The 144,179-nt window shown below is 39.4% G+C and overlaps 7 protein-coding genes across 7 annotated transcripts; 3 read left to right on the top strand and 4 right to left on the bottom strand.

The window, feature by feature from the left end:
* Positions 1 to 615: 615 nt before the first annotated feature.
* LOC141617445 (uncharacterized) lies at positions 616 to 1,080 on the top strand. The gene has a single exon (XM_074434643.1). The coding sequence runs from the start codon at positions 616 to 618 to the stop codon at positions 1,078 to 1,080; it is 465 nt and encodes a 154-aa protein (XP_074290744.1).
* Positions 1,081 to 18,396: 17,316 nt separating this feature from the next.
* On the top strand, positions 18,397 to 21,157 carry LOC141617446 (protein FAR1-RELATED SEQUENCE 5-like). Its single transcript, XM_074434644.1, has 5 exons — positions 18,397 to 18,858; positions 18,949 to 19,322; positions 19,405 to 19,548; positions 20,758 to 20,810; positions 20,892 to 21,157. The coding sequence occupies exons 1-5, from the start codon at positions 18,397 to 18,399 to the stop codon at positions 21,155 to 21,157; spliced, it is 1,299 nt and encodes a 432-aa protein (XP_074290745.1).
* A 45,165-nt stretch (positions 21,158 to 66,322) lies between these two features.
* On the bottom strand, positions 66,323 to 68,444 carry LOC141617447 (protein FAR1-RELATED SEQUENCE 1-like). Its single transcript, XM_074434645.1, has 2 exons — positions 68,225 to 68,444; positions 66,323 to 67,038 (listed from the first exon to the last, which is right to left on the bottom strand). The coding sequence occupies exons 1-2, from the start codon at positions 68,442 to 68,444 to the stop codon at positions 66,323 to 66,325; spliced, it is 936 nt and encodes a 311-aa protein (XP_074290746.1).
* A 474-nt stretch (positions 68,445 to 68,918) lies between these two features.
* On the bottom strand, positions 68,919 to 72,085 carry LOC141617448 (protein FAR1-RELATED SEQUENCE 5-like). Its single transcript, XM_074434646.1, has 4 exons — positions 72,074 to 72,085; positions 72,004 to 72,022; positions 69,462 to 69,943; positions 68,919 to 69,371 (listed from the first exon to the last, which is right to left on the bottom strand). The coding sequence occupies exons 1-4, from the start codon at positions 72,083 to 72,085 to the stop codon at positions 68,919 to 68,921; spliced, it is 966 nt and encodes a 321-aa protein (XP_074290747.1).
* Positions 72,086 to 80,179: 8,094 nt separating this feature from the next.
* On the top strand, positions 80,180 to 80,998 carry LOC141617449 (uncharacterized). The gene has a single exon (XM_074434647.1). It carries the CDS (start codon positions 80,180 to 80,182, stop codon positions 80,996 to 80,998), a length of 819 nt encoding a protein of 272 aa, XP_074290748.1.
* Positions 80,999 to 81,065: 67 nt separating this feature from the next.
* Positions 81,066 to 83,754, bottom strand: LOC141623335 (fibrillin protein 5 homolog). Its single transcript, XM_074439447.1, has 7 exons — positions 83,305 to 83,754; positions 83,068 to 83,183; positions 82,856 to 82,978; positions 82,055 to 82,153; positions 81,899 to 81,943; positions 81,712 to 81,785; positions 81,066 to 81,400 (listed from the first exon to the last, which is right to left on the bottom strand). The coding sequence occupies exons 1-7, from the start codon at positions 83,570 to 83,572 to the stop codon at positions 81,313 to 81,315; spliced, it is 813 nt and encodes a 270-aa protein (XP_074295548.1). The 5' UTR covers positions 83,573 to 83,754; the 3' UTR covers positions 81,066 to 81,312.
* A 346-nt stretch (positions 83,755 to 84,100) lies between these two features.
* On the bottom strand, positions 84,101 to 113,204 carry LOC141623336 (uncharacterized). Its single transcript, XM_074439448.1, has 26 exons — positions 112,892 to 113,204; positions 111,815 to 111,991; positions 109,312 to 111,453; positions 108,260 to 108,335; positions 107,510 to 107,632; positions 105,722 to 105,974; positions 105,134 to 105,625; positions 104,233 to 104,418; positions 103,575 to 103,868; positions 100,140 to 100,784; positions 98,848 to 99,238; positions 98,641 to 98,768; positions 98,300 to 98,464; positions 96,522 to 96,734; positions 94,839 to 95,393; positions 94,107 to 94,166; positions 93,641 to 93,969; positions 92,119 to 92,527; positions 90,992 to 91,459; positions 89,701 to 89,817; positions 89,508 to 89,629; positions 88,700 to 89,423; positions 88,304 to 88,558; positions 87,989 to 88,171; positions 86,111 to 86,452; positions 84,101 to 85,559 (listed from the first exon to the last, which is right to left on the bottom strand). Exons 2-26 carry the CDS (start codon positions 111,987 to 111,989, stop codon positions 84,810 to 84,812), a joined length of 9,597 nt encoding a protein of 3,198 aa, XP_074295549.1. The 5' UTR covers positions 111,990 to 111,991; positions 112,892 to 113,204; the 3' UTR covers positions 84,101 to 84,809.
* Between the last annotated feature and the right edge of the window lie 30,975 nt (positions 113,205 to 144,179).

A 144,179-nucleotide genomic window follows, 5' to 3' on the forward strand; every position in this document is an offset into this window, starting at 1 on the left:
GAAAGTGACGATGTAGTAGATGAAACAGATGAATTAATTACAAGACTCTGTCACCATAGCAATTTAATTGTATTTATTCGACTTAGTTGAGTGCACACTTCTGAGTTAACCTTTAATCTGGCTAAAATTAATCCTAGATCGAAAGATTGGACTAAATAGGCCTGCTATGAACAGTAGACTACCCTGACGAGAATGAAAGTTAAGTTAGTGGTGTTTTAGGATAGAAAGTGGATCGAAAGGACCTTTCAACATCCGTCTTACATTAATTCGTCTGAGTCATTTACAGCTGAGTCACTGAACTACCGTAGTGAACCGAAATCCTGACATGTCCCTCTCTATCTGATAGTTTTATCCTTATTTCTCTACTTTTATTAATCTTGCCTTATTTCTCTTTCCTTCAAAACTCGTAGTTTAGATAACAAATCAAACAACCCCCCCATTTGTGACCAAATAGACGGACTACTACAAATATCTTGCCTCCCCGTGGAGATCGGCCTGACTTCCCTAGCTATATAGTTAGTTTAGTTAGTTTATTTTTGACAGGTACACGACAGACGTGTCAAAGAGTATCTCCGATTAAGGATTTTCAATACTAATGGTGAAGGGACAGAAAACATGCAAGTCATCGATGAAAAACAAATTGCAATGTCAATAATGTGGTCAGAAGTTCATGAAGCTGTAGGGCTCCTTCGAGACAAAGGAGTAGCTGATGTTGACAGCTTTTCCGCTGTAATTAGATCATTTAAACACTCCCTGTCACCATTAGGGGAAGTGTTGAATAAAAATCAACAAATGGAGAAATTTCTGAATTGTACGGCATCTGAGGTAGTGACGATATTGCCACCAAAGAATTCGAAAAACAAGGGGACCGGAAAAAGCTTGCTGTCAGCCAAAAAAAAAGCAATGGTGTTGGCTAGGAAACCCAAACATAAGTGTAAGAATTGCAAGAGAATGACAAATCACGACAAGAGAAACTGCCCTAAGCCCTTCTCAGCACACACGCCATTGTGCGAAGGGTCGTCTGAACCAGAAGAGGATGAAGGAGAGGAGGAGGAAGAGCTAGAGTCAGAACAAGAATAGACGTCAGATCAGTGAAAAGTGTTGCTCTATATATTTTGAGTGTGTAACTTAAAACTTTGAGGTGCTATAACTGGAGCGGGCGATAAGGAATTGGTCTCATGGCAGCGTAACGTTGAACTGCAGTTGGTGTAACTTTTAGTAACACCAACGTTAGAGTTACACTGTCATAAGACCAAAATCTCTCTGTTTTATTAGATAGCCAAACATTGTGTTACTTGAACTTATTTTGGATTACTTATGTTATTTCAAGTAACAGTTACACTTATTTTCAAATAACTGGTGTTAACATTTACACTTCCCATGTCAGCACATTTACACTTCCAGTATCTTCACATTTACACATACTATATCCTCACATTTACACTTTGAATATCTTCACATTTACACTTCCAATTTAGTCAGTTTTACACTTTATTTGTTCACATTTACACTTCTCCTATATTCACATTTACACTTCCTATTTGTTCACATTTACACTTTTTTTTTGTTCACATTTACACTTGGGCTGTCACCACATTTACACTTCCCATGTCACCACATTTACACTGCATTCAATTTAATTTCAGTTTGTTACATTCACACTTTCAGTATGATAAAGTTGACACTGACAGTGTTAACATTTACACTTTAAGTGTGTTAACATTTACACTTAAAGTGTAAATGTGACTAAATTACAAGTGTGATAACAGTTACACTTGCAATTTAGTCACATTTACACATTGAAAAAACTGTGATTATAACTGCCAAAAAATAGTCAACCATTACACTTCATTAGTGTAATTTACCATTACACTTCATTACTGTAAAGCTTACACTTGCAAACATTGCCAACCAAAGTACAAAACATTCTTTTCTAAGTTCAAGATTGCCAAACAAAATACATTTAAAAAAAAAATATGTCCACAAATTGTTCACTTTTTCGATAACACAACCTTAATTTTGCGCTTCTTTTGTAACTTGGCCCATAAATCTTCTTTTCCAGCGATAAACCTATTCAACTTTGCTTCAAAAATGTCTCTGTTGACATTTATGTCAGCTAGAACAAGCGTCGCCACCAATTCGACTACCAAGTACCGTCGATTCCTCTTCCTCTCCAAGTCTGGATGCTCAAAAGGTTGACCCTCGTACATCAGCATATACATCATACATAAAATCCCTGATTCTGTTATGTTAGGAAGGAGTGTTTGGCACCTGAACGGGATTTGCCGATGCTCAAAGCTAGTAATCTCATATCCACTGTCCGTTCTGACATCCAAATAATCGCTAACAGCTGATGCCACTTGGCAGGTAACATTGCACATTTCAGACTGATCCCAGTTGGCATAATGTTGGTAGTCAAGGAGATCAACAGTTTGTTGTCCAAAATTTATACACACGCATGCAAAGTGCCCACCAACGTTGACAGGTACGATGATAAACTCGGCATTCAGGTTAAAAGTTTTATCACAGTCCTGGATGAAGGTATCCCAAATGTGATACAGCCGATCAGTGATGTCATTAGACTGTAAGCCTGCTTCACGTATATCCAAAAGCAGCATGATACATTCTTGTTTAGAGAAGTGAGTGAGACTACATAATAAAAGTAAGAACTAATGTATAACTTTTAGGCTTTGTGCGGCGGGGGGGGGGGGGTGTACCATATGACATATCCCAAAGAAGGCCATCCTAGGAAGTAAGTATTCAGCAGACTCCAAATGGTTCAGCAAAACAGCCCACGACTCAATGACAACAGGCGACATTACAACCTCAGGAAGCATGGTCATGATGTCGGACCGGCGGAGCGCGGCATGCCTACTGTACCAAGAGATTGATTCGCTGCAATAAAACACACGTATAATAGTAAGCAATTGAGAATTAGTTTCAAATTAAATATCATAACTAATTGGCCCTGTTATAAGAGTCTGGCAGGTACTAACGAATTTTCAAAGTTGTAGTCGTCTAACAAGCAATAGTCCACCGCATGCTTTCGACGTGATCGAACACCCCTGACCAAGCTTTTATTGTTCCGTAAGAAGGTCGAGACAATAAGAGTCTACGTACCAGCAGCCCCACAGTCAATTGAGCATCCCAAGCCAGCCCCCCCTCGCCCCGGGGACGGCTCCTTACGGCTGACAAAGGTTGGCTACCTGACGACTGCGCTGACGCTTGAACAACATCGGGGCTGCTTTCCGCCTGTATGGCTACAGGATTGACCACAGGGCTTCCTTCTACGCGTTTAGGGGGTGGGACTGCAACACGGGGACGTTTACGGTACGTAATCTCTTCCTCATCGTCCAGACTCCGCTTCTGTGCAACATTGGAGACCGGGTTCAGACCTTGACCATAATTTTCCCTGAATTGGGTTATCCTTGCGCGGACGCTCTCCCTCACTTTGTTATGGTCACTCAGGATAAGAATCGACACCACTTCAGCCCGGACGAGGTTGATAACGTCCATCTCACCTAAGGCGCAGTCAAATAGCTTCCCATTGAAAAGCAGCATGTGTATCATCATGTACACCCCGTAATAAAACGCAGAATAACCCGTACCTTGCCATTTAAATTTGACATTGACAAATTTGAACCCGACAACCTTTGAACCTCTGACAAACCCTTTACACTCCAGATACTCACCCATTAAATCACACTGTAAAAGGAATTTAAAAAAAAAAAGTCAATTTAAAAACAGTGTTTACAATTTCAGAATACATAAACACTAAATAACAAATTAAGGTATGCTATTTATAATTATTACCGCAATACGGGAAATTCCAAAATATGGAAGCTTCTCAAAATCATCGTCGTATCGACGGTTGTCCAAATACTCTATCTGCTCGGAAACGAAGTTTATGCATGCGCAGCTGTAATGATCATTATTGCCAGATAAGATCGGGATGAAGACCTGGCTGATGTGACAACAAAGACATAAAAGATACACTCAGTAAAATTTCACATTTACACTTTCAATAATTTGTCACATTTACAGTCCCTGTGTCATGACATTTACACTTTCCATATATTCACATTTACACAATATATGTCATGACATTTACACTTCATATTTAGTCATCTTTACACTCCCTATGTCATAACATTTACACTTCACTATATCTCACATTTACACTTCCTGTGTGATGACATTTACACTTTCCATATATTCACATTTACACTTTATATGTGCTGACATTTGCACTTCCTATTTAGTCACCTTTACACTCCCTATGTCATCACATTTACACTTTCTATATAATCACATTTCCACTATACATCATGGCATTTACACTTCACTATGTATCACATTTACACTTCATATTTCATTACATTTACACTTCACAATATCTCACGACATTTACAGTTCACTATGTCTCACGTTTACACTTCATATGTCATGACATTTACACTTTACATATATTCACATTTACACTTTATATGTGCTGACATTTACACTTTCTATTTAGTCACCTTTACACTCGCTATGTCATCACATTTACACTTTCTATATAATCACATTTACACTATACATCATGACATTTACACTTCATTATGTATCACATTTACACCTCATATTTCATGACATTTACACTTTCTTCTTAATCACATCCAGGCATTTACACTTTCTGTGAAAATCACATATACACTTTCGGTGTGATGACATTTACACTTCAAAATAGGTCACATTTACACTTATCATATCAGATCCAAGTTGAAATGGAGACAAACAGGATTGAATCCAAGCATCCCACCTGATACTGTCGTTTCGTACCAAAAATAAAAACCTAAGTTACTACCAACAGAAGTCAGCGGTAAGTAGGGTCGATCTCCACAGGGAGGCTAAGTTGCTATTTATCTGTCTAATTCGGTCTGTCAGGGTGTCACGGAAATGGGGGTTGAATTGATTGTGAACTAACTAAACTACTGAAACTAGAGGCAAGAGAAGAGAATAAAGGAAATTAAAAATAAGAGAAAGGAAGTATGCTAGGAGTCGGTCTACCGTGGCAGCTATCAGATCTTATACTATCGGGAATACTAAGGCGATTAGACTATTGATAAGAAGAGCTATGGTCGTCACCTTTCGGTCCTTAAACCGCCCTAGAGCGTAAAAATGTGACTTAACTTTCGCCCTCACTGCAATACCCTATTGTAATTAAGCAAGCCTTCCCTTCCAATCTTTCGATCTAGGTCGGGGTTAACTAAATTTATGGTCTCCTGCATGCATTCATTCGACCGGATAACAATTAAATTGCCTAATACAATTCCTATCGCAAGACTAATCTATATAAGTCAATTAAAACATCGCTACCACGGCTTCCCTAATCCTAACATACAAGGGGAATTAGCTATGCATAATTAAGGGAGAACAAGAAATAAAGAAAGAACAAATAATAAACATTAAATTAATTAAAGAGAGAAAAGGGAAAGGAATTACTGAAATTAATCCGGAAATGAAAGAACAAAAGTAACAGTAGCAGTATATTCGAACCAGAGAGAAAGGGAACGAAGTAAAGTGTGTGAGAGAGTGCCCTTATAATAACATACTGACTCCCTATTTATAAGAAAATAGGATTAGCTAAACCTAATGACGGAATTAAACCTAAAAAGCCCGTACGTCGTCAAAATCCACTCGATCGACTAACTAAAAGCTCTCGATCGAGTGATATTCCTTAGGATTCCTCTCGATCGAGAACAATTCCTCTCGATCGAGGACTTCTTTCCCTTTAATCACTCGATCAAGAATAGGTAGCTCTCGATCGAGCAAATGGGCTCTCGATCGAATAGAAGTAGTTCTCGATCGAGCACTTCTCAGCGCGTAATTCCTGCTTCGCGCACTGAACTTCAAACGGCTGCCATTTCTTCGTTACTTGGTCAAACAGGGTGATTCCGGTGGCATTGGAAAGCTAAAAGGACAAAATTTCATCTCCAATTGGAATCACCTGAATATCTGTTGTAGAACTCGAGATATGGCTCTTACAAGCAGGAACTAGCAAATTGAAGCACTCTCTTGGCTCGCCTAACTTCCTTACTCCAATGCGCATCTCAAAATAGCTTCATTTCCGCTCTAAATTCACTCTTCCTCCAAATGCATGCTAAAAGAACGGTAAAAGGCTTGATTTCACTACTTTTGGGTTCATTCCTGCAAAAAAGGCAAAACAAACCAAAGTAGCATATTCGGGGCATTTCGTAGCATAAAACCACGATAAAAGCATAGAAATACGTGCATAAAATAGGCTAATAAGACTATATAAAATGCACGTATCAAATCTCCCCAAACCAAACCTTTACTCGTCCTCGAGTAAACTAAAATGCAACTAATGGAACGGAAAAAGATAACTCAGAGCTAGCTACAAATGCCCACTTAAGCCAATTTAATGCAAGCAAACTAACACTTATAGCTAAACAGTCAAATGCAAACGAGTTATAGGATGTTTATAATTAAGGCTGAACCGTCGACCTTGCAAGACCTTAAATAATGGACTCTCACGGGTCACTCTTCTCTCATGAAGCAAAGGGTAAGCAAATGAATGTAAGAGAGAAGAAAAAAAACAGCCGCTCACCTAAACTACGACCCACATAAACATGCATGCAACTAATATGATAGACAATTCTAACTACCGAACATACATTCCAACCAAACAAGGTCCTGTCACAGCCGAGGGCTTACAAAAATATGGTAAAGTGAGGCAATGGGTAAGAAAAGGCAAAACATGTTATGGGAATGTGGAGGTATAGGTGATCAAGCTAGTACCTAAACAGAACCATATGACAACATCCATTTCCAACTCAATTATGAATTTAAGCACATATGCCCTTCATTTGGCATAAAACTCACCAAACCAAACTAGAAATACTCCTCAATTAATGTAAGATAGAACATAGGAGCAGAAACCGTCAACCAAACAACATCTTTTTTTTCTATTTTTTTTTCGGTTCTTCTTTTCTTCTTTTTCGAAATTCCTTTTTCAAATTCTCTTTTTTTTTTTCAACTTCTTTTTCACGCTTTTTTTTTTCTTTTCCATCATCCTCCTATTCTTCATAAGTTACCAACTCCGAATCAATAGATACAAGCCAAACTTTGATGCAATGAAATATATACCGCAAAACAATCTAAACTAGCTTGACAAGGCAGGCTAAATTTGGAATGTAGTTAAGGGTCAACAGGCAAATTTGGCTAATGTGGAGTTTAATGGGTAAAAATGGAAAAAAGGGAAATTGTAAGCACCTCCCTGCATATGACACCAACCACTAACCTGAATGTATGACGGCAAAAAGCAATTGAATTTCATATACGTGCAAATTAATGAACATGTTATGCAAGGAGTAACTACTCACAATCCTACATGAAACTGGTCACAAATGACACCAGTTTATAAGGCTCTAAATCTTAGAAATTATAAGTAGGTTGCCAAAATCGCAGGTCAAGTCTATATGTTCAGCTAAATTAAACATTAACTCGTAGATTATGCAAAAGACAAAGCTAAAAGATAACAGTTTAATGCAAGGCTTAAGCAAAAAGACAGTTGCAGTGCAATTTCATCATTGAAATCTACCGTTCCGACTCGACCTATATGCAAAAATAAACGTGAAATTTTTTGAATTTTCAACAATTTTTCCAATTTTTATTGAATTTTTTTGAATTTTAACAAAAATAAACAACAATGCAAACATAAATTAAAGAATTTTAACAAAAATAAACAACAATGCAAACATAAATTAAACATGATAACAGAAATGCAATAAAAACAAGATGTCAGACACAGATATGGATGCATAACCTCCCCAAACCAAACCGTACAATGCCCCCATTGTACCAAAACATGGAAAGGAAATGCAAACTAAAGGAGAAAGAGAGTAAATACGGAAAACTCACAAGATACGCGAAATAAGGGACCTCCCCAAACCGACCATGAAATGGGAGGTTGCTAAGGGCCCGGAAAACCGTCTCAGGAAGCTAATCCAAGTCAATAACACTCGATCAAGAGGGATAGTAGCTGATCGAGTAACATGGGCGTCTAAAACTGCTCGATCGAGTAAAATAGCAGTCGATCGAGTAGTTCCTCATCTTGCAGGTGGTCGATCGAGAGGAAGGTCTGATCGATCGAAGGGAATTGCCGGCAAAAGTGCTCGATCGAGTAGAAAAGCTACTCGATCGAGTGATTCTCAGCTAGTACCTGCAAAACGCAATGAAAAACAGCCCGCAACTGACAAAAACAAGCATACTGAGATAGTCTATGGTATAAAACCATTTATTACAACTGAAAGTAAATAAAAATGCAAAATAAAATCGCCGGGTTGCCTCCCGGGTAGCGCTAGCTTCAGTCAGGTCCCAGCTCGGCCTTCTTTTTCTTCGAGCCACTCAAATTAGTCATAATCAAAACAACTCAAAGCGCGCAGCAACCTGTCAAATAGCTGCGCATGTGCTACACAACAGCATAAGTAGCACCAAAGTGGAATCAAGAAATAGGAAATGAAATTAAACAACCGTTTGAGTCTAACAAATTTCCTATGTGAGCTCCTAAATTTATCCACATAATAAAGGAGCGCGGGAGCAACTGTCAATATATAAGGGTCCCGATTCAGATTAACAGTTTTGAAATGACGAGGACGGTGAAAATTCGTTAAATTATGCGTCCACATATGAGAGGGTGTAGCATTAAAAGAAGGAGCACAAATTAAACGAGGCAATATACTGTTAAAACAAACAATAATGAAATTATCGCTTACTACCTCGGGTTGGTCGCTCTCAACGACGGAATCACTGACAAAGGAATGCATTACCTCATCCGTGCTAGGAGCAATTACCGTCTCAGCTGCTTCTTCATCAACCTCCTCAGTGGAATCCATCCCGTAAATCGCAGCTTCAAGTGTATCCGACTCGGCTGTGAATAAGGGAGGTTCACCGTAACCTTCATCATCGTCAAACTCGTCATCCAATATGAACCCAAGTGACGAATTAAAGCTCCCAATGGCCAAATCAGTCGATCGAGCAAAATACTCACTCGATCAACCAACTTCCTCTCGCATCTCACTCGATCGAGTAACAAAATCACTCGATCGAGAACTATCCTCCTGCATGTCACTCGATCGAGAAGAGATATTACTCGATCGAGGACTTTCTTCCTGTCTGTATTTGATATCCTCGCATAAACTCGGAAATACGATAGAAATTCGTCATCCGAAATATAGAAATCATTTTCAAGATTGGGCAACGCGGGTTCTTCATGGGAAAAACCGCTCTTGGTCAAGTACACCTCTTCTCAGTTGCCGTTGCCGATCGCTCAACCCAGTGTTAACCGAGCAATTTGATCGCAACTCGGCAATTTCAGTGACTTGAGCACCCATATATCTACCATATTCTAGAATTAAGGATTTCAGCTCCGCGATTTCTTTTTTCTGTATATCACGAGGATCTTGTTGCGGTGGCCATTGATGGGGTGGATGTGGCGGCACAACTACAGCTGCATTGTGCTCAAGAAGACACCACATCCCCAAGATTTCTTCCTTTCCCAACTAGCGGGTTTCTCGGCGTGGGCTTCAAACCGAGCAATTAGTCGGGAGACGGATGTCATCTTGCAAGAGGGGTCGAAGGTACTCAAGCCTTCCCTTCGATAATCTCCCTCGAGCTTTGTCTAATAAACCTGTAGGCCTATCAAAACAACACTAAAGAAAAAGATAAGAACAACCTCAAGGTACTTAGTCTTCCCTTGAGGCGAAAGGACAAACAAAATAAAACGGATAAAAAGCGTCGCCCTCCCAAGAACGGCGCCAAAATTTGATCTTTGTCGTTTCGTACCAAAAATAAAAACCTAAGTTACTACCAAAGTCGGTAAGTAGGGTCGATCTCCACGGGAGGCTAAGTTGCTATTTATCCTGTCTAATTCGGTCCGTCGGGGTGTCACGGAAATGGGGTTGAATTGATTGTGAACTAACTAAACTCGAAACTAGAGGCAAGAGAAGAGAATAAAAGAAATTAAAAATAAGAGAAAGGAAGTATGCTAGGAGTCGGTCTACCGTGGCAGCTATCAGATCTTATACTATCGGGAATACTAAGGCGATTAGACTATTGATAAGAAGAGCTATGGTCGTCACCTTTCGGTCCTTAAACCGCCCTAGAGCGTAAACAGCTTAACTTTCGCCCTCACTGCAATACCCTATTGTAATTAAGCAAGCCTTCCCTTCCAATCTTTCGATCTAGATCGGGGTTAACTAAATTTATGGTCTCCTGCATGCATTCATTCGACCGGATAACAATTAAATTGCCTAATACAATTCCTATCGCAAGACTAATCTATATAAGTCAATTAAAACATCGCTACCACGGCTTCCCTAATCCTAACATACAAGGGGAATTAGCTATGCATAATTAAGGGAGAACAAGAAATAAAGAAAGAACAAATAATAAACATTAAATTAATTAAAGAGAGAAAAGGGAAAGGAATTACTGAAATTAATCCGGAAATGAAAGAACAAAAGTAACAGTAGCAGTATATTCGAACCAGAGAGAAAGGGAACGAAGTAAAGTGTGTGAGAGAGTGCCCTTATAATAACATACTGACTCCCTATTTATAAGAAAATAGGATTAGCTAAACCTAATGACGGAATTAAACCTAAAAAGCCCAGCCCGTCAGCAAAATCCACTCGATCGACTAACTAAAAGCTCTCGATCGAGTGATATTCCTTAGCATTCCTCTCGATCGAGAACAATTCCTCTCGATCGAGGACTTCTTTCCCTTTAATCACTCGATCAAGAATAGGTAGCTCTCGATCGAGCAAATGGGCTCTCGATCGAATAGAAGTAGTTCTCGATCGAGCACTTCTCAGCGCGTAATTCCTGCTTCGCGCACTGAACTTCAAACGGCTGCCATTTCTTCGTTACTTGGTCAAACAGGGTTATTCCGGTGGCATTGGAAAGCTAAAAGGACAATCTTTCATCTCCAATTGGAATCACCTGAATATCTGTTGTAGAACTCGAGATATGTCTCTTACAAGAAGGAACTAGCAAATTGAAGCACTCTCTTGGCTCGCCTAACTTCCTTACTCCAATGCGCATCTCAAAATAGCTTCATTTCCGCTCTAAATTCACTCTTCCTCCAAATGCATGCTAAAAGAACGGTAAAAGACTTGATTTCACTACTTTTGGGTTCATTCCTGCAAATAAGGCAAAACAAACCAAAGTAGCATATTCGGGGCATTTCGTAGCATAAAACCGCGATAAAAGCATAGAAATACGTGCATAAAATAGGCTAATAAGACTATATAAAATGCACGTATCACCACCCAGCCCAGATTTCGTCCTTTTTGTCAAGAACAATTCCTTTCTTCTTGGCTTTCCAAATATCCAGTGCAGGGCTCTGTTCAAATGAAGAGCAGCGCTATTAAATTTAGACACTTACGTTACAATTAAATTGGAACTATAAAAATTGCATTGAGTGAGGATAGGACAAGTACGGTGTGACTAAGCCCGAAGAAACAACGAGAGGATGCAAGCTGGTGCGCTTTGGTCATACATCATCTTATTGATTAGTAGGCACCAACAATCGATTATGTAATTCATAACTTCCCGTCCTGGTTCAAGGGTTAACATGTCTTCCCGTGACACGAAGAAAAAGTCTGAAAAAACTGCCAATTCTTCCCAACAAAAAAAGAAAAAATTATATAAGGCGAACATGGTTACGACAACATATAAGTATTAATATGTTTGACATAGAAATTAATCGACTCACCCTTTCAACCAAGCTTCTGATTTGTTAAATACGTAGTCCAGGACGTATTTCCTTTCCTTAAAAACACCCCTAAAAAATTTCTTATTCAGCTGCAGGTCTACAGTAACAAAGCCCTGCTCGGGCATTGGTTCCCCATAATCCATGGTGTAAGTCAGATTCTCAGGGACTACTTCCATGCACTGTAAGGGCTCAGGTGAATAAAATAGGAAAGGGTGGTGATCCATATTACTCCGGGGGACATAAATTTCCCGACCATCCGCAGGAACGGCTGGTTCAGAAGGGCCTGCCGCATCAGTCGTTCCAAAATCCTCACCTGGAACCTCCTTCAATGCCTCAGCTAGCTCTGCAATAGATATAAACGTACACTGAAATTCCGGCAACTTAAACTCAGAGGAGGGTGCTTCAACAACCACCTTATCTTCTCCCTCTGCAACATCCATGGGCTTGTCATCATTTTGAAATGAACCAGGACAACCGGGTTAAGCAGTAGGGCGCTCACCTTGCTCGTTGACCATGCCACTACCAATCTCTAACCCTTCTTGCGATGCATCTTCACGGACTGTGGTCGAAACAACGCCAGGCTCACCATCCGATGCTTTCGTACCACTAACTTGGCGTCGGTCAACGGGCTGTTCCACTCCCGGTCCACCGCTAACATCCACAGCCTCACTAGGCACTCGTCCAACCACGAGTGGTTCGGGCCCACGGCAGGGCCCCTGATCTTGGGGCGGCTCCATGTCCATGCCCCGCATGACCTCATCTCCGGGACGTCGGTGCACCGCTAACATCCACATCCACGCCGATCACTAGTCCAACCACCACTGATTCAGGCCCACGGCGGGTCCCCTGATCTTGAGGCGGCTCCATATCCATTCCCTGCACAGCCTCGTCCTGTTCTCTCGGAGCACCACCCTGTGCCACTTCACTGTCACCGCTTTCTGAGCACTTTTTTAGCGCGTTATCAATATCAGTTGTCGCTATAAATTTCAACTGAAATGAAGATGATCCATCTTCAATTGACGGGACTACCACATCCGCATCCACCTTGTTCGCTACTTTTGAAAAAGACGCCTCCCCTTCACCAAACAGCCCCTGTTCTTGAGCGACTCCATATCCATACCCCGCACAATCTCATCCTCACCTATTCAGACGCAGTGACCCCGCCGCTTCACCACCACCATGACCAATATCTGTCAAAACTTGCAGCGCGTTATCAATATCGTAAATCGAAATAAATTTTAGTTGAATCGAAGATGAACCATCTTGATTGATCGACCTACCACATCCGCATCAACCTTATTCGTTGCTTCTGACGTACACTTCTCAACAACATGTTCAGCTTTCTCAGGGGCACCACTAGTGTCAGGCACTTCCCCTCCCAAACTTTCCTGCTCCTCGTTCAATGAGGGCTTTGTGTAAGCTTCTTCAACTTCATCCGGGCTATAAATTTTCTCTAGAATCTGCCGATCAGTTAATTGATTCAAGTCATCGGTTAAATCTAGCCCGCATTCCTCTTCCTCTCGTCGACAGGCTTCGTTAAGTTCAGCGGTGTTGTATAAATCAGCGGTCTCCATTACCTGTGACATCGCCGCATCACCCGCTTTATCACCCAAATCGAATCTTCGCAAGTGATACAGGGCTCTCGTAGGCGTAAACTCGAACTTAGGAACCTTGGTCTTTTTTTTCTTGCTTGCCTTTGTTTTTTTCTTGGTCACCTTCCCAACATCTGACAATGAGGGAGCGATATCATTATACTTCTTCACTTGGGAAGCTAAATTTCCAACTACTTCAACATATTCCTTCACCTTTGCACCTTTAAAAAAAGCTTGCGTCGCTTGTGACGGAACAAGATCAGTTGAAGAAGTAGCACCTGTTGTTAAATTCCTAAGCATTGCAGCTGCATCCGTATACCAGGAATAGAAGGCCACAGCGTTCCTTTGAATCTTCAAGTACAGCTCGTGTACACCCTACAGTTGGTAACAAAAAAAGATTTAAGAGTCTAGATACACAAAATATACTTGCTCAATATATATATATATATATATATATATATATATATATATATTAAAAAAAATATGCGATTAATAAAACATTCATAACATAAATCTTACATCTACAGCCCTAGCTTTCAACTCATCGTCATCTTCAACACCGAGAGGGAGTTCAATCTGAATAAACTTCTTATCGGTTGATGTACCCGATGTTGAAATCAGAAGAGGCGTAAGGCTTGCCAATGGCGCCTTGGGCGCGCCAGCTATAGCCAACATCGTATTACCAGTGTCCTTCTCATCAGGGGTCTTGTTTTGACATCGCGGGTACTTCACCTTCGACAAAGTTAGTCGACCCAGTGGACCCACGTCCAGCTCATCCTTTAACCTCTTCGATAGAGTTTTCAGATCCCAATGCTGAATAAGTGGAAGGCCATCTGGGCAACTCTTGCCACGGTAATCATACCGCTGAAAATAAGTAATCATAAGGAAAGGGATACAACCAAGCAGATGTGACTGCACACTGCGAGCCTCGGCTGCAGCATTAGCTAAACATTCTAATACATACGAGCACCAGTCATACTCCGGTAAGGCACTCACATCTTCAACCACTTTCAAAAGTTTGATTTCAATGCCGTTGTTCAATGTCGGCGCAAGGAATGATGAAATGCTAAGAAGCACAAACAAAGTGCAGAATTCATCACCTCCATCTTTGAATTGTTCTGACTCAATATAATTGAAGACGTCTCCTAAAGGAATAGAATCAGAATTTGATTTCACTTTGAACTTTTTGCGCCACAGTTGTTTTATGCGCACATATTTTTCATCTTTAGCACCAGGCATATGTCCAGTAAGTACTATTTCCATCTCCCTTTCATCAACAGGTAATATGAAACAGTCATAGACATCATACTTAGTAACCATAAACTCCTTCAACTCCGACGCCCTGAAAACATGAGAACCATCGCTGAAAGCCTCAAGAAATTCAGGAACATGTGAAAGCGGGAAAGTTCTGAGTTTATGATGAAGCAGCCCCCCAAATCCAATCCTCTGTACATCGGCTCGTTGGGCAATGTTAAGCTTACTAATAAGCTTGTGAAGCCGGTTGGGGCGACACTTAACGGAAACAGTAGGGGTAACTTGTGGTTGTTCTTCGCTTTCAGGTACTTCTCCATCAGATACCATCTGAATTAGGAACAAAAAGTACATAAGAAATGCACAATATCAGTCAACTTATAACAGTCTACACATTTACATTTACACTTACTCTATCCTCACATTTACACTTCCAGTATCTTCACATTTACACATCCAATTTAGTCAGATTTACACTTTTTTGTTCACATTTACACTTCTCCTATCCTCACATTTACACTTCCAGTATCTTCACATTTACACTTCCAATTTAGTCAGATTTACCCTTTATTTGTTCACATTTACACTTATCCTACACTCACATTTACACTTTTATTATCTGCACATTTACACTTCCAATTTAGTCAGATTTACCCTTTATTTGTTCACATTTACACTTTTCCTACACTCGCATTTACACTTCCATTATCTTCACATTTACACTTCCAATTTAGTCAGATTTACCCTTTATTTGTTCACATTTACACTTACTCTATCCTCACATTTACACTTCCACTTTAGTCAGATTTACACTTTTTTGTTCACATTTACACTTCTCCTATCCTCACATTTACACTTCCAGTATCTTCACATTTACACTTCCAATTTAGTCAGATTTACCCTTTATTTGTTCACATTTACAATTCTCCTACCCTCACATTTACACTTCCATTATCTTCACATTTGCACTTCCAGTTTAGACAGATTTACACTTTATTTGATCACATTTACACTTTTCCTATCCTCACATTTACACTTCCAGTATCTTCACATTTACCCTTTAGTTGTTCACATTTACACTTCTCCTACACTCACATTTACACTTCCATTATCTTCACATCTACAGTTCCATTTTACTCAGATTTACAGTTTTAGTGTTCACGTTTACACTTACTCTATCCTCACATTTACACTTTGAATATCTTCACATTTACACTTCCAATTGAGTCAGGTTTACACTTTATTTGATAACATTTACACTTCTCCTATCCTCACATTTACCCTTTCTATTTGTTCACATTTACACTTTTTTTTGTTCACATTTACACTTAGGCTGTCCTCACATTCACAGTCCCAATTACATCACATTTACAATCCCCAAAAACAGGCTCGATTAAAACCCTAACAAATACATTGACACTACCCATCAATTCAGATTTACACTATGAATTTAATTAAAAATTCAAACACGCAATAAAATCACATAAATTGAAATACGCAATAAAATTGAAACACGCAATATAACAATTACGACTCAAGCATAATTTGCAAAATTAAAAAATTACAACAAAGAAAAGAATAAAGGATGATCAATGAATTACCTTCAAAGTGAGGTAAAGAAACAAAGATAGGAACTACAAGGGTTTGAATGCGATAAAATATAGAAAAGTAAATGGAATTGTTGTATTTGGTAAGCAAGAGAAATGGAACAGTAAGGAATAGAAAAGAAATGAAGAAATTTGAGATGAAAGACAGGAATAAGGAAGGACGGTTTTTTGAAATTATGAGGAGGTTGTATGAGATAGTGGAGGGAAGTTGAATAACGTGCAAGTGACTGATGGAGGAACATACATGCGAGAATGGAACAAAGTAAGTCTAATGACCCTAAGGAGAGAGGTAATTAGTCTACATAATATTATAATGTTATAAGTTGCTTTTTGGTGTAATCTTAGCCATTCATCCTCACAATCTAAGGGCTCTAAATGGGACTTATGGACTTAATGACTTAAGGTGGACTCACTTGATCCTTCTTATATATATATATATATATATATATATATATATATATATATATATATATATATATATATATATATATATATATATATATATATAGGAGATCTAATGAGTCCCTTACCTCATTTGAGTCCTTAAGTCTTTATAAGGACCCTTAGATGGACAACATCTATGGTGGAGATTTTTTTACAAAATATAGGCCAAAAAAAAAGGGAAAAGCTTGGCTATGAAAGAGGACAACATTTCCTGCAAATTGTCCTTACCAATGATCATTTCCTGCGGACAAAAGGGGAGATCATTTGTACTATGTTTACACTCCCCACATTCTTCCTTCCTTAACACACTTATTCCAACTTTATTCTTTCTTTATTCTCTCTAAAACTGGGTTCTTTCATCTGAAAACGAAGCTAAACTTCTCTCTAAATCCTCCAAATCAGCGTAAACATGCAAATAATAGATGGCATCAATGGTATTTCTTAATTTTATTCATTGTTTTCAGTCACGTTTTAAAATTTTCAGTTGAATAGGATGGATGAAGGTAATGATAAATTTTGCATGTCATCGAATTTGTTCATCCTTGTTTTTAATATTTGTTCATTCTTGTTTTTATTATTGTTAGAAGTAAATTTTCATGCTGGGTTTTCATGAATTTGAGTATTGAGTAGCATGAACGCATTCTGAACACATTTACACTATTGTTAGAAGTAAATCTTCATGCTAGATTTACATTTACACTTTTTATGGTTATATTTTTTATATGATTTAGCATTCTGACAACATTTACACTTTTGTTGACATTTACACTTTTAAAGCATCACATTTACACTGCATTTCTGCTCACATTTATACTTTTGCTTTACTTTTACATTTATACTTTTTAATTGTTATAGTCACCTTTGGATTTTTATTGTTATATTTTTTATGTGAGTTAGCATTCTGACAACATTTACACTTTTGTTGACATTTACACTTTTAAAGCATCACATTTACACTGCATTCCTGCTCACATTTACACTTTTGGTGTACTTTTACATTTACACTTTTTAATTGTTATAGTCACCTTTGGATTTTTATTGTTATATTTTTTATGTGAGTTAGCATTTTGACAACATTTACACTTTTGTTGACATTTACACTTTTAAAGCATCACATTTACACTGCATTCCTGCTCACATTTACACTTTTGGTGTACTTTTACAGTTTTGTTGACATTTACACTTTCAGACAATCACATTTACACTTCGTTTCTGCTACACATTTGGATGTTTACTCTTTTTGCTATAGTTTTACATTTACACTTTTTAATTGTTATAGTCACATTTTAATTGCTAATATTATAGTTTTAATTTGAGTTAGCATTTGAAAACATTTACACTTTATTTGTTCACATTTACACTTTTAAAGCATCACATTTACTTTGCATTTTGCCGACATTTACACTTTTGCTAACATTTACACTTCCGTAACAAAGACATTTACACTTCGTTTCGCACGACATTTACTGCTACACTTTTGGATGTTTACATTTACACTTACACTTTTGGGACATCATAATTTGCACATTTACACTTTTTGTTGACATTTACACTTTTAAAGCATCACATTTAGATCGCATCTCTGCTGACATTTACACTTTTCTTGACATTTACACTTTCGTAACATCACATTTACACTTCGTTTTCACGACATTTACACTTACACTTTTGGTTGTTTACATTTACACTTACACTCTGTGCACATTTACAGACTTGCTAAAACAGAATGGAGTTCAACCCGACAGCGGGAGTGTGTAGGGAGGTCGAGAAGAGGTTTACACCGTACATCGGCCAGGAGTTTGGGGGCGTTGAGGATGCGGTGACTTTTTATAAGATATACGCCATTGCTTGTGGGTTTGATGTACGTAGGTACACAACAAAAAAATGGCGTGGCGGTGAGATCAAGTCAAAGCTCGTCATCTGCAATCGAGAAGGTTTCGCTCACAAGAAGCCCAGTAAAGAACAGGATGACGGACTGGTTGGGGAGAAGTCACATAGGATATTCAGGGTCACTAGAGTGGGGTGTAAAGCGAGGATACGACTATATATAAAGAATGGTCTTTTATTAATTGACCGGTTCCACGAGGGTCACAATCACGAGCTTATCTCACTTAAGGACAGAGAGTTCCAGAAATTGTCGCGTAACATAACAGATTATCACAAGATGATAATCGTTTCGAACTCAAGGGTTTGTAATATATAATCACTCTCTATACTAAATAAATAATTCCATTCATGTTATATTTATATGACGTATCTGTTGATGATTGATTGGCAGCTGAAGATAGGAGAAACAAAAACATATAGAATCTGCAAAGAACAAGTGAATGGATACGAAAACATTGGAGCAAGCTTAAATGATTTTAAGAACTTCCATAGGGATGTTAAATGTTTCATTCACGAACGGGATGGTCAGTTGTTTGTTGACCATTTCAAGGAAATGACTGAAACAAGAATAGGTTTCTACTTTGACTATGACCTTGACCATGATGGCAGCCTACGTAGGGCCATATGGGCGGACGGTACCGCCCGAGATAATTACAAAATTTTTGGTGATGCGGTGTCATTCGACCCAACTTACTCCACCAATAAGTATTCTATGGTATTCACACCATTCACAGGTGTTGACCACCATAAACGATCAGGACCCAGGTATTATCAAATCTGTCCCTCTTGTTTTCAAGACAGCGCGCCATCGGTTCTGTATGTGGCATATAATGAACAAAATGCCCAGTAAGTTTGGTGTCTCGAGGAGTGATTATAATGAGTTCATGTGTAAAATTATAGACATTATATGGGACGATGAGCTTGAGGCAGAAGAATTTGATGATATCTGGGAGCAAATAATTGAAGATCATGGTGTTGGCGTAAATGATTGGTTTGTAGATACATATGCTATAAGGGGACAGTGGGTGATGGCGCATTGCAGAGACTTAAGGATGGCGTCGATTATGAGGACAACTCAAAGATCAGAGAGCGAAAATAGCTTTTTCAAGAGGTTTGAGCACAAGTCAGGAACATTGGTTGAGTTTTGGATGCGTTTTGAGAGCGCTATGGACCAACAAAGACATACACAGAAGGAGCTTGACAACATGGATAAGCACTCGTCCGCAACGGCGTCAACACATCTGGCATTAGAGATTCATCTTTGCAAAGGTGTACACCTATTGACTTTCCACAAATTCAAACAAGAAGCCATCTTCTCAATTGATACATGTAGAACAGGAGGTTTCCCCGAGAGAGGCGAGCTAGAGGTAACTACATCGTCAAAGATTCATCCGAGAAAGAAGAATTTTGAAGTTGCATACATCCGGGTAGTTTACACTTCGTATGACATTTACACTTTCTGTTTTTATCTCATTTAAATTCCTATAACTTAACCTTTACACTTCTAATAACTTAACATTTACACATTACAGTTCATGACATTTACACTTCCTATTAGTTTACATTTACACTTCTAATAACTTAACATTTACCCTTTACAATTGATGACATTTACACTTTACATCATATGACATTTACACTTCCTATACCTTAACATTTACACTTTTCCACTTTACGAGTTCGACATTTACACTTCCTATTAGTTTACATTTACACTTCTAATACCTTAACATTTACACTTTTCCACTTTACAGTTCATATCATTTACACTTCCTATTAGTTTACATTTACACTTCTAATTACTTAGCATTTACACTTTACAATTCATGACATTTACACTTTACATCATATGACATTTACACTTTCTGTTTTTATCTCATTTAAATCCCTATAAGTTAACATTTACACTTCTAATACCTTAACATTTACACTTTACAGTTCATATCATTTACACTTCTAATTAGTTTACATTTACACTTCTAATAACTTAACATTTACACTTTACAATTCTTGACATTTACACTTTACATCATATGACATTTACACTTCCTATACCTTAACATTTACACTTTTCCACTTAATGACATTTACACTACATTTCATGACATTTACACTTTACATCATATGACATTTACACATTTAAATCCCTATAACTTAACATTTACACTTTACAATTCTTGACATTTACACTTTACATCAGTGACACTATTTTTAACGTTCACACTTACATGATAGCTTTATCTGATGACACAGGTACACGTAAAGCAAGCTGCAGTTGTACGATATTTGAAAGAACCGGAATCCTATGCCGCCATATAATATGGATTTTTTCAGCAAGTGGGATAAAGACTATACCAGAAGATTATGTTGTAAATAGATGGATGAAAGAGTATCTCCGATTAAGGATTTTCAATACTAATGGTGAAGGGACAGAAAACATGCAAGTCATCGATAAAAAACAAATTTCAATGTCAATAATGTGGTCAGAAGTTCATGAAGCTGTAGGGCTCCTTCGGGACAAAGGAGTAGCTGATGTTGACAGCTTTTCCGCTGTAATTAGATCATTTAAACACTCCCTGTCACCATTAGGGGAAGTGTAGATACCTCATTTCTGCACCTCTCGCAAACCACCCGGTGATGATTGGGCCGCATGTTTGGTACGCGGAAGGATTTGTGACAATTCGTAAGTTTATCGTCAAGTGATTGCTCAAATATTAATGTCTACCTCTTAGTTGTCATCTACGTGCCGATACGGTCGTTTTGACAGTAATTAGAGTACATTTGGAGTCCGGGCCTAAAACCGTCTTCATTTTCTGATAACCGTTAAATCCCGAGTCAGAATGTTCTGGAATGTTCCGGATATTTCTATTCCATATTTCATAATTTTCATCCTTTGGTAAACAATTTCCCGAAATATTCACATAAGGTATTAAGGAAAACCAAATTATTCCGTCCTACCATAACTTAAACACGTAAATCTTTCTTCCGCAGGAGGAAACCACTTGGGAACAGATGCAGCAGGTGCCGCGCCTCTTCCAAGAGACGCAGTGGCTGCTGCGCCTCTTCCCAGGTCCTTTTCTGCGTAATTCTCGCATCTTTTTCATATCTTTCCGAGATTCACTTCCAAAGACTCTCCGAAACCCTAATTCCTTCACGTGATTAGTATAAATAGGAGCCTTCGCTCCTCATATTTCTCACGCGAGTGTCTGCCCTTCTCTTCTCCCTTTGCATTCTAGACCTTTGTTCTTACTTTTTGGCGTCTACGTGCTTGAACTTTCGACCACGTAAGCTCGGATCCTTCTGAGTACCAGCCTCGTTTGCATGACCGACCAATTTGACCAACTCCACAATCAATCAACTTTAATTAATCTAATCGTTTTCCTCTTACGAGGGCACTTTCTTTGCATTCGCGTCGAGCATCACTAATCGATATCTTAGTCCTTCTCGTTTCGTCAACATGTAAGTCTGAGGGTATATAATCCTTATTTATTTATTGTTATTTACTTTTTGTATCATCAAATGTAAGATTTATGTCGAAAATATCACTAAAACTGATTTCTAAAACCGTGTTCAAAACCTCTTTTTACGGATTTCCAGAAGATGACCGTCGAGAAAGGACGCAGCAACTGCTGCGCCTCTTCGAAGGAGTGCAGCACCTGCTGCGCCTCTTCGTGAGGCTGCCGCAGTTCCTGCTTCCTTTCTTCTTCCTTCGTCCTCTGTAATTCGTTCTTTCTTATTTGTTTCCTTTGTTTTCTTGTTAATTCTTTGACCATAATAGTCTAATAACTCACATGTATATTAATTATCATCATTAATATGTTTAATTCATCATAAATTCGGCTTAAATCCCAAGTAATTTCATATTTGCGGGTTTTTGTCATTAAACTCAAATCCGGGTTGTAGAAATTCGATTTGTTCATATCGGGTTTCTGTAATTCGATCCTTTGATAAATTTTCATCTGTTTATTCTCATGTTTGTCATTAATTTATCGTTAATTCATCTTGTTTAGTTTATTTCATTCACTCATGTCACTAATCAATCGTTCGTTCATGTAAATACTCCGTCTTAACTCCGTCTTATCCGTGTTTTATTGCTTTATGACCCTTAATCACATGTAATTAATCCACTAATCACTTTCATCCGAGTAAATAATTTAATCAATCATTAAATTTACCAATGAGTATTAACGACACGCAATTCCGGCTTCACAGCCAGAATTCAGGTCAGGAACAGACGCAGCAACTGCTGCGCCTATTCCAAGAGACGCAGCTCTGCTGCGCCTGTTCCGGGTTGAATTCTGTCCCTGAACTCCGTTTTTGCCTTGACCTAGTTTATGTAGCTTACGTATAATTAACTATTATTCGTATTATCACCTCCTGTTGTGTTCGTTAATTCTTTCTTTTATTCGTTTTCTCAAATTATCCGTTTTAAAGGTATTTTCGACATAAATCGCCTATTCCGTTGTAACTATTGTAATTTTCTTTATTGTAATTTTCTTTTATTGTATTTATCATATTTCTTGTATCATTTGTATGTTTTCACATGTAATTGAACCTTAATTCCAACTTCGACCCAATTGTATGCTAATTAATTGTTCACCGACTTAGTATTAATCTTCACATGCTAGGATTAATTCTATGGATGTTGCATTGCATGCATATAATCGACAATATATCAAGTATAGACGATTTTCCCTAATCATTAGTAGAGGCCGCTATCGAGGCGGGCGGGATTAGGTGTTCGATCAAAAGAGCTTCCTAATACGTACCCTCACCCCTTACTCCAGATCTCTGTGAACATCCGTGTTCATTGGCATCCACGAGAGTTATTCTAGACATAGAATGCTAAGGGTAACGAGTTCTTGATGTTCATGTCACTACTTTGTGTCTTGACATGACACGAGGTATTCGAACGGTTCCAATTTCCCATAAAAATTGGTGGCGACTCCATACAAAAATGCAAACGCTTGTTTCTCTTTCCTCCCAAGCGCCGTGGCACCCCCTGTCCACGTTTGGCGACTCACTGGGGATAATACACTTACGTGTAGCAAGGGTGAAACTTGAACAAGGTTAGGGAATAGTTTGTACAAGACAATTGTCGGTTTTCATAACTCGGTCTTCCTAGATCGTTTTATTCGGCCTTCCTAGGCCCAACCCAACCCATTCGACCAATCGTCCCGTCTAAACGGTCCTAATTCTTATTTGGGCCTAAGGATGGATAGCGATTGACGTCATCCATTCCATGATGCTTACTCTTGTTTGTATCAAGGGCCTTCACTACTTGAGGAAATGGATTAGGAATCGGCCTTACTCTTGTTTGGTACGAGCCTCTCCACAGACTTCGGGTTTGATGGTTCGGTATGGCAACCCACCCTTTAGACCAAAACCCTTTTAAATGCACTCAGCATCCCGTTATAATGCTTGTATAAATGTTTGTACCTTACGTGATCACCATTTCTAAACAAAACCATGACGATTTCTCAAAAATCAAAACCCCTTTTTCTTAATCAAAATTTCGAAATAGGCCTTCAATTAGCGCAAAACCAAGTCGAAACTCTGTCCATTTGTCGTGTCAAAATTCGGGCCACAAGCCCATTTCAAAACCTCACTTTGAGTCCACTCCTACAACTACACTATAGTTGACTAGGACACACATTTTCAAAAAAAAAAAAAACCTTGTCTTTCTTCAAAGCTCACTCAACACAAGTGGCACACACCCACTTCACGAGTCAAAACTTTTCTTAGCAAGTGTGTTAGAATGGTCGATCGCGTTTTGATTCGTCCTCGATCTCTTATCCAGTTTTCAAGATGCCTGGATCCAGTGAAACAAACCTCCACCAACTTCAAGATGGTAATGATCGAATCCTAGCCGCGCTAGCCCAAATGCAAGTTACCCAAGACCAAGTCTATGACCGCCTTGAGACCATCGAGGGCCGGATCTATGCCGTAGAGGGGAGATTGCCCCCTTAGGAAAGTGAAGTAATAGGTGACTCCGAGAATGAATCCAAGAATGAAAATCCTCTCATGGGGATGACTGTAGCTGAGAAAAGACTCCAATACTTAGAGGAGCAATTGATGTACCTTAAGGGGGATGACATTTATAGGGAGAACAATCGCAAGTATGAGGCCGTCAATTCCAAATTGCCAACCAACTTCAATATGACGGATATCCCTAAATTCAAGGGGCACGAGAACCCTTTGAACCACATCCGTGCCTTCAAGGATTATATGTCTATCAAAGGCATCAAACCCGAGATGTTCTTAAGGATCTTTCCTTCATCTCTTGACACCATCCCGAAGCAATGGTTCTACTCCTTAGATCATAAGAAGGTCGCTACTTGGGAAGATGCCGCAATCGAGTTCTCTAAACAATATGCAGATAATGCCGAGATCCAAGTTAACATGCGCACTCTAGAGGTTCTTACCCAAAATGACAAAGAAGGATTCACCGACTTCCTAAGTAGGTGGAGGAAGACTAGTACCCAACTAGTTGAACGCCCGAATGAGGCTACCCTTGTGGAGAAGTTTGTGGACAATCTCAAACCCATCTATGCCAATCATTTGAGATACCAAAATATCAAAACTTTCAAGGACTTAACCGTACTAGGGACAAGGATTGAAGATGACATCCGTAAAGGACTCTTGTCCAAAACGGTAGGTTGAGGATATCAAGGCTCAACAAGTCGTTCATACGGCTCCACTAGCAAGACCGATGATGTTAACCTTCTCGAGCCATCCAAGAGAAGTACCCCACCAAGGAAATTCACAAATCTTGGGGATACTTACTCCAACGCTCTAAAAAGGTTAATGAAGCAAGGTAAACTCCAACCCATTGGCCTTACTCCCGAACCCGAAAGGAAATCCAAATTCTGGGACGAGAACCCGTACTGTGAATACCATAGGGGCAAGGGGCACGACACAGAAAAATGCTACAAGTTGAAAAATGTGCTTCAAGACATGATTGAAGATGGTCGATTGCCAATACCGCCGGGAGGTAAACCCAACAACACTCAGAATCCTCTTGGAGTTCTAGTGATTACAAGTGACGAATCTACCTTAGATTGCTCACACCTCATTTCTCCAATCGAAAATGATATCCATGCCATCGAGAATGAAGGGTTCTACTCTACCATCTCCCCTACCATTTCCGACTTCATCACATGAGCAAGGAGTGTAGATAGGCAAGTGTGGGAATTAGAAAATGTGGTGATAACTCTACGCGATCCCAACGCAACACCTAAGGAACATGTGCCACTAATCTTCTCGCAAGACACTACTATGCAAGAGGTAGTCACCATGGTTGATAAACTAGTCGACCAAATCATACGACTAGAGGATGAAATCATGAGAATGAGGAAACTAGCTACAATCAATGGGGTTTGAGCCGACGATGACGAGGACGAGTACCTGATCAAGTCCGTTTCGTGTTCACAATTAAAGATGTGGTCGTTGGGTCACGGTCGAATCAAAACACAATTTATAACTTCACAAACAACTCTACAATTAGTAAAGAGGCAAGTAAAGGTCGGATCCCAAGGGACGGGAGTTGAAATGAGATTTCTATTGCAACTAGTGGTGTCTAAGGGGTGTCACAAATTGGGTTGATGTAGAAGGTCACTAAACTAAAATAGCAATGAATATAAGCAAGATGAATTAAAGGGGTGTAAACAATTGATTAAAAGCACTAGGGTGTCATGGGATCATAGGGGAATCATGGGAATTGATCATACAAACATGTTCTCAAATTATAAGCAAGCAATTATTGTTGTGATGGATTGAGTTGGGTTATATCTTACAATCCTAGGAAAGTTTGGGTCCCGGAGCCGAATCGATTATATTGTACAACACCTACAAGTCGACTTAATCTTCCATACTCAACAACATGCATGGTCTAATGAGACTCGAGTTGGGTTATGTCTTACAAGTCTCATTGAAAAGATAGGTGATGGTGGTAAATGCAAGGATTCATAGGCTTAGCATTTCATCAAACATAACATGTGCATGAGTTGAGATCAAAACAAGCAAGCAAATAAAACATGAAAGCATATTAATTTAAGCATGAATCATTCCCCATGTTGGTTTCCCCTAATCACCCATTTAACCCTAGCTAAGAGACTACTCACTCATTATCATGTTGATCATGCTAGCAAGGTTGTCAATCATACCAACAATATGAAACATGATGAATAAATGAAAGTAATTAACAATAATTAAAAAGGGATTAAGAGATTATACCTACTAATGATTCCAATAATAAAGCAAAGATAAAAGAAGTACTTGAATGCTTGATTGAGAGGTTGTCAATCTCCCAATAATAACCCAAATAATCTTCAATTACCCAAAATAAAGGATGAACAAAAGAGAGATTAAGGAAATAAAACTTGTATTAGAACTTGATTAATTGTTGATTACAAAACTAAAGAGAGATTTGATTGATATTAACTATTCTAATTATTGATAAGAAGAACATGCTCCTCTAATTAGACTAATGGGGTATTTATAGTGGAAATTTGGGAGGATGCATTAGGGTTAACTAAGGGCTAAACTAGTAATTACACTTTTTAGATTGAGCAAGGAGGAGCCGGTATTTTTCGAAGGAAGGGCTTCTTTCTTCGTAGCTTGGAGAAGAGGAAATCACGCTATGCTGGAATCCGAGCGGAATAAGGTCGGGACGGGCGGATTCTGGTGATGGGGTCCGAGCGGATTCGAGGGAATCCGGGCGGATTGTGGAGGTGGAATCCGAGCGGATTAGAGCAAAGCCGCATGGATTGTGCAGCTGTGGGACGGCCGGATTGGGGACAATCCGCACGGATTGTCACTCAGCAAGACATCTTCTTCTTTTCTTCCCTTTTCTTCATAAATTCCTTGGGGATTTCCTTGGGGACTCAAGGATCCTTTCTCAACATTGCTCTTCTACTATAATATGTACAAAGGCCTTCTAATCTTGTCTCTCCTTGATGCTTGGTCATTGAATTCGATCAATTTAGTCTCGTTTTGCCATGAAAATGCAAGATTCTTACTCCTTTCCTATCAAGGGATCAAAATCTCAAAGAATATGCAAAACAAAGAACTAAAGATAAGAAATGACCCAAATATGCACTAAAAAGCATGGGAACAAGGCTAATTCGGGGGCTAAATATGCGCTAATTATGGTCACATCAGTACCTCATTGAGAACTCCCTAGTCAAGGAAATAATCCAAAATGGTGAAGACCAAGATGTGGACCACTTAACTCGTTCGGGTCGTCCATATCAAAGCATTGCCCAAAGCGGTCTAACCAACGTTGTCACACCAAATGATAACGAAGAGGACTCTACTGACCATTTGCTCAAGCAATTACAGAAAACGAAGGCTGATCTTTCAGTCTGGCAATTAATAGCAAGCTCATTCCCACATCCCCAAGCTTTACTGCAAGCTTTGGCCAAACTAAATGTAGCACATAACTCGACACCCGAAGATGTAGTCAACTTGGTCTTCCAAGAATCGCCAAAGCTAAGTAATTCTATTACTTTCTCAGACGAAGATTTACCACCTTTTGGCGCTAGTCACAATTTAGCTCTTTACATCACTGTAATTTGTCTAAAGAAGAACGTGCCAATGACCTTGGTAGATGATGGCTCCGCGGTCAACGTCATACCCCTCAAAACGGCATACAAGCTAGGCATGAAAGAGTCGGATTGGACCCCTACCAATCAAGGTGTGCGTGCATATGATGGTACACGACGAAAGGTGGTAGGACTTGTTAACCTAACCATAGCCACAGGGCCAATTGAGCGAAAGGTTAACTTCCAAATAGTAGACATCGAAGCTTCCTTCAACATACTTCTAGGAAGACCTTGGATTCCGCTTCCAAAGCAGTAACATCCACTCTTCATCAAAAGATCAAGATCCCACTAAATGGCAAAGTAGTGACGATCACTTCGTCACCCATCAAGGCAATAATCGAAAAACAGTCGAACAATCAAGTTCTTGCAGATCCCGTATACGAACTTGGGGGCTTCCAAAACATAAGTGTCATAGAAAGTGAGTTGGCACCCTTATACTACGATCCCTACTCCAACTTGGTGGTCAACCACATACTCAAAACTCAGGGATACTTCCCTGGAATGCCTTTAAACCCTACCCGAAGAAACACCTTCGCACCATATAAGGAAGGCAACTCAAAGAGGATACCACTTGGACTAGGGTACAAACCCACTAAAAAAGAGGTCCTCGAAATGCTTGCTCAAGTCCAAAACCGCAAGCACGTAGGAGTCCAAATGCGACCCTATCTCCCTACTCTAAATGGGTACTTTGTTCAAGAAGGAAGCCTAGAACTCTTTCATGGATTTCCCGAGCCTTGGCATTATCTCGAGAGGAAGCTAGCCGGAATCGAGATCTTTCACGATTGCTACTTCATCCCTCCAGAGACGGTTCCTACCGTCAAAGCCCGTCAAGCACCTTGCTTAGACGAACAAGCTGTTAGCCTATTGTTCGGAGAAGATCGATTTGTTAGGGCCACGCAGGATGAGATCATTACCATGATACTTCAAGACGATCGCTTCAACCCCACCGCGTTAATCACAGAAACCAACACAAGTCAACAGAAAGGATGGAGAAAATCAATCAAGTGGACAAACAATTAAGGAAGACTCTTCAAGATCACCACTGGAGAAGGAGAGATGTTCAAAGGAGAACCAGAAGACGATGAGTTCGAGTCGGAGTCGGAGTCAGAGTCGGAGTCTAGAGAAGTCATTAGAGAGTCTCCTCCTTTTGTCATCCCCACTCCCTTTGTTTCTCCTAGCTTAGCCTCGAGTAGTCACAGTAGTTTAGGAAATGTCCCAACCACTGTCCCTTTGCCGCCACTGACCATGGATCAGTTGGCTTCTTTGTTGCAACTCTACTCAAATTTTAATATGAATAAATCAGGTTCTGCTTACTCTTTGTGTTATCTTGAGTGCAATTCTGTTTACGATGATACTGAGGATGACCAAGACCCAGACTCGATCGAAATACCTCCCTACGTAGCCAAAGAAATATTGCAGGAAGGGGAAGGAGACCAGTAATAGAGGACACCGAACCCATCAATGTAGGAACCGAACTAAAACCCCAAGAACTTAGGATAGGGACTACCTTGAGCTCTACCGAAAGGGCCGATTTCATAGACCTCCTAAATGAATTCAAAGACGTTTTCGCTTGGTCCTACAAAGACCGGGATATCGCCGAACATAGAATTCCGATCAAGCCAGGTTTCAAACCTGTGAAACAGAAGCTTCGACGAATGAGGACAGAATGGGCTCTAAAGATTAAGGAAGAAGTTGACAAACAATTCAAAGCCGGGTTCATCAAAGTTTCCGAGTATTCTGACTGGGTAGCTAACATAGTACCTGTACCCAAAAAGGATGGGAGAATCCGTGTTTGTGTTGATTTTAGGGACTTAAACAAAGCAAGCCCTAAAGATGACTTCCCTCTACCTCACATCGACATATTGGTGGACAATACTGCAGACCACGCGTTACTATCCTTCATGGATGGATATGCGGGTTATAACCAAATCAAGATGGCCATAGAAGACATGCATAAGACCGCCTTCGTCACTCAATGGGGAAAGTACAACATGAGGCTCAATCCTCAGAAGTGCACATTCGGGGTAACGTTTGGCAAACTCCTGGGATACGTCGTTAGTCAAAGAGGTATAGAAATAGACCCTTCAAAGATCAAAGCTCTGATCTAAATGCCACAACCTCAAACAGAAAAAGAAGTCAGAGGATTCCTGGGAAAAGTGCAGTATATAAGTCGATTCATATCGAAACTTACAATGATTTGTGAGCCTATCTTCAAGAAACTCAAGAAAACGGGCCACACCATGTGGGATGATGATTGTCAAAAGGCATTCGACCGAATCAAAGAGATATTGGCTAAACCACCAGTGGTCATGCCGCCACAACGAGATCAACCTCTTGGTTTATATCTCACAGTAACTGACACAGCCATGGGTGCCATGCTGGCTCAAACTGTAGGAAGTGAAAAAAGGGCTATCTACTACCTTAGTAAGAAGTTCCTGGAGTACGAGTGCAAATATTCACAACTCGAAAAGACATGCCTCGCTCTTGTGTGGGCAACGAAGAAGCTACGCCATTACATGCTTAGCTACTCCGTCAAAATATACTCCAAAATGGATCCAGTCAAATACCTCTTCGAGAAACCCGTCCTCAACGGACGCCTAGCAAGATGGACTCTGATGCTCTCAGAATTCGACCTCAAATACGTGCCGCTGAAAGTTATAAAAGGTCGCGCCGTCGCCGAATTCTTCGCAGAAAATCCCATCAATGACGCACAAACGATAGACACTTGGTCATTTCCAGACGAGGATATACTCCAAACTGATGTAGATTCCTGGGACCTTTATTTTGATGGAGCATCAAACTTAAGAGGATTTGGAATAGGAGTGTTGCTCATTTCTCTGAAGGCGAGCATACACCAATTCTTTGTCGTCAAACTCGACTTCGAGGTGACAAACAATCTTTGCAGAATCACGAAGCTTGTCTAATTGGACTACAAGCGGCAGTAAGCTTAGGCATTAAAAACCTCCGAGTACATGGAGATTCATCCTTGATCATCAACCAAGTTACAGGATCTTGGAAAATTCGAAGCGAAAGCCTCGCACCTTATCAAGCCAGAATAGACCAAGTTGCCCAATTCTTTGATCACGTGACATACCTACACCTACCTCGGGAGGAAAATCAATTTGAAGACGCTCTTGCGAAACTTGCATCTTTGATTAATATGCCAGATCACATGGTGGAAATGCCCTTATGCATCGAACGACGGTCAGAGCCGGCTTACGTCCACCAAATCACCGATGAAGAGGAGATCGCGCAGGAACCCTGGTTCCAAGCAATCCTGAATTTTAAGCTCAATGGTACCTATCCACCCGATATGGACAAGAGGGGACAACGTGCTATACGCCTACTAGCTTCCCAATACGTTCTCATGCAAGGAGAATTATACTAAAGGACACCTCTTGGTGTAATCCTACGCTGCCTTGATCATTCACAGGCACGAAAGGTTATGGAAGAAGTCCACGACGGAGAATGCGGTCCTCACATGAGTGGACCCATGATGGCAAAGAAAATCACACGTTTGGGGTATTATTGGACCACAATGGAATCCGATTGCATCAAATACGTAAGACATTGCCACAATTGCCAAATCTTCGGGAATGTACAACATGTCCCTCCTTCATTGCTCTATACAATGACGTCTCCCTGGCCATTTTCTGCGTGGGGAATTGACATAATCGGGAAGATAACCCCAGCCGGAACAGGAGGCCACTGTTTCATCCTAGTGGCAATCGACTATTTCACCAAATGGGTAGAAGCGGCTTCCTACACCAGTCTCACGGCTAAAAATGTGGCAAAGTTCATACAAAACAACATCATCTGTCGATACGGTTGCCCACATGAGATCATTAGTGATATTGGATCACATTTCCAAGCAGAGACCGAGCAATTGCTAGCCAAATACAAGATTAGGCATCACCACTCTTCGCCCTATAGACCACAGACTAACGGCCCGGTAGAGGCGGTAAACAAGAATGTTGTCACGATTCTCAAGAAAATGATTGACAACTATAGAGATTGGCCAAGCAAGATACCCTTTGCTTTGTGGGGGTATCGTACATCTGTTAGGACGCCCACTGGGGCTACTCCTTTCTATTTGACCTACGGCATGGAAGCTGTACAACCAGTCGAGCTAGAGATACCATCCTTGCGTATTTTACTCGAAAGTCAAATCCCGGAAGCCGAATGGAAGAGGGATAGATATGAAGAACTCATCCTCCTGGATGAACGTAGGCTACGCGCCTTACATAATGTCCAAACGTATCAAGCACGTATCAAACGATCTTTCAACAAAAGGGTTAGGCCAAGGAACATCAAGGAAGGAGACTTAGTACTTAAATCGGTTAGAGCTCTTCTACCTGTTGACCCACGGGGAAAATTCAAACCTAATTGGGCCGGACCATTTCTAGTCAAATCCATACTCCCAGGGGGTGCAGTTAGAATCACTGACCTAGATGGGAATGAGTTTTCAAACCCAACAAACGTTGACCAATTAAAACGGTACTATGTCTAGGATAGGGACAAAAACGCGCCTCGCGTAACCCCACGTGTCGCTCTTGTGGCACTAAATAAATGGCCCCTGGCCAAGCTGAAATAAGCTAATGTCATTGTGCTCTTGCATTTTGACAAATTTGTCATCCTCGTATCATCAAATAAACTAAATTTGCACCTCCAGAGTAAGCAAAAGGCTCATGCTTAATTTCTAAGTTCATTACAAGCTCTTGCTTAGAACAATTATTCTTTTACATTTACTCGAACTACGCGCAAGGGTTTGATTTCGTTTTTTAATTGAATACGTAGGCAATCCTTCACAGGATACAACCCATTTATTTTAAAATGTAAATAGAAGGACATTTGCATTGCATTTGGAATTCGACAAGAATAACAAATAGAAAATCACAACGGTTTCATAACCATTTAACCTTTTTTTATTTCATTCATTTTCTAATAATAATAATACGCTACATAATAAAAATAGAAGAGGCTAGGATTCTAAAAACCCCACATTTTTTATTACAACAATAAATAATAATAATAATAAATCAAATAATAAATAAAGACTCGGGCTATTCCTCCATTTTCCCTTTGCCCTTGTCATTTTTGTCATATTTCTTGTCACGACCTCGAGCCGGACGCTCTTGTGCCACTTCGGACCTAATCACCAACGGTCTTTCTCGAGGCCTAGACTTCCCATTCTTGCCAATCACCATCTCTACGACAGGAGAGGTCTTCGGTTTCTTCGAAGGATGAACGACTCGAAACCCGGCTTCCTCCTCTCCCTCGGTCAGATGCTTCTCCTTCTCTTTTTCCACCTCGCGCGCCTTGTAGTCACGGGCTCGCGCTTCCTCAATCTCTCGCGCTCTTCCGAAGTAGTAGCCTTTCTCCATCGCGGATAAGAATCCAACACCCACAAGGCATTTGCAGAAGAGTTCAAGAACCATACATTTCTTTGAGCCCATTTAATGGCCCACTCCCTTCGGCTCTCTGTAGTAAGCGCCATAGCAGTCTGCGGGACGGTATCAAGCTTCGGGATCGTCTGTTTTAGCCCAACTTGTCTCATCAGCCTTTCCGGGAAGATGCACACCATAAACTCCAATCCAGGAATGCGCACGGACCGAGTAGGATCCAAAGAAGACACTCCAGTGACAGATTTGAGGTGCCACCACGGCACAATCCACCTAATCAAGGGACCATCATCGCTCTTCAGTTTGTTCTCCCAATAATTGCAGACCCGAGTGAAATCCACCATGTAAAGCCTAGTCCTCATTACAATTGAACGAGCATGATAGGAAGGAACATGAACTGGGGGCTCGATCAATCGGAGCCGTTCCATAAGCCAAACCTACCAAAAGCGGGTATTAGACATCAAAAAAAAAAACGAAAAAAAAAAAAAAATGTGTCTTTTACCTGAAGAATGACGGGACTTCCCAAATACGGTAGGTCACGGTTGGCTTTCCTATTATCCAAGCCCAAAAGAATCTCTCCTAAGCATAAACAAGCTGGGCTCCTGCGCAGCTCCATTAGCTCAACAAGGCCCAGAAGACGGGGATCACCTCTCAAGTCTTCATCAACATGCCCTTGGAAAACATACACATGTAACAAGCAAAAGCCAAATGCCCTCCGCCTAGCAACATGAGAAACGGTGGGGTCGGCCCTGTTGATGAATCGATCTATGAAGTCCAACATTCGCACTCCCTTCGAAGTCACTAGACGGTCCACCTCGAGTCTAGTCAACCCAAGCAAGTCTCTAAATTTGCTCTTGTACCCTTGCGAAGTAGAAGGAATGGCAGGCAAGTGTTCGGGATCCCACCCACCAATAGCGGCAATTTCTTCAGGAAATGGGCAAATATCGCCCCTAGGGAACGCAAAAACATGGTAATTCGGGTCCCAATAGTCAAGACAAGCATCCAAGAACGGTTTAACAACGTTGATGAGTTTTAAACTCAACAAAGACCCAAAATTATAAGCACCCATATCATGTTTCTCCATGTTAGAAAATTCGTTGGTCCATTCCTTCAAACGAATCTCCAAAGTATTCATGATGAAAAGGTTATTTTGATAATTTTATGTAATTAGACGAAGCAAAGACGGAAGAATTGTGTGAATAAAAGCTCCATCGACGTTTCTATTTATACTAATTTCTGTTTCCAAAAATCTGCCAGAATAGAGCAACTTGGGAACAGGCGCAGCACCTGCTGCGCCTCTTCAAAGGGACGCAGCTCATGCTGCGCCTCTTCCTCAGCTTCACTTCTGTGATTTTCCGCGTTGGATCTTTCCTAATTCCATGACGAATAATTTCCTACTCCTACGGGTTGTTATTTTGGTAAATACGCGTAGATTACCATGTTTCGGGTTTCCTAATTCCGCGGGCACGCATTTCGAGGCGACATCGACATTTTCGTCATTTTACCGCACTTGCACATTTTTTTCATTTTAGGAAATAATTTTCATTAATTTTAGGAAATAAATCTCATTTCGATTTAATTTCATTCTTTTATTTATCATCTCACCTCTAACTTATAGGTTTCTTTTTTTTTTCTTTTTTTAGGGGGTAACCCTCCCTACCGTCCGGTCATTTTCCGGCAGATTTTTTGCATTTTTTGCATTCTTTTGAGTCACTCATTTTGCGCTAATTAAGGCCATATGTATATATAAATGTATGTTTTGCGTGATTTTCTATGTAAATTTCGGCGGCATGACAGCGTAAACGTCATCCACCAAACCTGTTCAAAGCTAACCTGCAGGTACAAGCAACGCCACCCAGCAACAAAGGCACTCAGGCCGTCGTATATACAACCAAAAAAGGGAAATGTACAACAAACTGGGGGCTCGAGCCCCAAACAAAGTCCAAAATGTTCCAAATGAAAGTCCAAATGCACAACTGTGCAAAATACAGCCAACAAACAAACAAAAGCTACACAAAACTAATGCTGGTCGCCCTCCAGCTCTGCAACTCTGGCCGCAAGAGCGGCAATCTCGGCGTCCCGAACCTCGAGCTCCCTCAACAAGCGAGCTGTCTCCTCCCGAGACTGGGTCAACTCTCGCTCCAGCTCGCGGTCCCCCTGTAAACAACAAAATGGCTCATGTCAATCGTTTCAAGAAAAGTTGGAAAATCAAAATTCAAAAATGAAACAGGCACAAGGTTCACACCTGACGGCCTCGACCGCCGACAAGTGCCTCGACGGCAGTAGCTCGCAGCCGGTTGGCCACCCTCCACAACGCCACGAACCGAGACGGCGCAACCTGCATTTTCAAAAAGAAGTTCTCAACAATTGAACAAACTCAATCAAATGTGTTCTTACACAAAAGTTATGCAATGTTAGAGAATTTACTCTCCGAATCAGATGGTGCCAATCGTCTAGGCCAGCATCCGTCACAGCTACGTCAAAGTCACGCAGCTCGGAGATCGTCGTCCTCCCGGTCGCGTCAGTGTACTCGAGGGTCTCAGGGTACTCTGGGGGCTCGATGCCCGCCACCTCAACCTCCTGCAAAACCAAATATTTCTCGTTAATTGGTGATCTTTCATCATAATTCTCAAAAGGAAATCAAATCAAGAGGAAGAGTAAAAGATGCTCACCACTACCGGCCAGTACGCCAACCTCCCGTAGAGGAACACCGAGTAGTCCTCGCCAAGAAGAAGGAGGGTGTCACCACTAGCGCCAGCCAAGTCCGCCTCCCTCTCTACCTCAGAAGGCTCCCTGAACATCGTCCTAGGAGGATCGATGGGAACCGTCAACACGTCCCGAGAGCACTGACGAGCCAAGCGCTCGCCCAAGTACCACACCGGACCCATCGACGTCCTCAACCGTAGCCGGCTCGAGCTCCTGGGTCGAAGGACCTCAGCCACAAAAGGAGGCGTGTCAGCGTACTCCGCCCAAGGCCTGGGCACCCACTGGGATAAGATAAACAAAGGAATCATTCTTATGATCAATTTAAAAGCAATATAGAAGCTAATGAATATAAGCAAGATACTTACGCTGTCTAGCTGAAGAGCGTTCACATCCCGCCGGTAGACACCGTGAGAAGAACGCTTGCTCTTCGTCCTGCACATCACCCATTCCCTCACCACGGGATAAGCCTTCTCCAGCGGCTACGTCCTCTTGGGCGCGAGGCTCGGGAAGTAGGAGTACACCTACGCCTGCGAAGCAAGATAATCAATAATGATCTTTCAGGATTTGATAAAGAAAGGAATTAACTTTGGTCTAAAGGAAGGTTCATACCTCCAGCAGTAGTCCAGGTCCGACAGCGCCAGGAGAAGTCCCCTTCTCTATCAACTCCGGACGAACCATGACCATCATGAAGCGGATGAGGACCGTAAAGCCAGCAGTGACCCAGTCCCAACGCCCTAGGGAACTCAGGTCAGAAAGGAAGGGAAGAAGCTTTGTCCACAGCCTCTCGCCCTTGTCTCCGAGGTAAATCGAAGACAGAAACCACCAGAGCCACAAACGAGCCCTTTGCTCAGCTATACAGCGAGGAGGAGCCGTCTCCCTCCCGTCAATCGTCACCAGCGCCGGGATCTTTCCCGCAAAGTAGTCTCGAACGTAGGAGCTGGGCACCAAGCCCGGCACTGTGACAGCCTTCGGTGACAGGTTCCAGCCGATCAATCTCCTCGCCTCGGCCGAGTCCACCCTTATGGCAGTCTCCGGCCACTCCACCTTCTCGGTCCCGCACGGCAGACCAGAAATCATGCCGTAATCCTCCAGAGTGACTCTCACCTCACCAAAAGGCATGTGAAACGTGGAAGTCATATCCCAGAATCGGTCCAAGAAAGCGCGGACCAGGCTAAGGTTAGCCCGCAGCTTCCTCTTCGCGATATCCCTCCAGGCCTGCACCAAAGGACCGAACGCTCCACGCTCAATCATGGCCCGCTCCTCCGCCGACAGCCGCTCGTAGTGCTCCATCGCTGTCGTGTAGCCCGAGAACGACCTGATGTTCCCGGCCTCCGATTGTGATTTGAAACAAAAAGCTATCTTTAGTTTTGAATGAAAATCGAAAGAGAAATAAATGAATGAAAGAGGATGAGTAATGAGTAGTGAATTCCTATTTACCAAGCTATTCACCGTTCTGTAGGACAGGTGACCCTCTGCAGCCCACAGCAGATGCCTACTCTCCCAAGTCTCAGCCCACGCAGGAGCTCCTCTCAGCTGACGACCTCCTCATCCAACGTTGGCCCGTCTCGGGGCCTCCTCCTCCTCAACAGCCTCCTCCTCATGGACCTCGTCCCCAGCAGCCATCACCGCGGCGGTGAAGGCCTTCTCTAAAGCCTCCTCAACAGTAGCAGGGTCTATCTCTATGGGAGTCCTCCCGGAAGTAGAAGCCACATCACCTACAACATTAAAACAAATTTAGGCCGCGTCACGTGACGACAAGCCTTGGTTAGGGGATTTTCGAGCCTTCGGAAGCCCTGAAATCGCTCTTTTCTCGCCATCTTTGGCCATATTATCACCAATACGATCACTCATGTGGTAATTTGGGTCAAGTCAAGCCTAATTTGAAGCTCAGTTCCGGGCTCAAGTCGAAATTTCGGCAGCATTTCGTTATAACAGCGATTATGCCCTAGAAAAGTGTCCTGAAAAAGCTGTCACAAACCAAAATTCCGAGATGGTAGAAAATTTACCCATCATTCAAGGATCCCAAATGTCAAGTTTCATCGCAAATGAACAATCCTAAGGCTATTTTCGAAGCGATTTAAGGTTTAGCAGTGAAACCGTCTCAAATTTCATTCAAAGGCTCAAAACTTGACGAAAATCCGAGACAAATACATGGTTATGTTCCTTATACTACCAATTATCCATTTCTAATGTCAATTTGACAAGGCAAATGCATTTGGGGGAAAAGCCCCAAATTTTCGATCAAATGGGTCATAAACCCTAATTTTTTCGACTCAAAATTGAGCAAATACGGAAGATTAATGCAAGAATGAGATACATACCTCGTTTAGTCATGATTAATGCAAGCTTTTGAATCAAACCTTGGCGGAAATGGTGAAGATTTGAGAGAGAAATGTGTAAATAATGTTTCGAACAAATGAACATAAGCCTCCTGATTATCGCGTTTTTACGCAGAAAAAACACTTTGGGGAACAGACGCAGCAGGCGCTGCGCCTCTTCCAAGAGACGCAGCTCTTGCTGTGCCTCTTCCTTGTGTTCCTTCCATACGGATTTTCAAAAATTCGTTATGAGTTCGTTATTTGTGGGCCCATCTTTGGTGCGCCTCTTCCCCGATGCTATTTTATCCTTTTGGTCCGTTTGACGATTTTCTTTCATTCCGACCCGCATTTTCTCAAGCCAGCAGCAGACTGCTGCATATTATTTATTCCTTTCAAGACCTTTGCTTGTCGCAACGAGCATTTATTCCTTCCCAAAATTCGATGCACCTTCATTATGCTCCCCAACGAGAGTAAGCGGATACACTTTCCCTCTCACGACATGGAGATTAATTCCTAATCATGCCCCAGCGAGAGTAAGCAGACGTACTGTCCCTCTCAAGACATGAAGATTAACATCTACCTAAGCAGATTTCTCCCCAGCAGTTCCCGACTGTGTCCTGCTATTTATAATGCTTCTCGAAGACTACCTGGCAGTCTTCTCCTCGGCGATTCCGCATGTCCCTGCTATTCGCGATTATTTCTCGAAGACTACCCAAGCAGTCTTCTTTCAGCAGTTCCCGCCTGTGCCCTGCTACTCACCTTATTTAGTCCTTACGCTTGATCTTCGCTCAATAGCTCCCATGTACCTCCGGAAGCATCTCGAGAAGAAGTCTCAGGTATGGTCTCTTCTTATGGCTGCCGAGCCTCCTTACGTAGTCTAATGGACTTTAAACGACCCTCCCCGATAGTCGACAGACTCTAAAATGTTCCCGACGACAGGTCCTTGGCTCAGACCCCTTGAGCCGCCTCGCGTCGCCATAGTCGTCAGTTGTAATCTTGATTGACTGATGGCTATACTTTGACTTTTGCCTTGTCCAAGCCTTAGTCAAAGTGGGGGCTCTGTAGATACCTCATTTCTGCACCTCTCGCAAACCACCCGGTGATGATTGGGCCGCATGTTTGGTACGCGGAACGATTTGTGACAATTCATAAGTTTATCGTCAAGTGATTGCTCAAATATTAATGTCTACCTCTTAGTTGTCATCTACGTGCCGATACGGTCGTTTTGACAGTAATTAGAGTACATTTGGAGTCCGGGCCTAAAACCGTCTTCATTTTTTGATAACCGTTAAATCCGAGTCGAATGTTTCGCAATGTTAGGATATTTCTATTCCATATTTCATAATTTTCATCCTTTGGTAAACAATTTCCCGAAATATTCACATTAGGTATTAAGGAAAACCAAATTATTCCGTCCTACCATAACTTAAACACGGAAATCTTTCTTCCGCAGGAGGAAACCACTTGGGAATAGACGCGCGGCCCAGTCTTGCGCCTCTTCCAAGAGACGCGATGGGCTGGCTTGCGCCTCTTCCCAGTCCTTTTCTGCGTAATTCTCGTATCTTTTTCATATCTTTCCGAGATTCACTTCCAAAGACTCTCCGAAACCCTAAGTCCTTCACGTGATTAGTATAAATAGGAGCCTTCGCTCCTCATATTTCTCACGCGAGTGTCCGCCCTTCTCTTCTCCCTTTGCATTCTAGACCTTTGTTCTTACTTTTTGGCGTCTACGTGCTTGAACTTTCGACCACGTAAGCTCGGATCCTTCTGAGTACCAGCCTCGTTTGCATGACCGACCAATTTGACCAACTCCACAATCAATCAACTTTAATTAATCTAATCGTTTTCCTCTTACGAGGGCACTTTCTTTGCATTCGCGTCGAGCATCACTAATCGATATCTTAGTCCTTCTCGTTTCGTCAACATGTAAGTCTGAGGGTGTATAATCCTTATTTATTTATTGTTATTTACTTTTTGTATCATCAAATGTAAGATTTATGTCGAAAATATCACTAAAACCGATTTCTAAAACCGTGTTCGAAACCTCTTTTTACGGATTTCTAGAAGATGACCGTCGAGAAAGGACGCAGCAACTGCTGCGCCTCTTCGAAGGAGCGCAGCACTTGCTGCGCCTCTTCGTGAGGCTGCTGCAGTTCCTGCTTCCTTTCTTCTTCCTTTGTCCTCTGTAATTCATTCTTTCTTATTTGTTTCCTTTGTTTTCTTGTTAATTCTTTGACCATAATAGTCTAATAACTCACATGTATATTAATTATCATCATTAACATGTTTAATTCATCATAAATTCGGCTTAAATCCCAAGTAATTTCATATTTGCGGGTTTTCGTCATTAAACTCAAATCCGGGTTGTAGAAATTCGATTTGTTCATATCGGGTTTCTGTAATTCGATCCTTTGATAAATTTTCATCTATTTATTCGCATGTTCGTCATTAATTTATCGTTAATTCATCTTGTTTAGTTTATTTCATTCACTCATGTCACTAATCAATCGTTCGTTCATGTAAATACTCCGTCTTAACTCCGTCTTATCCGTGTTTTATTGCTTTATGACCCTTAATCACATGTAATTAATCCACTAATCACTTTCATCCGAGTAAATAATTTAATCAATCATTAAATTTACCAATGAGTATTAACGACACGCAATTCCGGCTTCACAGCCAGAATTCAGGTCAGGAACAGACGCAGCAACTGCTGCGCCTATTCCAAGAGACGCAGCTCTGCTGCGCCTGTTCCGGGTTGAATTCTGTCCCTGAACTCCGTTTTTGCCTTGACCTAGTTTATGTAGCTTACGTATAATTAACTATTATTCGTATTATCACCTCCTGTTGTGTTCGTTAATTCGTTCTTTTATTCGTTTTCTCAAATTATCCGCTTTAAAGGTATTTTCGACATAAATCGCCTATTCCGTTGTAACTATTGTAATTTTCTTTATTGTAATTTTATTTCATTGTATTTATCATATTTCTTGTATCATTTGTATGTTTTCACATGTAATTGAACCTTAATTCCAACTTCGACCCAATTGTATGCTAATTAATTGTTCACCGACTTAGTATTAATCTTCACATGCTAGGATTAATTCTATGGATGTTGCATTGCATGCATATAATCGACAATATATCAAGTATAGACGATTTTCCCTAATCATTAGTAGATGCCGCTATCGAGGCGGGCGGGATTAGGTGTTCGATAAAAAGAGCTTCCTAATACGTACCCTCACCCCTTACTCCAGATCTCTGTGAACATCCGTGTTCATTGGCATCCACGAGAGTTATTCTAGACATAGAATGCTAAGGGTAACGAGTTCTTGGTGTTCATGTCACTACTTTGTGTCTTGACATGACACGAGGTATTCGAACGGTTCCAATTTCCCATAAAAATTGGTGGCGACTCCATACAAAAATGCAAACGCTTGTTTCTCTTTCCTCCCAAGCGCCCCCGTGGGCACCCCCGCTGTCCACAGGAAGTGTTGAATAAAAATCAACAAATGGAGAAATTTCTGAATTGTACGGCATCTGAGGTAGTGACGATATTGCCACCAAAGAATTCGAAAAACAAGGGGACCGGAAAAAGATTCTTTGTCGCCAAAACAAAAGCAATGGTGTTGGCTAGGAAACCCAAACGTAAGTGTAAGAATTGCAAGAGAATGACAAATCACGACAAGAGAAACTGCCCTAACCCCTTCTCAGCCCACACGCCATTGTCCGAAGGGTAAATCGAACGAGAAGAGGATGAAGGAGAGGAGGAGGAAGAGCTGGAGTCGGAACAAGAATAGACGTCGATCGGTGACAAGTGTTGCTCTATATATTTTGAGTGTGTAACTTAAAACTTTGATGTGCTATAACTGGAGCGGGCGATAAGGAATTGGTCTCATGGAAGCGTAACTTTGAACTGCAGTTGGTGTAACTTTTAGTAACACCAACGTTAGAGTTATACTGTCATAAGACCAAACTCTCTCGGTTTTATTAGATAGCCAAACATTGTGTTACTTGAACTTATTTTGGATTACTTATGTTATTTCAAGTAACAGTTACACTTATTTTCAAATAGCTGGTATTAACATTTACACTTCCCGTATCGGTCAAGACATTTACACTTCCAAAGTAACTTCACATTTACACATACTATATCCTCACATTTACACTTTGAATATCTTCACATTTACACTTCCAATTTAGTCAGTTTTACACTTTATTTGTTCACATTTACACTTCTCCTATATTCAAATTTACACTTCCTATTTGTTCACATTTACACTTTTTTTTTGTTCACATTTACACTTGGGCTGTCACCACATTTACACTTCCCATGTCACCACATTTACACTGCATTCAATTTAATTTCAGTGTGTTTACATTCACACTTTCAGTATGATAAAGTTGACACCCACAGTGTTAACATTTACACTTTAAGTGTGTTAACATTTACACTTAAAGTGTAAATGTGACTAAATTACAAGTGTGATAACAGTTACACTTGCAATTTAGTCACTTTTACACTTTGAAAACACTATGATTATAAATGCCAAAAAATAGTCAACCATTACACTTCATTAGTGTAATTTACCATTACACTTCATTACTGTAAAGCTTACACATGCAAACATTGCTAACCACAGTACAAAACATTCTTTTCTAAGTTCAAGATTGCCAAACAATATTTATTTCAACAAAAAATATGTCCACAAATTGTTCACTTTTTCGATAACACAGCCTTAATTTTGCGCTTCTTTTGTAACTTGGCCCATAAATCTTCTTTTCCAGCGATAAACCCATTCAACTTTGCTTCAAAAATGTTTTTGTTGACATTTATGTCAGCTAGAACAAGCGTCGCCACCAACTCGACTACCAAGTACCGTCGATTCCTCTTCCTCTCCAAGTCTGGATGCTCAAAAGGTTGACCCTCGTACATCAGCATATACATCATACAGAAAATACCTGATTCTGTTATGTTAGGAAGGGGTGTTTGGTGCCTGAACGGGATTTGCCGATGCTCAAAGCTAGTAATCTCATATCCCCTGTCCGTTCTGACATCCAAATAATCGCTAACAGCTGATGCCACTTGGCATGATGTTGGTAGTCAAGGAGATCAACAGTTTGTCTACCAAAATTTATACACACGCATGCAAAGTGCCCACCAATGTTGACAGGTACGAAGATAAACTCGGCATTCAGGTTGAAAGTTTTATCACAGTCCTGGATGAAGGTATCCCAAATGTGATACAACCGATCAGTGATGTCATTAGACTGTGAGCCTGCTTCACGTATATCCAAAAGCTGCATGATACATTCCTGTTCAGAGAAGTGAGTGAGACTACATAATAAAAGTAAGAACTAATGTATAACTTTTAGGCTTTGTGCGGGGTGGGGGGTGTACCATATGATGTATCCCAAAGAAGGCCATCCTAGGAAGTAAGTATTCAGCAGACTCCAAATGGTTCAGCAAAACAGCCCACGACTTAATGACAACAGGCGACATGTTAACCTCAGGAAGCATGGTCATGATGTCGGACCTGCGCAGCGTGGCATGCCTACTGTACCAAGAGATTGATTCGCTGCGATAAAACACACGTATAATAGTAAGAAATTGAGAAGTAGTTACAAATTAAATATCGTAACTAATTGGCCCTATTATAAGAGTCTGGCAGGTACTAACGAATTTTCAAAGTTATAGCCGTCTAACAAGCAATAGTCCACCGCATGCTTTCGACGCGATCGAATACCCCTGACCAAGCTTTGATTGTTCCGTAAAGAGGTCGAGACAACAAGAGTCTGTGTACCAGCAGCCCCACAGTCAATTGAGCAACCCAATCCATCCCCCCCGCCCCGGGGACGGCTCCGTACGGCTAACAAAGGTTGGCTACCTGACGACTGCGCTGACGCTTGAACAACAACGGGGCTGCTTTCGGCCTGTATGGCTACAGGATTGACCACAGGGCTTCCTTCTACGCGTTTAGGGGGTGGGACTGCAACCCGGGGACGTTTGCTGTAAGTAATCTCTTCCTCATCGTCCAGACTCCACTTCTGTGCAACATTAGAGACCGGGTTCAGACCTTGACCATACTTTTCCCTGAATTGCGTAATCCTTGCACGAACGCTCTCCCTCACTTTGTTATGGTCCCTCATGATAAGAATCGACACCACTTCAGCCCGGACGAGGTTCAGAACGTCCCTCTCACCTAAGGCGCAATCAAATAGCTTCCCATTGAAAAGCAGCATGTGTATCATCATGTACACCCCGCAATCAAACGCAGAATAACCCGTACCTTGCCATTTAAATTCGACATTCACAAATTTGAACCCGGCAACCTTTGAACCTCTGACAAACCCTTTGGACTCCAGATACGCACCCATTAAATCACACTTTATTTGATCACATTTACACTTCTCCTACCCTCACATTTACACTTCCATTATCTTCACATTTACCCTTTATTTGTTCACATTTATACTTCTCCTACACTCACATTTACACTTCCATTATCTTCACATCTACAGTTCCATTTTAGTCAGATTTACAGTTTTAGTGTTCACGTTTACACTTACTCTATCCTCACATTTACACTTTGAATATCTTCACATTTACACTTCCAATTGAGTCAGATTTACACTTTATTTGATAATATTTACACTTCTCCTATCCTCACATTTACACTTTCTATTTGTTCACATTTACACTTTTTTTTGGTTCACATTTACACTTGGGTTGTCCTCACATTCACAGTCCCAATTACATCACATTTACAATCCCCAAAAATAGGCTCGATTAAAACCCTAACAAATACATTGACACTACCCATCAATTCAGATTTACACTATGAATTTAATTAAAAATTCAAACACGCAATAAAATCACATAAATTAAAACACGCAATAAAATTGAAACACGCAATATAACAATTACGACTCAAGCATAATTTGCAAAATTAAAAAATTACAACAAAGAAAAGAATAAAGGATGATCAATGAATTACCTTCAAAGTGAGGTAAAGAAACAAAGATAGGAACTACAAGGGTTTGAATGCGATAAAATATAGAAAAGAAAATGGAATTGTTGTATTTGGTAAGCAAGAGAAATGGAACAGTAAGGAATAGAAAAGAAATGAAGAAATGTGAGATGAAATACAGGAATAAGGAATGACGGTTTTTTGAAATTATGAGGAGGTTGTATGAGATAGTGGAGGGAAGTTGAATAACGTGCAAGTGACTGATGGAGGAACATAACATGCAGAATGGAATAGTAAGTCTAACAGCCTAAGGAGGAGGTTGTATGAGATATGTTGGCCAAGAAAAAAACAGGCGGCCAAGAAAAAAACAAAGGCAAGCAAGAAAAGAAAGACCAAGGTTCCTAAGTTCGAGTTTACGCCTACTGTAGAGCCTGTATCACTTGCAGAAGATTCTGATTTGGGTGATAAAGCAGGTGATGCGACGCAAGCTTTTTTTGAAGGTGCAAAGGTGAAGGAATATGTTGAAGAAGTTGGAAATTTAGCTTCCCAAATGAAGAAGTATAATTATAACGCTCCCTCATTGTCAGATGTTGGCCAAGAAAAAAAACAGGCGGCCAAGAAAAAAACAAAGGCAAGCAAGAAAAGAAAGACCAAGGTTCCTAAGTTCGAGTTTACGCCTACTGTAGAGCCTGTATCACTTGCAGAAGATTCTGATTTGGGTGATAAAGTGTAAATCTGACTAAAGTGGAAGTGTAAATGTGAAGATACTGGAAATGTAAATGTGAGGATAAAGTATAAATGTGAACAAATAAAGGCTAAATATGACTAAAGTGGAAGTTTAAATGTGACGATACTGGAAGTGTAAATGTGAGTGTAGAGTAAGTGTAAATGTGAACAAATAAAGGCTAAATTTGACTAAAGTGGAAGTGTAAATGTGAAGATACTGGAAGTGTAAATGTGAGTGTAGAGTAAGTGTAAATGTGAACAAATAAAGGGTAAATCTGACTAAATTGGAAGTGTAAATGTGAAGATAATGGAAGTGTAAATGTGAGTGTAGAGTAAGTGTAAATGTGAACAAATAAAGGCTAAATTTGACTAAAGTGGAAGTGTAAATGTGAAGATACTGTGAAGATACTGGAAGTGTAAATTTGAGTGTAGAGTAAGTGTAAATGTGAACAAATAAAGGGTAAATCTGACTAAATTGGAAGTGTAAATGTGAAGATAATGGAAGTGTAAATGTGAGTGTAGGAGAAGTGTAAATGTGAGTGTAGGAGAAGTGTAAATGTGAACAAATAAAGGGTAAATCTGACTAAATTGGATGTGGAAATGTGAGGATACTGGAAGTGTAAATGTGAGGATAGAGTAAGTGTAAATGTAAATGTGTAGACTGTTATAGGTTGACTGATATTGTGCATTTCTTATGTACTTTTTGTTCCTGATTCAGATGGTATCTGATGGAGAAGTACCTGAAAGCGAAGAACAACCATAAGTTACCCCTACTGTTTCCGTTAAGTGTCGCCCCAACCGGCTTCACAAGCTTATTCGTAAGCTTAACATTGCCCAACGAGCCACTGTATAGAGGATTGGATTTGGGGGGCTGCTTCATCTTAAACTCAGAACTTTCCCGCTTTCACATGTTTCTGAATTTCTTGAGGCTTTCAGCGATGGTTCTCATGTTTTCAGGGCATCGGAGTTGAAGGAGTTTATGGTTACAAAGTATGATGTCTATGACTGTTTCATGTTACCTGTTGGTGAGAGAGAGATGGAAATAGTACCTACTGGACATATGCCTGGTGTTAAAGATGAAAAATATGTGCGCATAAAACAACTGTGGCGCAAAAAGTTCAAAGTGAAATCAAATTCTGATTCTATTCCTTTAGGAGACGTCTTCAATTATATTGAGTCAGAGCAATTAAAAGATGGAGGTGATGAATTCTGCTGCATGTTTGTGCTTCTTAGCATTTCATCATTCCTTGCGCCGACATTGAACAACGGCAGTGAAATCAAACTTTTGAAAGTGGTTGAAGATGTGAGTGCCATACCGGAGTATGATTGGTGCTCGTATGTATTAGAATGTTTAGCTAATCTTTGCAGTAGGAGGCTCGCAGCGTGCGATCACATCCGCTTGGTTGTATCCCTTTCCTTATGATTACTTATTTTCAGCGGTATGATAACCGTGGCAAGAGTTCCCCAGATGGCCTTCCACTTATTCAGCATTGGGATCTGAAAACTTTATCGAAGAGGTTAAAGGATGAGCTGGACGTGGGTCCACTGGGTCGACTAACTTTGTCGAAGGTGAAGTACCCGCGATGTCAAAACAAGACCCCTGCTGAGAAGGACACTGGTAATACGATGTTGGTTATAGCTTGCGCGCCCAAGGCGCCATTGGCAAGCCCTACGCCTCTCCTGATTTCAACGTCGGGTACATCACCCGATAAGAAGTTTATTCAGATTGAACTCCCTCCCGGTGTTGAAGATGACGATAAGTTGAAAGCTAGGGATGTAGATGTAAGATTTATGTTATGAATGTTTAATTAATCGCATATTTTTTTAATATATATATTTTTTTAATATATATATATATATATATATATATATATATATATATATATATATATATATATATATATATATATATATATATATATATATATATATATATATATATTGAGCAGGTATATTTTGTGTATCTAGACTCTTAAATCTTTTTTGTTACCAATCGTAGGGTGTACACGATTTGTACTTGAAGATTCAAAGGAACGTTGTGGCCTTCTATTCTGGTATACGGATGCAGTTTGCAATGCTTAAGAATTTAACAACAGGTGCTACTTCTTCAACCGATCTTTTCCGTCACAAGCGCGCAAGCTTTTTGAAGGTGCAAAGGTGAAGGAATATGTTGAAGAAGTTGGAAATTTAGCTTCGCAAATGAAGAAGAATAATGATAACGCTCCCTCATTGTCAGATGTTGGGAAGGTGGCCAAGAAAAAAACGAAGGCAAGCAAGAAAAAAAAGACCAAGGCTCCTAAGTTCGAGTTTACGCCTCTTTTGTAGAGCCTGTATCACTGCGAGAAGATTCGATTTGGGTGATAAAGCGGGTGATGCGGCGATGTCACAGGTAATGGAGACCGCTGATTTCTACAACACCGTTGAACTTAACGAAGCTTGTCGACGAGAGGAAGAGGAATGCGGGCTAGATTTAACCGACGACTTGACTCAATTAACTGATCGGCAGATTCTAGAGAAAATTTATAGCCCGGATGAAGTTAAAGAAGCTTACACAAAGCCCTCATTGAACGAGGAGCAGGAAAGTTTGGGAGGGGAAGTGCCCGACACTAGTGGTGCCCCGAGAAAGCCGAACATGTCGTTGAGAAGTGTAAGTCGAAGTAACGAATAAGGTTGATGCGGATGTGGTAGGTCGTCAATGAAGATGGTTCATCTTGTTCAACTAAAATTTATTTCGATTTCATTACGATATTGAGAACGCGCTGCAAGGTTTTGACAGATATTGGTGATGGTGGTGGTGAAGCGGCAGAGGGCTACGTACAGAGAGGTGAGGATGAGATTGTGAAGGGTATGGATATGGAGCATGCTCAAGAACAGGGGCCTGTTACTGGTGAAGGGGAGGTGTGTTATTCAAAAGTAGCGAACAAGGTGGATGCGGATGTGGTAGTCCCGTCAATTGAAGATGGATCATCTTCATTTCAGTTGAAATTTATAGCGACAACTGTTATTGATAACGCTGAAAAAGTTGTCGGGCGGTGACAGTGAAGTGGCACGGGGTGGTGCAAAGAGAGAACGGGACGAGGCTGTGCGGGGAATGGATCCGGAGCCGCCTCAAGATCGGGGGACCCGCCGTGGGCTGAATCGGTGGTGGTTGGACTAGTGACCGGCGTGGATGTGGATGTTAGCGGTGCACCGCGTCCGGAGAGGAGGCTGTGCAGGGCATGGACATGGAGCCGCCCCAAGACCAAGTGCCCTGCCGTGGGCCCGAACCACTCGTGGTTGGACTAGTGCCTGGTGAGGCTGTGGATGTTAGCGGTGCACCGGGAGTGGAACAGCCCGTTGATCGACTCCAAGTTAGTGGTACGAAAGCACCGGGTGGTGAGCCTTGCGTTGTTTCGACCACAGTCCGTGAAGATGCATCGCAAGAAGGGTTAGACATTAGTAGTGGCATGGTCAACGAGCAAGGTGAGGGCCCTACTGCACAACCCGGTTGTCCTGGTTCATTTCAGAATGATGACAAGCCCATGGATGTTGCGAGGAGCGAGATAAGGTGGTTGTTGAAGCACCCTCCTCCGAGTTTAAGTTGCCGGAATTTCAGTGTACGTTTATATCTATTGCAGAGCTAGCCGAGGCATTTAAGGGGGTTCGGTGAGGATTTTAGAACGGCGATTTGGCAGGCCCTTCTGAACCAGCCGTTCCCGCGGATGGTCGGGAAATTTATGTCCCCCGGAGTAATATGGATCACCACCCTTTCCTATTTCATTCACTTGAGCCCTTACAGTGCATGGAAGTGGTCCCTGAGAATCTGACTTGCACCATGGATTGTGGGGAACCCATGCCGGCAGGGCTTTATTCTGTAGACTGCAAATTTGAATAAGAAATTATTTAGGGGTGTTTTTAAGGAAAGGAAATACGTCCTGGACTACGTATTTAACAAATCAGAAGCTTGGTTGAACGGGTGAGTCGATTAATTTCTATGTCAAACATATTAATACTTATATGTTGTCGTAACCATGTTCGCCTTATATAATTTTTTCTTTTTTTGTAGGGAAGAATTGGCAGTTTTTTCAGACTTCTCCTTCGTGTCACGGGAAGACATGTTAACCCTTGAACCTCGACAGGAAGTTATGAATTCGTTAATCGATTGTTGGTGCCTACTAATCAATAAGATGATGTATGACCAAACTGCGCCAGTTGCATCATCTCGTTGTTTCTTCGGGCTTAGTCACACCGTACTTGCCCTACCCTCACTCAATGCAATTTTTATAGTTCCAATTTAATTGTAACGTAAGTGTCTAAATTTAATAGTGCTGCCCTTCGTTTGAACAGAGCCCTGCACTGGATATTTGGAAAGCCAAGAAGAAAGGAATTATTCTTGACAAAAAGGACGAAATCTGGGTTGGGTGGGATGCTTGGATTCAATCCTGTTTGTCTCCATTTCAACTTGGATCTGATATGGTAAGTGTAAATGTGACCTATTGTGAAGTGTAAATGTCATCACACCGAAAGTGTATATGTGATTTTCACAGAAAGTGTAAATGTCTGGATGTGATTAAGAAGAAAGTGTAAATGTCATGAAATATGAAGTGTAAATGTGATACATAGTGAAGTGTAAATGTCATGATGTATAGTGTAAATGTGATTATATAGAAAGTGTAAATGTGATGACATAGCGAGTGTATAGGTTACTAAATAGAAAGTGTAAATGTCAGCACATATAAAGTGTAAATGTGAATATATGTAAAGTGTAAATGTCATGACATATGAAGTGTAAACGTGAGACATAGTGAACTGTAAATGTCGTGAGATATTGTGAAGTGTAAATGTAATGAAATATGAAGTGTAAATGTGATACATAGTGAAGTGTAAATGCCATGATGTATAGTGGAAATGTGATTATATAGAAAGTGTAAATGTGATGACATAGGGAGTGTAAAGGTGGCTAAATAGGAAGTGTAAATGTCAGCACATATAAAGTGTAAATGTGAATATATGGAAAGTGTAAATGTCATCACATAGGAAGTGTAAATTTGAGATATAGTGAAGTGTAAAAGTTATGACACAGGGAGTGTAAAGGTGACTAAATATGAAGTGTAAATGTCATGACATATATAGTGTAAATGTGAATATATGGAAAGTGTAAATGTCATGACACGGGATTTGTAAATGTGACGAATTATTGAAAGTGTAAATCTGAAATTTTCTTGAGTGTATCTTTTATGTCTTTGTTGTCACACCCGCTTGGGAGTCTTCATCCCGATCTTATCGGCAATAATGATCATTACGATTGTGCATGCATAAACTTCGTTTCCGAAAGCAGATAGAGTATTTGGACAAATCGATACGACGATGATTTTGAGAAGCTTCCATATTTTGGAATTTCCCGTATTGCGGTAATAATTATAAATAGCATACCTTAATTTGTTCTTTAGTGTTGATGTAGTCTGGAATTGTAAACACTGTTTTTAAATTGACTTTTTTTTTTAAATTCCTTTTACAGTGTGATTTAATGGGTGCGTATCTGGAGTCCAAAGGGTTTGTCAGAGGTTCAAAGGTTGCCGGGTTCAAATTTGTGAATGTCGAATTTAAATGGCAAGGTACGGGTTATTCTGCGTTTGATTGCGGGGTGTACATGATGATACACATGCTGCTTTTCAATGGGAAGCTATTTGACTGCGCCTTAGGTGAGAGGGACGTTCTGAACCTCGTCCGGGCTGAAGTGGTGTCGATTCTTATCCTGAGTGACCATAACAAAGTGAGGGAGAGCGTTCACTCAAGGATAACCCAATTCAGGGAAAAGTATGGTCAAGGTCTGAACCCGGTCTCCAATGTTGCACAGAAGCGGAGTCTGGACGATTAGGAAGAGATTACGTATAGTAAACGTCCCCGTGTTGCAGTCCCACCCCCTAAACGCGTAGAAGGAAGCCCTGTGGTCAATCCTGTAGCCATACAGGCGGAAAGCAGCCCCGTTGTTGTTCAAGCGTCGTGTGATCGTCGAGTAGCCAACCTTTGTCACCGTGACGGAGCCGTCCCCGGGGGGGGGTGGCTTGGGTTGCTCAATTGACTGTGGGGCTGCTGGTACGCAGACTCTTGTTGTCTCGACCTTCTTACGGAACAATCAAAGCTTGGTCAGGGGTATTCGATCACGTCGAAAGCATGCGGTGGACTATTGCTTGTTAGACGACTACAAACTTTGAAAATTCGTTAGTACCTGCCAGACTCTTATAACAGGCCCAATTAGTTACGATATTTAATTTGTAACTACTTCTCAATTTCTTACTAGTATACGTGTGTTTTATTGCAGTGAATCAATCTCTTGGTACAAAGAGGCATGTCGCTGCTGCGCCCGGTCCGACATCATGACCATGCTTCCGAGGTTGTAATGTCGCTTGTTGTCATTGAGTCGTGGGCTATTTTTTTTGAACCATTTGGAGTCTCTTTGAACACTTACTTCCTAGGATGGCCTTCTTTGGGATACGTCATATGGTACACCCCCCCCCCCCCCGCACAAAGCCTAAAAGTTATACATTAGTTCTTACTTTTATTATGTAGTCTCACTCACTCCTCTGAACAAGAATGTATCATGCAGCTTTTGGATATACGTGAAGCAGGCTCACAGTCTAATGACATCACCGATCGCATTTGTATCACATTTGGGATACCTTCATCCAGGATCGTGATAAAACTATCAACCGAATGCCGAGTTTATCTTCGTACTGTCAACATTGGTGGGCACTTTGCATGCGTGTGTATAAATTTTGGACAACAAACTGTTGATCTCCTTGACTACCAACATCATGCCAATCGGGGATCGATCCCGAAATGTGCAATATTACTCGCCAAGTGGCATCGGTGTTAGCGATTATTTGGCGTCGAACGGACGGGGGATATGAGATTACTAGCTTTGAGCATCGGCAAATCCCGTTCAGGCGCCAAACACCCCTTCCTAACATAACGAGAATCGGGGATTTTTACGTATGATGTATAAGTGATGTACGAGGGTCAACCTTTTGAGCATCCGGACTTGGAGAGGAAGAGGAATCGACGGTACTTGGTAGTCGAGTTGGTGGCGACGCTTGTTCTAGCTGACATAAATGTCACGAGAGACATTTTTGAAGCAAAGTTGAATGGGTTTATCATTTGGAAAAGAAGATTTATGGGCCAAGTTACAAAAGAAGCGCAAAATTAAGGCTGTGTAGTCAAAAAAGTGAACAATTTGTGGACATATTTTTTTTTTAAATGTATTTTGTTTGGCAATCTTGAACTTAGAAAAGAATGTTTTGTACTGTGGTTGGCAATGTTTGCAAGTGTAAGCTTTACAGTAATGAAGTGTAATGGTAAATTACACTAATGAAGTATAATTGTGGACAAGGCCCTCGGGAACTGCGTCCGCGGGATCCACGGGCATAATCGACTCGAGGTTCTTTCGAATCGAATTAAGACATATTAGAGTCGCCACCAAGTTTTTTGGGAACTTGGAACCGTTCAAGTCAACTTTACACCTTTCATCGAAAAGCATAAAGCCAATCGACTACGAGTGATTAAAGATAAAGACTTGTACCCTATATCACTCGATTTGAATGACTCTCGTAATCCAATGGTATTTAGACGGATCCACAAACCATAGATCTTGAGTAAGGGGTGAGGGTACGTGTTGGGAAGCCCATAAGGACACCCAACCCCGCCCGTCAATAACGGCCTCTACTAAGTCAAGTATCGGATTTCAAACAAGGTCATAGCTACTACGATATATGATATGCAAACATCGTTTTAAACCCTAACATGTGACAACAATTTCTATGTCGTTTTAGATGCAACTAAACTAACTTTGTCAAAGTTGTAATTTAGCATGTGGGTTGATTGATCTAAGCAACATATAAACGAAAGCAAACAAGGCTTAGGGGGAATGGGGGAGCCGTTGGGATCTACCTATTACAAACCAGGCATTTCATGCCGACACAACAATAAATTAAAGATACAACTCGATCTAAATACAATTGCTACATACAAAACCGTACACGATACATTACACGGCCATTCGGCCTAGGAAACCGTGCACAAGAGGGGTGGCCCACGGCTTACATGACTCACGGCCTTGGGTCACTCCTCGTGATGTGTGCTTTCACTTAATCTCATCGAATTAGACATAGGGCTACGCACCAAAGCATGCATTAGCATAAACCGGGCCATGTTGCTTTAAACAACATGCGATTTACTACGCTCTTACATGCATTGGGACACAACCATCTAACCAAACAAAACTAAGGTTTTTGAAAGAGGTTTTGACTCGATAAAGGGAAACTAACTTGAAAATTACAAATCGATGAACAAACGATAAATTACAAGTTATAAAGCGATAAAGAACAAGCGATTCATAAAACGGACGAAACCAGAAGGACCAAAAGACACGGCCAAATCACGGCCAAACCAAACACGGCTACCCTAGGTCATAGGTCAGGTTCATTAGTTAGATCAAATGATTGCGAAACGAACTCGAAACAAATTAGAAAACAAGTTGAAAACGACGTTGATCGGTTGAGATGATGTCGCGCAAAGGGGCATTCTACACGGCCTAAAAGGGGTCAAGTTAGGTCAAATTCGCTAATTAAATTAACTCATCGAGTGTCAATAAGAAGGTGCTAATCACGCACTCTCATACTAGCGAGAAATTATGTGAAAGAGAGATGCATTCGATTGAATTACAGAATTGTTAGTTGATTTTAAAGCTTATGTCGAAGCCACCTAACATGTCTAATTAGGTTATTAAATTGGTCTAATGTCATCTAAATAAGTTATATGTTAACAATCAGAAGTCATACTAACATGCAACGGGTCCTAAGGTGGGTCGAATTGGCCGAGACAAACGAAGGGTCAAAAACGAGGAGCGAAGTTAGAAATTCGTTTTATTTATGCCCTACCTTGAACACGAGGATATGTAAGTGAGACGGGGATGTACGACCGACTGATGTAGCGGTTTCTTTCCCATCTCAAGTCAACGCGGGTGTTCATGGTGGTACTTTAACTCATACTCGGACTAAACTAGTTTCATAGTTAATTAAACAATCGATAAACAAAAACGATAAACGAATAAAAACAAACTATAAAAAACAAACATAAAAAAACGAAATAAAAGGGAGAAAGAGGAGGATTTGATGCACCCTCAACCTACATGTATCGTTGACACCGTCTTGGGTCGTAATCGATGGTAGATTTTATCTCGAGAGGCCGTCGTCGACGAAGAAACAAAGCAAACACGCGTTTTTATCGAATCTGGATAGCAACTTTCAAACAGCGATTTCTCCCTCGTTTCACGATGAAAATTCGATTTAAAATATGTTTTGAAAACTAGAAAGAGAGGAGAACAGAGATCTTAAAGCAACCCCTGCTCGTTTTGAGTTATTGGGCACGAAAAACGAGCACAAACAGAACTGACAGACAAGAACAAACGAAACAGAGTGTATAACACTCTGTTTTTCGAGGGATTTCGTGTACTCTCAAGGGCAATTTGGCTCGTAAATCTTTGTCTAATGTGTAGATGGATGTTATATGGTTAATTAGGAACAAGAAACTCGAGTTTTGATGGAGGTTTGAAGGAGGAACGAATTGTTTTTCGAAGAGGACACACAAACTGTTTCAGTTTGGATGTCGGTTTTGTGGAGGGTTTTTGAGAGGCAGTTAGGGTTTGTTTCTGAGGTTTAAAGCTTGTGAGTAAAGGTAGGATGTATGGAGAACTTAGAGGAATGAATTTATGGTGAAGGGGTGGTATTTATAAGGAGTTAAAGTAGGGTAAAAGAGAGGGAGAGGCAGTCGGGCCTGCTCACGCATAGCTGCTGTCCAGCAGCTTTTGTGAGGGTTTGAGAGGGGTTTTCTTGGTGATTAAGCTAGGGTAATATGGGTAGGATACTAGGGTATGGGTTAGGGTTAATGGGTACGGGTTTTGGTGGTGTTTGGAGCGGGTTTTGGGCTCGGGATTCATCACGCAAAACAGGGGGTAGGCTGTTTGTATGCGGGCTGTTGGGGGTGATTTGGGATGGGATTTGGGCCGTGGTTAAGGGGGTTCGAACTGGGTTGGATGGGTAGAGGGTTAGGTTGGTTAGTGTACTCGATATTCGTGCCAACTCGTAAAGAAAACGGGCTCAAAAACCGAGCTAAAATCGAGCTCAAAAACGTGTGTTTAAAAACGAGTTTTTTCGATTTTTAAATCGATTTTTCAAATCGATTAACACATTAAAATAAATGACTTTTCAAATCAAATATACTCATAAAATGATTTTTCAAATCAAATATTTATTTTATTTTCAATCAAATATACTCATAAAATGAACTCACTTAAAAAACATTAATTTAAATATCATTTAAATTAATAAAATACTTCATCGACGACGCCCATTCTACATCGTAAAACGAGCTCCAAATAATGACAATGACAACTAAAGAATACATGTGTCCTATCACCATCGGGTGTTTGTCGGGTTCTCTATAAATTCCAATATCGACGGATACGGGTATCTACAGAGCCCCCACTTTGACTGAGGCTTGGACAAGGCGAAAGTCAAAGTATACCCCAGGTCCCTCTCGACCTGAGGATTCTTCGGGTCGTTTATAGTCCATTAGACTTGCGTATATAAGCTCGCCAACCATAAGAAGAGACCATACCTGAAACTTCGTTGGGGATTAACTCTTGCTTCATGTTGCGTCGAATTATCATCGTTGGTCATCGACCCATAAATTGCATATATGGTGGATTGAGCCTTATCCTTAGGCGCCTACGTATCCGTTTCTGACGGAATCAAACCCGCGTCGTAGTTCGGCAACTGCTGACACATGCCCAAAGTTTATCATCTGCTGGCGTATGTCCAAAATTCATCATCTGCTGACATTTGCCCAAAATTTATCATCTGCTGGCGCTTGTCCGAATGGGACGGGACTTTCCAAGGAGGTTGCCGCCACTTTCATCATTTGCTTTCAGCTACAGAATTCTTCCCTTTCATACTCTTGTATTGAATTGAATTCTGAGTAGATGTCATCCATTTCGTCTTGATAATGGTCTCTGAAGCCAACGGCTTCAGAGCCCCCAGTTTGCAATGGCTCTAAAGTCGAAGACTTTAGAGCCCCCAGTTGAAGCATATCCTGGTACATTTGAAACATAGAAAATGTACAAGCAATAATCATCACATAAGCACATTTGGATCATCGATCTTAAAATTGGATCATTCAAAAGATTGTGTCATCGACCCTAAAATTGAATTTGAAAATTTTTGAATAATTGGGTCATCGACCCGAATTTTGAATTTTGACATCACTTAGAATGTTGGGCCATCGACCCGAGGTCTGAAGTTGAAGTGTTGGAATGCTGGGTCGTCGACCTGAAATTGAATTTGAAAGACTGGGTCATCGACCCAAAAAGATTCCACTACTTGGATCATCTATCCACAATTCGCAAAAAGTTTTTTTTTTTTTTTGGAATTTTGAAATTTTGAATTTTTTTGAAATCGAACTTTGATTGGTGAGCATGAAATACGACTCAGACACACTGTATGACCCGTAAACCACGTGAGCGTAGCCCGCTACCGTAAAACAAAAAAGGAAAATAAAACCGTAAGTGTGCACGAGTTTAAATTCAATTATTGACTTGTTGGGGGTAGAAATGTAAATTGGCCATTCTGGCGCCAAAAGATGACAAACGGGAATCACAAGGTCGTCGGACTCGGGACGAAGATTTCGTATGGCATGGGCGTGCTCCCAAGGGCACATGAGAATCAAGATCACTTGGCATTGACAAGGTGGATTAAACTCACGGAGCAACAATGTTGGCTTCGCCGGACACTAAAACACCGACGATTTTATGAGAATACTTGGACATCACACATCACTCTTGTTGGGAACATTCTGTCACTCTTCTCCTCGCCTCCTTTCTTTTCAGCGAGTTTTCATCATTTCTTGCCACCGCCTTCTTTCTTTTCAGCGGGCTTTTACTATTTTTTCTTCCACGCCTTCTTTCTTTTCAGCGGGTTTTTTCATATTTTCTGTTCCCAACACAAACCCACATCTATGTGACTCAGCATCTTTGCTTAAACCATTAGATAAAGCTCATTCTGAGACTCGATACTATTCATCCGAACCTATATCCTCATCCTAGCCTACATCGAGTGCTAAGACCGACTCAAACAAAGGTGGCTTCATTTGGACTTGGTTAAGACCCGTAAGAAACCGACAAGATGACAACTTGGTTGATGAGTGGATTGAATCCCTTATTCTGAAGGACTGCCTACGTATTCACGTGGAGCGAAATCAAATCCGACGTAGTTCGATCATGGTGCATAAACATGGCATTTTGATTGTGTGTACACACTCAAAGGTTTCACCTAAGGTATCATGTCGTATCCCATTCTAGCCTGTAAGGTACCGTTGTATCCCGTGTCTAGGGTTGGTACAAAAGGTTTTGATTCTTTGGGATGTGGAGCTTGGTAAAAATAGGTTCGTAAGGTAAACCATCATTCTGAAGGTTCGCTTTGTGGTGCTAAGGCCAAGAGCTATGGCTTATAACGTGGTTGGAAATGGTGTCTCAGGTTTGATGAGACCCGAGTACAAATGGGTTGGGAATCGATGTGGGTTCAAATTTCCATGTCTGGATCCTAAAGGCTTGGTATAACAACACAAGCGGAATGATTCTCAAAATTCCCGACTATCCCCTTGTAACTGTCTCAGGAAGGACTTATAGGGTAAGGAGGTTACTACTTAAGCTTTTGGGCTTCGCCTATTGAACTTCAACTATGGGTACTTGACTTGACTTCTGGTTTCCGTAAATTCGACATTCAACCAAAAGCATTCTGCAATAACTTCAACATCTTTTTTTCTTTTTTCTTTTTCTTTCATCTTTTTTCATTTTTCCAATTTTTCTCTTTTTCTCATTTTTTCATTCTTTTTCATCTTTTTTTCTCTCTTTGAAAATGATCTTCTATTCATTCTCTTAGTCATAGATGGATACACCTTGAAAACTAGGCTTCGCCAACTAACTTGGGTAGGAACTAACAATTCCTTGTTAGAACGGGTTGATATCTTCTCTCTTCGAGATGGGATGATTTTGTTGGGGAAAAAGCTTGCCTTCCATCATCGATAGGGGAAACAAGGAGCTAGTCCGGGTTTGTCATAGAATCATCTAAAAGCTTGTCACAAACATTGGTTCAGATGGAGGTTTTCTACCCCAGACATGGAATAGGTAAAGGAATCAAACACGGGATCCTAGTGTACCTTACATTTTGAAACAGGACATATTTCTACCCCAGGGATTCCTTTGAGTGTGTTGTGCGTTTTATCATGCTTTCAGAATGATTGAGGATTGAAAACAAGACAAATTTGGAAACGAAACTGTAAGTTTTTATTGGAAAGATAAATGCTTGACAGACTCGAAGGAACGATTCCTAGGACACACCCTAGGTCATCGCGGAACAAACGACTCAACTTCAGGAAAAGAAAGTCCTAGACTCGACTCGGCTAAGATAAGAAAACAGATCCCGACTCATAATTTCAAATCTGGTCATGAGCTTTCCCTTGTTCAGCTGTCAGCTTAGATGCTCGGCTCTGGTCCTTGATCCCTTTGATGGTCTGCCTCCACCCCAAGGTAGTCCTCCGAGGATCTACGCCAATGATGAAGGTCGGTGAATCGAATTGTCCTTTATTAACTTCGTTAACGAGAGGAGTACATTCTGGAGCAAGACTCCCGACTTGAATTTCATTCTTCGGGTTTGGCAAGAATTCAAAGCAATCCACAAATATCTTCCCGATGAACACCCCTTTCAAGTGACATGGGCGTATAAGATAGGAATAATCGACATTGTCTTCGACAGAAACAAAGTTGGAGTGATCGCCAAATGGATTGGTGATGTTATTAGGTTTAACAACTGGGATCGGGAGCGTTCCGTTCTCAATCATGTCTTGAATTTCGTGCTTGATCGATAGCACCTTTCGATATCATGGCCTTTCCCTTGATGAAAGGCACGTGAGGCATTTGGTTTATACCATTTACCATGTTGATCAGCGGGAGGGTCCGGAGTTGGACCAATAGGCTTCAGCTTTCCTTGGGCTATGAGCCTTTGGAGAGCGTATGTATAAGTGCATCCGATATCGGTGAATGCCCTAGGTGTTTGGCGCTGCGACTTCTTCGATTGCCCTTCTAAGAGATTGATGGCTTCATCAATATGGGCCGTTGTTGGGGCCTTTCCCTTAGACGATAAGGCCCCTTGGTACCCTTTCGGCACCGGCCTCGCCCTTATGACATCATCTTCTACCTTTATCCCGATTCTTATCAATTCTTTGAAAGAGCCAAAATTCTGGTATTTCAGAGCATTGCGATAAACAGGTCGTAGATTCTTTACAAACTTATCTACCATTTCAACTTCGTCGGGCTTCTTGGCTAACTTCACGCTTTCAGCGCATTGCGAGGAATTCAGTAAAGCCTTCTTTTTCTTTCTGTGTCATCACCTCCAATGTTCTTATGTTGGTTTGAATCTCGACATTATCAGCATAGTGCTTGCAAAACTCCACCGTAATATCTTCGAAAGTGGAGAAGTTCTTAAGGTCCAGATTGTAGAACCACGCCTTCGGGTGTTCATCCAGAGATTGAGCGAAAATTTCAGAGAGCATGTCGGTGAGGCACTCCCTTGGTGCTAAGTACCCCTTATAGGCCTTAACATGGTGGACTGGATCTTCTGTGCCCTTAAACTTTGGGATATCGGTGAGTACCATGTTTGTGGGCAACTTATCTGAATCGGGGCATAGGCCCTAGCATTTTCGTAGTGGATGTTCTTCCCCGGGAGAGTTTGAGACGGTCTTCAATGAATTTGAACCGTTTCTCCGGATCGATCAGGTGGGGTAGATGAAGAGGAATCTTCACCCAGCTTGGATTCGATCGCATCCATTCTGGTCATCATGAGGTTCACGGCCTCAGTGAGTTTGTTAACAGCATCTTCCATTGCTTGAAGTCAGGTTTTTGGCGGCCTTTCTGCAAGAAAACCCCGTACTGAGTCAATATTTAAAGTAAGAGCCCCTACACACTTAAGGACACAACCCCAACTTAACTCAAACAAAGACTCGACTTGAGATTGACTAACCAGAGGTTCGACTCACGGTTGGATCTAGACCTTGGTTCATTTTAGACTCGACAAAACGACATGACTCAAACTGTCATAAATCGGTTATAAACCGGACTCGGTGTGGCCAAACCCGTGATTGGACTAACATAGTCCATAGGTTCGGGTGAAACGCCCTAAATGGCCTAACTTGGGCGTTTTTGTGGACTATCCTAGACCAAAAGGTCGACCAACATGACTCAAGGCCCAAGAGGTGAGCTTGGGTGACCCAACAAGGTCGTGTTCTAGACTCTTAGAACGAAACACACCCGGCCTAACACGGCCATGACCTGGACACGACTTGACACATTTCATGCTTGGTTGAGGTTCGAGAGGCATTTTGGATTGGTTTTGAAAAAAACGAGAGATTGATTCGAAAATGAGATTTGAAATGGGCAGCATGCCGGCTATAAAAGCTCATTTTGGGCCGAAAATTCTAGTCCTATTTGGGCAGCATTCCGCGTTTTTAAAACCATGCTATTTTGAAAGTAAGTTGTTCAAAAGTTCGGTTTTGAGAAGGACATGGGAAATTTCGAAAAGACTCGGGAAAACAATTTGCACATTGTCATTCTCATGTTAAAGGATGTATGCTCCTAGACATCTCTAAGTCTCGGCAAGTCTTCTACAAGAAGGTCTATGCCCTCCATCCTTTTGCGGTCTTATAGAGCAAGGTGTCTTAAGGTAGAGTACCTAGAAGATCGTCCCCACCATCAAGAACCACGCGAAGTGAAGTGGAAGCGAGCAATGTGCAGCTTCCTAGCATAGTGGGACGTCGCCCCCCACGCATCACGAAGAAACGCTGGGACGGCCCGGGTAAGTCCTTAAGGGTTTATGCATGAATCGTAGCACTATGAGTAATGTTTTACTTTCCAACACTTTCTTTTCAAGTTTCACCTCGGAGGAAAAGACCCTAGAAACAAAGTGTAACTAGTCCTCTCTTCCCAGTGAGTCGCCAAAGCGTGGACAAGGCCCTCGGGAAGGCTGCGTCCACGGGATCCACACTAGGCATAATCGACTCGAGGTTCTTTCGAATCGAATTAAGACATATTAGAGTCGCCACCAAGTTTTTTGGGAACTTGGAACCGTTCAAGTCAACTTTACACCTTTCATCGAAAAGCATAAAGCCAATCGACTACGAGTGATTAAAGATAAAGACTTGTACCCTATATCACTCGATTTGAATGACTCTCGTAATCCAATGGTATTTAGACGGATCCACAAACCATAGATCTTGAGTAAGGGGTGAGGGTACGTGTTGGGAAGCCCATAAGGACACCCAACCCCGCCCGTCAATAACGGCCTCTACTAAGTCAAGTATCGGATTTCAAACAAGGTCATAGCTACTACGATATATGATATGCAAACATCGTTTTAAACCCTAACATGTGACAACAATTTCTATGTCGTTTTAGATGCAACTAAACTAACTTTGTCAAAGTTGTAATTTAGCATGTGGGTTGATTGATCTAAGCAACATATAAACGAAAGCAAACAAGGCTTAGGGGGAATGGGGGAGCCGTTGGGATCTACCTATTACAAACCAGGCATTTCATGCCGACACAACAATAAATTAAAGATACAACTCGATCTAAATACAATTGCTACATACAAAACCGTACACGATACATTACACGGCCATTCGGCCTAGGAAACCGTGCACAATAGGGGTGGCCCACGGCTTACATGACTCACGGCCTTGGGTCACTCCTCGTGATGTGTGCTTTCACTTAATCTCATCGAATTAGACATAGGGCTACGCACCAAAGCATGCATTAGCATAAACCGGGCCATGTTGCTTTAAACAACATGCGATTTACTACGCTCTTACATGCATTGGGACACAACCATCTAACCAAACAAAACTAAGGTTTTTGAAAGAGGTTTTGACTCGATAAAGGGAAACTAACTTGAAAATTACAAATTGATGAACAAACGATAAATTACAAGTTATAAAGCGATAAAGAACAAGCGATTCATAAAACGGACGAAACCAGAAGGACCAAATGACACGGCCAAATCACGGCCAAACCAAACACGGCTACCCTAGGTCCTAGGTCAGGTTCATTAGTTAGATCAAATGATTGCGAAACGAACTCGAAACAAATTAGAAAACAAGTTGAAAACGACGTTGATCGGTTGAGATGATGTCGCGCAAAGGGGCATTCTACACGGCCTAAAAGGGGTCAAGTTAGGTCAAATTCGCTAATTAAATTAACTCATCGAGTGTCAATAAGAAGGTGCTAATCACGCACTCTCATACTAGCGAGAAATTATGTGAAAGAGAGATGCATTCGATTGAATTACAGAATTGTTAGTTGATTTTAAAGCTTATGTCGAAGCCACCTAACATGTCTAATTAGGTTATTAAATTGGTCTAATGTCATCTAAATAAGTTATATGTTAACAATCAGAAGTCATACTAACATGCAACGGGTCCTAAGGTGGGTCGAATTGGCCGAGACAAACGAAGGGTCAAAAACGAGGAGCGAAGTTAGAAATTCGTTTTATTTATGCCCTACCTTGAACACGAGGATATGTAAGTGAGACGGGGGTGTACGATGGACTGATGTAGCGGTTTCTTTCCCATCTCAAGTCAACGCGGGTGTTCATGGTGGTACTTTAACTCATACTCGGACTAAACTAGTTTCATAGTTAATTAAACAATCGATAAACAAAAACGATAAACGAATAAAAACAAACTATAAAAAACAAACATAAAAAAACGAAATAAAAGGGAGAAAGAGGAGGATTTGATGCACCCTCAACCTACATGTATCGTTGACACCGTCTTGGGTCGTAATCGATGGTAGATTTTATCTCGAGAGGCCGTCGTCGACGAAGAAACAAAGCAAACACGCGTTTTTATCGAATCTGGACAGCAACGTTCAAACAGCGATTTCTCCCTCGTTTCACGATGAAAATTCGATTTAAAAGATGTTTTGAAAACTAGAAAGAGAGTAGAACAGAGATCTTAAAGCAACCCCTGCTCGTTTTGAGTTATTGGGCACGAAAAACGAGCACAAACAGAATCGGACAGACAGAACAAATCACAAAAACAGAGTGTATAACACTCTGTTTTTCGAGGGATTTCGTGTACTCTTAAGGGCAATTTGGCTCGTAAATCTTTGTCTAATGTGTAGATGGATGTTATATGGTTAATTAGGAACAAGAAACTCGAGTTTTGATTGAGGTTTGAAGGAGGAACGAATTGTTTTTCGAAGAGGACACACAAACTGTTTCAGTTTGGATGTCGGTTTTGTGGAGGGTTTTTGAGAGGCAGTTAGGGTTTGTTTCTGAGGTTTAAAGCTTGTGAGTGAAGGTAGGATGTATGGAGAACTTAGAGGAATGAATGTATGGTGAAGGGGTGGTATTTATAAGGAGTTAAAGTAGGGTAAAAGAGAGGGAGAGGCAGTCGGGCCTGCTCACGCATAGCTGCTGTCCAGCAGCTTTTGTGAGGGTTTGAGAGGGGTTTTCTTGGTGATTAAGCTAGGGTAATATGGGTAGGATACTAGGGTATGGGTTAGGGTTAATGGGTACGGGTTTTGGTGATGTTTGGAGCGGGTTTTGGGCTCGGGATTCATCACGCAAAACAGGGGGTAGGCTGTTTGTATGCGGGCTGTTGGGGGTGATTTGGGATGGGATTTGGGCCGTGGTTAAGGGGGTTTGAACTGGGTTGGATGGGTAGAGGCTTAGGTTGGTTAGTGTACTCGATATTCGTGCCAACTCATAAAGAAAACGGGCTCAAAAACCGAGCTAAAATCGAGCTCAAAAACGTGTGTTTAAAAACGAGTTTTTTCGATTTTTAAATCGATTTTTCAAATCGATTAACACATTAAAATAAATGACTTTTCAAATCAAATATACTCATAAAATGATTTTTCAAATCAAATATTTATTTTATTTTCAATAAAATAAACTTGGGAAAATAAATTCAAAATAAAATAAAATAAATTGAAATCACCTTAAAAAAGACTTTAATTTAAATATCATTTAAATTAATAAAATGAACTCACTTAAAAAACATTAATTTAAATATCATTTAAATTAATAAAATACTTCATCGACGACGCCCATTCTACATCGTAAAACGGGCTCCAAATAATGACAATGACAACTAAAGAATACATGTGTCCTATCATCATCGGGTGTTTGTCGGGTTCTCTATAAATTCCAATATCGACGGATACGGGTATCTACAGTAATGGTTGACTATTTTTTGGCATTTATAATCATAGTTTATTCAAAGTGTAAATGTGACTAAATTGCAAGTGTAACTGTTATCACACTTGTAATTTAGTCACATTTACACTTTAAGTGTAAATGTTAACACACTTAAAGTGTAAATGTTAACTTTGTCAGGTGTCAACTTTATCATCTCGAAAGTGTGAATGTACACACACCTTGAAATTAAATTGAATGCAGTGTACATGTGGTGACATGGGAAGTGTAAATGTGGTGACAGCCCAAGTGTAAATGTGAACAAAAAAAAAGTGTAAATAAGAACAAATAGGAAGTGTAAATTTGAATATAGGAGAAGTGTAAATGTGAACAAATAAAGTGTAAAACTGACTAAATTGGAAGTGTAAATGTGAAGATATTCAAAGTGTAAATGTGAGGATATAGTATGTGTAAATGTGAAGTTCTTTGGAAGTGTAAATGTCTTGACATGGGAAGTGTAAATGTTAACACCGGTTATTTGAAAATAAGTGTAACTGTTACTTGAAATAACAAAAGTAATCCAAAATAAGTTCAAGTAACACAATGTTTGGCTATCTAATAAAACAGAGAGATTTTGGTCTTATGATAGTGTAACTCTAACGTTGGTGTTACTAAAAGTTACACCAATGCGAGTTCAAAGTTCTGTTGCCATGAGACCAATTCTTTATCGCCCGCTCAGTTATAGCACATCAAAGTTTTAAGTTACACACTCAAAATATATAGAGCAACACTTGTCACTGATCCGACGTCTATTCTTGTTCTGACTCCAGCTCTTCCTCCTCCTCTCCTTCATCCTCTTCAGTTGACGACCCTTCGCACAATGGCGTGTGTCTTGAGAAGGGGTTAGGCGATTTCTCTTGTCGTGATTTGTCATTCTCTTGCAATTCTTACACTTACGTTTGGGTTTCCTAGCCAACACCATTGCTTTTGTTTTGGCTAACAGCAATCTTTTTCCGGTCCCCTTGTTTTTCGAATTCTTTGGTGGCAATATCGTCACTACCTCACATGTCGTACAATTTAGAAATTTCTCCATTTGTTGATTTTTATTCAACACTTCCCCTAATGGTGACAGGGACTGTTTAAATGATCTAATTACAGCGGAAAAGCTGTCAAAATCAGCTATTCCTTTGTCTTGAAGGAGCCCTACAGCTTCATGAACTTCTGACCACATTATTGACATTGCAATTTGTTTTTCATCGATGACTTGCATGTTTTCTGTTCCTTCACCATTAGTATTGAAAATCCTTAATCGGAGATACTCTTTCATCCATCTATTCAGAACATAATCTTCTGGTATAGTCTTTATCCCACTTGCTGAAAAAATCCATATTATATGGCGGCATAGGATTCCGGTTCTTTCAAACATCGTACAACTGTAGCTTGCTTTACGTGTACCTGTGTCATCAGATAAAGCTAGCATGTAAGTGTGAACGTTAAAAATAGTGTCACTGATGTAAAGTGTAAATGTATTGAATTGTAAAGTGTAAATGCTAAGTAATTAGAAGTGTAAATGTAATCTAATAGGAAGTCTAAATGTTAAGGTATTAGAAGTGTAAATGTTAAGTTATAGGGATTTGAATGTGTAAATGTCATGATGTAAAGTGTAAATGTCATGACATGTAGTGTGTAAATGCTAAGTAATTAGAAGTGTAAATGTAAACTAATAGGAAGTGTAAATGTTAAGGTACTAGAAGTGTAAATGTTAAGTTATAGGGGATTTAAATGTGTAAATGTCATATGATGTAAAGTGTAAATGTCATGAAATGTAGTGTAAATGTCAATAAGTGGAAAAGTGTAAATGTTAAGGTATAGGAAGTGTAAATGTTAAGGTATTAGAAGTGTAAATGTTAAGTTATAGGGATTTAAATGTGTAAATGCCATATGATGTAAAGTGTAAATGTCATGAAATGTAGTGTAAATGTCAATAAGTGGAAAAGTGTAAATGTTAAGGTATAGGAAGTGTAAATGTCATATGATGTAAAGTGTAAATGTCATCAATTGTAAAGTGTAAATGCTAAGTAATTAGAAGTGTAAATGTAAACTAATAGAAAGTGTAAATGTTAAGGTATTAGAAGTGTAAATGTAAACTAATAGGAAGTGTAAATGTTAAGGTATTAGAAGTGTAAATGTTAAGTTTAAGGGATTTGAATGTGTAAATGTCATATGATGTAAAGTGTAAATGTCATGAAATGTAGTGTGTAAATGCTAAGTAATTAGAAGTGTAAATGTAAACTAATAGGAAGTGTAAATGTTAAGGTATTAGAAGTGTAAATGTTAAGTTATAGGGATTTAAATGTGTAAATGTCATATGATGTAAAGTGTAAATGTCATGAAATGTAGTGTAAATGTCAATAAGTGGAAAAGTGTAAATGTTAAGGTATAGGAAGTGTAAATGTCATATGATGTAAAGTGTAAATGTCATCAATTGTAAAGTGTAATTGTTAAGTTATTAGAAGTGTAAATGCAAACTAATAGGAAGTGTAAATGTAAACTAATAGGAAGTGTAAATGTTAAGTTATTAGAAGTGTAAATGTTAAGTTATAGGAATTTAAATGAGATAAAAACAGAAAGTGTAAATGTCATAGGAAGTGTAAACTACCTGGACTGTACGCAACTTCAAAATTCTTCTTTCTGGTTGAATCTTTTGAGTGAGTTACATCTACCTCGCCTCTCTCAGTAAAACCTCCTGTTCTACATGTATCAATTGAGAAGATGGCTTCTTGTTTGAATTTGTGGAAAGCTGAATAGGTGTACACCTTTGCAGCATGAATCTCTAATGCCAGATGTGTTGACGCCGTTGCGGACGAGTGCTTATCCATGTTGTCAAGCGTCTTCGTGTATGTCTTTGTTGGTCCATAGCGCTCTCAAAACGCATCCAAAACTCAACCAATGTTCCCGACTTGTGCTCAAACCTCTTGAAAAAGCTATTTTCGCTCTCTGATCTTTGAGTTGTCCTCATAATCGACGCCATCCTCAAGTCTCTGCAATGCGCCATCACCCACTGTCCCCTTATAGCATATGTATCTGCAAACCAATCATTTACGCCAACACCATGATCTTGAATTATTTGCTCCCAGATACCATCAAATTCTCTTTGCCTCAAGCTCATCGTCCCATATAATGTCATTAATTTTACACATGAACTCATTATAATCGCTTCTCGAGACGCCAAACTTACTTGGCATTTTGTTCATTATATGCCACATACAGAACCGATGGCGCGCTGTCTTGAAAACAAGAGGGACAGATTTGATAATACCGGGTCCCGATCTGTAATTATGTACTCGGGTTCCTTACCCCCATTGCTTGTAAAACCGGCTGAAAACCCAATTAAACGACTCATAATCTTCCCTTGCAACTAGAGCCCCTGTAAGCGTCACGGATCGTTTATGGCGGTCAACACCTGTGAATGGTGTGAATACCATAGAATACTTATTGGTGGAGTAAGTTGGGTCGAATGACACCGCATCACCAAAAAATTTGTAATTATCTCGGGCGGTACCGTCCGCCCATATGGCCCTACGTAGGCTGCCATCATCGTCAAGGTCATAGTCAAAGTAGAAACCTATTCTTGTTTGAGTTATTTCCTTGAAATGGTCAACAAACAACGGACCATCCCGTTCGTGAATGAAACATTTAACATCCCTATGGAAGTTCTTAAAATCATTTAAGCTTGCTCCAATGTTTTCGTATCCATTCACTTGTTCTTTGCAGATTCTGTATGTTTTTGTTGCTCCTATCTCCAGCTGCCAATCAATCATTAACAGATACGTCATATAAATATAACATGAATGGAATTATTTATTTAATATAGAGAGTGATTATGTATTACAAACCCTTGAGTTTGAAACGATTATCATCTTGTGATAATCTATTATGTTACGCGACAATTTCTGGAACTCTCTGTCCTTAAGTGAGATAAGCTCGTGATTGTGACCCTCGTGGAACCGGTCAATTAATAAAAGACCATTCTTCATATATAGTCGTATCCTCGCTTTACACCCCACTCTAGTGACCCGAATATCCTCTCGTGACTTCTCCCCATCCAAATCAGTCATCCCGATCTTTTCGGGCGTCTTGTGAGCGAAACCTTCTCGATTGCGGGCATTTACGAGCTTTGACTTGATCTCACCGCCACGCCATTTTTTTGTTGTGTACCTACGGACATCAAACCCACAAGCAATGGCGTATATCTTATAAAAAGTCACCGCATCCTCAACCCCCCCAAACTCCTGGCCGATGTACGGTGTAAACCTCTTCTCCACCTCCCTACACAGCTCCTGCCTGTCAGGTTGAACCCCATTCTGTTTTACCAAGTCTGTAAATGTGCACAGAGTGTAAGTGTAAATGTAAATGTCCTCGGATATGAAGTGTAAATGTCTTTGTTCGAAAGTGTAAATGTCATCAAAAGTGTAAATGTCAAAACTATAGTAAAAGTAAACATCCAAAAGTGTAAGTGTAAATGTCAGTAGAAACGAAGTGTAAATGTGCTGTTCTGAAAGTGTAAATGTCAGTAAAAGTGTAAATGTCAAAACTATAGTAAAAGTAAACATCCAAAAGTGTAAGTGTAAGTGTAAATGTCAGTAGAAACGAAGTGTAAATGTGTTGTTCTGAAAGTGTAAATGTCAGCAAAAGTGTAAATGTCAAAACTATAGTAAAAGTAAACATCCAAAAGTGTAAGTGGAAATGTCACTAGAAACGAAGTGTAAATGTGTTGTTCTGAAAGTGTAAATGTCAGCAAAAGTGTAAATGTCAGCAGAAATGCAGTGTAAATGTGATGCTTTATAAGTGTAAATGTCAACAAAAGTGTAAATGTTTTCAGAATGCTAACTCAAATTAAAACTATAATATTAACAATTAAAAGGTGACTATAACAATTAAAAAGTGTAAATGTAAAACTATAGCAATAAGAGTAAACATCCAAATGTGTAGCAAAAACGAAGTGTAAATGTGATTGTCTGAAAGTGTAAATGTCAACAAAAGTGTAAAAGTACACCAAAAGTGTAAATATGAGCAGGAATGCAGTGTAAATGTGATGCTTTAAAAGTGTAAATGTCAATAAAAGTGTAAATGTTGTGAGAATGCTAACTAGGGATGGCAATGGGTAGGGTCTGGGTAGAGTCCGCCTAGATCCGGACCCGACCCGAGATTTTCCCATTGGACCCAGACCCGCAAGGGTCTAAAATTTGAGGACCCATACCCGGACCCTATGGGTAAGGGTAGGGTCTGGGTCTACTCGCGGGTCCGAGTTTCAGCCACTTTAGTAACAAGATTAACAGCTATGGGGTCTATAATATTAAAAAAAAATTCATACTACTTTAACATTATGAGTTTATTAATCTGCCGTTGATGGTAATTGTTGGTCGCCGGCTATTAGAGAGGTGGTTGTCAGTCGCGTATCAGTGCTGTGGTGGTGGTTTTCTTGTGTCAGTGGTGGAGTGGTGGTATTGTCAGAAGGGTTTGGTTGGGTTTTATCACTTTATGGGATGAGGGAAGAGAAAGAGACTTTAGTTGGGTTTCTAAAGTCTGCCAGTATGAATTCAGAAAAGTTGTAATTTTGATTTTTTTTTCTTTAATAAAGGGTCTAAGGGTCGGGTATGGGTCTCATAACTTAGACCCGGACCCGGACCCGAAATATTTTCTTAAGACCCATACCCGACCCATACCCATTGGGTCTGAAAAAATGAGACCCATACCCGACCCATTAAGGTCCGACCCTCAGGGTCTGGGTCGGGTCCCCGACCCACTGCCATCCCTAATGCTAACTCACATAAAAAATATAACAATAAAAATGCAAAGGTGACTATAACAATAAAAAAGTGTAAATTTAAAAGTACAGGAAAAGTGTAAACGTGAGCAGTAATGCAGTGTAAATGTGAGGCTTTAAAAGTGTAAAAGTACACCAAAAGTGTAAATGTGAGCAGGAATGCAGTGTAAATGTGATGCTTTAAAAGTGTAAATGTCAACAAAAGTTTAAATGTTGTCAGAATGCTAACTCACATAAAAAATATAACAATAAAAATGCAAAGGTGGCTATAACAATAAAAAAGTGTAAATTTAAAAGTACAGGAAAAATGTAAACGTGAGCAATAATGCAGTGTAAATGTGAGGCTTTAAAAGTGTAAATGTCAACAAAAGTGTAAATGTTGTCAGAATGCTAACTCACATAAAAAATATAACAATAAAAAGTGTAAATGTAAAACTATAGCAAAAATGTTCATGTAAATGTTGTCAGAATGCGTTCATGCTAATCCAAACTCAAATTAATGAAAACCCAGCATGAAGATTTACTTCTAACAATCTTCATTTCAAACCCAGTAACAAATAATCAAAACAAGAATGAACAAATTCGATGACATGCAAAACTGTAATGATTACCTTCATCCTTCGTATTCAACTGAAAAATATGAAAACGTGACTGAAAACAATGAATAAAATGAAGAAATACCATTGATGCCATCTATTATTTGCATGTTTACGCTGGTTTGGAGGATCTAGAGAGAACTTTAGCTTCGTTTTGAGATGAAAGCACCCAGTTTTAGAGAGAAGAAAGAAAGAAAAAGGTTGGAATTAAGTGTGTTCAGGAAGGAAGAATGTGGGAAGTGGAAATATAGTACAAAGGATATATGCTTTTGTCCGCAGGAAATGATCATTGGTAAGGACAATTTGCAGGAATTGTTGTCCTCTTTCATAACCAAGCTTTTCCCTTTTTTTTGGCCTACATTTTGTAAAAAATCTCCACCATAGATGTTGTCCATCTAAGGGCCCTTATAAGGACTTAAGGACTCAAATGAGGTAAGGGACTCATTAGATCTCCCCTCTCTCTCTCTCTCTCTCTCTCTCTCTCTATATATATATATATATATATATATATATATATATATATATATATATATATATATATATATATATATATATATATAGGAGTTCTAATGAGATCTCCTTCCCAATTGAGTCCATAAGTCCTTCTAAGGGCCATTGGATGGACTCATTGGATGGTTGAGATGAATTTGATTAAGGGCTATTAAAAAAGAAAAGGAAAAAAATGTGGATGGTTGGATTGATATGGGTGATTGAGATTGAAAATTACCAAAAAAATTACCACTAATCAAATTTCTATACACTAATTAATTTTTCTTTCTCTCTCTAGCCCCTAATTAATCGTTTTGAGTTTGATTTTGAAGTGTAAATGTAATGTTGTATGAGTTTTACAAGTGTAAATGTGATGTTTTACGAGTGTAAATGTAACATTTTAAGAGTGTAAATTTGATTTTTGTGACGGAAATTTTGAATTTATATAATTTTAACATTTTACAAGTGTAAATGTGATGTTTTACGAGTGTAAATGTAACATTTTAAGAGTGTAAATTTGATTTTTTGTGACGGAAATTTTGAACTTATATAATATTAACATTTTACAAGTGTAAATGTGATGTTTTCCGAGTGTAAATGTAACATTTTAAGAGTGTAAATTTGATTTTTTGTGACGAAAATTTTGAATTTATATAATTTTAACATTTTACAAGTGTAAATGTGATGTTTTCCGAGTGTAAATGTAGTATTTTAAGTGTAAATTTGAAAGTTTAAGAGTGTAAATTTGGTCCTTTGAGTGTGACTTTGGTCCTTTATAAGTGTAACTTTGGTCCTTTACGAGTAAAACTTTAGTCCGACTACCAACAAACACCACCACCGTCGTCCTCCACCACCAACTCATATCCACAAAAATATATTAGTGCAAATCTATATAAATTTAACAAGTGTAAATGTACAAATATATGAGTGTAAATGTAAAGAAATATGAGTGTAAATGTAAAATTATGAGTGTAAATGTAAAGAAGTACGAGTGTAATTGTAAAGAAATATGAGTGTAAATCTGAAAAATGCGTGTAAATGTAAAGAAATATAAGTGTAAATGTAAAGAAATACGAGTGTAAATGTAAAGAAATATGAGTATAATAAATATATTTATTAGATCTAAGAATAAAAATTATTATAATATGATTTGTAAATGTGTAAATGTATAAAAACCAGTGTACAGATCTGAAAAAAAAAAGTGTAAATTTAAAGAAAAACGATTGTAATTGTAAAAAAATACAAGTGTAAAAAAACAAAAAGAAATATGAGTGTAAATGTGAGAAAATACAAGTGTAAATTTAAAGAAATATGAGTGTAAATGTGAGGAAATACAAGTGTAAATTTAAAGAAATATGAGTGTAAATGTGAGGAAATACGAGTGTAAATGTAATGATTTACGAGTGTAAATGTGAAGAAGTATGATTGTAAATGTAAAAAAATATGAGTATAATAAATATATTTATTAGATCTCGAAAAAAACTACAAAAACCAAAAAAATATTTTATAAAAGAATTAAAAAACTAAAAACATAAGAAATACGAGTGTATAATATAGATCTACAAAAACCAAAAAAATTCTAAAAGAAAAAATTGTAAACTAAAAAACCTAGATCTAGAACGAGCAAGCGGGAAACAAGTCCAAACTTGAAAAAAAAAAAAAAAAAAAAAAAAAAAAGAAGGGAAAAAACATTTAAAAAACAGAAATGAAATCAGAAAAACAAAAAACACAACAAATATGGTTTAAAGTTATAAAAAAGAAATCAACAATTAAAAACATATTTTAAGTAAAACAAAAGCTGAAAAACGAGAAAAGCAAACAAACACAACACCACATATTACACCTTTTCCACGACCACCACCAAACTTCAAATCTGAAAAACTAAAAAAATAAAAATATCAGAAATTAGAAAAAAAAAAAGAAAAAAAACGAGATCTGAATGGTGATTAGTTGTGGAGCCGCGGCGGAGAGAGGAAGAAGGGAGCAGGGGCTGTGTGTGGCAGTCGGAAATGGTGGTGGGTTGGATGCAGGCAGGGGTGCGGTGGTGTTGGTGAGAGAGGGGGGCAGTCGTGTTGGCGGTGGTGGTGCGGCATATGCCGTGGTGTGTTGCGGTGGTTGTTTGTGGTGGAGATCTGAAAAAGGAGAGGGAGTTTTCGGGTTGTGGGCTGGTTTTGCGTGGAGCGTGGGAGGCAGATGTGGGAGTCGGGGTGAGTGAAAGAGGTTTTTGTGGGGGATGTGTGATGGGCGTGGGGTGGGTGTCGGTGTGGGTGGTGGCGGGCGTGGGGGTGTGGCTCAGATCTGGAGTGGTGGCGGGCGGGGTGAGGGTGGTGGGTCAGTGGTGGTGAGGATGAGAGGAGGGTGGTGGGTCGGTGGTGGTGCGGATGGTGGGCGTAGGTAGGTGGCGGTGGAGGTGGTCGTGGGGTCGGGTAGGTGAGGAAGAGGAAGAGGGGGGGATTTTTTTTTTTTTTGAATTATTTGGTTTTTGAATTTTGTTTGATTTTTGAGAGGAATTGAGTTTTTTTGGTTTTTAGAGAGATGAGGGGGAGAATAATTGTGAGATGAGAGAGAAGTGAGTGAAAAAAGAAGGGTTTTATAGTGAAATTAGGGCTTGATTATGGATAGTAGTGAGGGAAAGTGATTAATTAGGATTGATCCCCTAAGTTTAGCACTAATCCTCCCTTTTTCCCTTTTAATCTCAGCCCTCCATCCTATCTTTTTGAGGGTCCTAAAGAGGACTAATGGACTCAAGGATTTTTGGTGGACTCAGTTGATCCTTCTCTCTCTCTCTCTCTCTCTCTCTCTCTCTATATATATATATATATATATATATATATATATATATATATATATATATATATATATATATAGAGAGAGAGAGAGAGAGAGAGAGAGAGAGAGAGAGAGAGAGAGAGAGAGAGAGAGAGAGAGAGAGAGAGAGAGAGAGAGAGAGAGAGAGAGAGAGAGAGAGAGAGAGAGAGAGAGAGAGAGAGAGAGAGAGAGAGAAGAGATCAACTAAGGTCCACATTTATATTGAGTCCATAAGTTCTATTATGAGCCATTGGATGGAGGGAAATGGAGGGATGAGATCAACCCCAAAAAGTGTGTTTATAAGCTAATCTCACCATCTCTCTCCTCTTTCACTAATCCACTCTAATTAATCACTAATTTACTATATATTTGTTTTCCACTCATCCATTTCTCTTTCATCTTACACATTTCATTTCTCTCTTCTCTCAAACTCTAAAAAAAACCCAAATAAATAAAAAAAAACCCAAAAATCCAAATAAATAAAAAACCCAAAAAATCCAAATAAATCAAAAAATTCAAATAAATCATTCATTCCTCTCTTTCTCATTCACCACCACCCACCACCACCACCCCACCCGACACCAAATAACCACCCCCACCACCCCCCGCCCCACTTCCCACCGCCGCCCCACCGCCGCTGACTTTCTTTTTTTTTCAACTCGTTTTTTTTTTTTTTCGTTTTGTATTAATTTGTATATTTTTAGTTGTTTTTTCCATTTATTATTTTTTTTGTCTTTTATTTTATTTTAGTTGTCTTTTATTTTGTTAGTTATCATTTTTTATTCATTTTCTTAAATCTCTTCTTGTTATACGTTTTTTTTTTAAGATTTCGTGTTTTAAATCTCGTTTTTTTTTGTGAGATACTTTTTTTTCATCTAAGACAAAAATGGAGTAAAGTTATACAAAAATGAACCAAAGTTATACAAAAATAGACCAAAGTTATACAAAAAAAAGACTAAAGTTATACAAAAATTGGACTAAAGTTATACAGAAAATTGGACTAAAGTTATAAAAAAATGAACCAAAGTTATACAAAAATGAACCAAAGTTATACAAAAATGAACCAAAGTTATACAAATATGGATTAAAGTTATACAAATATGGGCTAAAGTTATACAAATAAGGACTAAAGTTATACAAAAATGGACCAAAGTTATACAAAAATGAACCAGAGTTGTACAAAAATGAACCAAAGTTATACAAAAATGCACCAGAGTTATACAAAAATGCACCAAAGTTATACAAAAAATGGACTAAAGTTATACAAAAATGAACCAAAATTATACAAAAATGAACCAAAGTTATACAAAAATGAACCAAAGTTATACAAAAATGAACCAAAGTCCATATTTGTATAACTTTGGTCCATTTTTGTATAACTTTGGTTCATTTTTGTATAACTTTGGTTCATTTTTGTATAATTTTGGTTCATTTTTGTATAACTTTAGTCCATTTTTTGTATAACTTTGATGCATTTTTGTATAACTCTGGTGCATTTTTGTATAACTTTGGTTCATTTTTGTACAACTCTGGTTCATTTTTGTATAACTTTAGTCCAATTTTTTGTATAACTTTAGTCCATTTTTGTATAACTTTGGTTCATTTTTGTATAACTTTGGTTCATTTTTTGTATAACTTTGGTTCATTTTTGTATAACTTTAGTCCATTGTTGTATGACTTTAGTCCAATCTTTGTATAACTTTAGTCTTTTTTTGTATAACTTTGGTCTATTTTTGTATAACTTCAGTCCTTTTTTGTATAACTTTAGTCCATTTTTGTATAACTTTAGTCCTTATTTGAATAACTTTTGTCCTTATTTGTATAATTTCAATCATTTTTTGTATAATTGTAGTCCAAATTTGTATAACTTTAGTCCAAAATTGTATAACTTTAGTCCTTATTTGTATAACTTTAGTCCTTATTTGTATAACTTCAGTCCAAATTTGTGTAATTTTAGTCCAAATTTGTGTAACTTTAGTTCAAAATTGTATAACTTTAGAACTATAAATTCGAATTTGAAACAACATATAAGAAGATGATATTAAAAAAACCAATAAGTCAAAAAAGTACAATAAAAAAACTTCAATAACAATAATAAAAAATTAACCAATAATTAAAAAAAAACAAATAACAAAAAAAAAAACAAAACCAAACCAAATAAAAAAACCAACAAAACAAACTTGAATGGTTGTATAACTTCAATTTATACAATGTATAACTTTAGATGTTAATAGTGTAACTTTAATGTAAAAAGTGTATAACTTTAGTCATAAAATGTATAACTTTAATGTTTTAAGTGTATAACTTTAGTCATAAATAGTATAACTTTAATGTTTTAAGTGTATAACCAACAAAAAATTAATAACCAACAAAAATTAAAAACCAAATAACAATAACAAAATAAAGTAAATATGACAAAAACACAAAAAAACCAATAGATCTAAAAAAAACAACACCACACAAAATTAATACCAAATCTCAAATAATAACAAAAAAAACTAAACTAAAAAAATACAAAACAAAGAAAAAATAACAAAAACAAAGGAACGACAAAAAAAAATCAGAAAAAGAAAGAAGAAGAGGTTGCGGGTTTAGGGCTTCGTTTTTGAAGGGGTTGCGGGTTGGTTTGGGTCTGGGTATGGACAGATCTAGGTCGAGGGTGGTGAGAGGAGTCGAGTGGTGGTTCTGGGTGGCCGTGAGAGTGGCTGTAGGTGGCGGAAAATGGGAGAGAAAGAGGGATGTCGGGTTGGTTATGGTTGTTGATGTCGCGTCGTTTGTGGTTGCGGTTATTGCCCTCTGTTGTGGGTGGTGGCTGCCGGCATGGTGGCCACCCTTGAAACCACCGTGTCCAGGCCGGCACGGTGGTAGTGGTGGCGGCCACGGTGGTGGTGGTTAGTGTAGGTGTGTGGTGTGTGTGTGGTTGTTGCGGGTCGGATTGTTGGTGTCGGGGGGTTGACGGTAGGGCCGTGGTGGTGAGGTGAGGCGCGTGGTTGTGTGAGTAAAGGAGGGAGGACGGTATGGTGGTGGTGAATGGTGGTGGAAGGGTGGTTTGTTATGGTGGTGTTGTACTGTTTGTCGATGAAGTTGTTCTTGTTTTTTTTTTTTTGGTTTTTTTTTTGTTGGTTTTTTTTTGTTGATTTGGTTTTTTTTTTTTTGAGAGAATGAGAGAAAGATGAGAGAGAATGAGTGTATGAGAGAAGTGTGAATGAATGAATAATGAGGAAGTGAGTTGGGAGATTAGAATGGTGGAAGAGTTATACACAATTAGGTGGAGTTATACACAATTAGGGAGGGAGATTAGGGAGGTTCATTTGTGACCCTTGAATGAGATGTAATCTCATCCCTCCATCCCTTCCATCCAAAGGCCCTTATAAGGACTTAGGGACTCAATGGATGTAAGGACCTTAGAAGAACCCCCTCTCTCTCTCTCTCTCTATATATATATATATATATATATATATATATATATATATATATATATATATATATATATATATATATGAAAGAGCAATACACATTACTTAAATTCAAAGTGTGTAAAAATCAAATATTTCACGTTTGTTATATGATGAAGTACGGTTGATACATGGAATTCAGCTGGTCAGGGGGGTTAAGCCTATCACACATCTCTTCTTTGCGGATGACTCGGTCTTCTTTTTCAAGGATAAAGGGGATTCAGTGGTCCATTTGGTACAACTCATCAATGATTTTTGTGGAGCTTCGGGCCAAAGACCGAATGTCGATAAGTCGGGATACTCTTCACCCGAATACGACCTTGATTAGGGTACAAAAGATACTAAAAGCCTTTAACATCAAGCAGAATGTTGGCATTGGGAAATACCTTGGGATACCTAAGCGGAATTTAAAGAATCAAAGAAAGGTATTTTTGATGCCCTGATCGAACATGTCACCAAACGTATTTCCTCATGGAACGGGATTTTTCTATCACCAGCAGGACGTCTTACTCTGATTTCATCGGTTCTATCCAATCTCTCAAATTACTTTCTATCGGTCTTCAAAGTCTTAGGTAAGTGTGGCAAAAAGATTAATTCTATTTTGACACAATTTTGGTGGGGGTGTAAGCCGGGTAATAAGGTCCACCTTTGGTGTAGTAAAAACTTCCCGAGTTTACCAAAGAGTACGGGTGGTTTAGGCATCCGAAATGTGCGATGTCCGAATAAAGCTCGTTGGCAAAACATGGGTGGAGAATCGTTTCAAGCGAGAGGTCTTTGTTTTGCGGGATTTTTAGGCAAAAGATCTTTGGTACCGGACCTTTAAACATGGTTTAAATCCTATCGGGGGCTCTGGGAGTTCTTGGGGAGTACGAAGCATTCTCTATGGTCTAACTCTTGTTATGGAACACATCGGGTGGAAGCGGGATTGACTCGACCTTAAACGTCCGGACGACAAGATGGGTGGGGGAGAGAGACCGGAACCTAGGACAACTGGGTGGATCGGGAAAATGCTCACTTGGCTATCTTCAGGTAAGAAATATGCTGCACTCTAATGGTTCCTGGAATGAGGAGTTCATACAGGAGTTATTCACGAATGAGTGGGCGACTCGAATTCTTGCCATCCCACGTTGTGAGGTTAGAGCGGGGGATAAGGTGTATTGGCCACACACGACGTCAGGCATGTATACGGTGAAGAGTGGCTATGGTCTGATCTTTGAGGACTTTATGGAAAAGGCAGGAACAGCCAAGGATCGCAGTAGACTCAACTCTCGAGGTAGGATGTTTTTTTAGGAAAGTCCTTTGAAATTGCCAATTCACGAGATGTGGAAGGTCTGTTATGGCGAATCATCACCAATGCTCTTCCGATTGGATATGAGTTCGCTAAACGAAAAATAGAGGTGGATGACTCCTGTAGTATGTGTATCGGCGAGCCTAAGAACATGGAAACTCTGGAGCACCTTTTTAGGGACTGTGGTCTCTCATGTAGAATATGGGCAAGCTCGGATCTAGGAATTCGGGTGGAAGGGGCAAGGGACATCCCTATCTCTGACTGGATTACGGACTGGATCCTCTATTTGCGCAAAAGAGAGGAAGGAACTCATCAGGTCATTCATTTTGTGGCTATCATATGGTGTCTATGGACCACGCGAAACATGCTGAAGTTCCAGGATCTGACTCTTAATTTGAACGTGGTCATGAATTTGATATTTAAAGTAGTTCGGGAGAAGGTCCACATGCTTTGTAAATCACTGGATTCACCACAACCTCGGGTTAGTGGGTGCACTGAGGGGGAGGTCATGACACAGCAGGAGTCTATGGATATTCGCAATGGTCATCCGGTGTGTGTTGTTGGTAATCCAGCGGGATGTGATGTAACACGGGTGAAAGTGGATGCCAGTTGGAATCAGACCATGGAAGCAGCTGTAGGGTGGATTGCATATGATGAGATGGGGCAGGAGCTAGGAAGAAGACAGGTGCACTTAAGAGCAGAGTCGCCTCTACAAGCGGAAGCTTTGGGTGTACGTGACGTAGTGGAGTGGGCAAAAGCAAGGCATATTCTTCACCTTGACATTTCATCGGATTGTTTGCAGCTAATCAATCAATTGGCAAAGGTTGCTACGGAAAATCACAAGATCGCAGGTGTCCTTCAAGATATTCGGGAGTCTTTTAGTGCTTTCCATTGCTTAGCTTTTAACTTTATTCCAAGGCATCTGAATGGCATTGCGCACAGCCTAGCTCAGCAAGCCATGAAAATGTAAAACCTTTTATTTACAGCTGTCAAAAAAAAAAAAAAAAAAAAAAAAAAAAAAAAAAAAAAAAAAATAGTTGTCCAAGACTCGAAACAGTTAAATACAATGCTCGAAATCTTACAAGACTGCAACATTCATAATTTCATTATCACTCTCTTGTAATAATACTTGGATCACATTTACATGTAGTTAAAAAAAACCTTGTATCTGGAGTATAAAAATGACATGTATATGAAGGCAACTCCTTATTACCCCATCCATCCTCTTGTAGAATCTGCAAGCTTGTAGATGAAAAATAAGGTCATAACATAACCACCTAAAAGTTAACTCTGATCTTGGTCTTTCGCCCGTTCAAGTATGAAGATGTTGCCTTTGTCATCCCTTCCTATCCTCATTTCTTCATCCACATATCTGTGAACCATTCTATCAAGGACCCACCAACGTCTTTCATCGTTTCAAAGGACCGCTTACAACGGGATAAGGGAGCCGACTGCCCCTATTCTTCCAAAAAAAAAAAATTGAAATGATATAGAAAGTTTACAGATGACCCATGATGAAATCAATTAATAACAAATCATCTACATTCCATAGTAATAGAGTCCGGATTTGTAGTTTTGAGGGCTTGAAAATTTTGAATGGGGCGAATTAGAAATGCAATAGAGCAACTCAGAAAACTCGAAAATTATATAACTAACAATCAGAATGAAAAGACAAAAGGATACGTGATATCCAACCAGCCATCCGGGTTAAAAATGCCAAGTAAAAGCTCATAGTTCTTCTCGAACAAATTCATCAACTTGAAAATCGGAGAGTCATGGATCATGAAACAAGTAAACAAGGTTAGTGTTTTACTTTGAGGCTCATTGCTATAACGCAGATTGGTACTTGGAAGGAGTTGATCATATATACCTGGTTTGGTGCGATCTTCGAGCTGTCATACTTAATGTTTACTCTCTGCACAAAATAGATTACAACAATCAACAATAATCCAATTCATAACTTGCCATCTCGGTTTATATATTTAGGATAATTCAGAAGAATGAGAGAAAGATAAAAGAGATTTACTGATGGAGAAGCCACGCTGAAAGAAGCTTGGATTGTCAGCTGACCATTTAGCATACTCATTCCCCTTGCATTGAATTTGATTACATTAACTGCTTTGCCCTCCATTTTTGGCATGAATATATTTATATCAGTGGTCACTTAGGACAATAGTACTTGATATATAAATAACAATGCATCAATGTTATAAAATCACAACTCAGGAAGATTTAAGCAGTAATGAGGTTATGCAAATTGATACGATATCATCATCATCCCCTAAATGGTAAGTTTGATTTTTCTTAGACCCATAATTTTTCGCACAAAGTGTTTTAAAAGATACTACTTTTCTAAAAGAGTATATTATCTCCCTTAAGACCGATATATATAGTCCACAACGGTCAATTATGTGTTAAATACCTTATTTAATAATGGTAATAAATAACGTGTTCGGTTGTACATGCCACATGGAACACGGTAGGATGGTCTTATTCTATAAATCTAAAAGAGTACTCTGCATTGAACTTGTTCGGTAATGTGTTTCCGCCGATGGCAATGTAAGACTCCTCCGTCCCGATCATTGTTTCTTTTCCATATTAGGTGTACCGATCATTTGTTGTCATTCTTTCTATTTTAAGAATTAACTTGATGAGTAATTTGATCATTCTCATTCAATTTGCTTCCACTTTACATCATTTAGTTATTAGTGCCTTTTTTCTTTTTATTAACGCGCAACAAAACAAAAGGACAACAAATGACCGGGACGGAGGGAGTATAATATATCATATCATAATGAAACGCTAAAAACAAAGAAACAAGCCATACCTCAGAAACATGAATGATCTGTAAAAAGTCCCCTAAATTGATAAAATCTCTCAATCCAAGCTTAGTTCTCTTTGAACCCAATATAGTAATTGTACTGTAAATAAGTTTCCAGCATCCATTGACCTTCCAATGATTATGATTACAAATAAACAAATTACAAAAAGATAACTAGTTACAGTTGGTATTTGACCCATTTTACACTACTTTTTTACCTTATCCAAATCTTGAGTGGGATTGGTTGTTGGGTTATGAGCTTCAAGCTTTACAACCAAGTTCTGAATCTCTTTTTTCTTCTCAGATGTAACTCCAAACACACCTCTATTAATACCTTCATACAAATCAATATCACAATATAAAACCATACAATCAATATCACAATATAAATAAATAAAAAAGGAAATGTCAGTCTCAGGCAATCAAAAATATTTGAAATTGGTGGGAGAGCTCACCTTCCAAAGCATGGTAGATACTTGATTTGATGAGGGCATTATCAGCTTCAGGCACACTTGAGTCTTGCTCTTCTGAAACAGCAGCAGCAGCAGCAACTTTAATATAGTGCTTAGATGAGGGATTATTAAATGGTGTAAAATGCTTAAGTATGGTGTAATTTGGTCTAACATTTATGATATTAAGTTTAGGAAGTTGGGATTTAAGTTTGGATAATAGTGGAAACAAGTGTGAAGCTTGAATTGTTGATTGCATAAGCTTGGTGCTCATATTTAATGTAATTTTGGATGGTTTAATTAATTAATACTTCAATTGTAGAACAAGTAGTGAGTGACTGAGTGTGTGTGTTTTAAGGTTTTGGTTGATAGGTTGACAAGTCATATGGAAATTAGATTTAGGATAGTTGGAACGACTTTTTTGTGTGAGGTGTATGTTGGACATTTTGTTTTGTTGGAAAAGCACCACCAAATTGCGTCAAAATTTATAACACACAATTTGATGCGCAAACACAACCATAACTAAATTATTTTAGACCGTAACTTAATTATTGTTAAGACCATAACCATAACCATAACCATAACTAATTATTGTTAGACTAGTTCAATACGTCTTGTAAATACTTTTAACAGTATAAATGAATGATCATACATTTCAGAATTAAGTATTGATCGGTTCTGCGCTTGAATCCCTCATCTCCTTTGTACTAGACTACTAGTACCATATTTGTGTCTAACATGAAATTTACCAGCGTTGCTAGCCGCAGTGAAGACTGCAGATAAGCAACTAATTCAGCAAGAGTAACATTAAACTTAAAACATAAAAACTCAATGAAACAATCTTACATATTACACAAATCAATTATCTATGTATATAGTTGAAGACAATACATAAACATTGAGTGATCTTTCGCATCAAAGCGTCTCACGCACGACTTGCTCAATTTCCTTGCTGGCTTATCGACTCCTAAAAATAAACGGACCCTAAAAACCTCAAAATTTGGCTCATCACTTGCCAAAACCAGGTTACAAGCAATATAAGGTTCTCTAGTGTTACAAAACTGGTTAGTAACTCAAAACTTTCTACAGGATTCGATAATCAATCTGTACATAAACTACATTTACTTTGGTAAGAATAATGCAACGTCTCTACAAAATTTGGAATAACCAGGACTCACTCAAGAAGGCGAATAAGCGGGACTTTACCAAATACACACCAAACTCGATAACTCACAAGCCTAATTTTATAATCACATACTGAAGCAAACGATCTTGTATAAGGCCCAACAGCTAGAGTAAATGAACCCGTCTCACGAATAAAATTGTGTGAGAAGTCTCTTTAGAATATTTGTGCTCTATACACACTACTCCAATTCTGGCAAACTTTGAACAGGATTTTCCATCCTTCTTCCCACAAATTTTGTCTGAAATTATGCCTTTCAGTATTTCCATGTACATCAATGGAACATTGATGACATTCACTTGGACTTGTCGATCAGGTAGGAATGAGTCTATGTTACTGGGAGATAGGCCCCGCCATGCCCTTTCCTCAGCACAAGGGGTCCCGCTTTTTCAGGAACCTTATCCAAGGCCTTATTACATGCATCAGTCACGTCATTAAACCCAGTGGCAAGAGTAGCCATTTGCAAACGCCATGTCAGATCTCTCGTTCTCTTGAGCAAACACCGAAATGACCTTCCCAGATACTTGGCCCACTCGGCAGGCAACCCGCCACCAGTCAGCCAAACAGAGAAGTGGGACTGGTCCCCCCTCGCCACCATCTCTGACCTGTAGAATTTCGCTAGTTCAATTAGTGTGGTATGGTGGAGAGGTAGCACCGCGACGAATTCGGCCACAAATTGCTCAGCGACCTCGGGTTTCAACATTTGGTTCCATAAAACTGGGGTCCACTCACTAGGTTGATTAAGATTATAGGCTTCCGCGACAATTAATGCTTCCTGGAACCGAGATTGTTCGACCAGTAATCTACGAGCGCTAGTTTCGGATAGATTTAGCCATCGAATGTCTGGCATCCGAATTTGAAGAGAAACAAGGGATGCTTGAGCACATGAAGAACGGGTTTTGTCACCCGAATCAATGGAGGAATAGACCTCTGCTGCTTCAATGTAAAACCGCATTGATTCCAGAAGATCTTCATTTTGGTCCTTGTCATAGCGAAGGTGCCACTGTTGGTAAGATTGCTTTGCTCGGGACTCTAGTAAGGAAGCTGTTTCGTGCTTCATGTCAAAGTGATTATACACCTACTCAATAGGATAGATACAAAAAAAATCATCAAGAAAATTAGAATGATAAACTATGAAGATCAGAAATTGTTTCACCAATAACCCGTGAAGATTCAAATCTCCAACTTCGCATGTTAGTTTTCAAAAACGCAAGATTACTCATTTTCATAGTATTAGATCTGGGTCGTGAGCCGTGACACAGCACTTCAACCAAGTTCTAAATTGATTGCATTGTGAGCCTACCAGCCACATTTATGGCACGACGACTGAGATCAGAGACTCAGACGGCGACGATCGATTCTGAGATCAAGTCTCAGCCCGCAATTTTATATAATCGACTCATTTTATGATTATTTTACTTTTAGCATAAAAGAGGTCACAAGTGTCAACTAACTTAGATTGTAAAGTCACAAGGGGTGTTACTCATGAACTGGGTTTGCATTCCGTCACATCAAACTATCCTTGTGATTCCCTTTGCGCCGAAAGAGAACACTAGAAAGACATAACTTTGATGCTATTTAGCTTTTGTCTAAGTATAAGTAGCAATGACATGAAGCAAGTAAACGAACCGTGGCAAAAGCATCAAGATCATTGGGGTTAAAATGCTTCAAAGCTGTAACTACTGCCATACGGAACCCTCTAACAGCCTTAGCAACACCAGTGTTAGCATCCGCAGCTGCAGAAAATTTTTGGAGAAGAAGATCTAGCTGTCCATTTTCAATAAGTATGCCAAGTATAAAATTCAGAGCATGGAAGTTTCCCACTCCGGTTATGAGTCTTGCCAAACAAGAGAAATCACCCTCGGAAACATAAGCCTCAACCCTTGTTGCTGCAAGGGCTACAAGAACATCAACCCCATCAAGACAAGCTGATGATTGGTAGAAGTGGTGCGACAGAATAAGGAGCTCGACCTAAAAAAGAGTTACCAGGGTAAAAATATTTAGCTAAGATCATACTCCATATTATCTACTTCATCCCATTTATGTCCTCCCTATTTGACAAGAGGCCACATTTAGGATCTAGCGAAATTTAGAGATTCTCTTTCCATTATTTTACTTAACCAGGGATAATATAAGAAATGTGCAAAGGATTATATGAATTACATATGCATAAGAACAAAGTATATGGAACACATTATAGCATACTGTAGTAGTAAAATCAAACTCCGTGACAAATATTCTTATATGCTAGCCTGCGCATTAGCAATTACTTCCTCTGTTTTATTTAATTGTATACGGTTTTCAAATTAAGCGAGGGATTTTGAAAAACGAGCATATGAAGTACTAACTGGAACTTTGGAAGTCATCTCATGTTAGGTATATGTTGCATGATATTTGTTTAAATTTAGGGTATTTCTGGATGCAAAAAGAGGAGGGAAAGGAGGGGGAAAAAGGAAGGGAAGGGAAGGGAAGGGAAGGGAAGGGGGGGAGGGAAATGAGGGATCCATTTTCTATCCCCTTCCAAATCCCTCACAAATAATTTGCTCGTCAATCACGGCACTTTGTTGCCCTTCCTTTCCCTCCAAATACCTTCATCCAAACAAAGTGCTAAGGTAACGGTAAGAGGGGCCCCTATCATTATGTTGTACAATCCTGAAAGATGGATTAAATTGTAAAAATGTGTGCCCAGAAAAAATACCGAACCTGCCCAAGCACACTCTTGGAGAATTTCCAAATTCCAACCTAGCTACTTACATTTGGAACAAAGGAGAGATGACATATTTGGTGGGAAAAACAGCAGAAGAAAATATAGGACTCTTGTGGATATGATGGCGGCCATGATGGGTGGAACCCTATGTGACAGTCTCTGTGGGATGAAGATACTTTGCTAGCTTGACTTTTATCCAACTTTTAGGGGATTCTATGTAACATTGTCTTATTGCAATCAGCTGGCACAATGTTGTATGGAGGAATACTGTTCCTAAGCCTATTCTGAACCCCTTTGGGTTCTTTATAATCCAATTTAAAAAGCAACCAGGTCACAAAGTGGACCATAACAGGCATCCCTCACTTAGTGGACCATAACAGACATCTCCTGTGGAGTGAACCATAATTTACTAATATGATGCAATAGACAGAAGGATCCAGTAGCAGACTCATTTTTGTCCTTTTGCTCAACAGAAAAATTGCATGTATGAGTACACAAACAAATCTTTGTTTAATAAAGCCCCATATTAATCATCGCATTAAATCTAGCCCTTGACAACTTAATCAAGGTTTCGAAGGTTACTGCTACCAAATTTCAAAGCAGATTGGCCTTAGTTATTCACAACGACAGAGGTCAGGCCCTGATGGCCGATTCTGAGATCAAGTCTCAAACCAAAATGGCGACATTCAATACTATGGTGCAGATACTTGACATGGACAAAAGCCAAAGAAATCGAGCATCATCATATAAATCTCTAATACCAGACAACAATCAAGTTGGCAAAAATAACAAACAGCTACCTCACAAGCATGCGGAATTTCTTGTCCGGTAATGACTAACCGCATCAATGCATGTCCAATCTCTTGCTCTGAGGGGCACAATTCGGCCCACTTTAGGAAATCAGAAAATCTCCACAGTAATGGGGAAGGACCTTCCTCCTTTTGGGAATCAATATATCCACCACGATGTGCTGCCAATAAACCCTGCACCAGATTATTAAAAGGTCAGACGTGTTATTAGCTGTTAATGAACAATATCTGAAATCATATAAAGGTGTGCATACGCTATGACAATTATATGCCTGGGGAAGACAAAAAGATATCGTAACATAGTACCTTTAAGAAGGATTCTGCTAGAATGTTCGCGATGCTCGTAGCAGGCATGGAATGAGATTGTACCACAAGTCTAGCTTCATCAAAAGAATCCTGTGCTTTCAGAGAAAGCAACTGCAAAAGTTCAGTTGGCTGCTTTTCAAAGGCCTCAAGAAATAAAATACCCAGGACATTGGCAGCCTTCACGACTGCTATGATTCTCTTGCAAAGTCCACGTCCACTACCTTCTGTCAATATGGCAGATAAATTCTCCAGAATCTATCAAAGGAAACAAAAGCTCTAGTTACACGGAAATATTGGAGTTTCTCCAGCTCACGAGAGAAAATAACACAAGTGGCACAAAAGCACGTAAATCGTTCATGAACAAAAATCAGAAGACCAAAAAGAATGTCAATTGACCTGGAGCGGATTGGCAAGGAGATCTTCTGTTGCCATGTCATCAGACTGAATCAGAGAGTATAAATCCTCATCTAATATCTGCAGAGATTGTTTCTGAAGTGGTGTTGATAGTTCAGCAACCTTGAGGGCAGCATCCACAATTCTTAACTCAAAAGGCATGCTACCAGATGAAAGCTTGTTTTGAAGTTGCTTGGCAGCGGTTACTTGTCCAAATTCCAACAGAGAAAGAACCGCCCTCTCAATCTCTGTATGTCCAACTCTTTCTTGCCAACTTGAATATGATGCATCAAGTCTCAGATGTTCAGCTAGCAAGTCATATCCGAGGTCCGAAGATGGGAAAGAACTCTCATCAACATCAGCAATCCTGTCGGCGACTTCTGCTGTAAACCGCCTCGTGGGGCCATATGCTTTAGTCCTTCTTTTATTCTTCGTGCCCCCAGAGACGCCAGTATCCCAGGTTTGAGGACTTCTGTGCTGCGAAGAACTATTTTCTCTCACGTCTCCCTTCTCAGAAACGCGACTTCTCATCATGTTCATATGGCTATCCATTTTTGCAATAACTTCTGCAGTTTGGTCTATGATGTTTGCACTGTTTCCGCACATCTGATATTGACTAGAGGTAATCAAAGTGGAACCTCGTTCACCCTTCAACTGAGCTTCCGATTCTACTGCTAGAAGCCATAACCGGGTCTCAATTTCTCGTAGAAGATGCAGCGGGCATGATCTGGTGAACAGGTAGGTTTAAAAACAATACTTGACAGAGGCACAGAAGGCATTAAAGAAGTAATCAGCAGTCAACAGAACTTACGGATGAGAATTGGTAATTGTTCCGCTTAGCCATTGTATAGAAAGAAGTAATAATTCATGGAGCTCTCTAGGAGGAAGTTCTTTCTCCACTGCCTCTTCATGTTTGAAAAAGAACCACCCAGCCTGAATGGAGAACATACAATAAGTAACTCCAAACACATTTGAACATTACACCAAAGAAGTTACAACAGTACCTGTAATGCAGGAAACGAATATCTAATGAATAAGTTCTGACAATGACGCCATAGAGCAATTCTCTCCTCAGCTACATCCCAAAGGAACTCCTTCCACTCAGCAACCATGGCTGCTGCCTAAAATGGAGAACATTAAAGAACCAATAGTGATGTTAATGGAAGCAAATAGAGCATCATTTCATCTAAGGTGAATTCATGCGACAGTTTGTTCCTGGATCGGAAAAGTAAATGAATGCAGAATTTAAAATAGCTTCAATTTTGGAAACAACAACTATATCTTCTAACCCAGGGGTAAAACTGCTTACATCCAATCCCCTTACCTCCCCGAGGCAAGAGCCTTTGAAGAACTGGGAAATGTTGTACTATTGCTTCAATAAGAAATAGTAAGAAGCAAATAGCATTATCTTTGACAAACGATATCATCTCCACTTCTAGGTTTATATGAAGATGACACAAGGACTACCAGATGCTCGCTAAGGGATACAATTTAAAACAGGTGTCCAGCTGGTCAATAACCAAACTAGATTACATTTAAAATAACCAGATAGAAGATTAATCTTCTTCCAACTTATTGCATTAGAAGATGAGGCGGGCCTTTCGAATTCAATTGTACAAAACTGATCTTCACTAGTTTAAAACAAGAGGTTGGTACAGAAAACATTTTTGCAGTAATTAGTGGTAGAACCACTACCATTATACCAACATGCCTGACCGTGGCCCTGTTTTCCTCACCAACAAACTTTCAAGTAACTAGGCTATTCCGAGTTTGATGGGAATTTTTCCACGTCATTGAAGCCACCATTGACCAGGCACCAACCAATTACATATAAGTATATAACAAAACTCCACTCAGCCCAGATGCATGATCTCTTGGTGCATGATTATGGTTTAAGAATAATGCTCCACATAAGAGGGCGAGTAATACTTAAAACTAACTTTTTTTGACACAATACTAAAAACTAACTACTCAAGCTCTTTTGAGTGGTTTTCTACAAGCCGAACTGCTTTAGCATATTTTTGGGGTAAACCAGTGCAAATGGATCAAGAAAATACAGTTAGATTTAAGTTGGGTACAGGAACTGGTGTACGCCTGGGGCACATCTGTATATTTCATCCACACCATGAAGTATATCACACTTTTGAAGTACGAACGGAATACAAAACAACTTTGCTGCAAAAATTGAGCAATTTGGTAGAAGGATTGGAGATTAAAATTCAAGAGTCATGCGTGGCATGATGTAGAGAATTCTGAACATAACTGTAGCACAAAAATAGGGTGTAACAAGTCTACCTGTCTCTCAGTAACACGGTGAACAGCGGCTTTCCATGGTCCCCCGCTAGCCTCCAATTGTCGAGCCCAATTTCGTGCTTGCTCCCAGTATCCATTATTTTCGAGAGCAGTCAAGAGGGAAGCATCATCTAGACTCTTATTTCCCAACTGAAGATCCTCATGTTTCCTTAGTGCCGGCTCAGCTAAATTAATTTTCCACAACTGGCGCTGGTAGTTTGCAGCAGCAGATCCCCCATCGCCAAAGTCAGTGGAAACAAGAAGCTGCAGCAAACATCTTTTCTCATAGGGAGATGGGCTAGTAGAAATGATAGCATCAGCAGCCATGACTGCAGTTGAGCTTATCCATGATGTACCTGACAGTCCCTGTTTACTAAAATTTGAAGTCAAGAGAAATGGCTCCTCTTTAATTCGTGAAGAAAATGATCCCAGATGAGCTGAAGCTTCAGATAGGCGCATCTGAGAAAAAGCCTGCGACAAAAGAATAGATGATGGATTAAATGCCAAAGTAACAAAAGTAACACAAATAAATAGCTCAGCCAGCCAAAGAACCTAAGATGATAAAAAGAAATGCTAGGGTACCAGTAAATAATAAATCTTGCTTAAACCACAAAACTCTTTCCAGATAAGCTTGAGTGAGGACTCTTAATAATCCTATATCCACCCTTAAGGCTTGTTGATAAAACAGTGTTTTTCTCTGACACAAGAGTAGCCATAAATAAAATCATTCCCGGAAAATCGGATACCCAAGATCCTATGGAAACAAATGGCAAGGCAAATATGCCTAAAAATTGCTATGATTGAGCCAGTTCTCATGGACAACCATTCTATTCCCTACAAGATCTGAAATCGTCCTAATTAACAACCCAGCTGAGGCAAATAATCACATGAAAACTTTGGGCAGTCCCCGGAAACAGCAACATTGCCCAGTGCCACAAGGTTCCTAACTACGATGAGGTTAAAGGGCATAGGATATCTGCAATCTTACCCTTGTTTGATTTAAATACAATGAGATTCTTCCGAATGACCACAATGAAATCTGCGTCGAGAATTGCAACTCTAGAAATGTATAGTGCACAGGGAAAAGTATGCGCAACTATTCTTTTAAAAGCAATATTAGGTAGACAAACCTGAAGAGCACGGATAAAAGGTAACAGACAGCACGAGGGCAGAAACATTTCAAAAGCTCTAAGCAAAGGAAGAAATTGATGTTGTTGACAAAGCAGAGCAACTAATTTTGGCAAAGATATTGGCCAGTCATCTGAATCTTTCGACAATTTGACATCATTATCCATTCCAATTTCCTTGACATCTTCAACTATAAGTCTTGCATGAACACTTGAAATGTTATTCGTGCTGGCAGAGTAGAAGTCATCTGACACTTGATCGATGAGCCGCCGCCGCTTTGGACTTTTTCGATTGTAGTGAAGTGTTTGGGCACTGTCATCTGTTGGCAAGGCATTTGAGGCTTCTACAGCAGCTCCAACATTATTTGCTATTTGGGAAGCTACTTCACTTTCTCTGACAGACGAGATTTCCCTGTAAAACATCATATACTGCCAATAAAAAGTTGGAAATAGACATTTCTTAAAATTGTCCAGAAGGATATTTTTGGTCAGAGGAAAACTGTGAGAGTAACAATTTTGCCTCACTATGCAGCATACACAAAACCAATAGGTTCATACCACTTATGAAAAAGCAAATCACGAAGCACATGGTGGGACACATTTATAGCACTTTAAATATGAAAAAGCAACTACATGAAGCACATGGTGGCACAGACATTTATTTGCCCAAACTGCTTTACAATCACATTTGCAATAAACAGCACCACCACCACCACCACCACCAACAACTACTACAAACATGTAATATAGGTTACTAACAAGTTATATCGCATAGTGATGTATGCGTGGGACTCTTGCAAGATCGACTATGGAAGCAATTTATCGTATGAGACTATCAGGTAGATGATGGAACCTATCGAGATAAGAAGAAGGATATGCATGAGTGAATGATCTAGAGAAGGCTATGATCAAGTAACAAAGTACTATAGTTCGCCTTATTAAGGTGGGATAGACAAGAAAGTTCCCATTACAATTGAGGTGCATCAAGGCTCTTCACATAGTCCTTTAATTTGCCACAGTCAGACGAATTGACGGGGTCAATTTAAAAAAAATATCCCGATGTGATGATGCTAATGATATGGCGTTAATTAAAGAAACGAGTTGTTGTTGTTGTTGTTGTTGTTGTTGTTGTTGTTGTTGTTGTTGTTGTTGTTGTTGTTGTTGTTGTTGTTGTCATCATCATTGTAATCATTTACATATTTGGATTCATTTCTTTATTTACGCTGTTTATTTTCCTCCTCATGTTCTTATGATTTATTATTTTATATAGTATTTATTAATTTTAATTTTTGTTGATAAAAGGCATTTGTCTTTTGGGATTAAGGCTCTACTATTGTGCGACTGTACTGTGTCGACTGCAGACGGGTACACTACTTCCATTTCGGTAGTTGAAGACAAAGACAAAGAACAGCAAACAACAAAGCGGACAGACACGGTCAGTTAAAAGCAAAGTGATAAGAGAAAGGGGGGCACAGAGAAAAGAAAAGCCTTATCATGCACCCACGAGTAAGGTTAGAATACTCACTTTGCAGCACTAATTTCCAGCCAAACTGTTAAGCAAGGTAAGGGAGCGACATCAGGAAAGCATGAAGCAATCATAGCCAACAAAGACCAGTTCAACTCTTTTGCCTTCCAAAGAAGTGCCTTTCCTGGTAGCATTTGTTTCTCACATTGAGCTAAAATTTGGAAAAGTTCAGCTGGTGAACGAATATCTTGACTTATAAAGGGAGATTCGCTCCTGCTTTCTGGAGAATCTACGCTTGACAACATGATACTTTTCTTTTTGGATTCCATGCACCTCAGCACTGTCAATATGTGAGTCCTTAGACGAAGATCTGTAAACTCTTTCGCAGCCTAATAACATATTAAGATAAATGTCTTCATATAAAAGCTGATGTGAAAATATGGCAATAATTACTACGACAACAATTACTATGACACGTAACAGATGAAAGCCAATCCATTAGAAAAATAGTTGAATAGTTTCTCACCACTTGAATCACCACGTCAGAAGGATATCCACCAACCTGTGCCTCTGAGAGAAATCCAACCTAAAGAAAATACATCATCATTACCAAACTGTGCAGAAAAAAGGCATCATGGTCTGAACCATTGATTTTCATTCTCTCAGTTAAGAAGACTGACGGAGTGACAGTCACATATGATACATAGGAGATGCAAGAGGACATCATATAGTGATTTGCGTAAGCCTACACAACGACATAGCTCCACTCTAAATAAAGTCTTACAAATACAAGTTTTAAGTGGATCTTGACAACCCTCACTTGCCAATTTACACCAACCAGTTAGCCTGAATACACCCTTTTATTCAAGGGATCAAAGACGCACATAACTCACACAGAACATACACTTAGTTACGGACTTATGGCTACATCTCTTAACTACACTTGGTTGTGGCTACATCTTTTAACTACAACACAAGTCAAAGTCTCTATTATACAGAAAATAGACTAAAATGAATCTACTCTAAAACAATACAGAGAGCCATGCACACATATAATACATCCTCTTCATGTGTCTGTCATTAGTTCACTCCTACAGTCATGTACAACTGAGAAGTATACATTCCCATACATGTACCAACCCAGATGCATGTTCCTTTCATATTCATGAAAGTATAAAAAACAATTTAACATTATTTCAGCAATCTAGTAAGTTCTAAGTTCCAACAGTTTCCCTATATTCAGATATGAGAATCATACCCAATCATTGTCCCTCGCCAAGGAAGCAAGGTACATTGTGCTCAGTGGAATCTGGTGCATTTGGCAGAAAGCGCTAACTAAACTCCAATGCTGACTGGCAACCTTCTGCTGAGATCTTAACTCGTTTCCATCACCATCACCATTCAACAACCAAGAACCGCATGATTTCTCGCTAGCATTTAGCAACAGACTAGCTTTTTCCAGATGCTGAAGAACAACCATCAGGGGTGAAAGTCGCTGGCCCTTAGCAAGCTTTTCAGCTCCCTCCTGCTTATTGACACTTTGATGTTCCTGGTGATGATAATAATCTGCTAGAACTTTAGCAAGCGAATCTGCAACAGTTGCATCACTGACAGCACCAAGAAGAGAGGCGCCACTAGATAAAAGTTGATTTTGCTGGTCCACTTGATTTGTTTTGTAGAACAAACTAATCCTTCTCAATACAGAAACATCAACACGAAGCTGGCTAACAGACAAACCACAAAGTTCTAACAGAAAAGCACATGAACCAACCAGCATAGAATCTTGATAGTTTGTTATTGCAAGGGGGATAACCTGAAATTTTTGGAGATAAAATCAACTTCAAGCCCTTATAATCAGAAATTCAGAACAAATGAAAGCACACAAACTTCTACAATATTACAGGTAACAAAGTCATTGTGGCCAACCATTCAAGCAAAGAAATATATAACTCAAGATGATCATCCTCTCTTCAGACTAGTGACGCTAAACGCAACAAGGAAGCTAAGCACATACACTCATCTCGTCATAATCAAATCAAAAGCCCCGACTCACCAAACGAATGTAGTAACCAACTGCAGAGTAGAAATGCGTGAAAGCTCTTAACTTATAATGACAATTTTTATAATAAACAAAAATAAAATAAAATAAAAAGTCGCATTACATCTCCTAGTAATAAGAGGAGACTACTCTTGGATAAAAAGAAATTCTACCACCACCACTGAGACCGACTGTAAGGGAAACACCTGTTTCAAATCCATAAAATTAAGCATGTAGTGTGACCCACCAGGCCACCATTAATTATGTTCGTATGATCTTACAAAAAACCTCAGGATACTGTTATTTTCCATAAACGAATTGTAGTTAAAATAGGAATCTTTGGTGCAATGAAATCGGGTACTTAGTGGTCCAATCATTACCACAATAGAAAATATAGTAGAACTCTTTGGGGTAAAGATATTAGGTACTTAGTGTCCCATCTTTACCACAAATAGAAATTGAAAACGAATTGTAGTTAAAATAGGAATCTTTGGTGCAATGAAATCGGGTACTTAGTGGTCCAATCATTACCACAATAGAAAATATAGTAGAACTCTTTGGGGTAAAGATATTAGGTACTTAGTGTCCCATCTTTACCACAAATAGAAATGGACCAGTCTTTCCAAACAACGAACATCCAAGCATGCTAACTGAAGTCCCCCACAGAGACAGCTGTCTCAACATGACAATAACAACATGACTTTGGATACAAAATAGCATGAACCACCGTCAATAACGGTACCTAGATATAATTTGCCTCCTGATAAATAACCGCTCAGGCTGATAAATAACCGCTCAGGTTTCTTAATTAATTATAAATTATGACATAAAACCATAGACAAGAAATATTGAGGTTATTTGGAGCAGTTCCATAACTCGAAATAATTAAGAGGCAGTATGTACCGAGGAAAGAAGAAACTCTTCATTTTGCGTTAACGGAGCAAGCAATGTTTGCACATCTGACTGGATGTTTGCTTGTCCACGCGTCAAAGCATTAGATTGTGATCCATCAGTGCCATCAGATTTCAGCTTTTGGACTCTGTAACCAAGAAGCTGATTGAGGGCAGCAAAAGCACGTCCGCGATGCAAGTGCTGCTCCAGTGCAACCCCGGTATCCTGTAGTGATCATAACACACATAAGTGTTATCCATGACAAAGTAGGATAGTAACCAATTCATTTTATTAGATATTCAGCTCAATTAGCTACAGTGGAGAGAGCTGCATAATTAACAAGGAAATAAATGGCAGAGAAACATCAAAAAATAGCCCCCACTCCATTAGGCTGTCATACATGCCTTCTTTAAAACAAAATTAACTGAGAAAAAATAAAAACTGGACCATTTCTCGATTAAGGCGTGTCCTTGAGCAGGGGCCCAATAAATCCATATTGTTTATAATAACCCTTATCCATTTTTTCTTGGGTTTTATCCTACCCCTCACAAGCTTATCACACTTCACATTCTTTAACTAATGCCTCAATTGATCTTTGACTCACGTGGCCAAACCACCATACAAGATTCTTCCTCATTTATTTTCAATAGAGGCAACCCACAGTCCCATAGCACACACATCTTGACTAAGAGTGACACTATGCCAGTACACCTCTAGCGCAGACGAATATCATTGGTGTTGACTCTCCCTGAAACCCACACCTTGAGAGGAGCTTTGGTTTTCTTAATTCCTCTCTTAATCGGACTCAAGGAAGTCATTGATTTATATAAAACCCTCCAAAGAGGATACACAGCTAAACTACACCAAATACCCTCCATCCCTTAACAAACGAGCAGTATTTAAGAGCATTCAAATCGACACGCAGATATGACTAACAATTATAGGAAGTCTACTTAAATACAAATTCCAGGAGTTCCTATCTCAGTACCAAAAGCAACTAAGTTGCATTGTTAAGGATTGAAATGATATAACGCTGGCACAGGTAAGGGACACAGAATAGCATAGCTATGTATGGAACACAGAAGCAAGGTAAGATATCAAATGATGGATAATCTACTTGCCTCGGAGTCCGGTTAATGTGAGCAACTAGTTAAAGATCAAGCATATTTTATTGGAATAATCAAGGCGACAAACAGGGCTGAACCAAATAAGGTACTACCATCAAAACTAGGGCTGAGCAAAAATATACGATACGGTTTTTTTATACGTATATGATACGGTATACGGTGTTAAGTATACGGATTTCCGTATATCCGATATGAATTTCCGTGTATACGATACGGTTCATTAAAAACCGTATCAGATTTGTATTGGCAAAATTTGAAACCGGATATAAATATGGTTCATTTTTTCTTTAATAGAAAGTATTAAAATAAACTCATAAAACCACAAAGTATATCTATGACTAAATCTTATTACTGTTGTACATTATTAAGTTATTTACTGTTGTACTTTTAAGTTGATAATAAAATTCATAAAATTACCAAAGAAAATAAAAATAAGACATAAAATTACTTAAATTGGACTGAAAACCGAAAACCGTATATACGGTTTCCGGATATACGGTTTCCGAATAAACGGAAAATCCGTATCGGATAAGAATACTCAAAATTGAGATTTTGAAAACCGGATATCCAATACGGTAAACCGTATCGGATATACAGTTTTGCTCAGCCCTAAATTAAACACCATTAATATCTTTCAGGGAAAAAAGCACCATTACTACATACCTCTACTGGAGGGTACAGTTCTTGTTCAATTTGTTTTTGGATAGCTGTTTCCCAGGATATTGCACTAATCTCAGAGTATTCTTGATTGCTCAAAAGAATTTCTATGTCTCGTTGTGCATAAGGGTCTTCACCAGAAACAGCTGTTGCCTGCCATCCCAGAGGCCCCTATAATGGCAGCAACAAATATCATTTAAGCAAGCAATCCTCTCCAAAGGTCAATCATGCCATAACATTTATTTCAGAGACACCAAACAACTGCTATATCTCAATTCTCAACTTCTCTTTGAGTGAAAACCAGCTTGAGATTAAAAAAAATGTAAAAGAGCAATTGCAGAACTAACCTGGACAAAAAGTTGAATTAGCCTTCGTAGCCTTTTAGGAAACCAGCATGGTAGCATTTGCAGAAGTGACGTGTCATGTCCAGAAGAATAAAACATACTGTCTCGCCAGTTGATGTACACGGACAAAGCTGAAACGTCAATTAATAGGAAGGTTGTTAGACTATCTAAACATGGTCAACAAGCAAGGAAAGATGATGTAGACATTACCAGTCCTTCCTTTAGAACCCCAAACACTCTGGTTGGTATCTTGGCCAAAACACGCTGAAAAAAGAGTGCGCCACAGAGTAGGGAACTTTTGAAGAACAGGCCTCAGGTTTTCGAATGTGCACTGAGAAGAGCTACAGTTCATCTTGACACTTCCACTGCTTATGCAGTTTTGTATAGGTAAGGGAGCATACATTAATGTGGCTAGTGCTGCCATTACCCATCCAGCTTCAGCAATGCCATCCACAGTTGAAATTATTGCATTAGCATCCAAGATAGGGAGGCTACTTTCACCATCACGCATTAGAAGAGCACGCGCATTAGAAAATGATGCATCATACTCATGCCCCTTGGTCCTGGAAAAAAGCAACCATTTTGCCCATTGACAATCGCCCTGTGGCAAAGCAGAGTTAGTGTAGTAATGACACCCCTACAAAGAATTCTCGCAAAAACAGTTAAGCAAAGGATTTGACATAATAATAGTTGTTGAGTGGAGCAAATGTCAAGAAGTAGAAATATATTAACTGAACTTCCTTGCCGTCACTTTTGGGACCGAGATACAAGATCTAAGTCAAGCTTATCATAAATTGACCCTCAGTATCTCCAGTAGCAAGAGTTAAATGGAACAGTTCCAAGAAGAATGATGACAGAAAAAAAGAGAGAAAAATGAAACAATAACACAACGAAAATGTTACACCGATCTAAAGAGACCGAAGCCAACAGTTTCGACATCAAAGAAGAAATACTGTAGAAGATGAGTATCTGAAGGGACATTAGAAGTAATATATCTCTATTAATCGAAGATGACATTGTAAATCAGTAATATGCACAACATCTTCGAAGATACTTATTGCTACGGAGTCATCATATACCAAGACTTATTTTGTACTGTATAAAGCAATATGCTACAGAGTCTTTAACATATATCCAGACTTATTGTGTATTGTATAAAAGGAGGATGCACCAGACTTTATATTGTCTTCACACGAAAAAGTGAGTATATAAAAAGGAGGATGGTCTCTTTATCAGTCCTCTATTGCTTAACACAAGAAAAAGTCATATGTGGTAGTAAAGATATGTGAAATTTGGATTACAGATATTCGTAAAAATTGCAATGTAATATCTTTTACATAAATACTCCAGTAATGTGTACTTTTCTGGAGACACAACCATCCACTGCAATGGCTCAAGAAGGTATTACACATCACATTGTTGAACATCCAAGCAGGAGTATTTTTGTAAAGATAACACTGTGCAAGTTCGAAGCTTTGATTGGTGTTGTAAATAGAACTTACTGCAGCATCCTGTAGTGCACCAATACTGTCACTATCCAAAGCCAATTTGTGACGGTCAAGGTAAAGGTCAAGGAAATGCGGCACATTGTTCTGAGCACAGTAATGCACAACAAGTTTGTGCAAGGCCCCGAACGTAATGGGATCGAATTCTGTAACATTTGCAGAATCTATAATAGCTGAGTGATGTACGGACTCTGTCCGAATGGATGACCCAATTTCTCCACCAAGGAAGCCAGACTGTGCTAATAAAAAGATGAATTCTCTTGCTCCAACCCAGCATTCCTTGAGGAAAATAAATCTCTTGGCAAGCTCCCGACCAATGAGCATTTTCAACCATGATGAGCACATCAAATTGAGCGGAGACCGAAAAATTTTAATATTTGGAATTTCTATACACACTGCATCAAGTTCATCTGGAGGGCAAACATAGCCGCCATAATCTACAGAATCCACACAGTCTCCAATTGAAGAAGCAGGTAACAAATCGTCCAGACTGATAAAGAGACTTCTGTCATACAACAATGAGCTTGGGATCATCTGCAGAAGTTTTGAGACTTCCTCCCAATCATTATGGCAAACGTGATACTCAAACTGTGATTCCCACATCACATGAACACCCAATAAAAATGGTTGATCCAGCAAAATCTACAAAACATGAACAGACCTTGATGTCAGCTTAAGAACCTAACTAACATGAATAGCAACTAAATATCAAAAAACATGAATGGAAACTAAACTAATGTTTAGGAAGATATATTGACAAATACAATGTACGGAGAAATACGTAGCACTGAATTGAATTAACTGAAATTAAAAGTTGGAGAGACTTGTATCATCCAGGGGAATGTACTTAGGATACATAATTGAGTAATTGCAATCACTCAAGTTCATCCTATCCATAAACAATTAAGTAACAATCAAGCATGTTAAGACGTAGCAGCACGCCAGCACCAGTATCTACAGAACATCAAACAAAAGATAAAAAGAGATAGCAGATTTAATGTCTGCACTATCTTTATAGCTTTCTGGAAGGAATCCCTACTAAGAGAATAAAACTATTTAAAGTTTTCCCTCCAAAAAGCATCAATAAATAAGGAAACAAAAAAACTTCTTTCTTTATTATTATCATTTTATCAAAATATAATCTTTTAATCAAATAATAATATTTTCTTCAAAATATAAATTATAATATTTTAATAAAATAAGATAAATTCACTATAATTTATAAACTGTAAATTTCTAAATTTGTGTTATGTATTATTATATACTCCCTCCATACCACACCAATGGTAACATTAACTTTTTCACACTTGTCGAGACACGTTTTGCAACGTAAATATCTTTTGTTACATATTATTAAAAATTATAAAAATTTGATATTCTTATAGTATTCATGACGATATATCAAACAAGATCTCACATGACTATATTTTGTCTTATAGATTAAGAATAGGGTTTTTTGTCAGAAACTACCTTTTATTTAGGGTCATTTGTGAACAACTACCTTTCATTTTATTTTTGGCTTTCAACTACCTTTTATTTCATCATTTTGCGAAAAACTACCAAAAATCCACTTCCGACGAAAAAAAGTCAACTTTCCGGCATTGACTTACCATTTCATGTTGAGTCTAACTCTTTACTTCATAACCTTAATAATCGATGATAAAGATTGATTAAACCCGACATTAATCACCTCAATTTGTCTATCTCTTACCCGAATCAAAGTCCTAATCACCGAAACAAAATCATCATTGATATTAATCTTAACATGGTCAATAATTCTTCAACAATAATGATCTATTATGGCTTGTTGGCAAAATTAACTCCTTGTGTTAACTATTCGAAAATAATCATGGATTCACTTGTAGGATCACTTGTGTGCGACTATCTCATTAGTTTTCGTATACCCACCATCTTACCATGAAGAGAGAAAGAAGGTACTTTAATATGACTTAGATGGACTGTAGGTTGATGAATCATGATTAGTCTGTAAGGTTGTTGAAATGTAAGGGTGAAGGTGAAAGTGGTAGTAAAGGTGACGGCGGAGATGGAGATGGAGATTGAGATGGTTGATGCGTTGATATTGCTTTGAACAAACTTTTGATAAGGTGTTGGGCATGGAGAGGAGCTTTTTCGGATTTTGTTGGGTGAACAAAGGGAGAAATATGGGTTATATGTGTGAAAAAGGGAGAAAAGAGCAAGTCAACGCCGGAAAGTTGACTTTTGTTCGCCGGAAGTGGAATTTTTGGTAGTCTTTCGCAAAATGAAAAAATAAAAGGTAGTTGAAAGCCAAAAATAAAATGAAAGGTAGTTGTTCACAAATGGCCCTAAATAAAAGGTAGTTTCTGACAAAAAACCCTTAAGAATAATATCGAATATTCCCTACAACCATGAATAGTGGCAAAACGGTCAATGTTACCATTGGTCTGGTATGGAGGGAGTATTAGAGAATGACTTGACACATTTTGTATAAACCAAAACATTAAACTGATATTATTAGCTTCGTCAAAAAAAATCATTTAACATAATTTGAGAAAAATTATTATTTGTAATCCTTAGTTTTATGTTATAGAAAAAAATTCATTACACACATTTTATAACTTTACTAAATTCTCTTGATTAGTTCATAGTTCATTTTTTTCCTCATATTGAAATACAGTGAGGTATATGACAAATTAATGATGTATCAATTTAAAATATTTAAATAATAACTAAAAACAAAACTTCTATATATGCCGCAAATGTGCGGGATCTACACTAGTAAAATGAACAAGATCACAAACTAGATAAGAGAAGACTTGGCACTCGATGAAAACAAGACAGTAACATCAGCCCAGTGTCCCCAAAGAGGATAATGCTTGCACAAGGCAAGGGAACCCGGCTGTATACCCTCTGCACCTAGTATCAGGGAAGCTGTGTATGCATGTGACCATTGGCAAAAACTGTCCCCATTATAATTGTGCACCTTTTTTTTTGATTAGGGTATAATTGTGCACCTTGAACACATTCACAATGTATATGTAACGCTAACTGTCTATTGCACCATTTAAATGCATTCCACTACACTTTTACACTCTTAGCTCCAGAAACCGGAAGAATGGGAAAGCTTACATAGCTCTGATAAATGGGACAACTTAAGGGTGAGCAGGGAGAATATGTTTAGTACTCCGTATGTTTACATTATTCAGTCCCTCATATGAACAGTAAACCAAAATAAACAAGTGCAGCAGTTATCAGTGACCTCGGGGGAAATTACTGTAATCAATATTCAGTCCAAGTGATTTATAAAAAAATAACAATGCATTGGCTTTCAAATCTTTCTACATTCTCACCCAGGGCGGTTGCTAAAATAGCTGTAAGATAATTAGCCAAAGTTTTTACTACTAGAAAGGCAAGGGGATCAGAAATAACTTCAATCATGCATACATAACTTACACGGTCAATGGTGGTCTGATCCCAGGCAGTGGCCCACACAGCAGCAGCAGCCCAGTATCCCCCTTGACTACTGTCATCACCAACGTCGGAGCTAACATCAATGCAGTTTACATTAGCCCATGAACCTAAAACTACTCCATTTATGTCATCGCACTCAATGCTATGATTTCTGAAATTAGTGCACAAGAGATACAAACTAAAGTCTCTCGAGTCTTTTGTAAGCGGTAAGCCTCCAACTACTTCCTTTTTCCTGAAAGCATATGTCCTCCAAAAGCTGCTACAGGGGTAGATTCTCTGCCAGAAAAGGAAAAAATATAAAGGTTAGCTGGAAAAGACTTCTGATCAACCACTAACATACTCCAAATTAAAGTGAACCACTAACATACTCCAACTTGAAGTGAATATAAGATAGATCAATAAAATTAGTACCTCAGTTCAGTTTTTATTGGTCTTGGTTTCATATTAGATTGTTCCAAAATTAATAATCCCCTCTATACTTTAGCAACAAATTGTTAAATTTCCTAGATACCCTTACAAACACCCATTTGTGTAAACAAATTTGATATCAAAGGCCAACTGTGGTACTTCACCATAATTTCTTATAAAGTGACCCTTGGTCAAACGAAGTCTATAAAAACAAAAGGGGGGTATCAAATACCTCTATCAGTGATATCCTGTCAAGTAATGCCAGCTCATATGACTTTAGAAACCCATATTTTTTCACTTCTTCACCAATTTGGTTCCGGAGTGATCTGCTCACAGTACCATACAGTAGCTGCTTCAGACATGTTTCAATGTCTTCTCCAAGCTTTTGAAGTGTAGTAACGGCCAGTGCAGTGTCCCCCTATTATTTGCTCATTGTGAGTATAAGACCACACATATTTCCATTACGTTTAATGACGATGAAAATTTTTTGTCTTAATTAATAAAAAATAAAAGGGTGAGGATAAGACATTCTCATAATCATAAAAAATACTCCCTCCTATCCTCTATTTTCTTCCCTCATTCCTTATTCGGTTATTCAGGTTTTCTTCTCTATTTCCTTATTTGGACATAAATTCTCTCTAAATGGACATATATACCCCATCCATGGAGAATAGGTCGTCGATTGGCCGTTTGCTGGTGGCAACGGAGGTGATGCACCACTACCGTGCACGGTTTGAGCGGAGTTCTTGTCCGGTTTGGTGGGTGGGGCATGGTGGGGCCGACAAGGTGGTGGTATCGTGGAGGTGGCGGGGGTGGCGGGGGTGGTGGTGGTCATGGTTTGGGTGGTTGGTGGTAATGGTGGGGTGGTGTCGGTGGTTTTATGGTGGGTGGTTGTGGGGATGTGGGGATTGAATAGTGGGGGAAGAGTTATATGAGGGTAATTAGGTAATTTTGTTGGTTTCTTAATTCACTCCCCCAAACCAAAAGGGAAGAAAATAGGGGATTGGAGGGAGTAAAGAAAACAAAGGTAGTTGAAAACCAAAAAAAATAATATAAGGTAGTGTTTTTACAAATACCCCTAAATATAAGGTAGTTTTTGATAAAAAAACCTAGTAATAACAAAGAAACAATACCTTCAAGAGTAGTTCATAGGCAATTGTTCTTCCGATTTCACGAACTTCAGCAAAAGTGTCGCTCTGTTTCCTGTCATTCACCAAATCTTTTAACTGATGAAGATGCAGCTGAAGGACTGCTAACGGAAGTCGACCAGACATAAGAGCATCTTTGACTACAGTTTTCAAGTCCAAATTGTTCATCTCCCAACGTGCAAACATATCGTTAGGGTTCTCCAAAGGGAGTTTTCTTCTTGGAATTGACCCTGCTACAACAACTGATGTTTCATCTTGTATTCCTGAATGATCAACATTATCAGAACCCCGTGAATTAACAGGAACCAATGCGAGGTTTTCAGGATCACGAAAACCCATATCTGCTTCAAGAGTGGTGGATTCATATTGGTCTTGATTATCCATTAATATTCCATCAGTTCTGCCTATAGAAAGCTGGTCATCAACAAGCGAAGAACTTTGCTGGTTCTCAAGATCTTGTGCTTGCCAAGCCTCTATCTGTGGTTCCAGTAGTTGCAATCAGAATTTTACACTGAATAAGAAGTTAATATTCATGTCAAAGAGGGAGCAGGGTCAAAAAAGATAAAAACATACCGCTCCTTGTCCAGGCCTTTTATATTTTGCAGCAAGCTGACATTGAATATTTCGGATGATTTCCAAATAATAAGACAATTCATGAAGCCTTTTTGAATATGAGCGATCATCTTCTTGTGTACACGGCAAAGATCGGGGTAATAAAAGGATACCTGTTTCTTGTATCCTTTGCAATTCACATTTGTTTTGGAGCTCTATAAATGCAAGTCTACGAAGCATTTTGATACAGAAACGTGTTCCCAATGAAAGTAATCTGCAGCAATCAGTTAAACATTTAGCTAAACGAGATAGAAACATAATGAGTGCAAGACTTCTATCATTACACAGTAAGACACTTACATAGTTACATAGGTAGCAAGAAACAACTTTTGTACAACTAGCTAAAGGTTGGCCATGTACAACTTCAATTTTTTCCTAACACGCTTTAGACAGAAGGCATACTGAGTAGTTTTTGTAGGTTGTATACTGCATATCATGTTCTAAACTTCATGTACACAGCCTACCTCGGGTAGCAGACATGTTCTGCAGAAGCATGTAGCCATGTAGAGTTTTAGACTTCAGTACTCGTCAGGAAATAAGGCCATTAAATTTATACAAGCCTTAATGAAATAAACATCAGGTGAAAGTTCTTAGATATTCAGACAATCAAGTAGGGTACCATCTGTAAGGTTGTGACAGGATACAGGGAGGCCCAGATGTAAGCAGCCTCCCTCAAGTAACAAATATTAAATAATTCTGCGGTACACCCAGTATATCACGCCACCATACACCGGTTACACCCTAACTAGTGAGAACCTTCTTTTCTATTTCACATAGATTCTCCTTCGTTATTTATAGGATATGATGTCAATTTCAATTTTCTCATTTGTTTGGGTGTACAATGACGTGGAATCTTCTCATGTACCTAAGAATTTCTCGCGGACATGTTCTCTATTAGGACCTCTCTTGCTTGTCAGAAATAAAAGTTTAGTTTTTAAATTTGAGACTACTATGATTATATCACCTGATGCTAAATTTATTAGGACTTTTCTTTTATTTTGGTTGGGTATGAGGGAAGGGGATCAAATTGTGTCAACATGCAAGTGTCAATAAAGAGCTCCAGTGACAAAATCATCAAGCAACATTTATATGCAGAAAATTACATCCAGGGTGTCTTTTTGTATATGGGCGTCATCCCAGCTCCCAGCAATCTTTCTGTAGATAAGTGTCACCTTTATGACATTTTTTTGTATGTGGAAATCCCCCACTTGGTGCCCCGTAATTATATATTGTCTTGTCCAAAAAAATGCAGAAACATCCTTCTCTTCAAGATGACCATTTTTTACAGCAACTACTTGAATGAATAACAGAAATAAATAGCATGAAGCAAGTGGAGTATTTGTCGCATAAAAAAGGAGGAAAAAAAAGCACCATGCATTGTCGGGAAAGACTAGAAAGCTATATACTTGACAATAAAACAGGATGTATACATGAGGCACTTGCACTTTGTTCAAATCAACGAACTGTGCATTACATGAAAATTTTTCCGAGACTAAATCTAGAGGATATCGAGCTGTGAGGGAATGGCATGAATCGATGAACAACATTTACCCAATGAGATCCACGGCACAGCATGACGCCATGGTGCCCATGACAGTACTCTTAAAATTAGGCAAAAGGCAAAGATTAATCACTCATGTAGTCATGTAACAGATACAAGTATACAACACAACAAATGAACAAAGTACAGAAATGACACATACAAGAAGACACTGCAATAAACATTCACACACACTTAATTTACCATACCTTAAGGCAGCAGGTACCTCAACATCATTTCCAACTTTGTGAACCATTGTGTATATGGCAGCAAAAATCAGTCGCAAGATACCTTCTTCAGCGATATTGACTTCAGCAAGCATTTCTAGAGCTCTGTTAATATTTTTAAAGTAAATACTCCTTGAGATATATGTACACAGGCTACGCGCTCAGTGCAGTATAAATTATTTATGAACGATAAACGTACAATCAATGATCAGAATTTGAAAGCGGTCATTTACAAAAAAAAAAAAAAAAATCATTACCGCTTACTGCCTCCGTCCCACCAACTCTCAACCTTGAAATATCTTGTTTAGTGGCATCATTCCAATATTGATATTTCCACCCAATCAACGTCTCCCCTTACACTATACTACTCACCCGTCAGACAAAACCCTCATTATTAATGACAAGCCGTCATGAGGTATCCAAGTCAGGTAAACACTCATGGTTGTTACTAAAAAGAAAACTAAGATAGTAAGCCACATGCATTAATCATACTCTGCGAAACAATTGTTTCAGTCACTTTTCAAACTCTCACTTGTACTCATACTTTCAAAGTTTTACAATGCTCGGCACTAATGTACTTCAGCATCTAATAAACAGGCTGACGTTGGCAAGTTGCTCACGAATGTATGCTTCTGGTCAAACTTTATTGGGATTTACAAGTTTGCAGTTTCATAATTAGAACTAAATAATTCATTATTATAAGAAAAATAGAGAATATTGTGCATAACTTACTGCTCAATCTCTTCAAACATTAAGTACGTCAATGCTAATTGCAGTCGACAAAGCCGAGAAACTTTGAGGTCCCAATCTGCAGTGTCACAAAGATATATGTTAACAGAGTATATACTTACCATCTCAAGATATGTTTGCACAAAGCAAGAAATCAAAAGCAACTTGTGACAAGACAAGCCTCAAACAACTTAATTACAAACTATTTCCTTCAACAGTTCAACTTGCATAAACTCTTTTTGCCACCAACCCCACCCTACCATAGTATTCATACAAATGTGCCAGCTGCCTGATAATCCACATCTGATAGTAGCCACTAGGCAAAAAAATTTCCAAGGACTTAAAGAGTTCAATTTACATATAGGTGACAGGCTTTGGACTGTAAAAGGTCAAGTAAAATGACAAACGAGGCTCTTCACTGGGTCAATACAGATTTATCTCCCACACAAGATATTTTAGCATAAACTTTCACTCGTCAACAGGTGCTGCTCGAACAAGTACCAAGCAGTAAGGTTTAGGTTACAAATAGAGGGGGAAATAAGTGCCTTGACAAGGTTCAATCATTCTGCTTGACAAACAACATATGAATAACCAACAAATGTTTCAATAAAGTTTACCCTCCAAAAAAAGTGACGTAATCTCTCCCTCTCCTCCCTAAAAAAACCTAGTCCAATCTTCAAGAAGGGGAAATCGCCAACCAATTTTGGTGGTAATAAGCCACATATTTTCATTTAAACTTCGCATTTATATGTACAAATAATTGCTCTCTATATATACGCGAGTTTTTCTTCCATGTGTCGGGTGGGTTTTATCTCTCAATATGAGAATAGGGAGCTCCTAACGTTTAGGGTACCTACAAGATAATAGAGGATATTTATAAGCGTAATATTTTGATTTTAGTGACCTTTGTTAAGGAGGGTGATTTTTGCCTAATTTTGTTTATACCTACTTTAATTTTGATGTCTTTTGTACATGTCATATGACCTTATTAATGAAATTGATCTTCCCATCAAAGAAAAGCACGAATGATACCACAAATTGTAGAAATCACTTACTATTCTGCAAACACAAGCGATCAGCTTCATCCGGACCTTCATATAGAATAACTCTATCAAGTACTGCCACTTGCCACGGTAAAACAAGTGGTTTTGTTCCGTTATACATAGAAGAACCCTGTAAATTATGAACAGTTCCTTCACTTTCATTGTTTTTGGACATCAAATGGATTCGATGGAAGTTCAATGGCACTGAGACAGAGGGAAGAACAACTGAAACTGCATTCCTAGTAATTAAATACAAACACCCTTGAAAATTGCAACCAATAGCATCTCCATCAACACCTTGCACATCAAATGTTCTATTAAGGAGGCCCAAACATTTGTCATCAGAACAGTTAGGCTCTATGTACAAACTGGTATGCGCAATATAGCTCCTTTCACTTCTCAAATTTTTTCTTCTAATGAGACGAGTTATCCCAAGATTAGAAAAACATATAGTGTCCGCAGTATCAAATCTTGCAATGGGAAGAAAGAACCTCCTATTACAGTGTGGATGATGAGAATCAGAAATATTTTTAACACCATTGTGGGGAACACTAGAGAAGCCATGTAAACTTAAGTCATCTTGATTCAACCCCCCCTGACTATGCCAATTGCGAACACTTTCGAGTTGAAAATAATTATTTTCATGGCTCAAAAATAGTTTTTGACTTTTTGAAGAGAAGTTTACTGATTTTTCAGAGACCAGAGAAGCAGAAAGTATCTTTTGCTGGCCTATGTCGGAATAACCAACATCCCAAGGAGCCAAAAGGCCAAGCCTTAGATACTGCGGAAGAAGTTTATCAACCATAGTATACTTATCTGGCACATGATCGGTCGCACATACAATATAAGCTACACCACACTCATCAACAACAGTAAAACAAGACGAATAAGGAGCGCCTATCAATCTACGGAACCTTTGTTTGCCAGCAATAGTACGAGCGGAATCTAGCTTCTGTCTTAGCAAATCATCTTCTGCCACACCATTACCATTTATAAAAACATTTGCTTGTATTGGGTGAACTCCGTATATCTGTAACAAGTTCACATATGCAATATATTCGCCTGTAGTCGCTCCATGAAGAAAAACTGATCCAAACTTGTTTAGAGAAACAAGAAACTTATCAAAAATTTGGAAGTCAACCCACTCGACTTCAGAGCTCATATCTGTTTGTGGAAGCTTAATAGAATAGAGCCACTGCAAGCCAAATAAGTCCACTAGAGCAACAATAACAATGATGTCTGGTTTTTTATAGCTACAGTCCATACTATCATCACATCCAGTTGACAGAACAAATCCAATCAAGTGGCCAAACGTGCTAGAAAACACTCTCAGACAAACATAGGGTATGCTCCTGGCAAAATTTCCATCTATGAACCTTAGATCTGCAACACTAGTTTTATTGTCCCCTGGTTTAGGAATACGTTTCCCTTCAGAAGCGCCATCATTCAATGATGAACGTGCATCCGAAATGAAGCCTAGAAAACAAGACTCATTGAAAGAAACAGGGAAGGAGACCACATATGCCGCACAGGGAAGTTTCGATTTCTCAGGAAAACGGGTCATAATAATACCTTCTGATTCCATAGTCTCAGCTGAGCTCATAAAGGTCTGCAGCCACTTTTTGGAGGGCAATGCACTAGATAGATGGCTCGCTGAATCCTCACCAGCACAGTGCGGACGTACTTCAGCTTCACTACTCCTACTTGCCATGGAAACATCTCCAACAGTCTTGTTATCATAAGATGATACACTAGAAGGACCCCAATTCATCCACTTTCCTACCTCATTTGCACCTTTAATTGGTGGCTGGACAAGTTCATCACTGTACTTTAACTGACGGAATGCGTGAACTGTTACGCCACGTTCACCAACAACAAAGAGAAACTCCCTAAATGGTGCTTCTGTGTGCTGTTTATACATATCCCCACACGACCCCCAGGCCAGTGAATTTACATCAGAAATAAAAGGGCAAGTATTTGATTGTGAAATATTCCTTTCAGGAGAAAATCCATTATCAGAAACTCCTTCAACTGATCCAGAAGTACCCGGCAAATTTTCTAACGAATCTAACCTACGAGATGATGAAGACACTGAATTTACATGCTCTTGATGTTCATATCTACCACTTTCACAGGTTATGGAGTAAGGGTCTCCTGCAAAGAGTGTTCTATATAAATATTGAACAAACTACAAAAAAAAAACATAACAACAACAACATTACCCCAGTGCCTCAATGGCTCCCGCAAATTGCGGGGTAAGGGGGGTCGGATGTACGCAGCCTACCCTTGTGTTAGCAACACAAAGAGGCTGTTTCCGAATGACCCAAGATGAAAATTGCGTCGAGAACTGCATCGAAGGACCGCTACTTCACAAAAGAAAGAAGAGCAGCCACTTTAGTGAGCCATTTTTTTTTTGTATTTTCCATATTTCCATTGGAGCCAAAGACTCATTACTCTTTGGTTATGGAATAATAATAATAATAATAAAAAAAAAAGTAAAACAGATCTGGGTCACCTTTTGTTAGAGGAAGCAATAAGGCTTCGTTTTGATATGAATGCAGCAGTAACAGCTCTCTTGTAGGAGAGAGAAACGCTTCAGAGTACTCAGACACATCTAGCTGGACACGAGAAGGGTCTAATTTGTGCAACTGCAACACAACTGGACCTTCCGTATTCTCTTGAACGTCCATATCTGGTTTCAAATAATAGCAAACAATTTAGCACCATGAAAATCAAAACCGAGAAAATGTCATCCATTTCCAACAGAATAACCACAGTACATCCTTCACTCCAAATTGTTGGTAAATTACGAGAGAGAAAATGTGTCAGTTTGTGATACCTATGCCACTTAGCATATTTTATTATGAATGCAATATAGTAAGTCACATCACCATATTAATAAATACAACTTTACAATACATTCAGCATTCATCATCAGCATTGCACCAGTGCCCTCACTAAATATGTCATATATGGAGTATGCCATATTGCAACTCTTACACACTTGCAAAATAAACTGCAAATTTTTCTACCATATATATGTCATGCTCAACAGCGAGTAATCGTCCATCCAACATTATACACAAACGCACAATCCGACTTATGCGTGATATTTCCTATCACTTGATGCAGCCTTGCAATCTTACCCTACCAGTGCAAACTATGCAAAAAATTAACCAATCTCTCAATGCACATAACAGCGGTTGCAACGAACATTACTCACAAATCTGCAATCAAACTAAACTAAGTTCCGGACAAAATTAAGACATTATCTGAGCGAAATCAAATCAAAAACACGCCACCGAATGCGCAAACGAGTAACCGAAATCGAGTACTTCACACAAAACACAAGCTAACTTATCCATATCATTTCCTACTTTAACATCTTACATGCAGTAATGCATAACAATTATCAAACTAGTACATAAACGCACTGAAATTCACAAGATTACTCAAATAAACAATAATAATCACAAAAACCGATAATAACGAAGCAGAAAACAGATTAAAATAAACAAATAAACCTAAGCCAATCACAAATAAAAGCAATTAAAATCGAAATTGAGTGATTAAATCGAAGATTAGTACTAACCTGAGCAAGTAAAAACAGCTCTGAAATAACTGGAAAATGTTAATCAATCAATCAAATAGGGATTGATTGAAGAAATCCGTGATGAAGAAAGTCCATATTTGATGGAGGTGAAATTACCGGAATATCAGCGATATTTTGTCGTGTGTTGCAGATGATGCTTGTATTATTATTAAATGATTTATATTTTATATTTTATAATTGTAATAAAAGGGATGGAGATTCAGGAGAGAGAAAATTGATGGAGGAGGAAGGAAGGAGAAAGAGAGCGGGAGAAGATTGTAACAAAGTTGTGAACTAGATCATTTACTGGGCCAACATTTTTGGGTTTTGTTTTCTTATGAGTTATGATGACAATACTTAGATTTTTTATTTTTTGGATATTCTCTCGTGTACCCCTCAACTTTTTCATTTTCTATGATATACCCCTTTTTTCATGCAAAAAAATTTGACCGTTAATAACTCTTGGCTACAAGTTCAGAATACGATAAACTTTTTTTCCAAATTGACTGTCTTTAAGAGGTCTTCCGTTTGAAAAAAAATTCACCGACGTCTCAACTCGTAGTCGGGAATTATGGTCGGTCAAAGTTTATTCGTTAAAAAATGTTTGACCAACCATAACTACTGACTAAGAGTTCAAAACGCGGTGAATTTTTTTTTCAAATTGAAGGCCTTGACGAGATAATTGGTTTGGGAAAAAAATTACCGTTTTCTAAACACATAATAGAGAATTATTGTCGGTCAATGTTTTTTTGCGAAAAACGAGGGGTACACCATAGAAAACGAAAAAGTTCGGGGGTACACGAGAGAATATCCCTTATTTTTTTTATTTTTTTTTTGGGCGTGGATTTTCGTTTACTCATTACCGTACACTCTTGACTATTTTACCACTCTCATTTTCTCATTCTTTCCCTGCCTTGAATAACCTATCTCGACTCAGCCCCTTATACAGTAAACTTCTCACACAAGCATTAGCCAACTAATTGAGAAATTAGCGAGATTAAGACAAACCCAAGTGAAGATATCAACCAAAGATTGTATAAAAACAACAGAAAATGAAAGAGGAAGAACACAAATTATACAAATCAGATAACGTTGTCATGATAATTAACCCAACAAAAATATATTGAATTCTTGATCTGATTAGCTAACTGAAATTTTTAAGGGAGATGGAACCACTGGGATTAAGAAAATGTATTCAAAAATGGACAAATTAATCGTTTTATGGTAGGTTGTTGTTGAGCAGTTGGATATGCACCATATTCGATTTATTGTATATTGGTTTTTGATTTCACACTGATTTGTTGATGTAATTTTAACGCATACGGCTAATTAAGAGGTATTCGCCGGAGGGGTGGGGGAAGGGCAGCCAGCCAGTGAAAATTGGGCGGTGATCCGATGGTGGGAGTGTACGGTGGTGGTGGTTGGAGATTGAACGATGCAGTACATTTTTCTACCGAATTTTTTTTTTTAAGGGTAAGTAATGGAAAGAAGTAGACGAAATGTACTGTAATGAGTAAAAAACGTACTGCGAAAATAAATTGCGTTTTTTTTTTTGAAGTATTTAACATTTCAGTAACTCTCATATAAGACCGTCTTATAGCATAAGACGACCCAATAGGAGAATCTAGCCCAACCAACACAAGGAGATATAAATAAACACAATTGCACAACAAGAAAAGGAAAGGATCGTACTTTTTCACATGCGAAAATTATTCTTTCACATACGATTTTTACATTTTTACCCTTGTCATTTTTTCTCACCTCTCACCCTAAACTCAATAACACTCACCCACCCACAAAAAATCCACCCCTCCCTCTCAGTCCCGTCTGACCCTGCCCACCGGCATCCCCTCCCTTGCTCCGGCGTCCCCTCTTGTCAGCCAATCCACTAGACCGACCACCTGGCACCACCACGTAGTCTAACATATTTTTTCATTGTATAAGGGGAGACTAAGCCATGTTATCCCCGCCTATACGCCTAGTTCCGTTGTTGTAATTATTATTATTTTCAACGTGAATCTATAAGTGCTATTTAGCTTGCTTAATAAGTTAGCAGTACACATACCATTAGAAGGTAGAAATGGCCAAGTGAAATATGAAAGAACAATTACTAGCAAAAAAACGAGAGATTGTGCAATTTGATAAGGTTGACAGCATAACCCTTACACTTGTGCAACGAAAGACAACTTCCTCTACACCGCACAGTCTCTCCCTCGTGCACAGGCGGCTAGTCGTTTGAGGTCACTTTAAGTCATTTGGGATTGGGTCAATTATAAATCGGGACTTTTCGGATTGGGTCACCTCGGGTCGGGTCAACATTAGGTCAGACAATGTTCGGGTCGGGTCTGGGTCAGGTTGGGTCGATTCGGGTTTCGGGTCATATTCGGGTCAAGCAAGTTTGGGTCATTTCCGGGTCTCGGATCGGCCTTTTCGGATCGGGTCATTCGGGTCTGACCCATTTTGCCAGATTTACGCACAGCCACTATCACTACCTCTTAACAATTATCTTATTCTGGACACGGGGGGCCCACGGGGTCGCTTGGGAAAACAAGCGTTTGCATTTGTGGAGTCGCCACCAATTTATTGTGGAAAATTGGAAACCGTTCGAATACTTCGCGTCATGTCAAGACACAAAGTAATGACATAGACACTAAGAACTCGTTACCCTTAGCATTCTATGTCTAGAATGACTCTCGTGGATGCCAATGAACACGGATGTTCACGAGAGATCCGGGAGTAAGAGGTGAGGTACGTATTAGGAAGCTCTTTTGATCGAACACCTAATCCCGCCCGCCTCGATAGCGGCCTCTACTAATGATTAGGGACGTTATCTATACTTGATATGTTGTCGATTATATGCATGCAATGCAACATCCAACAAATTAATCCTAGCATGTGGAGATTAACTAAGTCGGTGAACATGTAGTTTAACATACAATGGGGTCGAAGTAGGGATTCACATTGATTACATGTGAAAGCGAACAATAATAAAGATACAATAAAATACAATAATTAAAATTACAATAAATACAATAGTTTGATTGATTTACGTCAAAAATACACTTAAAACGGATAATTTGAGAAAAGAAAAAGAAAAAGAAAAAATAAATTAAGGTTAGAAAACGAACAGATTAGTAATGATAATACGGGTAATAGTCGATTAATACGTAAGCTAATGAACTAGGTCAGAGCAACAACGGAAGTTCGAGGCGTAACTCAACCGAATAAAGCAGCAGAGCTGCGTCCCTTGGAAGAGGCGCAGTGGTCACTGCGTGAGGTGAGTTATGGCTGTGAAGCCGGAACTGCATATCGTTAATATTCATTGGTAATTTAATGACCGATTAATGATATTTGACTCGGATGGAAGTGATTTAACAGATTATTTACATATGAATGGGTCATGAAAGTAATAAAGAACGGACTCAAACTAATTAACAATTACAAATGAATTAATTACTAATTACAAATTTTGGTCAATATGAATTAATTAGGTTTGCTAATGCGATTTAATTAGGTTTATTTACACAAATTCAATTAGATTAGGTGATAAAGAACAGACGAAAATATACAAAAGATGAATTTCAGAGACTTGATATGGATGAATCGAATCTTTAAAACCCGGATTTGATTTTAATGACGAAAACCCGCAAATATTGGTTATTTGGTATTTAAGTCGGAAATTAAAAAGTGAGAAGTAACTAATTATATGTTAAAATTATTATACGAATGAATAATGAAGAAAAATAAAGAAATCGGAATAAAAAGACGAATCAACGAAGAACAAAGGAAGAAGAAGAAAAGCAGAAACAGCGACAACCTCTGGAAGAGGTGCAACAGATGCTGCGACTCTTCGAAGAGGCGCATCAGTTGCTGCGTTTCTTCTCAACGTCTGCCCTCTGTTAATTCGAAAGAAAGGGTTTAATAAAAGGTTTTATAAATCGGTTTTAAATATGTTTTCGACGTAAATCTTACAATAATTTATACAATAAAAGGGTACAATAATAAAACATGGGATTTACACCCTCAGACTTACATGTTTGACGAAACGAGATTGACTAAGTTAACGATTAGTGATTGCTCGACTCGAATGTACGACGAAAGTGCCCTCTTAAGAGGAATTAAGCTAAATTGATTAAGTTGATTGAGTGAAGTTGGTCAAATTGGTCGGTCATGCAAAACGAGGCTGGTACTCAGAAGGATCCGAGCTTACGTGGTCGAAAGTTCAAGCACGTAGACGCCAATAAGCAAAGAGCACGGTCTTAGAATGCAAAGGGAGAAGAGAATGGCGGACACTCGCGTGAGAAATATGAGGAACGAAGGTCCCTATTTATACTAATCACACGGAGGAATTAGGGTTCCGGTAAAACTTTGGAAACAAATCTTGAAAAGATCTTAAAATACGCAGAAAAGAGCTGGGGAGAGGCGCAGCAGCCACTGCGGCTCTTGGAAGAGGCGCAGCATGTGCTGCGTCCTTTCCCCAGGAGTTTCCTCCTGCGGAAGAAAGATTTTCCGCGTTTCTGTTATGGAATTGCGGTAGATCTCAACTTCCTTTTTGTTTAAAATATAATTTCGGGATATATTTTGCCAAAAGATAAAAAGATTGAAATATGGAATAGAGTTATCCGGAATATTGCAAAACACTCCGACTCGGCATTTTAGACGGTTTATTAGAAAATGAGAACAGTTTTTTTGACCCGGACTCCAAATGATCTCTAATTACTGTCAAAACGACCGTAACGGCGCGTATATGACGACCAAGGGGTAGGCACAAGTAGATGAGCTATCACTTGACGATAAACTTACGAATTGTCATAAATCGTTCCGTGTACCAAACATGCGGCCCAATCATCATCGGGTGGCTTGCGGGAGGTGCAGAAACGAGGTATCTACAGAGCCCCCACTTTGACTGAGGCTTGGACAAGGTGAAAGTCAAAGTATAGCCATCAGGTCAATCGAAGATTACAACCTGACGACTATGGCGACGCGAGGCGGCTCAAGGGGTCTGAGCCAAGGACCTGTCGTCGGGAACATTTTAGAGTCTGTCGACTTCCGGGGAGGGTCGTTTAAAGTCCATTAGACTACGTAAGGAAGCTCGCCAGCCATAAGAAGAGATCATACCTGAGACTTCTTTCTTTGAGAGGAAATAAAACGTAATATTGAAGGACAGCAGGACGTCGGTAGAAACTGCTGGGGGAAATCTGCTTGCGTCGGTCTCAAGCGAACTCCGACAAAACTTGAGGTTGATTCTGCTTGCGTCGGTCTCAAGCGAACTCCATATCTCGAGAAGAACAATCGGCTGTCATGAACTCTCGCTGCGGCAATAATTGAGGCGTGTCGAAACACCGTCCGAGGAAATCCGCTCATTGTTGCAAGCGAAGTCTTGATAAAGTACTGTGACAATTCACAGTCTACTCGGAAATACGGGTCCGGACGAGGAATAAATATCAAACGGACCAAATATGCGATTTATGGTGTTGAAGAAGAGGCGCACCAAAGATGGGCCCACAAATAACGAACTTATAACGAATTTTTGAAAATCGAATTGGAGGGAAGCTGAGGAAGAGGTGCAGCAAGAGCTACGACTCTTGGAAGAGGCGCAGCACCTGTTGCGTCTTTTCCTGGGTTCGTCCATGTCTGGGTAAAAACTCGACAGAACCCGTGTTTATTCATAATAACAAAACACAAAATTCTCTAAAACTCTCTCAAATTCCGTCGACATTCCGCCAAAATTTGATCAAAAGTTTGCATTAATTATGACTAATCGAGGTATGTGTCCTATTCTTGCATTAACATCCGTATTTTGCTTGATTTGAGTCGAGAAAATTAGGGTTTTCAACCCAAATAACTCGAAAATTTGGGGCTTTTCCCCCAAATGAATTTGCCTTGTGAAATTGACATTAGAAATGGATAATTGGTAGTGTAAGGAACATAACCATGCGTTCTTTTCGAATTTTCATTGAGTATTGAGCATTTGAGTAGAATTGTGACGGTTTCACAGTTGTGTCGTAAATTGCTTCGAAAATGGCCTTAGGATTGCCCATTTGCGATGAAACTTGACATTTGGAATCCTCGTGTGATGGGTAAACTTCCTACCATCTCGGATTTTTGATTTGCGACAGCTTTTTCAGGATACTTTTCTAAGGCATAATCGCCGTTATAACGAAATGCTGCTGAAATTTCGACTCAAACCCATGATTAGGCTTGAACTTAGACTTGACTTGACCCATTTTCACCACATGAGTGGTCGGGTTTCGAAAGAAGTGGCCAAAGATGGCGAGAAAAGAGCTATTTTCGGAGCTTGAAAGCTTGAAAATACCTTAACCGAGGCTCGCCGTCACTTGACGCGGCCTAATTTACTCTAATTTTGAAGGCGACGAGGCTTCTACGTTGGGGAGGGCTCCCATGGACGTGGATATTGACTTCGACCCGTCTCTTACTTTTGAGGAGGTGCTAGAGGCGGTGTTTGCTGAGCAGGCCGCCGAGGAGGAGGCTGTTGAGGAGGTGGCTCCGAGGCGGGCCAACGTCGGACGAGGCGGTCACCAGCTAGCGAGGGCACCCCAGTGGGCTGAGATATGGGATGGCCGACATCTCATCTGGGCAGCGGAGAGTCACTTGTCTTATAGGACGGTGAAGAGCTTGGTAAATCTTTAAGCTTGTTATTCTCTCATCATCTTTCTTTACTTATTTATTTGCCGTTTTATTTCTCTCTCACTTCGGGCTAAAGATAGATTTGCGTCGAATTGATATAAGAGGCTGGGAACATGAGGTCCTTTTCTGGCTACACGACGATGATGGAGGCTTACGGGAGACTGTCGGAGGAGGAGCAGGCCATCATCGAGCTTGGAGCTTTTAGAGCCCTGGTGCGAGCGTGGAGGGAGATCAAAGGAAGGAAGCTTCGGGCTAACCTGTGCCTGATTCGAGCCTTCCTTGATCGGTACTAGGACACGACCTCGACCTTTCACATGCCTTTTGGCGAGGTTGGGGTCACGTTGGAGGATTACGGCATGATTTCTGGTCTGTTGTGTGGAGCGGAGGCTGTGGTGTGGCCGTCGACGGCCATGAGGGTGGACTCGGCCGAGGTCAGGAGGCTGATCGGCTGGAACCTAACGGCGAGTGCTGCTACGGTTCCCGGGCTAGTGCCGCGCACTTACGTCAGGGATTACTTTGCGGGTAAGACCCCGGCGTTGGTGACGATGGACGGGAGGGAGGTGGCTTCTCCTCCTTGCACAACGGAGCAGAGAGCCCGCTTGTGGCTCTGGTGGTTCTTGTCTTCACTCTACCTTGGAGACAAGGGGGAGAGGCTGTCGACGAAGCTTCTTCCCTTCGTTTCTGACTTGAGTGACCTAGGTCGTTGGGACTGGGTCACCCCTGGCTTTGCGGTCCTCACTCGCTACATGAGGGCCATGGTTCGTCCTGAACTGCTGGAGAAGGGGACCTCTCCTGCTATTGTTGGCCCTGGACTACTGTTGGAGGTATGAACCTTCATTTTATATCATGAAAGATCATTTTTTCTTCTTATCGAATCATGAGAGATCGTCATTGATTATCTTGTTCTGCAGGCGTGGGTGTACTCCTACTTTCTGGGCTTTGCGCCCAAGAGGACGGAGCCTGGGCCTAGGGCTTATCCCGTTGTGAGGGATTGGGTGATGTGTCGTAGGAAGAGCCAGCGCTCTTCTTACGATGTCTGTCGACGGGGCGTGAATGCCCTGAAGCTGAGTGACGTAAGTACTTCTTAATCACTTTTCTTCACTTGCTCATTCATTACTCTTTAGAAACGATCATTGGAATTACCTCTTGTTTGCTTGTCTTAGTGGGTGCCCAGGCCTTGGGCGGACTACCTTGACGCCCCTCCTTTCGTGGCCGAGGTCCTTCGACCTAGGAGCTCGGGTCGGTTGCTGTTGAGGACGTCGATGGGTCCAGTGTGGTATCTGGGCGAGCGCCTTACTCGTCAGTGCTATCGTGATGCTTTCACGGTTCCCATCGATCCTCCTCCGACGATGTTTAGGGAGCCTTCCGATGCTGAGAGGGAGGCTGACTTAGCAGACGTTGGTGGCGACGCTCTTCTTCTTCCTGGCGAGGATTACTCTGCGTTCATTCGCCGGAGGCTGGCGTACTGGCCGGTCGTGGTAAGTGCTTCATTTTTCCTTTTTGAGTTGACTTGATAAAATGATGAATGATCATCAAATAAAGAATTCATTTGAATTTTCAGGAGGTTGAGGAGACGGACGTCGAGCCCCCAGCGTACCCTGAGACCCTCGAGTACACTGACACAGCGGGTATGACGACGATCTCCGAGCTTCGCGACTTCGGCGAGGCGGTGACAGACGCTGACCTAGAGGAGTGGCAGCACTTGGTCAGGAGGGTAAGTTCCCGACTTAGTTAGCTTTTGCTGTTGTACAAGAATACACTTGTCCATTTTATTGAAACCTTTGTTTATTGAAATGCAGGTGGCGCCGTCTCGGCACGTTACATTGTGGAGGGTAGCCAACCGGCTGCGGGCTACTGCCATTGAGGCACTTGCTGGTGGTTGAGGACGTCAGGTATGAACCTTTCGTTTTACTTCATTTTGAATTTTTGTAGTTTCTTGTATTTGAAACGATTGAAATGAGGCATTTCTTTGTCATTTGCAGAGGGAGCGCGACCTGGAGCGTGAGCTTGCGCAGTCCCATGAGGAGACGGCTCGCCTGCTGAGGGAGTTGGAGGTTCGAGACGTCGAGATTGCCTCTCTTGAGGCCAGGGTCACTGAGTGGGGCGACCAGGAATAGTTGTCTCTATTTTTGTTGCTTCTGTTGTTTGTATCACACACATTTTGTACACTTTAGGACATCATTTTGGACTTAGGACTTGTTTTCGGGCAAGAGCCCCCCCAGTTTGATGTACATACAACATTTTGATTGTATATATGACGGCCTGAGTGCCTTTGCTGTTGAGTCGTCTTGTTCGTCCCTGCAGGTTAGCTTTGAACAGGTTTGGTAGATGACTGTTTGCGCCGTCATTCTGCCGAAATTTACATAGAAATCTCACATAAAACGCATATTGTACATATGGCCTAAACTAGCGCAAAACAAAGAAAAGACCTAAAATAAAGTGAAAAAATTGCCCAGAAATGAGCGCAAAAATTGTCGAAAATGACCGGACGGTAGGGAGGGCTACCCCCTAAAAAAACGAAAAAAAGAAACGTATAAGTGTGAAATGAAATGTGAAACGGGAGTAAAATGATTCCCCAAAAAGGAAAATAACTGAAATGGGTAAGTGTGCTTATTTGCCGAAAATGTCGATTTTGCCTCGACAAGCGTGTCCGGAAAATTAGGAAACAAAATATATGGTAATTTGACGAAATTACCAAAACAATAACCTATACGAATAGGAAATTATATCAAGAGGAATTAGGAAAGATCGAACGCGGAAAAAATCAGAGAAACCCTCTTAGGAAGAGGCGCAGCTGTGGACATGGGCCACAGGCCGGTCTGTGGATTTAGGCCACCTACCGATCTGCGGTCACGGGCCACCTTCATGCCAATCCAATCTGTGGACATGCAGCGGTCTTTTGAAAGCCACGGTCGGCGGCCTAAAAATGCTTTCGACCGGATCGCTTTAGATCGCTCGGTTTCGTCTCGGCAAAGGTCTCGAAACGATTAGAGATGTTCGGAGTCGCCACCAAGCATTTATGGGATGCTTGGAACCCGTTCGAATCCAATTTATACCTCGGTCAAATGAAGCACAAAGCAGTGTTTGACATAGGTACTAAAGATAAGGACTCGTCCCCCTTTTAGCATTCTATGCCTAAAATGATTCTCGTACGCCCTGGATAAGGCTATCCACTATCCAAAGGTTCTGAGTAAAGGGTGAGGGTACGTATTGGGAAGCCCTTTAATCGGACACCCAATCCCGCCCGCGTTAGCGGCCTCTACTGATCGATCGTGGTTGTTTAAGTGCAAGAGTTGATAAAACGGTGTAAATGCATGAATGCACATCCAAAAGTTTTAACCTAACATGTGAGATTTCTAAGTCGGTTTGTTAATCCAAGTATCAGGCATAAGATGTCAAGTTGGATTTAAATTGATTTGCATGTGAAAACGAAAATTAAACATCCATTTACCAAGTTCGGGTTATGATGCTTAACACGATCCATTTATTGAAAAAGGGTGTCAAATGACAAAGTGTAAAAACACGTAAACTTGTCAATCTGAACCGTCATGTATAGGAGTTAACCGTAGTCGGGATCGTCCTAGACAAGTACCAAAACAGGACAGAACAGTGCCAGGCAGCCCCTTTGGGGCGCGAGCCTATTGGCGAGGTAAGGGCTCTGCCCAGATTTTAAAATATGAAAACAGGAGCCTCTTTTGGCGCGAGCCATGGGGCGAGCCAAGAGGGCGTCTCCTAGTTGTAAAAAAAAAAGGTTGTTTAAAACGTTGTTGAAAAGGTTATTTAAAACCGTATTTGCGATAAATGTTTGCAAGCATGATTTGCATGACTCAGAATAATTACTATTATGTTAGTAATATTCATTGTCGGATTTGTAAGTTTGAAAAGCATAGTTTACAAATAAAAATGCAAAATGTTTGATTTGAACTAATCATGTTAAGTTCATTTCTTTGTAATTAGTCAAGTTTGTCATCGTGCTCGGATTAAACCGACAAGGTATAAAGAACCAAGGATGATTATGAATTATGACTAATATATTTACAAATGTAAACAAATAAGAAAAATGGTAAATAAAATAAAAGGGGGTTAAAATACCCATTAAAATGTAATTAACCAATAATATCATCGAGTTACGGAATAAACCGTCATGGTATAAAGAACTAAGGATGATTTTATTTTATGGTTAAAACGTTTATCATAAAAATGATTTGAAACATTTGAAACGGTAGAAACCGATTACAAATAAGAAATGAAATAAAGAGGAAAGACGAGAACAATCACGGTTGAGTCTAACCTGGACACCCATAAGAGGCGCGAGCCTCCCTGCATAGCAAGGAGCTCCTGTCTCAGGCCAAAACTCGGTTTTGGCTCGTCTAACCTATATTTGAATCGTGTTGTGCATTATTCATGCTTATAGACTCATAAAAACAGTAGAAATATGAAATAAGTGAGTTGTTTACACCCTCAAACTTACGTGTATTGATAGTTGCGTGGTAGACGACTTTAGAGACGGTTTTCTCTTTGTGACTACTCGCGATCAAAGAAGTTTAAAAGAGTGCCTTAAAAAAGGATTTGGTTTTGAAAATATGTTGAAAATATGTTGATTAAAACATGTTGATTGATGAGTTGAGTTGGTCAAATGGGTCGATCGAATGCACGGCGACGGTACCAAACAAAATGTGTAAGGCTTGTGTTTACGATCGGTAGGTCATAAACACGTGTCGATTTTGTGACTTAGGAAGTCGGGTCTAGTAGTTTAAGGGAGAAGGAGGGGGCGGACTCTCGCGTGAAGATTATGGGGTGCGAAGGGTGGTATTTATAGAGAAATATGGGATGGTAGGTCGGTCGATTTTGCTTGGAGGCTAAGGAGACACCTGATGTGAACATTATTTGCGCACATTTAGTCCCTTAATCGAGCATATTTTTCATACTATTATATCATTTCATGGCCATTTTATCCGTCAAAACCTTCCTATTTGCTTTTCTAGCGCATTTCATATGTTTTGTAGAAATGGAGATAAATGAGGTGGAAATTCCCGTCTCTCGTGCTTATTTGGAAGGTTATTGATGATATTGGATGGACTAGTATGAAGAGGAGGCAAGAACGAGAGCCAACAACACAAGAATAAGGGGTATGCAAGAGGAGGATGACGAGAAGGAAGTCAATGCAAGAAGAAATTGCTCGGAACCAAACCAAGAGTTGCTCCTTTGGCTCTGAAAGTATGCTAGATGGAACGGCGTCGAAAAAACAAGTGATCTAGGCTTTTGAATCACTCCAATAGGAGTCCGGATGAGAAAATGACGCCCGTTTTACAAACCGAGGTCAAACAAAGAAGCTGTCCGCCAATCCGCCCGTCTTCCCCTCAAGACGCTCGGATTCACCCAATCCGCCCGTTATCCCCTCAAGACGCCCGGATTGTTAGACAGAAAGAAAAAAATAATTACACAGCCCAGAATCCGAGCGTCCCGAGACCAATCCGCTCGGATTCCCTTACAGCAACTTTCGTGTTCTTCTTGTTCTATGAAGGATGCGCGTATTTTTCAAAGACCGGCGAAAAGGAGACCGGAGTCTCTCTTGAGACCGGCGATTCCCTACCCAACAATTAGCATTGTTAAATTACTATTTTACCCTTGCTTAACCTAATGATGCTCTATTATATATACCCCATTTGTAATAATCAAATCATCAAGCTTCCTTAGGTTAAATCAATCCTTCCTTAGATTAGATTAGGAGTAGATTAGAATAGATTATCATTTAATCTTTCCACAAATTACACATTAATCTTTCCTTAATTATTGTTCAAGATTATTATTGAGTAATTCAAGTTTATTATTGGGTAATTAGAAGATTATTGGGTTTATTGGGAGATTGACAACCTTCCATCAATCATCAAGTTCTTCTATTATTCATTGCATTATTATTTTAGAATCTCCATAGGTATAATCCTCTTAATTCTTGTTTTAATTATTGTTAATCTTTCTTACTTGTTCATTATGTTTGGCTTTGTTAGTATGATTGACAACCTTATTAACATGTTAAACTTGATCATGAGTGAGTAGTTACTTAGCTAGGATTAATGGGTAATTAGGGGAAATAAACATGGGGAATGATTCATGCTTAATCTAATATGCTTGCATAATTAATTTGCTTGTTTGTTGTGATTTCAACTTATGCACATGTTATGTTTGATGAAATGCTAAGCCTATGAATCCTTGCATTTACAACCATCACTTATCTTTTCAATGAGACTTGTAAGACATAAACCAACTCGAGTCTCATTAGACCATGCATGGATAGGGAGGATTAAGTCGACTTGTAGGTGTTGTACAATCTAATCGATTCGGCTCCGGGACCCAAACCTTCCTAGAATTGTAAGATATAAACCAACTCGATCCATCACAACAATAATTGCTTGCATCTAGTAGGAAACATGTTTGTATGATCAACTCCCATGAATCCCTTATGAACCCATAACATCCTAGTGCTTTTAGTCATTTGTTTACATTTCCTAGTTCATTGTTTGCTTTACTTTGTTACTTTTACTACTTTAGAATACAACTACAAACCCCATCAATTGTGACATTAGCACAAATTGAGATAGATAGACTTAGAACCCAAAGCACACCGTCCCATGGATCGACCTCGACTTACCACTAACTAGTAGTTTGTTAAGTATTATAAATGTGTTTGATTGGATGTGTGACGACCAACTCTTGTCCTATCAAAATGGCGCCGTTGCCGGGGATGGTGCTATGTGATTAAGTTCTTACTTGTTTGTCTATTTTAATTGTGCTTTCACCTTGAGGAACTTGTTCCTCAAGGATTGTTCTTACCATTTTTATTGTAGTTTCCATGTTTGTAGTTGTATCTTTATCTTAGATATGATGATGACCCAAGACTTTGTACATGGAGTATGTGGTGGATCTTTTGAGTATGACTATGGGTATGGGGAGTTTGTGGAGCAAGTCAACACAAACCTACCTTACACCTCATACAATGAAAATCCTAACTACTACCCCAATTTCTCCCACCAAAATCCCCACACCCAATATCCACAACACCCACCCACCCAATACCCACTTCACAATGAATTTTAATTGCCACAATACAACCACTTTCACACTTACCCACAACAAGAAGGAGAACCCATTCAAAATGTGATTCTCCAAATGATGGGAGATCTACAAAACTTCTTCAAACAAATGCTAGAGGAAAGCCAAAAGAGGGACAATGTTCTTCAAAGCATTGTTACCCATGGTGAGGAGTTGGAAATTCAAATTGCCCAAATGAAAGAAGCCCAAGTAACTACTTCTTACCATTCCTTAGACATTGATCATGAATGCGAGTTTGAAGGAGTTACCTTTGATGAGAAATGGGAAGAGCCTATCTCCTTGAGCTCTTGTGAGTATGAAAGTGTGGTATTTGATGAGGAAGACATGAGGTTGAGTAAGCCAAATACTCTTAGCCTTTGTGAGTATGAGGGTGTATCATTTGATGTGAAAATTGAGGTGTTGGAGAAAGAGTTAATGAAGAGGAGTGAAGCCCCTATTTATGATTCATATGGAGAAAGCGATGATGATGCATCTATGGAAGAAGATGATGAGGGAAATATGGACTCAAATGATGAATGGAGTTATGGGATTAGATTTCTTGAGGAACCCATCCTTGAAAAGTTTGAAGATTGCTTCGATGAAGAGGAGGAATGCCTTCATGAAAACCTTTTCGCACCCACTGTGGAGCCTATGATAATTGGAGATGACATTATGGACCTTCTCACGAAAGTCAAATCGTCATACAAGAATTACTTAGTGGGGAAGCTCAAAGAAAAGGTTAAGAAGGAGTCTATATGTGGAAATTTGGCATCCACTATCCCAACTCCTAAGACATCCCATCATCAATGCCATGAAAGTTCGCCTTCTATCCTTGGATAATTGACTAGTCCAAGCATTTGCGTCGTCAACTTTGGAAGAAATAGGAGCAACCGGAAAAGCCCCCATGGCAAGAATCTCAAGTTTGCTAGTTTTAAGAGCCGGGAAGGCCATCATCACAAAGCAAAAGAGAAGGGGAAGGAGTTCAAAGGGAGGTCCCTCATGGATTGGCCCTACTTCATTTTGAAATGGTTCAAGACTTATTCATGCTTACTTGAGAACCATTCACAAACCTTTGATCAACTATTGAGAGCATTGAGCTCCATGGATAATGGAATATGAATGAGTTTGGTGGAGTCCTCCCTCAAACCACCATTTGTAAGATATCCTTTCCTTTCACTTTGCATTACATTTCCACTTTCATTTAGTTATTTACATATACATTAAGCTTGCATTTGTATTATATTTCATTTTGCATTCACAATAGTTAGTTTATATAGTATAGTTGCATTGTAATATATCTCACATGATTAGATTAGTTTATATTGTATTATATCTCACATGATTCATGTAGATAGTTGCATATAGATTAGAATTCATGCATAGTCACTAATGGCCAAACCTATTCATTTCTAGAAATAGTGTTTAAATCGGTTTGGGGAGGTTTGATCATAGGTGACCATAGCTTACTAGAAATCATGCATCAACTAGTATAGTGTAGATTGCATTCATTTCTTATATATGTCATATAGAATTGCATTTAGTTAGAGCATGCATTCATTCATATCATTGCATTTATTCAAAAATTCAAAAACATGTATTTCCTTTTTATTCCTACTCCTACATGTACATTGAGGACAATGTCCAAAATAAAGTGGGGGATGAGAATTTATATTTCAAAATACATAAAAATTGAAAAATTTCGAAAAATCCCAAAAACATGTAATTTTATTTCATAAAATCAAAAACCATAAAAATTGAACAATTGAAAAAACCAAAAACAAGTTCATTTCCCTTGTAGTGTAGACATGTATATATTGTTTGTATATATATATTATGCTTGTCTATCCTTGTTCACATTGATCGACTACGGCACATCCGAGACATGAGGATATTGAAGACCGCATGGTGATCTTTCCAATCTCCTTTTTCCTCTCTATGTTAATGACTATGTGGCTTTATTTTGATTGATGCGGTATAAATAATGTGAATTTAGGACTTGCATTTAGATTATTTGGCATATTAGTTGGTAGAATCATTTGCATTAGGATGTATATATGTTAGTTGCATCATGACATGTAGTTTGCATGTTTAGAAATTTTTTGTGAAACCGTTTATTTGGGAAGCATGACAAGTGTATATTGGCCCTAGTAGATGCCTTTTCTTCTTAATATTTTGCTTGTTAGAATACTTGTAAAACACCCTAGGATGTGTCATGCTAGTATCCTTTGACCCATGGATTAAGGCCTAGTCAAGAGTACCTTGTGGTGTGATAACTCCTTGGCTACCATTTATTCCAAGGTGACCCTTGAAACCATGCAACCATCATCCATCCATGTTCTACCATACATTTTGTCATCAAAGAGAATGGGAACAAAAAGAAATTGTTCAAAATTTGAGTTCAAGAAATGAAATGAAAAGTAAAAAAGTTTGCAAATGCATCAAAAGAAAAGAGGAGTAAAAAAAATGAAAACTCCTATGCTTCAAATATAAGGCACCCTCGTTACTAATTGGGGTGACTTTGAAAATGTTCAAAAGAAAATGCAAAAAGTTGAAAAGTTGTCAAGTGTTGAATTGCCAAACATCAAAGAAATGGCAAAAAGAAAGTGTTCTCAATTGACAAATGCCACAAGAAATTGGAGGGAAAAACAAAAACAAAAGCAAACTCCCAGAATGAAACTCAAATATATATTGATCCCTTTATCCATCGTATCCATTTTTGTGCATGGTAGAGAGGGGACGACCCTTCTTCTTGTCTAGGCAAGAAGGGGAATTCCGCGATTCTCCAATGTTTCTAACACCATATGGAGTCTATTCTTGACAAAAGCATTTAACGATTGAGGACAAAGGTACCCTAGCTTGACACAATTTGGAGGTGATTTATTGGTATCCTTCTAGGCTTAGTAATTTGAAGAAATTGCATCTATGAAGGAGTGTGTACCTTTGAATTGCTTCCCTTGTAGATAATTTCCGCCACTTAGATGAGAAAAGTGGCTATTCTTTTGTAGATGCATCCATTACTTGATTTTGTGTGCTTTAATGTTTGGATGTGTCGCCATTTTGGCAAGCCCCACCTTGCCTTGCAAGAAGGCATCCTACCTCATGGTTGTCTTGTTGTGAGTTGAAGGGGCGGAGTGAGACCCGCTAATTGTCTCATATCGGTTATATTAGTAGGTTAGTTTAAATAAAGGTCTAGTTTTTGTCACCTCTTTACTCGGGACGAGTAAAGGTTCGGTTTGGGGATATTTGATGTGAACATTATTTGCGCACATTTAGTCCCCTAATCGAGCCTATTTTGCATACTATTATATCATTTCATGGCCATTTTATCCGTCAAAACCTTCCTATTTGCTTTTCTAGCGCATTTCATATGTTTTGTAGAAAAGGAGATAAATGAGGCAGAAATTCCCATCTCTCGTGCTTATTTGGAAGGTTATTGATGATATTGGATGGACTAGTATGAAGAGGAGGCAAGAACGAGAGCCAACAACACAAGAATAAGGGGTATGCAAGAGGAGGATGACGAGAAGGAAGTCAATGCAAGAAGAAATTGCTCGGAACCAAACCAAGAGTTGATCTTTTGGCTCTGAAAGTATTCTAGATGGAACGGCGTCGAAAAAACAAGTGATCTAGGCTTTTGAATCACTCCAATAGGAGTCCGGATGAGAAAATGACGTCCGTTTTACAAACCGAGGTCAAACAAAGAAGCTGTCCGCCAATCCGCCCGTCTTCCCCTCAAGACGCTCGGATTCACCCAATCCGCCCGTTATCCCCTCAAGACGCTCGGATTGTTAGACAGAAAGAAAAAAATAATTACACAGCCCAGAATCCGAGCGTCCCGAGACCAATCCGCTCGGATTCCCTTACAGCAACTTTCGTGTTCTTCTTGTTCTATGAAGGATGCGCGTATTTTTCAAAGACCGGCGAAAAGGAGACCGGAGTCTCTCTTGAGACCGGCGATTCCCTACCCAACAATTAGCATTGTTAAATTATTATTTTACCCTTGCTTAACCTAATGATGCTCTATTATATATACCCCATTTGTAATAATCAAATCATCAAGCTTCCTTAGGTTAAATCAATCCTTCCTTAGATTAGATTAGGAGTAGATTAGAATAGATTATCATTTAATCTTTCCACAAATTACACATTAATCTTTCCTTAATTATTGTTCAAGATTATTATTGAGTAATTCAAGTTTATTATTGGGTAATTAGAAGATTATTGGGTTTATTGGGAGATTGACAACCTTCCATCAATCATCAAGTTCTTCTATTATTCTTTGCATTATTATTTTAGAATCTCCATAGGTATAATCCTCTTAATCCTTGTTTTAATTATTATTAATCTTTCTTACTTGTTCATTATGTTTGGCTTTGTTAGTATGATTGACAACCTTATTAACATGTTAAACTTGATCATGAGTGAGTAGTTACTTAGCTAGGATTAATGGGTAATTAGGGGAAATAAACATGGGGAATGATTCATGCTTAATCTAATATGCTTGCATAATTAATTTGCTTGCTTGTTGTGATTTCAACTGATACCGTCGTTTTATATCAAAATTAAATTTATAATCCAAACTAAAACTATAGATAGTGATAGTAAGGGTCGAACCACAGAGAGACAAGATCAATTCTATTTGCTATTTTTAATCTATTGAAGTAACAATTATGGGGGGGTTTTGGTTGATTGATTCTATACTAACTACCGAATTAAGTAGATAATAAAAAGTAGCTAGGAATTTCGGTTCACCATGGCTTAAGGGTCAGTCTAGTAAAGTCAAGGTCTGTCCAATACCGTCTCAGGATGTCAAATAGGTCGTCTAAGTCCCTATTCAAATTAAGCCTCTCGGTCTCTTTTCCACCCTAGAAAGAAACTAAATTACTTTCGCTCTATAGTCCTTCCAATTACTTGTAAGAAATCTAACTCCGCTAATTTCTCAATCTAGCAAAGGGGTAAAATCTCACAGCAGTAAATAAGACCGGTACAGGTTCAACCTAGACTTAATAAAATCAACTCATGACGCCATGAATTCCCGAATTCCTAGCATAGATATTTTACCTACGCATGATTAAGACTATAACAATTGCAAAATTAAAGTCATAGAATGAAATTGAGATGATTGAATTGAAATTAAAATAGAGGATTAAAACTGAATTACTTGAATATAAATTGGTAACAACAAGAATTAAAAAGACAAGAATAAAAGAAGATTGAAATTAAATTAAAGCTTACTAAGTAAATTGATGAACAAACAATTGATTCGAATCCGTGCCTCCACTTCGTGTCTCTAAAACTAGATCTCAAACCTCAGTTGTTGAATAATAAAAAGCATAACCTAAATTATTGTTGCGTACTACTGATAAACGTTCTGTCCATAAGATAAATTACAAGTGGGCTTTCAAAAGACTAATGCATAAAATAAACCACAGCTTCGCGATCTGGTCGATCGACTATGTGGCACGGTGGATCGACCAACCAGTACAGTGCTGGCACAGTGTTTCTTCTGCTGAACTTCCATGGTCGATAGACTAGAGATGTTGGTCGATCGACCAACTACGCTGTTCAGTAACTTCCTTTTCTCTTCCAATCAGCCTCTTCACTCCATGCACGCATCCCGAGGTGAATAAGTCCGAACTCCCATCTTCCAAGTTTCCATAAAGTTGCCTCCGGAGGACGATTTAAGCTTGATTTAGCTCACTTCCACTCATTCCTACAATAAATCATAGAAATTCCAAAGTAAACCGTTTCGGGAGAAATAGTAGCTTTAAGCTAACAAATACGCATAGAAATACGTGCCAAAACTGCAAATAAAGTGTATAGAATATGCACGTATCAAATCTCCCCAAACCAAACCTTGCTTGTCCCCGAGCAAGCACTATGACCCGACTAAAAACCTCTAATGGAACGGATTTCATGCTCAGAGCTAATACAAACCATCATACCCAACCAATTTAATGCAGCTATTAACATCCAAGTATCTTGTCAAATGTAAACGAGTTGAACATGTTAAAGAATTTGCAAAACCTCCGACCTTGCAAGACTCGTATATATCGGACTCTCACGGGCCGCTCATTCACTCAATTTCAGAATAGGGTGATATATATTATGCAAGATAGAAGAGTGATAAAAATAAGACTCTCACCTATCTACGACCCATAAGAACATGCCTGCAATCTAACATGAATAAAGTCTCTACAACCGTGCATATGCATTCCAACCATTTAATGACCATGACACATGCCGAGGCAGTTTTGGGATTGTGAGGCTACGGGTAAGAAGGGGCTAAAATAAACTTGGATAAGAGGAGATAAAGCCGAGCAAGCAACTTCTAAACCCAAATTTCTGAACATTTCCCAACTTCATACTCGCGAGAAAAATCAAAACGGTGCTACATGTAAGCACAAATCTCACAAACTCCCAAAAATAACAATTCCCCAAATAATATGAATAGCACATAAGAATTAAGAAATCACCATCCGAAAATCATTTTAAACATGTGATCTCTCTCTTTTTTCATTTTCTTTCTTTTTTCTTTTCTTACTTTCTTTTGTTTTTTTTTTCAATTCCTGGACTGGCAGTCGATCGACCATACACTCCAGTCGATCGACCACCCCTGCTGGCCTGTACTCTTCTGCCCAGTTCAGTTCTCTTTCTGTTTTTTTTTTCACTTCATTTTTTTTTTCAAATCATAGCTTCCCTTCATTTCCCAACAAATCATCCAACAAGATAATAAAAACCAAATCGCAAGACAACATTCCCGAATTACTACCTTTACTAGCTCGGCTAGGGTGGCTAAATTTGGAATGTAGTTTGTGGGACAAAAAGGGCAAATTTGGCTTTTGTGGGGCTTATGAGCAAAATGAAATAAAGGGAACCTCTACCACATGTGTCAACAAACCACGGACCCGAATGCATATAGGTATCAAGTAGACTAGACTCATGCTTATGCAAATTAATGTAACATGCCTTATAAGGAGAAACTACTCTCATTCCTACATGAAATCGGTCATGAATGTCACCGATTTATTAAGCTCTATCCTTAGAAATTTAAGTAGCTTGCCAATATTGAGTCAAGTCTATTCGTTTAGCAAAATTACAACAAAAACTCGTAGACTATGCAAGTGACATACTTGGAAATGTTTATAGTGCAAGGAAAGGGCAATGAGACAATATGTAATGCAAACTCATCATTGAAATCCTTCCGTTCCGACTCGACCTAAATGCGAAAGTAAACGTGATTTTTTTTGAATTTTTGGTGGTTTTTCATTTTTTTTTTTTAGGGAAATAAAGAACGAATGCAAGCAAAAATACAATAAACGTGTGACTGAAATGCAATAAATAACAAATGCAAATGCAATAGACATATGTATATACCCTCCCCAAACCAAAACGCACAATGCCCTCATTGTGCTCAGCAGCAAATCACCAGCATCAACAACAATATAGGGAAGAATATAAGCAACAACAAAATAAAAGGAAACTAACAAAGAGGGATCGGAAACTCACAAAAGAAGACCTCCCCAAACCAGCCAAAAATGGGGGAGGTCATAATGCGTCTAATCTCCACCGTCATACTCGGGATCGCTACCCTCATCCTCCTCGGATCCCGAGTCATCTTCCTCTTCCGCCTCAGCAGCAGCGGCCGTAGTAGTCGTAGGAGTAGATCTCGTAGCAGGCGGAGGATATTCGCCCACCGGGGGAACAAAGAAGGACGGGTGAGTCCAGGGACCCCGTGGGAGCATCCCTGTCCGAGCATACTCCTCGTAAACTGGGTACATGGCAAGAGCCATGTCCATCCTGTGCTGATCAAAACTCCTGCACAAGTCACCCAACACACGTGAAACCGCCCTTTGGTCCATGACCGCAGGGATAACAATAGGTGTAGGGGGACGAAAAGTAGCCGGGAAACCCGTGGGAGCAGGAGTGGAGGAGGAGGGGGCCTGTGAAGAGGAGGCACGAGCTCCTCTCGAGGTGGAAGCAGTAGTGGTGCCCGCCCTAATAGGGAGCCTGTAGCTAGGCAAGGGAGGGCGAGTCGCCCCCAAAACAGTGGTAAGGGGCAAGATGGGAGGGAGGCCAAGGATAGGGATGGGGTCGCAAATGAAAGAATCAATCTTCCACCGACTCCGAGTATTGACCCACTTCACAGACTTGACGTAGTCAAGGTCCATGAAGCGCGCCTGAGGGTCGAGAGGAGCCTCCTCTCAAGGGAAAACAAGAACCAGACGGCGGGCTATACGAGTCACGAGCCCACAACAAACAATAGTGGCCAAAGAAGTACCCTCACTTATAGTGTTAAAGTGAGAGGCAGTCAAATAAGCGATATTATAAATACGGGCTACCCGACTCTCAATGTTCAGATGGCCCGCCAAGATAGATAATTCAATGGTATTAACATTATTTGACTCTTAAGCGGCCGAAGATGGTGTTGCCCATCAGCCGGAAGAAATAACGAAAAGGGGGTAAGTGGATGGAAGTGCCCGTCCTCTTAGGGGCGTTCAGGTCAGAGATACACGACCACATTACCCTGTGCACATCAGAAGATTCTGAGGTGTTACCCTCGAAACAAAGACCCAAATAACCAGCAAACTCAGCCAATGTCAAGGAGTAGGTGACATTAAACAGCCGAAAAGAAATACAAGAGCTACTCTTATTAGCTTCAAAAGTGGTATGGTCAAAAGCAAAAGACGAGAAAAACTCAAGGGTTAAAGTATAGTAGGTGAACTCAGCCATGTCCACCAGTCCCGACATCCCTGTCCCATTTAGCAGAGACACAACAGATTCAAGACACCCTAGTTTCTATCAAGTTGGCTTATGAATAAAACGGGTTGCCTGAACTTTTATTTTTTCGACCAAGGTAATGAATTTAGATCTCTGAGTAGAGGTAGAGAAAATAACATGCGGATAGTCAGGTAGACTATCCGTAGTTGCCTCGATCATTAGCGGCGGACCCCGCGGCCATTTAGCTGCTCCTTGACTGGACTGCCTACTGAAGATCGTCTGCTTCCCTTTCGTCATTTGTGCTTCCTACAAAATATGAGCACACTTTCAACAAACAACATTCCCAAATTTTTAAGATCAATGAAAGGCAATAAACCCCATAAAGCAATGAATTTTCGAATCAAATTAGGGTTTAGCAAAATCAGTTTGGAAACAACGAAATTAAATCCCTCCATTGCTGCTAATAGGGCTCGAAAATCAAAGGAATAGGATAGCAAATGCAATTAAAGCACAAATTCGAAAAGAAATTAGCCCTAAATCGATTTTCCCCAAATCGATTTTTTTTTCGAAACAAGGTGACATTGCTCGAAATTTGGGCATAAAAATTCAGCGAGAATCGAATTTAAAGGACGAAAAGAGGATTTGAGACATACCTTTGATGAGAACTCGGGAATTTGAGCAAGAAAAATCGAGATTAAAGGGTAGATTATCAAGAATCGCGAAAGGGGGAAAAAGCTAGGGTTTCTCTGATTTTTTGATCAAATGAGTATGAATGAATGAATGAAGTAGAAAATAGAACTTCCCTATTAATTCGCCATCTAATTTCGTGCTGTGGTCGATCGACTATCAGACCCAGTCGATCGACCAGTCTTCCCTTTTTACAGCTTCTGACTTTTCTCTTCAGTCGATCGACTGATGTTGTTGGTCGATCGACTGAAAGTACTGGCAATTAGGCGCAATTACGTTAAAATTGCTTTTTCCAACTTCAATTTCCCATCGTTCTCTCATCGAAATCCAAATAAATCGCCCTACGCACTTTGCATAAAATAATTACATGCAATCATTTTCAAAGGCGCGCGTCTTTCCATAGACGAAATTGCTAATAAAATGAAATAAGCTAAAGTTCCTAATGCAAATTAATTAAATAAAACTGTAAAGTTCCTAATTACATAAAATTTACAAGCCGGGTTGCCTCCCGGTTAGCGCTGGTTTAAGAGGTCCCGCACGACCTTCTTACCTCAATTTGCAACTTCTAAAAGTGGGTCAAAGTATAGTACTTCGACCTGCCCAACAAATTCGTCTGCACCGTGATAATGTTTCACGTATTGGCCATTAACTTTGAACCTTTCTCCAGCAGAGGTCTCCAATTCAACTGATCCGAACTTTGTAACTGCAGTGACCGTGTAGGGACCACTCCACATGGATTTCAGCTTACCAGGAAATAAACGGAGACGAGCATTAAAAAGAAGTACCTTATCGCCAATATGGAACTCGCGCTTAATGATTCTCTTGTCGTGTCAGCGCTTCGTTTTCTCTTTGTAGATCCTAGCATTATCATAGGCCAGCAGCCTAAATTCCTCCAGCTCATTTAGTTATGTCATACGTTTCTCACGAGAGAGGTTATGATCCAAATTCAAATCACAAATAGCCCACCAAGACTTACGCTCCAACTTAACAGGTAAATGACATGTCTTACCATAAATCAATCGGAATGGTGACATCCCAATCGGCGTTTTAAACGCGGTCCTATAAGCCCATAAGACATCATCTAACTTAAGACTCCAATCTTTCCGTGATTTAGAAACAACTTTAGCTAACATTTCTTTCAATTCCCGGTTAGAAATCTCAACTTGACCACTAGTTTGGGGATGATACCCCAAACCTCTACGATGTTGGACACCGAATTTAGTCAATAAAGCACTAAGTTATTTCTCTTTAAAATGCATTCCACCATCACTAATGACAACCCTAGGGACACCAAAACGAGGAAAAATAATCTTTTTAAATAGCTTAATCACGGCTTTTGCATCGCAATGGGGAGTAGCGATAGCTTCTACCCATTTGGACACATAATCTACAGCTACGAGGATATATTTTTACCTTGACTGCTCGGAAAGGGTCCTTGATAATCAATGCCCCAAACATCAAAAATCTCAACCTCTAGAATGCCTACCTGTGGCATCTCATGTCTCTTCGAAATATTCCCCGATCTTTGACAAGCATCGCACTCAGCAACAAAATTTCTACTATCTGCATGCATAGTAGGCCAATAAAAACCAGATTGGAGTACCTTTAGCCACAGTCCGGGACGGGCCATGGTGACCACCATAGGCAGAAGAGTGGCAAGCTTCTAGGATATCCTTGACCTCCCATTGGGGCACACATCTCCGGATAAGACCGTCTGCACATTCCTTGAAAACAAATGGATCATCCCAAAAGTATTGTCTAGCATCATAAGCGAACCGCTTCTTACCGCCATGAAAGCTTGGGTGGTATTTTACATCCTTTGAAAAATTAGCAAAATCAGCAAACCACGGAGGTGGATAAGACCCTGAATTAGTAATAGCTAACAGACTCTCATCAGGAAAAGAATCATTAATGGGTAACGAATCCTCCCTTTTTGTCAGCTGCAGACGAGATAAATGGTCAGCCACCACATTCTCTGCACCTTTCTTATCTTTGATCTCCAAATCAAACTCCTGCAAAAGGAGTATCCACCTCAAAAGCCCCGGCTTCGCATCCTTCTTAAGAAAGAGAGTCTTCAGCGCTGCATGGTCAGTATAAACAATAACCTTAGAACCCAACAAGTAAGACCGAAATTTGTCTAAGGCAAAAACTACAGCTAGAAACTCCTTCTCAGTAGTGTAATAGTTAACTTGAGCCTCATCCAGAGTTCGGCTCGGATAATATATGGCATTCAAAACTTTATTTTTCCGCTGTCCTAAAACTGCACCAATCACATAATCGCTGGCGTCACACATTGTAACGCCCCGTAATTTCGGACCGTTAATATATTTAGAAAATAATTAATTAATCAAGTAAAATCTGATATTTAAGTATTTAAAGTAAAAATAATTCAAAGAAATATAATTTTATTATATTTTGAAGAAAAGTATTTATTTTGATAGTTTCGAGATGTTTAAAAATAGTTTAAACCGTGTAAAACTTTTTATTTCGAAATAAGGGCGTATCGGGGGGAAAATGACAATTCTTTTGAACGTTGGGTAAACGAATTTGGAAATGGGTCGTATGAATATTCAATTTTCTTGTAATCTCGTGTTTAAAAACTTTGGTCTTGTCGGATTTTGCATTTGACCTACGGTTTTAATTATTATCGAAACGAGTCAAACCCGACTTGTAAAAATCCCGACTAAAAATCCCGCTCCTTCCTTTCCTCCTTTCCTCTCCCTTACCGCGGCTCCCCCTCCCCCTTTCTTTTCTTTTTTCTGATTTTCTTATGTTCATCATCATCTTTCCCAAAAACCAAAAGAAAACACCATTTTTACATAATTTCAAGCTAAAATCGTCACATCTCCCTCATTTCTACTCGGATTTTCACGAAATTTACATTTCCGGAATCCTCTCGTCGAGATCTACAACCTTGTATGTTTTAATTTCAGTTTTCTTGAAGTTGTTTTAAGACGAATTTTCGGTAATTTCGGTATTTATGTACTTATTATGGTGTTTTTATTGTTTAATTAGGTGAAGAATTGGAGGACGAGTTTGGGGACTCGTATATTGTCGAGGATAGCGGCGAGTGCTTGTTAGGGTTTGGTTTTTAAGGTGCTAATTGCTCATTTTCTAGCTTAAGGTAACATATTTCGAGTTACTCGACGAAAGATCGTCACATGCTTTGTTGTTTTTGTATGTTTTGTGATTTTTGTTTGAGTAATAATTTTCACATGATTAAATTTGATGCATGCATGCTTAATCTATGTCTTTTGTTAGTTTAAGTTAACATAGTTGTATTGGGAACGATTAATTAATGTTCAGACGATGTTAAAATGAACAAAAACGGAAAAAAAAGAGGAGTAATAGGTGGCGGCTTAGGCGGAGCCCATGGTGGCCCACGGTGGCCCGGGTCGGCCCGTTGCTTGTTTCGCGGTTTTCCATGCATTGTTCGTCATTTTAGGTTCATTAATGAGATAATTAGAATAAGTAATGTATGGGTAAACTTTTGAATTAAATCAAATTAGTAATAAAAATTATGTTAAAGGTAAAAATTATATTTATTTTGGTAGTTGCACATGTTAGTATAGGTTAGAAAATGAAATTGTAAAGATTAGGCTCAGAATGAATTATATAGCGATAATTGTAATGTTTTGTTGATTGTCGGCGAGCCTTAGTCCCTTTGATCGATGCGATGTCGATTAATTGAGTGATTGGTCGCCCGCAATTTAACCCGCACTGTCGCAGTGGGTGGGGTTGCGGGTAAAAATTCGGTTGAATGAATTAGATAATCGGCCTTTTTCTTGTTTTAGGCCATTTATTATATCTCTATTTCACATGTGTAGTTAGTTGAATTTAAGTAGCTTCTTATGTTGTAGAAACGGCCCTAGATTCCCTGAAGCCTTTAACATGGTTAATATTGTTAGAATTGGAAATTAGTATTGAGGATATTGTTGGATTGTTTCTTTGAATAGACATTTATATAGCCTTTCACATGATAGAATGTTAGCATTTAGGTTGGTAAGTTGGACTTTTTGTCCTCTTATGGTTAAGTGGGTGTCTTACTTGTCTTGTGTGGTGTGGGCTAAAGTATTCAATTTGGGACTAGTGGGACTAGGTCCTAGGTGAGTATTTCGGCCTTCATCATAGATAGGTCTTTATAGTCTTTGACGAGTATATGTTCACTGCTTGATAGCCTTTGTGTTCCTGACTAGTGGATTTATATCCAAGTTGGGGCATGACCTCGTTACTTATTTTGATAGTAAGTGGTCAGCTTAAGTACTAGCCAACCCTTTGGTGGACTCCTTAGGGTACTCACTTTGTTTTAGAAAAATTGTGGGTCTTGGGTGCGGTGGTGTGTATCCGCATGTCTAGGTCTGCGCAGATTTTAGGCTAGGGTTGTGTTGTGTCTTGGCCATGTTTTATTAATATTAACCGCTGAGCCAAGATACCGGTTCGATTACCTTCCCTACCTCGTGGTATAGACTCGAGTTACAAAGTGACTATTGACCGTACTAAGAACTTATGCCTGTCTTTGATATATTGCCCTTTCTTGTATGGTGATTTTATGAATTGTAATAGGTGAGAACTAAGGATGAATCGGGGGAAAGAATTGAAGAGTAGTTACCAAGGCGAGAGAAGAGGAATTTGAAAGACGAAAATTAATTAGTACCTAACAATTAGCAATCACAAACAGACTACCACATAAAATCCTAAATCTACCCATCCTACCCATCTCTCAAGTTTATTATTTAAAGGTCAAGTGATTTTAAGTGGGGTGCACAAACGTGCGTCGGGAGCAATAAGCTCTGATACCAACTGTGACACCCTCATTTTTAGCCTTAATTAATTACGTAAATTCTACAGAAAAACTGGTAGGATATGTTTGTAATTGGTTCAACTAGCCAAAAACCTGTAATTTCAAAAATTTTTCTAAACCAATCACAACATTTCCAACATTCCCAAGAGGCGGGTGCCCAAAACCTGCAATGCTAACGAACTACTTTACATGCCATAGCTAAATAAGAAAATAGAATGATACAAACCAAAAATAGAAAAGGGAGACATATGTCTCTTCAAATTATATACAAAACCAAAAGTTAAAAGGTTTACTACAAGAATAGCCAAAACTAGGTCCAAGGTTCCTTATGCTCACTAGCTCGTCTGTGACCCCAACAAAGCATCAACAACCTGTCAATCGCATTTTATACAAACACGAAAGCCACAATTCAGTGGGGAGTAACTTCGAGTCCTCCCAGCCACGAATCGTCATAATTAATGTAACATGTAGTAAAACATGCAAACAATATGATAATTAATCTAATTTCCAAGTATTATAACATATGAATACTAAATTGACCAATTTAAACTATCATGTGAAACATATAACAAATTGTAATCCAAACTTTATCAATTGTAACCGGCTTACATCTCACCTATTACAATTCATAAAATCACCATACAAGAAAGGGCAATATATCAAAGACATGCATAAGTTCTTAGTACGGTCAAGAGTCACTTTGTAACTCGAGTCTATACCACGAGGTAGGGAAGGTAATCGAACCGGTATCTTGGCTCAGCGGTTAATATTAATAAAACATGGCCAAGACACAACACAACCCTAGCCTAAAATCTGCGCAGACCTAGACATGCGGATACACACCACCGCACCCAAGACCCACAATTTTTCTAAAACAAAGTGAGTACCCTAAGGAGTCCACCAAAGGGTTGGCTAGTACTTAAGCTGACCACTTACTATCAAAATAAGTAACGAGGTCATGCCCCAACTTGGATATAAATCCACTAGTCAGGAACACAAAGGCTATCAAGCAGTGAACATATACTCGTCAAAGACTATAAAGACCTATCTATGATGAAGGCCGAAATACTCACCTAGGACCTAGTCCCAGCTAGTCCCAGCTTGAATACTTTAGCCCACACCACACAAGACAAGTAAGACACCCACTTAACCATAAGAGGACAAAAAGTCCAACTTACCAACCTAAATGCTAACATTCTATCATGTGAAAGGCTATATAAATGTCTATTCAGCAAACAATCCAACAATATCCTCAATACTAATTTCCAATTCTAACAATATTAACCATGTTAAAGGCTTCAGGGAATCTAGGGCCGTTTCTACAACATAAGAAGCTACTTAAATTCAACTAACTACACATGTGAAATAGAGATATAATAAATGGCCTAAAACAAGAAAAAGGCCGATTATCTAATTCATTCAACCGAATTTTTACCCGCAACCCCTGACCTGCGGCAGTGCACGGGTTAAATTGCGGTGGCCGACCAATCACTCAATTAATCGACATCGCATCGTCAAAGGGACTAAGGCTCGGCCAAGACAATCAACAAAACATTACAATTATCGCTATATAATTCATTCTGAGCCTAATCTTTACAATTTCATTTTCTAACCTATACTAACATGTGCAACTACCAAAATAAATATAATTTTTACCTTTAACATAATTTTTATTACTAATTTGATTTAATTCAAAAGTTTACCCATACATTACTTATTCTAATTATCTCATTAATGAACCTAAAATGACGAACAATGCATGGAAAACCGCGAAACAAGCAACGGGCCGACCGGGCCAGCCTATGGGCTCTTGAAGCCGCCGCCACCTATTACTCCTCTTTTTTTTTTCCGTTTTTGTTCATTTTAACATCGTCTGAACATTAATTAATCGTTCCCAATACAACTATGTTAACTTAAACTAACAAAAGACATAGATTAAGCATGCATGCATCAAATTTAATCATGTGAAAATTATTACTCAAACAAAAATCACAAAACATACAAAAACAACAAAGCATGTGACGATCTTTCGTCGAGTAACTCGAAATATGTTACCTTAAGCTAGAAAATGAGCAATTAGCACCTTAAAAACCAAACCCTAACAAGCACTAGCCGCTATCCTCGACAATATACGAGTCCCCAAACTCGTCCTCCAATTCTTCACCTAATTAAACAATAAAAACACCATAATAAGTACATAAATACCGAAATTACCGAAAATTCGTCTTAAAACAACTTCAAGAAAACTGAAATTAAAACATACAAGGTTGTAGATCTCGACGAGAGGATTCCGGAAATGTAAATTTCGTGAAAATCCGAGTAGAAATGAGGGAGATGTGACGATTTTAGCTTGAAATTATGTAAAAATGGTGTTTTCTTTTGGTTTTTGGGAAAGATGATGATGAACATAAGAAAATCAGAAAAAAGAAAAGAAAAGGGGAGGGGGAGCCGCGGTAAGGGAGAGGAAAGGAAGGAGCGGGATTTTTAGTCGGGATTTTTACGAGTCGGGTTTGACTCGTTTCGATAATAATTAAAACCGTAGGTCAAATGCAAAATCCGACAAGACCAAAGTTTTTAAACACGAGATTACAAGAAAATTGAATATTCATACGACCCATTTCCAAATTCGTTTACCCAACGTTCAAAAGAATTGTCATTTTCCCCCCGATACGCCCTTATTTCGAAATAAAAAGTTTTACACGGTTTAAACTATTTTTAAACATCTCGAAACTATCAAAATAAATACTTTTCTTCAAAATATAATAAAATTATATTTCTTTGAATTATTTTTACTTTAAATACTTAAATATCAGATTTTACTTGATTAATTAATTATTTTCTAAATATATTAACGGTCCGAAATTACGGGGCGTTACAATCACCCCTCCTTTTAAAAAGTTTCGTCCTCGAAACTTAGAAGGAGAAATTATAGTAAACAACATTTTAATAATATAGTTATAAGATAATATAGGTATCTTTTCAATGAAACGGTGATATTCTCGTTGATCAGACAAGAACATCCACTTTCATATCAAGATATATAAATATTTCTACACCAATAAATGAGAAAACCCATTATTGGGACGTCTCCAACAACGAGATTTAACACTCATTAATGTTAAAATCAAAGTAAAAGAAAGGTAATCTACTTAAATTTTCTTTTGCAAAAAGCCAAAATAGAAGTAAAGGTTTCACTTTTAAACCCAATTGGGGTCAAATCCCTAAAAATGTAACCTTAAACCTTGACAAAGAAGTCATAAATGGATCAAAATTAACAGAAATCGGACAAATCTTAACAAAAACTCGGGTCTAGAAATTAAAATTACGATAAATGAGTTTATA

Source organism: Silene latifolia, chromosome X (assembly GCF_048544455.1).
Source record: "Silene latifolia isolate original U9 population chromosome X, ASM4854445v1, whole genome shotgun sequence".
NCBI lineage: Eukaryota > Viridiplantae > Streptophyta > Magnoliopsida > Caryophyllales > Caryophyllaceae > Silene > Silene latifolia.

Coding starts and splice junctions, on each gene's coding strand:
- LOC141617446 (XM_074434644.1), top strand. CDS start 18,397: ATGGAGTTCAACCCGACAGCGGGAGTGTGTAGGGAGGTCGAGAAGAGG. Junction 19,323..19,404: donor CATAAACGATCAGGACCCAG/GTATTATCAAAT, acceptor CAAAATGCCCAG/TAAGTTTGGTGTCTCGAGGA. Junction 19,549..20,757: donor GGTGTTGGCGTAAATGATTG/GTTTGTAGATAC, acceptor ACTTTACATCAG/TGACACTATTTTTAACGTTC.
- LOC141617447 (XM_074434645.1), bottom strand. CDS start 68,444: ATGGATAAGCACTCGTCCGCAACGGCGTCAACACATCTGGCATTAGAG. Junction 67,039..68,224: donor TGAAGTTGCGTACAGTCCAG/GTAGTTTACACT, acceptor CTTACATGCTAG/CTTTATCTGATGACACAGGT.
- LOC141617449 (XM_074434647.1), top strand. CDS start 80,180: ATGGAAACTCTGGAGCACCTTTTTAGGGACTGTGGTCTCTCATGTAGA.
- LOC141623336 (XM_074439448.1), bottom strand. CDS start 111,989: ATGGACGTTCAAGAGAATACGGAAGGTCCAGTTGTGTTGCAGTTGCAC. Junction 103,869..104,232: donor ACAGGATATCACTGATAGAG/GTATTTGATACC, acceptor CTTTTCTGGCAG/AGAATCTACCCCTGTAGCAG. Junction 85,560..86,110: donor ATCTTGATGCTTTTGCCACG/GTTCGTTTACTT, acceptor CCTATTGAGTAG/GTGTATAATCACTTTGACAT.
- LOC141617448 (XM_074434646.1), bottom strand. Junction 69,372..69,461: donor TAATCGTTTCAAACTCAAGG/GTTTGTAATACA, acceptor ATTGATTGGCAG/CTGGAGATAGGAGCAACAAA.
- LOC141623335 (XM_074439447.1), bottom strand. CDS start 83,572: ATGAGCACCAAGCTTATGCAATCAACAATTCAAGCTTCACACTTGTTT. Junction 82,979..83,067: donor CCACTCAAGATTTGGATAAG/GTAAAAAAGTAG, acceptor AATCATTGGAAG/GTCAATGGATGCTGGAAACT. Junction 82,154..82,855: donor AGATCATTCATGTTTCTGAG/GTATGGCTTGTT, acceptor CCAAAAATGGAG/GGCAAAGCAGTTAATGTAAT.
- LOC141617445 (XM_074434643.1), top strand. CDS start 616: ATGCAAGTCATCGATGAAAAACAAATTGCAATGTCAATAATGTGGTCA.